The sequence below is a fragment of the Pezoporus occidentalis genome, unplaced genomic scaffold, assembly GCF_034315485.1.
Source record: "Pezoporus occidentalis ecotype Australia unplaced genomic scaffold, CSIRO_AGI_Poc_V1 ctg242, whole genome shotgun sequence".
In the NCBI taxonomy this organism is placed as follows: domain Eukaryota; kingdom Metazoa; phylum Chordata; class Aves; order Psittaciformes; family Psittacidae; genus Pezoporus; species Pezoporus occidentalis.
The window spans coordinates 31,699-169,925 of record NW_026914308.1 but is presented as its reverse complement, the minus strand read 5'-3'; the positions used below and the strand labels follow the sequence as shown (position 1 = coordinate 169,925).

Genomic DNA, 138,227 nt, shown 5'->3' with positions numbered 1-138,227 from the left:
TGGGAATAAGTCCATTGCTGCAATGTGCCATGGTTTCTACTATGGCCACAGTGCCTTATTCAACCATTGCGTAGAGGAGGAATGAGTGTTAGGTGATTGAATTCCTTCTTCCTGGGGGACAATGAACAGACACCAGCAACAGGACCACGAGAGTTTCGGTCTCAGTTACTGACACAGTGGAGGGAGCTTAAGGCTTAACTTTGAGAGCAGAGAGTATCTCTAGGAGGGAGCCACGAGGCAGATCTGGCTGGCTTTGTGACGGCTCAGCTGCCATTGGCGATCTCCAGACATTGAGGGATGTTGCTGCCAAGGAAATATTTATGGTGGAAGACAGTTCAAAGGCAGCATGGCTGAGCTGCTTGTGTGAAAACAGAGGTGGGTTGATGCAGGCTGAGCAGTGAGGAAACATACTAGCCTGTGAAATTAACCTCCTGAATGCGGAAGAGTGAGAAACTCCATCATTTGGGATGCTCGGAATTACACCCAAGACCTGAGTGAGTTCCCTCCAGGGAGCAATCCTGCACGAGCTCAGACAGATCTCTCCTGCCTCCCCACCTCTGCATTCCACTATATTTCCTCATATAACTGCAAGTGTCAGGGAGGAAATGATTAGCTCCATGTCCCCAGCGGTCCCACGATGCCTTCCATCAACCACAGCTACACATTCCTGCACCAACAGGCTATGGGATGGCCCTGCCAGGCAACCAGGATTTGTTTCCCCACGCATGTTTGACCCCTGAAAGAAAGGATATTGGATGCACAGCCTCTGCACACAGGCTGCCCCTTGTCATGTCCCTGGGGCACAGTTATCACAACACTGTCACTGACTCCAGCCAGCTCCATCACCAAGTGCTTGAGGACAACAGAAGTCCGGCACCGTGGGCCTCTGCACCATGTTATCAGCAGGATGGATGGAAAGAAGCAGGAAAGGAGAAGGAAAGGCAGCAGTTCCCAGAGGAGCTTGGCAAGATGCCTGTCAGGAGCCAGAATATATACCTAAAGGCTTTCCCTGAACAGCTCAAGGGCTGTATGTGTCCTGGCGCAGGCGTGAATGCTGGCAAAGGCTGAGCACGGCCAGATGTGAAGAGATCTTTGTAGAGGAAAAGCTTCACCATCCAAAGGGAGGGAAAGAGGAGCCTCAGCTCTTGACCGATGTGTCTGCAGCAGGCAGCAGAGGAGAAGGTGCCTTTGCTTTTGCTGCCAGCAACAGAAGGAAGGAAACTTCACTGCAACGCTGCTGAGATGGGCAGAGGTCAGACTGCTCCCAGACCTACCCCGCAGCTCCCTCCTAGGGAAGCAGAGGCTGCTCATCTCTGGGCTATGGAAGTCCATGTGTGACCCCTGCCCACCTCCAGCTGGATGTCCTTGGGCTGCCCCACGGTTCCTGCACCTTAAAAGATGCTCTCCTGTGTCTCAGTGCTGCGTCACATTCCTGATGGCACTCATCTGAAGCGGAGCAGGGATAGAGCAAATAACCCAGTCCACAGATCCAGCAGCCCACCCTGTTTGCCAACCACTGCATTTCTGTTTGCTCTCGCTTTCAGAGAGATGCTAAATTACCCCTAATTACAACTCAAATTGAGGAACTATGACAGCCATCAGAATAGAGGAAAACAGCCAGAAAGGAGAAGGTGCTATCAGCTATGGCAGAGATTCAGAGCAATTCTTCTCCCAGTGTTCCAGAATATTTGGATACCAGAATGAGACGGAGTAAGGAGACGTTTTCATCCCAGAAGAGCAATTGTTTGCTTTAAAAAGGTATAAAGCTGCTGGGAAAAAAAGACTTAAATTTGAAGTGACCATTTAGCCATAACTGCAACTTTGCCAGCAATTTGCTATTATGGGGAATGACTCAGAACCACAAAACAAAGGGGAAAATCTCTGCCTTTGTTCAAGAGGAAAAAGAGATGTATCCTTCTTTAAAACAGAACTGAAAGCTCTGCAATATGGATTGAAGTCAGAGCAAAAAGTGCACAGAAAATACTCCTGAGTACCTGTTCCCAATCCTATCACTGCCTCACTCTCACTGTTAATACTTGGTCCTGTTGTTCACAACAGATGGGTGTGAAAAGTGGTGTGTAAATCAGTAAAGAGACAGATAAATCAACTCTGGACAATGCTCTTTTCCTGCATCAGGTGATGTTCCAAGCTGCCTCTTTTCCAGTGGGGCAGAAAGCCCTTTTCCAGGGCACTTTTTCATGCATCCTATGGCTGGAGGAGTGTGTGGCCTGTGCAAGGGGAGCAGGATGGGAAGAAATTAGTCCAAATGGGGAATATAGACCCGATAAGCCCCAACATGTTCTCCAGTTTGTGACTTCTCTCCTGCTCCTTGTGCCTGACACGCCAAAACCTAAGCAGAGACCTGTAGTCATGCAAGGAACATGCAAGAGGTGTGCTCCCAAATGCTCCACTACCATCTGTAACCCACCTACTGTGTTAAAGATACATCATGAAGTTGGATGATCCTATTTGATGTGATGACATGAGCCAGTAGCTGGGGCCATCTCTCTGCCCCTTGAAGGGCAAAGCAAAGCACTGAGTCTGACCTGGATCACCTGCAACCCCAGGGAAGGGGTGAGACACATTGTCCAGTAATTACCCTGGGGTGCTAATGACACTTAGAGCATTTACAATCATCCCCCTGCATTAAATGGGGAAGCTGAAGTGCACAAAGGGCAGCAGGAGACCTTGACATGCCAGAGGTGAAATCCCAGCAGGTCCAACTGGGATTTAAGCACAGAGGGTGGCTTTAGGGCCTCAGCTGTGAGTGCAAAGTGCTGCTGCACTTCTGAGTTCTACTTGGCTGGCTGTGTCTGCATCATGAAGGAAACCTGCTTCCCTTCTGAACCACTGAGACCAGACGTGGCCTTTGGACGGTACCTACAGAAGGGAACAGGGGATCTCCATCCTTGAGATCCACAGGCGCAGTGCTACAGCAGAGCTTAAAAGTGAGGAAGTATCTGCTCAAATAGCAACCGAAATGCAATGCTGCCATTCCTGGGAAATGAAATCCCTAGAGAGAGAGGTTTCTTTCCACTTGGTTAAACCCTGCATTGATTCTAATCTAAGCATCGCGCTGCCTTCTCCCTGGCACTGAAGGGGTCACTGGGGATATCTCAGCAGGAAGCTTCTAAAGGAAATGTATTTCAAGACAAGCCTTTGCGCTGAGAACATCTCCCTCTTATCAAAGCGCCTTGTTCCCTGGTTTATTTTTACACCAGATCTGCCCAGATGTGCGCTGTGGGGCTGTACCAGGCTGCAGCATCCAGCCTGTGCCTCACACCAGCCCTGCGAGGCCAGGACAAGAACTCAGGCATTTGCTACCCTCTGCTGTCCTCCTCCTGCTATTTCACCGGCCTCTAGCAGAGGCCACCTCTGTTTCCCTCCTCTGTTTCTCCTTTATGTCCCTATGTCATCTGCCATAGAGGCATCATCAGCCTTCGCATCAGAAGACACTGAGCCTTTCCAGGTGCCTTTAGGCTGAGCCTGCTGCCCCCCTCAGCCCCTTGCTCCCCTAAACTCCTCAGACCCACTTCCCAAAGCTCCATACACAGAGGAGCAGTGCTTCCCTCCGTGCTCCTGCCTGCTTTTACACACTGTCCCTTGTGCTTCCCATATAGTCCCCTGCCCGTAATCCGACCCTTGTGCTGCTCCTCCCTCCGCATTGCCCACAGATAGGAAACAGCTCATGGGAGAGCTGGATTCTGACTTCCTGCATCACCACGATTAATCCTGAGTGATTAAACCACTGCTATCAGTGCAGCTCCTGCCTTTATTAACAACCCTTGGCCCTTCAAAGAGGAAAACAAGGCAAGAGATAAATGCCAGCCTTGTTGCTTTGGTGCCCATGTTGAATATTTATCACCACTACCGTATTTATCAAAGGAAGAGCGATCAGGGAGTAATTCCCTCCTAATGAGTCAGGTTCAGCAGGCTCCAGATAGGATCTGAAGGGCGGATTCCCCTTCTCTGCATTGGTTGTGTAGAGAGCTGTGCTGCTTTCCCTTGGGAAGCCGCATGTCACTGCCTGTCCCAAGGCTGGGGTTTTCCCTGTGCTGCCAACACAACTTGGTGACTGCCTGCAATTGCTCCTAGAGCGGAATATAGACACCGAAGCATCAGTCCCTGTCTGAAATGAAGAGACCTAGCAGTGATGGTGACATTCCAGGTGGTGTTCCTTGGATCCAGCTCTAGAATCCGCTGCTCTGGGACAGTGAAAGCCCGAAGGATCTCTACAGGAGGCATCATGAGCTCAAGAGATGTAGCTCTGGCTCCCATGGGCCCTCAAGCACTGCAGAAAGGGGCACATTCCCTTTGTGCTAAGCAGCACAGAGGGATCAGGATCTCATGGCTGGGAGCCAGCCATGGTCCTCTTGCATTTGATCTTCTTGTAGCTGGAGTTCCTTGGATACCCTTAGGGATACCCCAGGGAACCAGGACACCTTCTCATTCAGTGCTGAAGCTGGTGGCTGTTTTGTTGGACAAGTGGAATATCCATGAGATCTGCAGCTTGGAACAGGGAGGGACAGTGCCAGAGATAGAAAGCGGGTCTGTGTGTGTACAGCACAATAGGATGCTCCTTCATCCCTGGGCATTCCTGTGGTTCATACAAGCCAAGGAAAACTTAAACCTCCTTAATGCAAAATGCCCACAAATTCCATATCCCTCTTTTCTAGCCATGTAGGGATGCAGAAACTAGAGACACTCCTTATCAATGCCTATCTATAAATGGAGTTTGCATGTGAGTGTAACTCGCATCACTCTCTTGGAGGGAGAAGGGTTAATTCCTAGTCGGAACAACACAGGGAATGATCTTGCTATGCACTTACTGATGCAGTGCCTGTGCTCTCTCCAACTTATGCAAATGAATAACAAGTGCTGTTAAGACGGTAAGGAAGTAAATCTGTATTCCTGGCACTTTACTATGGATAACCCAAGTTCAGCTTCATACGTGAGCCTGAATTCTGCAGTTCAAGCAGAAATCCAAACTCTTTGCTATGTAAGATGGGTCTCCCTCCTCCTGCTGCTGCAGCACTTACTCAGTCACTGCACCAGATAGGAGGGAACACACAGCCCCACACCATAAGCTGAAAGGAAACCTTCATTAATGAAGGTTTAATTAATGAAACGCAGAAGCCCTGGGACAAGTGTCTCCTCATCCCTCCTTATCATCTCTCTTACCGTATCTCTTCAATTAGGCTGTCCCCAACCATATTCTAATTCATTGTGCCCAGATGGTCCCCAGAAGAAGGGCCATGTTTTCTACACAGCCCAGACCTGCTGAGCACGACCAAGGTGGGCAGGATGTGCCCCTGCCCAGCCTCTGAGCCGTCACTACGGGGACAGGGAGAAGCAGCAGATTCCTCATCGCCATGGTAACAAGATGCTCCACACTGCACAGCAGGGCAGGATGCTCTGTGCTCCAGACGCTGGGGGACCCCAGGTCTTGGTTGTGGGCATCCTGACTTTGGTGCTTTGTAGCTCCTCAGGTAAAAGATCACTGTGGAGGTGGATGTGTTGTGCTCTGACTCCTTGGACGGCTGACAAGAGCCTTGGAGAGGAGACCAGCATGAGGTGAGTGCTGTCCAAGCTGAGCCTGAGAGCTGCCCCTCTGCTTTCCTCCTAGGACGGACAGTGTCCCTGCCTCGGGCCCTGCCACTCACCTCCAGCTGGGAACACCAAGGGGGTGAGATCCACAAAGCTTTCCTTATCCATGCACTCCTCTTTCCTGGGTGACGCAGTGTCCCCATCCAGCCTGGTTGATGGCAGGACCATGTCCTCTCTGCCAGCTCTGTCGACCTGAGCAGAGGATGGGGCTTTCCAGTCACAGCCAACACAAGAGATGCCCCAGTGTGCCTCAGTGGTCCCCGCCAGCTCTCCTCACCACAGCTCCTGGCATTTTCTCTTCCCAAAGCACATAACCAACCTCATCCCTGTAGGATGGTCCCCAGTGGGGCTGGGTCCGTCCGCACACCACACAGGTCCCCAGCCTGTTCCAGTGGCTTCCCAACCCTCCTCCTTGCAATGCCCTGAGATGCCTCAGATGTGTCCCCAGCTTTTATCTCCCTTTCTCTGGCCTAGGCTTTGTCTTCATCCACATGGAGAGCAGCCTGTACTCACTGCCCTGCAGCCCTATTGAAATGGAGGTGGCTGATCCCACCTACCACTGGGGGCAGGACCGGCCAGGTAAGTTCCAAGTCAGGAGCAAGCAGCAGTGATGGGTTCTGCTGCTGTGAGGCAAGAGGGGGGTAAGAGGGGAAACAACCGCTCAAGGAAGGAGCCTGTGAGGGGCACATGGAGACCGGGGTCTCATGGGATTGCATGGGCTGAACTACAGGAAGGTTATGGGGTAATTCCATGCTTAATTTTTTCTTCCCTCTCCCTTGATAATTTATAACAACAGGAGGGGAATAATAATTTAATAACGGGGGGGGGGGGGGGGAAGAGCAGCTTTTGGGAGTCTTTGAAGAGTCTCAGTTTATGGAGACCAAATCTGGGTCAGCCCGGGGGAGCATGACAGAGCCACCAGGAACAGGGCCAACTCAGCACAGGACAGCCAACTGCTGGTGATCGCCATCAACCCCTCTGTCTCCTGCACTAGTCCCCAGGTTGCTCTCAGTCACCAAAAAGGGACATCTCCTCTTCCAACACTTCCAAGCAGCCGACAGCGGGAAGTACTCGTGCACCATCTCCTACACAAAGCACAGGATCCCTGTGTCCCAAACATTCCACTACAGCATCCTTGGTGAGTCCTGCACTGTGCTAAGCATGGGGGGCAACCCAACAAGGGCAGGAAGGGTGGATGAAGGGAGAGGTGGGACCGTGCTCAGCTCTCTGGACAAGGATGCTGTTGGCAAGGGGGAAGAAACCTCTCAGGGTTTTCTCCCACAGGCTACCATGTGCCCGGAGGCCTGGACACTGTCCTGCTCTTCCATAGCAAGTTCTGTGAGGATGAGTGGACCAAAAGGTTCCTGCAGGATCTACAAGATAAGCTGAGGCAGCTGGAGATGGAGCAGCACTGCAAACTCCAGCTCAATGCAACTTTCTGCTTCCCCTCGCTCAACAGCCCTTCGGATGAATTCATTGTCCAAGTACAGCTGGAAGGTAGACCCCCAGGCACAAGCGTCACAGCAGAGTCCCCAGGGGATAACAAAGGCACTGGGATGGAATGAGAGGAATTCAAGCATCTCGGTTTGTGCTTGGAGGGAAAAAAGGGAGGGAGCACAGGGCTGTAATGACATTAGGGGCTCTTGGAAGAGTTTAATGGCTTCACTCACCTCCTGCTGGAGCTGGGGCTGCCTGAGCTGCACTTGTGTCTGTCCATGCTCCAGTGTCCCTCTTTGGACCCAATTGGGATGAACACTGCAACTCCCAGGACATGGAGATGGTCACAGACTGCTACCGCATAACAGTCCTGCACAACCTGAGGCAGGTAAGGAGGGAAAGGAGGATGGCAGTGGGGGGGGGTGTGCAATGAGGACACTATTTCCAGACCCTGGAATGATGAGGAGCATCCCTGAGGGTTTGCTCAGTGTCCATGAGCTCCCATTCAGGCTGCTGTGTGCCTGTCCCCTGCTGGCTCACACGGCACAGCTCTATGCACTGGGAGGATGTTTTCTGTGCTTCCCTCTTAGAGCCCTACTGAGCTGCGCTTGCTCTGCCCTCCCCAGGTCCAGCTCGCCCTTAGCAGGTTCTTCAAGGAGCACAAGTCCTTCCTCATCACTAGGCCTGGTATCCCCAGCATCAACTTCACCAACGAGTTTGTCGGCTTCCTAAGGATCGAGCAGTGCAGAGCGGGCTATGGGCAGACCAAGCAGCTCCAAAGATGTCCTGACTGTTGCAGTGAGCCAAGAGTCCACAGCCCTTTGGTCCCCCCTTTTCTTTCCTGCTCTTTGTCTCTTCCCCTCCTCATGCACAGCTTGTTTCCAGGTCCTTGCTGCTCCCCCCATGCCCACCCAATCCAAGGAATGTGGTGGACATCCTGTGATTCTGAGCCCTTAAGCATCAGGGCTCCCTTTCCCTAACTCTTCATTGAACACAATGCTGTTGCTTAGAAGGGCCTTTCTACATGTCCTCTCCTCAGTTGTATGCCCACCAGGGATGTTCGGCCCTCCAAAGAGCAACAAGTGCTTCCCATGCCCTGTTGGGACCTACAGTGTGACCCACGGGGTGGCATTCTGCACTCCCTGCAAGCATGGCATGACCACCGGGGCATCAGGTGCCAGCTCCATGAAGGACTGTGTCAAGAAGGAAAGGACCGAGCAGGGTACACAGATCATCCATTACTGAAGCAGGGCATGGGGGGGACTGGGGGACTCTGAGTAGAGGGCAGGCAGTGCAGTGGGACCCCAGAGCAGCTGCCCTATGTTGGCTATGGCAACTTCTACAGCCCCTGGGGAGAGGTAGCTCACCACCCCTGAAGAAATCACAGCTCCCTCAATGCCCCTTCCACCAGGCCAATGCTGAGCACTGATTTCCCTCTTGGTGTCCCCAGCTTGCCTCTGAGAACCTCACTGCTAGGAGTAATGTAGGTCCCAACATCCCTGCTTCTCTCTGGGGCTGGGGACAATTAGCATTTGGATTATCTCCAGGGTCTTTAGCAGTGGGACTTCTTCATTTGAGACTGTCACATCCATTTCTCTCCCCTCAGCTGTCTCCATCGTGCACAAGATGCCAGCCCTGCTCCTTATTGTCTTGCCAGCATTACTATTCCTCAATGTTCTCTTCATCCTGTAAGTCTGATCTGCATCTCCCAGCATGGGACATTTTGGGAGCTCTATATTCCTCCTTGGAACATGAGATGAAGGAAAACCTGAGGGTGTAGGACTTCAACAGCTGGGATAATCATAGAATCATAGAAGGGTTTGGGTTGGAAAGGGCTTTAGGATCATCCAGTTCCAACCCCCTGCCATGAGCAGGGACACCTCACACTAGAGAGGCCCTCTCCAGCATCCTTGTAGCCCCCCTAAGTAGTAATGTTGGCAGCATCTCACACAGCCACCTAGGGATTGGTTGGGTATGGCCCTGGGGAATCCTGGCCCTGAGGGCTGGTGCTGTGTGGCTGCAGGGCTCTGGTGCTGGTTCCTGCCATGAAGTTAATAGTTTTCACTATGGGCTTCTCTTCTGTGTCTTTGTAGAAGCTCTTGTTACTGGTTCTATCAAGATTACCATTTGCAGTCTCCAAGAGCTTCCAAGATGAAAGGAAGCACCGTGAGGATGGAAAGGACGAGCGATTCCTTCAGGAGCCCCAAGCAGAGCCTCCAAGGTCTCCTTGATGCCAGTGACACCAGGAGCGACAAGGAGCAGAGGGATGGAGCACCATCCCCTGCCATGTCCCTGAACCTGGCTGCGGTGACTGATGAGACAACTCCTGTGCTGGCACCAGAGGAAAGAAGGAACACCTGAGATTCCCTGAGGAACAGCATCCCTCCAGCTACTGTTGCCCATTATTTCTGTGTCCCAAACCACCTCACACTGCCTGAAATCTCCAGCAATGGATAAGAGGGATACCCTTCTTCTCCTGTCTATATCTTCCCGAATGGCTCTGACTACAACCACTCCTTCGGCTAATGAAGTTTTACTTCTAGTTGCACCTCTCTGCAACACTTGGATGCTCCAGACACAAAGGGACTTGGGGGTTACAAGGAGGGGACCTATCATGCAGGTTGAACCACATGTTTGTCTTCAGGTATGGAAAGCATCATTCCCATTCAGTCTTGCACTAGGGAATGACTCCAATTCCTTATCCCACTTTGTATAAAGAAGCAGCTCCTAGGAAGAACTGAAGGCAGAGCGTTTGCTGAGGTCGAGGCTATATAGGACAGGGTAGGAAAAAGCTCAGCCTCGAATAGTTTGGCTTTCAGAGCCCTGGGAGGGACAGGGGCTGCGGGAAGGATTCCCACCTTCTCGGCCTCAAAGAGCGCATCAGCACCTATGGCTGCAGCTGCGCTGAGCCCCGTTGGAGAGGCCAGGAGAGGGCAGCAGCGCAGTGCGGGAGGCACCGGTGGGTGATGCTCAGCAGAAATGGGCTCTGGATCCGAAGTGCGAGCAAAAGAAAGGGGCTTGCTCTGCTTCTTGGTGTAGAAGCAAGTTGAGAGCAGGGGCATTGGTCCAGCTCTCGGTCTTGGGTTCAGAATGGTACTTTCAAGGGTATTAAGCTTGTGCTGTATAACTTAGCAGAAAGCGTGGGCTGGCAACTATTTGCTGAGGCCAAATGAGGGAAGAAATGGTGGGATTCATCCATTCCATTGCCTGCAGACGAATCAGTCCAACAACAGCCAGTCCCTGGGCAGGAAAGTCTTAGAGAGGAGAGGAGGGAGACAAGGGAAGTGGAGAAGAGGCAGAACAGGGCCCAGGTGTATGTGATGTCTGAGGGAAGGACATTATGGGAGGTGCAGGGAGGAACACTGGTTAGCTATAAAGCTCTCTGGTTCATCTGCTCTTCATAGCACTTCTGCAGCTCACAAGGCTCCTCTGTGGGATTGCAGGAGGTGATTAAACACAGCTTTGGCATCAGCAAGATGAAGGTAGGGAAAAGGCAGTGATGGGACTGATGGCTTCTAGGGTCTCTGAAGTGTGAGCTGGTGGAGAAGGGGCTGAGCTTCAATAGGGGCTGCTTTGTCCCTGCAGAGCAGGGGTGATAGCCTAGGGATAGGAGATGTCCAGTTGATGGCACAACTGCAAACAAGCATGGGGCTAGTGCAGGTGTCTCTGGATGTTCTGTCCTGGGGTGGGTAAAAAGCCTCTTCTGGTTCATTATGGATTATGGGTACCTGGTTCTTTCCAAGTTTGATACCCCACAGCCTTCCTGGTGGAGAGTGGAGACATGGAGTAAAGGCAGAGGAGAAGAGATGGTGGAAGCAGGCAGGTCACTTGTGGGTCCACCATTGCTCTGCTCAGCTGGAGATGAAGATTGTTCATAGCATCCTGAGGCACAGGGACTGTGTGGGGACTGAGGAACACTGGGGCTTTCTCCCTTTGCTGTGGAGTCTGGATGTGCTCAACCTCCTCAGTCACTCTCAGCATCTTCCCTCTGCAGAATCCTAACAGGGCTGCAAAACCCCTTCTGAATGAACCTGCATGCCAGCAGGGCTGCAGCCCAAACCATATAAGCCATGCTAAAGAGGCAAAGCTGATGCCCACCCACTGCCTTGAGGAGGCTGTGGACATGCCAGAGACCCAGCATGGCGTAGGGAGACTGCTCACTTGGCATAGGCTGGGATGAGGAGGCAGCAGCATCTGCTGCCCAGCGCAGCTCCAGAGCCCAGCTTGGAGGCAACAGATTCCTTCTGACTAAACTTGAGACAAGTGTAAGCAGCAGGTCTGTGGTGGGGACTGTAGGTGGAATCGTGGCTGTCCCCTGTCCCTGGCTGCATGGGCTGCATGTGAGCTGGTGGGGAAGGGGCTGAGCTTCAATATGGGCTGCTTTGTCCCTGCAGAGCAGGGGTGATAGCCTAGAGATAGGAGAGGTCCCGTTGATGGCACGGCTGCAAACACGCATGGGTCTAGTGCAGGTGTCTCTGAATGTTCTGTCCTGGCGTCGGTTAAAAGCCTCTTCCGGTTCATTATGGGTTATGGGTACCTGGTCCTTTCCAAGATTGACCCCCCACAGCCTTCCTGGTGCTGCTGTGCCACATGAATGTGGGAAAAACAAAAAGGCTGCTCCCATTCCGGGTTTAATTCAAAAGTCTGTTAAACACCCACATTATTTGCAGCATCAGGGATGTTTGTGTCTGCATGGGTTTAGATGCTTCCCTGAACTGGGATCTAAGAGAAAGGCTGAGGTCAGTTGGATATTGGTATCCATGACAACCTCTCATTTCTACTTACTCACAGTAAGTGTTGAAACTCTTCTCCTGCACCCAAGCACCCCTTGCTGGGACTGTACCCCCTTGCTGGAGGTCTGAAGGAGCTGAGGAGCCCAGAGTGTCTGTAGTGAACATACATGTGCTGAGGTGGGGATGGCTCAGAGGTGTGCTGCTCACAAGGACAAGAAGTGTTCCATGTCTCGCTACAAGAGAGACATTGAGGTGCTGGAGGGGGGCAGAGAAGGGCAGCGGAGCTGGTGCAGGGCCTGGAGCACAGGGGTGATGGGGAAGGGCTGAGGAACCTGAGGGGTTCAGTCTGGAGAAGAGAAGTCTCAGGGGGGACCTGATTGCTCCCTACAACTGCCTGAGAGGAGGATGGAGCCAGGAGGGGCTGGGCTCTGCTCCCAAGGAACAAGGGATGGGACAAGAGGAACCGGCCTCAAGCTGCACCAGGGCAGGTTTAGATGGAGCTGAGGAACAATTCCTGCCCCAGAGGGTGCTCAGGCATTGGAACAGGCTGCCCAGGGCAGGGCTGCAGTCACCGTCCCTGCAAGGGTTCACACAGCGTGGAGAAAGGTCACAAAGGCAGGATTCCCAGTAAGGATGTGTGCTACGGAAGCAGGATTTGGGATGCCCTAGAAATTGCTAATGGGATCTACAGTGGGAGATGGCTCTGGGATCTCAGAGAAGGCCACGGAACTGCTGCAAGGGCTGGAGCAGCTCTGCTCTGGAGCCAGGCTGAGAGAGCTGGGCTGGGGCAGCCTGGAGAAGAGAAGGCTCCTGAAGGGGAGACCTTAGAGCAGCTCCAGTGCCTGAAGGGGCTGCAGGAAAGCTGGAGAGGGGCTTGGGACAAGGGATGTAGGGACAGGCCAAGGGGAATGGCTTTAACCTGCCCGAGGGGAGACTGAGATGAGCTCTTAGGCAGAAGCTCTTCCCTGTGAGGGTGCTGAGGCGCTGGCACAGGGTGCCCAGAGAAGCTGTGGCTGCCCCATCCCTGGCAGTGCTCAAGGCCAGGTTGGACACAGGGGCTTGGAGCAAGCTGCTCCAGTGGAAGGTTCACCTTTCAGTGGTAGCCTGCTCCTGCCCTTTCAGCCTTCTCTGACCTGAACTGGATACGCTCGACCTCTCAGTTCTATAAAGGGGGTGGTTCAAGCCTTCCAGCTGTCATCTGCACTCTCTCGTTTGTCATCTTTTAGGGCATGATGTTCCAAAGTGAACAATCTCCAGCCGAGAGCTCACCGACAGTGAGCAAAGCCCATTAATTATCTCCTGTGCCTTGCCTACGAGAGTAAGTGTGTATGTTTGGAAGAGAAAGAGCAGACCAAGTAGATAGTGGTCTTTTTGGGCTTGAAAGAAAAGATATGCCAGTTACACAGGAACACTTCTAATTAATTGCTGCCTCCTGGCAGCAGCTGGCAAGACAGCCCTTTGCCCATCAGCATCTAGACAATTAGCTCTGTACTACACCTGAGATGGTGGAGTAGCTCTGTATTTATTCATATTTTGGCTGAGATCAAAGCAAACCACTTCCATGATCTATTGTCTGCAGAGAAAAATATCTCCATCTCATTGCTTCAAAGAGTGGAGCTTCCAGCTCAGGGATCAAAGCGCCGTCAGGGAGACATATTCTACTCAATAAGGGTTCACAATCGAGTTTCTCACATCCTCAGTACCTTTTGGCTGGGGCAGGGAGCCTGTTCTTTGCTTGTGCCGCCAAGGACCTTCAGCCTGAAGCCAGCTTGCTCAGTGGCAGGTGCTACCATGACAGCTTATCCTTGGCATTGCCAACCAGGCAGCCTTTTTTCTTGGAAAGCACAGCTGTTCTGTGGTCAGGCAGGTGGAATCTCAGCTGCAGCTGGATGGGGACTTAAGGGAAACCAAGCCAGAAAGCACAGGCTGCCAAAGACAGGCCTGACAACAGCATCCTGCTGCCAACAGTGGTCCTGGAGCTTTTGCTGCCTGTGGAGCTCCAAGACAACAGCGTGAGCCAGTCCCCAGTGCAGCTCCCTGCGGGCTCCCATGTTCTACCTCTGCACCTAAGCTCATCAATCCCCATCTCCCTGATGGTACAGCAGTCTGGGATGACTGTTTTCATGGTTGGGGTGAAACGTGTGAGGCATAGAACAGTCAGCGTTAGAAGGGACCTTAACGATTATCTAGTTCCAGCAAGGTGCCCTTTCCTGGGTCCTTATGATGAAGTCCATCTCGCATCACATCAGCAGCAGAAACAACCGGATTTTCCCACTAGCTCCGCATCTGTTTGCCACACATGCAATGTCTCTCTTGTAGTGAGGGGATCAGAACTGAAAACAGGATTCAAGATACAGCCTCACCAGTGCCCAGTGCAGGGGGACAATCCCTGCCCTGGTCCTGCTGCCGCACTGGTGCTGGTAGGAAATCATGTTCTGAGGCAGCTTTGCTGAGCGCTGTTGTCCTCCCAGGCAGGAAGGTGCTTGGTTTCTTTGCATGGCTGCTTCAGGGCTGTAATTATGTTGGCAATGCATGCTTTGTTTTGCATTGCACAGTGTTGCTTCAGGGAGGTCAACCAGAAAGGGCTCTGGTGGAGCCTGAGCTGGCTGGAGGAAGGAAAGGCCGAAGCCATCAACAGCCTTCCCACTCCACTGTTCTTTTGTGATTCCTCCAGTTAATGCTGAGCAGCCCCAATTGAAATAATACTTATTCAAGATGAAGTTATAATTACTGTGTGCTGTTTATGCAAATCTGGCAAAGCACATAGGAGCTGAACAGCCTCCCTGCATCTCCTGGTCTAAAGGCTGTTCTCAGCCAGTGATGGCTCAATACAATTTTCACCATTCTTTTTGGTCTTCTTTGTCATTTACTGCTTCTTTTATGCTTTTAGGAAGAGTTACATCCTGCTAAGCAAGCTGTGAACTCTCTTAACAGCAACTGTGCTCTGGGTGTCCACTTCCAACCAGTGGAGAGTGGTGGAGGGCACACAGCCGGACCTCCCTTGGCTTTAGCCCTGGGCAATGCAGTGTGTGATGCTCAGCCAGCAGGACCACAACTGGAAGGTGCTGCCAGCAGCAGGCACTTTCTGAGGCAGTCTTCAACCAGATTTTGAGTCTCCTCTGGCACATTTGAGTCATTAGATTCGATTCTTCTGGGAACAAATCCCTATAAGACAATATCTCCCTGAACACAGCCAAGGGTGATGGATGCTGTTGTGTCAGGAGCTGGCAGGTTAGGATCCTCAAGCCTTTCCCCACCCTGTTGTCTACCCCAACCTTGTTTTTTCTCTATGCTCCTGCCCTCAGCAATAGGTGGTTTGATCACTGCACTTGTTTCTGCATTTGAAGCTGATGATTCTGTGGTCACACAGGACAAAGGGGCCGCCTGCCTGGAAGGTACAGCTGAAACTAAAAGCTAGAAAGCATCAACATCACACCAGTTTCTTATTTGCTTATTCTCACTTGACCCGACCACTTGCTTAGCAACTGCTTAGCAACACCTTCCTCTCTGAGGGGTGTGCAGGTCCCCCTGGCTTGGTGTGTGACTGAGAGACTTGATTTGCTTCAGCCTGTGAGAAATGGGGATCTGGACTGATAGGACTAAGTCATCCTGGCCTTGCTCTGTGGGTCAGCTAGAGGGGCTGTGGTGAGGGTCCTTCTTTGCCTTGAACTCCAAGGCTTGAACCCCTAACTAGACAAGGCTGCATCCTCCCTGCCCCTTCCATCTGCACTGCGGGATGCAGAGCTGAGGGGGAGGCTGCTGTGGAGGTGTTTACATTGAGAAGGCTCAATTTGACATGGAATCCCAGACTGGTTTGAGTTGGAAAGGACCTTAAGCTCATCCAGATCCAACCCCCTGCCATGGGCAGGGACACCTTCCACTAGACCATATCACCCAAGGCTCTCTCCAAACTGGCCTTGAACACAACCCTTGTAAGAAAGCCGTGCCTCCCATCTGGAGAGCAGGAATGTTGTGTTCTAAGGGGTAAGGAAGTGCACATATGGGTCTTACAGTAGAAGGTGCAGTTCCAGTCTCCCAAGAGCAGCCAGGGCATTAAGGAATGTCTCACCCTGGCTTGATGGAGACATCGGCTCAGCTCTAGCGGCAGCTCCCAAAGTATTCAGTCGGGAGCCACTTTTAGTCTGTTGGTGTGGTTTGGCCCCCTGGGAAGCATCAAGTTGAAATGCAGCGCTATAATTACCAACTGACAGCTTAAATAATGCGAGGGAGCTGGGAGGCTGGAACACATCCTCTCTCCCAGCAGAGGCTGCGGGGGAGGGCAGGCAAGGCAAACACTGCCAGAAGGAATTAGTCCCGCAGAGGGGGGGCATGTCAAACAGCTTTCAGCACGGGTTCCAATAGCTGTAAGGAGGAGCAGGGTCAGTTTGGCGCAGAGGTCTCATTACTGGCGTTTTCCTCCTTGCATGGGATGAGATGATGCTTTTCTCCTTCTGTTCTGGGAAGGTAGAAAGGGCTCTGAATTGACAGAGCTGAGCTGTGATGAGTTTCCTGTTCGCTGACCAGGGACAGAACATTCCACTCGACTTCCCTAGTGACCCTGTGGCAGGAAACCAACCTGCTGGGGTTGAGCTTGCAGCTCCACCATGAGCAAATGGGGTTTGTGTTGGCCGGAGTCCTCCTGAGCTTCTCTTCCCCTTCACAAAACTGGTGATGGGCACACCAGCCACTGCAGCCAGGGACTTGGACTGTGGGGAAGGACTGGTTTAACCCTGCAGGTGTCAGCACTGCAGCTGACAGGGTTTTCCACGTGTGCGAAGGTCAGGTTCATGTCCGCAGCAATGTCTTTCATTCCTCTTCCTTCCCTTCACCTCCATGACCACCAGCAGATGCACCTCTGTTTCCTTCAGCAAATCCCATGAGGAAGGAGACAAAGCTGTGACTGAGCCAAATGGTTATATTTCACTTGAAAATAAGCAGATGGAAGAGACAGATGGGAGAACAAAGCTATATATATATATTTTTATTGCACAGATATCTAATAACCAATAAAATGGGTCTGGGACCACAGAAATCTCTGGCATGGTTGCCATGGCAATATGCACACAATTCCAGCGAGATGCAGGAATGAAATCTTTTGTGTTTTTTAGGGAGCTTTCAAAAAGAAAAAGAAATGAGATTTAAATGAGTGATTACGGCTGCCTCAAGGAGCACCTGCCAAAAGCTCTGAGCCAGACCATCCACCAAACCATGGCGTGGGTTGTGTGCAGAGATTGAGGCAGTGGCAGAGTGTCCTTTGGAGCTAAAGCTGTGGGGCAACAGGAGCACCTGCCTTTTGGGACGTTACATATGGTGGGAGTTGACCTGGAGTCTTTGTCTTGTGAGGGTGATGGAAGTTTATGTGTATTGAGAAAGAAACCAGCTAAGTTCATGGAAGGAAAACCCACAGAGGATTGCTCAGTGGAACCCCAACCACGTCTGGAAGTGTGAAAATGGTTGGGAGAAGGAAAGAGGAAAGAGTTGATCTTGGTTATACAGGTACCTGCCCGGGGTCACTGAAAGACTACTCACGCCAGAGAGGGTTAAAGTTACAGGGAGTAGGTGACATAAAAATAACAGATTTATAGGGATGCAGCCATTGTCTGCCCTGCCATCAATCTGACACAGAGCTGATGGCTACAAGTGGGTGAATTTAGTTCTTTTTAATCTTTCATAAGTGAAGTCCTGGGAGGAGGCAGTGTTGGATGATTCCAGTTGTGAGGCTTGAACACTGGGCTTACTGGAGTTTCGGTGTCTTGCCAACTGCCTCTGTGAGAGGTTGGAAGAGCACAGAAGTGTTTGCAATCTCGCCATCTAAATCTGTTCTATTCATGGTAATATTATCTTCTTCTGCATCTGGGCTTGCTGGGCGTCCCCTGTGCACATTCCCCAGGTGGGCTGTTCTCCCTTTGCTTCCATCTGGATTTTAACATCTCATGTTATCTATCCCCACAGAAGCAGCCCTTGATCTATCTCTTGAAAAACTTGTGCATATTTCACAGGGAAAGCACTGTTACTGCATCTTGGCTTAGAATCATAGAATGGCTTGGGATGAAGGGACCTTAAAGCTCCTCCAGCTCCAGCCCCTGCCACAGACAGGGACACCTTCCACTAGAGCAGCTTGCTCCAAGCCCCTGTGTCCAACCTGGCCTTGAACACTGCCAGGGATGGGGCAGCCACAGCTTCTCTGGGCACCCTGTGCCAGCGCCTCAGCACCCTCACAGGGAAGAACTTCTTCCTTGTATCTAATGTTGAATGTGCCCTTTCAGAGTAGGATGCTGTTCTGGATCAGTACACTGGCCTAAGGCCTGAAACCAGGGGATACTCTGAGCTTGCTCTTAGCTTATGCCTGTGATTGCCTCTGAGATGCCCCAGGAGAGCGGTGATTGGCCCCGAGCACTGAACCTTTTGGCATTAACACCTGGAAGCATCTTCCTCTGCTTGTCCTGACTGGAAACGGAGACCAAGGAGTGAAGGCCCTGGTGTAGCTCCGTCCCTACTGCTTCTTCCTGCCCTCGGTGGGAAGCAGGGCACAGCACCACGGCATGGGTGATGCTGTCACATCCTCCCTTGCGTGCAGGGGGAGGCAGGTCCCCATCAGCAGTGCAGCCTGGCTTGGGGGGGGAGTGGGGGGGCAGGCAGGGAAGCAGTGCTTATTCAGAGTAAGGCATCGAGCTGCTGGCTGAGCTGTGCGTGGGAAGGGAGCTGTGAAGTGTGACGCTTGGGGTGCACGAATCCTGGGCAGGCTTTCCTAGAATAGACCGGGTGGAGGTGAAGGGGAATGAATGCCATTGAGATGTGCTGCCCCCCCCTTCAGGCCCAGCTGCCAGGGGCTGGGGAGTGTGTGGTGCACTGGATCTGGTCCCTTCCAGTGGGTTTCTTCCTGCACCTCCCTGGTGCCCTCCCCATCATTCTCTTAGTTTGCAGACACTCGAATGCGCACACAAAGCACTGCCAGTGCTTCAGGGAGTGAAGGGCTTGCCTGAGCTGCATTGAACCTGCCTGCTGGGAGGTTTCCTGCTGATCTGCTTCCATGAGGAAGAGGGGGGGAGCTGTTTGCCTTTGGGTGCATGTAGGGGTGGCTGCTGGATGAGAGCCCACCCTCGTCCTTCAGTGGAAGCCACCCATTGAGCCATTCCTTTCACTTGCCCCAAGCTGCAGAGCACCATCAGCAGCAGAAGAAAGAGGTTTTGTGTTGCTGCACCCAGGACTCCTGCAGATATCCAGGAAAAGAGAGAAATCTCTGCCAGACAAAAACACCAGCCCTATTCTGCCTGGGCACCCTAATGGAAGTGCCAGGCATGGCTAGAGAAAGCAAGCACCTTTTACCCTGGAAAGCAGGCTGGGAGCCTCCTAAATTGGCCACAGATTTCCCAGTCCTTCACCAAGCTTCTTCCCTGCACATGGAAAGGCATCGACACCCAGTCCTCCAGGACATCCCTGGCTCTGGGCCTCCCATGCTTGCAGGTTGTGGTGCTTTCCCCCAAAATCTCATGTCATCTATAGGAAACGTGCAAGACTTGTTCTGAGAAGAGCTGACATTCCCAAACACGTTTTGGCTAGCAGCAGTTTGAATCACAGGGTTCCTTCCTGCTCTTTGTTTCCCAGACCGCGTGGGCCAGTGTTTAATGCACAATCTGGATTGATCACTGGTTTCTCTTAATGCATGAAATATTCCAAAAGATAAAATAAAAGGAGAAGGATGGGGGGTGAGGGGGAGGGCTCCTGCCTGTTGGCAGCAGGTTTTAATTTGGGTTTGGCAGATGAGGGGAGTTATTCATGGAAATCTCATCCCAAAATAACATTGAGCCTGCCCTGCGTCAGCCAAGAACTTCTCTCTTCCTCCCTGCCATGGGGCTGAGCAGCACGCAGGGGTGACAACGGGCACGCTGGGTCACACCAACAGGCACGTGCCACAGTAGCTGCCTGCAGGCAGTGCTGACTCTCGAGTGAGGTGAGTTCCAAGGCAGTGATACACGGCCTGGCTCTGTGCAAGCTCCTTCACCGGGGCAGGTCCTGCAGTGTGCAGAAGCATTGTTGTGTGTTCCTCTTGTGCCTGCTGATTTCTCATGTCTTTTGAATTCCATCTTTCTGGTCCTTGAAGAGTGAAGAACGAGCATTGTTTGCTTCCTGGCCACTGTCTGAAGATCTTACAAACCTCAGCCTGGCACTGAGCTCCTTCCAGGCTGAAGGTTTCTACCTTAGTCCCTCTCTGTAGAGGAGCTCTTCCACACTTCTGATCTTTGATTCCTTTTAATTGTGTTCAAAGCTGCAACACAGACACTGCATCACTCCCGCATCCCTCCTTGCACTGCCATGGGAGAGAAGGGTTGGAACTGCAACATTCATCTGATAGCAAAGGCAGAGCATCTTCCAATCATCCATACTACAGAAAGGATGATTCACACACAGGGCAGTGGCTACTTGCGCCCAACAAAACCTGTGGCAGCCCAGAAACATCAGATCATCACGATCCATCATGTGTTCTTGGAAAGTCCCAGTATGTAGGGACCATCTTACACCCTTTCTGCCTGTCTCTGTTGCAAGGAGTCCTACACTGATGGAGGACTCATTGATGCTATTGATGGAGCTCATTCATGGAGATGCTGGCTCGCAGTATCTTCATCCCAAATGCAGTTTGGCAGACCTCTGGTACAAGTCTAACTTCTCCATAGCCATTCACAGGGAAACAGGCAGGGGAAGAGGGCAGCGTGTATTGCTGCCACCAAAGATCTTAGCTACTTGTTTCCTTGTAATGGTGCAAACAGGGACAAAGTCTGTTACAGTCTGGAGACTGATGAGGGGAATGGAGTAACAGCCAGGATTAGAACCAGGTCTGTAGCACAGTAAATGCTGTGCTGCAGAACTTAGAATCATAGAATAGTTAGGGTTGGAAAGGACCATGAGATCATCAGTACTTGTACAGAAGCTTGTAAAGAAGCTGAGCATCACTGACGTTATAGATGGGGAAACCAAAGGCATGCTGCCTGTGTGAAATCACTGTTATCAACCCAGAGCCAGGCAGAAATGACCAGGCACAGCGTGGCCTCAGCCCTTGCCCACTGGCAGGAGGGACTGGCCTGGTGCCTGGCTCTTACAACACGTAGTAACCCCCCTGGGGCCAGGCGGGTGCATTTGAGCAGTGAGCAGCATGGCCTCAAGGTTCTTTTCTGCTGCCAATGCTACTTCTATGGGGAATGAAGCCAGGTCGTGGGCTGGCATCGCTCTTGTGCACACCAACACGTGCCTCCCTGCATAGCAGAATAATGGCCAGGGCCATCTAGGGAGGTCTGTTCTGACACTTGGCTCTGCCCAGTCGCTGTGTTTCCTACCTTGCCTTGTTCCTAAGCCCTGGATGACTACAGAGTGGCACAGGGTGATGACAAGGGCAGGATGTGTTTGACCACGAGCGTGCTGCTCTTCAGCCTTACAGCATTCCTGTGCCCCACCACACTTCCACGTCTGTGGCACCGAGTGCCAGCATCCATCAAGGAGGACAGGGAGGGCCCCATTCTGGCCCCATGCAGCAGGAAGGATGCTGGCACTGTAAATAGTAATTCATTTTGGTTTCAGTGCTCCTCCTGCAGGGAAGGGCTGGGTCTGGGTGTGTGGATGCAGACCAGCTCCCCTCTGCCTCTCCCTACATTGTGCTTCTTTGCATGATGCTCCTGTCATCACTTGTAGTCTCTTGGTCCTCAGGGTGAAGGGGTTGAAAGTGCAAAGCCCTTTGGGCTCCAAGCTCACAGTGGAAATGAGTCTGGTTCATTGCTCTGTCACTAAGTGTGGCACTGATTTCTCATCAGCCTCTTTGAATTCAGTTTCCCTGTCTTGAGAAGAGAGGCTCTGGCTGCCTTAAGCACCAGCGATCTCACTGCTCACTGCCAGGTCCTTGAATTCAGGGATCCTTGAATTCAGGGACATTCTTCCTCCAGGGAGAGACAGGAGAACCACTGCTGAGCTGAGTCCCTGTATCTGTCCACCTCTTCTTGTCTGTCTCTCTCCTGCCAAGGCAGAGGAGTGTGAGATCTCCTAGTGGAAAAACAGAGGGAGAAGAGGGATACCTGCCAAGTGAAACAAGGCAGAAACAGGAGGCAGATAGATGCTGTGCCAAGCAGAGATGTCAGTCACTCCTTCCTCACCAGGCAGGCTGCAAAAGGAGATTGCCCAGGTTTCTCTATGTGCAGTCAGCACTGGGTCTGTAAGAAGAGATCCCTATTATTGATCCTGAGCTTTCCTGGCTCCTCAGGGCAAAAGAAAGCAGACTGGGCCAGCAGTCATTGCAGGCAGGTTGTAAGGAGCGTTCAGTGGCTCCGCAAATCAAACACTCCACCTCAAGCACCGATCCACTTCCAACGCCATCACTGGGAGGATGAAAGGCTTGATATAGGTCACCAAACATGAGAGATGGGGGAGAAACACGCGTGAGGTGGCCAACACCTTGCTGCAAGCTCCTGCTGTCTGCTCAGCCCTGGTGCCAGCCGTGTGCTGCCAGCACACACCATCTCCAAACACCGCCTCCAGCGCAGGAGACAGCAGAGGAGGAAACACGGAGGTGACATAAAAAACAGCATTCGCTTTCTTGGCCATCTGTCACTGCGTCGCAGTCGCCTTCCCAAACGCACCCCAGCTCAGCGCTGGCTGGGAAAAACAGGGAGTTATTTTGGTTCATCAGCATCCAGCAGGAGCAGGACCAAAGATCCCACGTAGTGAAGCAGGCAGTGTTGAGACTGCTGGGACAGGACACAGCACCCCGTGCACCCCGAGCCACCAGTGGGGTTCAAGCACTGCAGGAGTGTCCACCTGCATCTTTGCTGTTCCATGTAAAGTATCCCCAGGGCAGGGCTCTTCCTTCATGTGAGCTTCCTGATGTGGAGCAGCTTTGTCTGGATTCAGCTGCGATGCTGAGGCTGTGATCAGGGAGGTGCAGACCACTGCCAGATGGAGCTCCCATGTTCCCACTTGTCTCCAGTACAATGGCACTGGCAGCAGATGGATCCACACTGTAAGGGCAGGGAGCTGAGGGCAAAAACCCCTGCTCTACCTCACTGATGGGCACAGGGTGGAAGGAGGGAACCCCCTTCTCTGGTAGGGTGCAGTCCAGGTGGTGTAAGCATGCAGTCAGTGCAGGACCTGATTTAGCTAAGCAGGGCTTACTCCAAGCCTGTTCTCAGCAGGCAAAGCAGCGATGTGCTCGGGGCCACTTTCAACCCCAGCCCAGCACAATGGGCTCCCTGTGTTCAGCTTGACCATAGCAGCCATGCCCAGAGCTCTCTGGCCTGCAGGAGACGTTTTCCTCCAGCCCTGCTCTGGGCACGCTTCCCCAGCTGGTTTCTCACTGTCCAAAGTCAGGACGCAGAGTCCCCAGAGCAGACACAGCGAAGGTTGGAGGAGATCTGACACGTTCCATAAGGAGCATTCATAGCGCAGAGCTGGAGGCTGCTCTGTTGGAGCGCACCGGCTCCTTCCAAATTCCCTTCTCGGGCAATTTACTACCCAGCTGAACTCATTGCTTGGTCAAAAAGACAGGCAACTCTCCCACATGGAGCTCGAGGTTTCAGGAGGCAATAACTTGCCAGAGCCCACACAGAGAAAACTGTGACAAGAATGGCCCTAGGATATTTGCAAGTGGAAGCATTTACTTGGAGTAGCCTGGATTCACAAGGAGACTGCCCCAGCTGGGCAAAGGGTGAAGGAACATGGGGTTGGACATGGGAGAGGGGTAAAAGAGGAGGTGAGGCATTTTGACGTGGGCAAAGTGGCAAGGGCCAATTCTTGTCACATTGCACTAAATGGAGAGTAAAAGAAGGGAGAAAAAGGCAGAGAAATAGAGCCGGCATGTGGCAGCTGGACTAAGGCAAAGCGAGCCAAGCTTTATCACGAGATCCTCATGTTTTGTCTCTTTCTGTTTATTTCCCAAGCTCCAAAATTACCCCTCAGCAGGAAAGCAGTGCCACGCACTCCCACCAGCTCTGCATTGTGATCCAGATTCAAAGCAGGAGTAAAATCTCCCAGCTCCACTGCAGTGATTTACACTGAAGACTTGGTGCTGAGTAAGGGAGCAACAGGTCCCACGTAGGTGCTTTGGGCAAAGCATTTCTTACTGTTGCAGGAAGCAGAGTTGGTGGCATCCTACCTGTGCTTCCCAAAAGTGCCTCATCCCACCCTGAAAAGCAAGGGAGATGCTGCACAAGGTTTGTTTGGTAGCTTGAATGTGTAACACCTTTGCAGACAGCCCACACTGGGAGGAGAGGTGTGAGTAATGCAAGAAGAGAGTCCAGTAAAGCGGAGGAATGGTGCTGGAATGTGATGGGGTCCGCCAGGAACCAAAGCAGAGGTTGCAAACCTGCATTGATCATCAGCACCACGAGCTGTGGATGGGGAGCAATGAGCTATGCAGGAAAGGTCCTGGAGCCTTAGTGGAGAAAGCTGTGAGAGTTCTAAAGTTGGTTTGGGGGAGCTTGAGAAATGCCTTTCACAATGTGACAGCCTTGTAGCAGGTCATGGCTCCTGTTGGTTGTGCCAGCAGTGTGCCCTGGGACTGCATGGTGAACCAGAGAATGAACAGAGCAACACGAAAACCAAGGTTTGGTGTGAGTTTACTCTGTGTTTTATTCAGATTCTATGATCTGGTCCACAGCAGGACTCCCCTATGTGTGAAGTGGGGAGGCACGAAGAGACAGAAAGGATGCAAAGGGTGCTCTAAGCTGTAGCTGCCACAAGCTTTAGCACATGGAAGCAGAGTCCTAAATGATCCTCTCCTCCAGAAATGGCTCTAACTGCAAGGCTCAGCTGGGCATTCCCACTGTAACAAAGAGGGGAATGCTGCTGCTGAGCTTTGGCATGGCTGCTCCTCCATTTCTTCTTTTCACACCCCCCTGCCCATGAGGAGGGAGCTCTAAAACGGGACTTTGGCACCAGTGCATCCAAACGGCCAGCTGTGTTTCTTTGTGCCCTGTTGCCAGGTCTTGTTCCCTCCTGTCTGTTAAAGGGTGACCTGGTGTATACCTTGCAGAGAATAATGGAGCTGTTAGTCATCCTGAAGCGCTGCAGGCTTCCGGATGGAGCCATTTAAAGGAACTGTCACAAATTCCTAAGCAGCGGAGGTTCTTGCTAACTTCTCTCTCCATTCAGCCTTCCCTGCTCTACCCAAAGCCAGGAAGAAGGAGCTGGGTTTGTTTTGGCTCGTCTCTAGTGCAAAGTGCTTTGAAACCAGCACCTCAAACACAAGAGGATGCGAGCTGGCAGAGCCATTGTTTGAACCCCAAAGTGAAAGAAATATCCCTAGGGATACAGCCCAGATGGGAAAAAGCCTCAGACCTCAGGAATGGTGTAAACTCTCTGATTCCATGAATGTGATTGGTACCTCCCTTCTGCAGCCCTTGCCTGCCCCAGGGATTATTGCATTTCTGTCCAAGGAGATGATGAACAGTCAGCACTGAGGGAAATGTGCGTGTCATTTCTCATCCTCCCCATGACTTATTTCCCCAGGCACTTGATGAAGTTCATAATGAACTGCAGCCACCTGGCACGCAGCATGCTGCCGAGCAGCGAGGGAGAAGAGAAGCTGGAGCCAAAGATGCACAATAAGTGCGGTGTTTTTCTAGCCTTGGTCCTTCAAGTGCTGCAATGAAAAGAACATGTTCATTCCTACCTGTGCTACCTCTCTGAACCAACCCTGGTCACTGGGAAACTGCCATCTGTACCAAGTACTAAGTGTCTGCCCTATGAAACAGGGATGTGGAGCACACAGCACCCTGTTTCCTGAAGGTCCTCAGCCAGAATGACTGTTTCACTTTGCCTTGTCGCATTCATGGTGGAGATATTCAGTTGTGTTCAGGTAGAAGGGAGCTCCAGTACAGCCAGAGGCTCCTATATCTGCAGGAGGATGACCAGGGAACTGGAGCACCTCCCTTATGAAGACAGGCTGAGAAAGTTGGGGCTGTTCAGCCTGGAGAAGAGAAGCTGTGTGGACACCTCAGAGCAGCTTCCAGTGTCTGAAGGGGGCTACAAGGATGCTGGGGAGGGACTCCTCATTAGGGATTGTAGTGACAGGACAAGGGGTGATGGGTTCAAACTGAAACAGGGGAAGTTTAGATTGGATATAAGGAGGAAGTTCTTTAGTGTGAGGGTGGTGAGGCATTGGAATGGGTTGCCCAGGGAGGTTGTGAATGCTCCATCCCTGGCAGTGTTAAAGGCCAGGTTGGATGAAGCCTTGGGTGCCATGGTTTAGTGTGAGGTGTCCCTGCCCATGGCAGGGGGGCTGGAACTGGATGATCTTAAGGTCCTTTCCAACCCGAACTATTCTATGATTCTATGATCTGTGGTTTCCTACCAGAAAGCATTGCCAAGGTACATCTAGGAGCATCACTGTCAAGCCCAACTTGTACCCTAGATGTTTCCATTAGCCCAGGGCAGCCCTGATCATGAAACAGAGCTTCTGGAAACCCACCAGGGTGAGCAGCAAACAGGAGTAGGGGCAACCAGCACCATTGATTCAGCACTGATCAAACACAGCCAGTCTTTGAGGCCAGCCAAATGCTTGCATGCTGTGATCACGAAGGAGGCAAGTTGTCCTTTTGTCCTCTTGTCCTTTCCAGTTCTGGCATGCTGCAAACAGTGCAGGATAGGTCCTGTCACACGAGGATTGTGTGAAGTTTGGTGTCCCACTGGCTCCCTACTTTGTGAAGTGTGGGATGAAGAACAAAAGAGCCTTGCTGTGTACATGGACCACTAAACCACCCATATCGCAGCCAAGGGGGGTTTGGCTTGTAACATCTCTCTGGAGATGATGAACTGGTCCCTGTATGGTGCCACAGGCCAGTGAGTTGTAGTGTTCAGCCTGCAGGCTGGTCCTTGTGCAGTGCTGTGGCAGCTGGCACAGCACACACCAAGCTGGATCCTGTCTGCACTGGGAATTCATTGCAACCAATTAGTCAGATTTTCAATTATCTGCGAGAAGGAACTCAGCTAATTCCAGCCTAATTACATTTTCCCTGCTTTTTCAGCTGTCTCCTCCGATTAAACCTGCATTTTGGGACTCTGTGGCAAGAGGGGAGCACTCACAGCTGCACAGAAACCTGTAAGATGCGGGCACTTGTGGGGCCTGCCAGAAAGGATGGCTCTGGATTTGACCTCAACTGCATGAAAGCTTGAGCCATACCAGGACAGAGAGCCAGCACCCAGCACATGGAGAGGGAACAGTGCCCTGAGCTTGCTTTAGTGCACACCTTGTTTTCCTCTGCACAAGCATCCTTCCTCCTACCTGCACTTGTGTACCAGCCTCAACCAGTATCAACAGGCACACTAAGAGGACAAAACTGGCTCCTAAATGAAGAAAGCAGAGTTGTGCAGCTCTGCAGTTCCAGCCCATCCTCCAGTTTCTCTTGCCTTTTCTTGGTTATTAAGATCTCTACTTCCAATGTCACATCCACACTTCAAATGATTCATGTGCTCGCAGTACTGGACCCTTTAAGAACTGGAACATCATAGGATGGATGGCTCTTGTATGCTTTTCTCCTAGACTCATGCACAGCAAGCCCAGGCCTCCACTTTGAAGTCACCCATGACCTGCAGCAGAGATTGGCACGCAGAGCCAGCTCTCATCTTCCCTCACTACCTTTGTAATTAAAAAGACATTTTTGCTTTGTTGGTGATGGACCTGCCTTAAATTAACGATGTGAAGATGTCATCCACACTAATGAGCTGCTGGGAAGGATGAGAGAGCCAAAGAGGTGCAAAGGCAGCTCTGAAGCTGGACTCCTGTTACACAACCTGAAATACATGGAGGTGAGTAGTGTCTGTCAAATCAGAGACAGTCATTTTAGTTGCATGCCTTTGAGCACTGCCAGTGCCCCCACCACTTTCCAGCGCATTGACAGTGACACCACCAGGGCTCTGCCAAACCCTCCTGGTTTGTTGGCAGTGTTCTGATTTCCCCTTCACTGAACTTTCCATACCCATGTGCTGATAGAATAAACAAGCCCAAGGAATTGCCAGTCTCTCAAATCAGAGGAGCTCAACCATGACCAACCTGCAGGGGAATCGCTTGGCTCAGTCATCTTAATGGGGGAACATGGAGATGCATCCAGTACCATGGAACAGGCAGTTGTTAAGGCTGCTGAGGGTGTTTTGTGCTTCCCTGTGTTCCAAAGATGTATTCTCCAGGACTAAAACCAAGGGTTTCAAATCCCTCATTCATGTTTGAGAAAGCTGGATTCAGAAAGCCAAACAACTGCTCTGAGGACATCTACATTTGCATGTGAATCCATCAGATGTAATGAGATGCTCACCCTGCACAGCCAGCTCAGGCCAAAGAAGTGTCCTTGAATGCACTGTGATCTTTTCACTTGGGACTGTTGGGGTCAGGTTGCTGGCACGGGTCTGAACCGTACCAAGAACCATTCTCACAAGCCATCAGCCAAGTTCCAGCGCCCAGGAATATTCCTGGCACTGATCATCTTCCAAGTACAGATGGAGCTGTAAGATCCACCTTTTAAACCGAGGACTCTAACTGCTCACTCAATCCCATAACAGCTCTGATTTGGCAAGGAGCAAAAGGGACAGCCTACATTTCTTTGGAAGGGGGGAGCTTTCTGTGCCCTGGGTTTTGTGGTGGGTGCCAAGTGCTCTGCACACCTCAGTAGGCACCAAGTCCTGTGCCAGGCCAGCAGGTCCAAGCAGTCTCAAGCACGGAGCCAGGGCAGGATGGGATAGATGAGGAATTCCTGGCCAAAACACCAGCAGCAGCCGCAGCATCAAAGCAGCTGGAAAGCCACAGACACTGGGAAACATTCCCCTTTCAAACAGAGAAACTGGTAGGCAAAGCCTCCGAAGCTGTGAGGCAGTGCTGGCTCTTGAATTCTTGTCATCGCTTGATCTCAGCTCTCCCTTGAGTACCTGACTCCAATGGCATCAACTTGTCCCTCTGTGGCAGAGCTAATGGACTACAGAGGCTTTATCTAGAGGCTAATGGGTCTCACACAGCCAATACAAGAGAATCACGCTGAGCAGCAGTGGGGATTTATCAAGCGATGTTCCTGAGTAATTGCACTGTGTATTTCAAGCCATCTCTCTGCTAAGTGAACCCTTCTGTGCACTGCCTCTGGTTCCTTAATAAAAAATGGGCTCACAGGGCTGCTGCTTTAACCAGCACTGAATTAAAACTCAATGTAAGGATCAGCTGGACAAACCTGACACATTTGCTAGAGGGGATGACTTGGGGGGGAGATGGAAGTGGCTTTGTGCCCACTGATGGGAGGGCAGGAGGGAGACACAGGAGATTTCCAGTCTTGCCTGATGAGTGCCCCTTCAGTGCAGGGACACCTTGCCAGAGCTCAGGAATCCTGTGCTTTCTTCTTAGGTCTGTCATGCACCTTTAGGAAAAGTGGTCTGTTACCTCCTTTCCAGCCCCCAAAGTGCCTGCCTCATCTTGGAGACCAGCTTTGGGACCTGCATCACTTGGGGTGCAGGTAACCATAGGCAGGCTGCAAACTGGGATCACAGCATCCCTCTGTGGGCTTGGCTGGGATGAGGGCTTGTTCATGGCTGCTCTCTTGTACATACACACTTGGAGACACGGATGTGTCCTCCCCATTAGCCAGCTACTGGGAAGCTAATGGCACACCACACCACACCACAGGCAGTGGCAGAGCATCCCAGACCCACAATGAGAGGAGTCCAGCCCCTCATCCCCATCAGCACCCAGTGTTGGACCAGTGGAGATCCACTCCATCCACCCCCTGTGCTTTCCAGAGGAACATGTGTCTGGAACAACCTGGTTCCCTCCACCTACCCATTGAACGAGCCCAGAGCTGCCAGACGAGAGACAGGAAACTGCTGCTTATCTGGTTTCGTTTTATTTCACTTCTTCTTGATTTTTTGGGCTCTCAGAAGTGTGTTGAGGCTGGATTGAGGTTACAACCTGAGTAAAGCCTCCCTGCCTAAAAAAACAGGCTGTTGCCATAACAACCTGACTCCGTGCTTCATTACCATGGCAATTCTCAGGAATTATTAAATACTCTGTGTGTTTGGTGCAGGTGCTCCAGTACATCTGGTGCCAGGCTCAGGTTGGGATCCTCCCTCTCCCCTAATCTGTCTGTGTGTCTTGGCTTGTTTAACTCTTTCATTGTCTGCCCTTAGGAATAAGAAATCCCAGATGGAACAAAATCAGTGCAAGTGGGGACCAGCCCAGTGACGGGGAAGGAGGGTTGGGAAAGTCCAGTGCTGGGTGCTCTTGGTTGGGGTCAAGAAGCAGCTCCCTATTAGTAGCATAACTTGACTGACCACACACTGCCTAAAATCATGATTGCTTTCATAGGAGGGATGCAGATTAGATGGACCAGTGTGGCCATTCGCACAGGATTGCATTGGTATCTTCTATTCCACTGGTAGGTGATGATCCACCTAAGCTTATCCCTTCTCTCCCTATCTCTCCTCTGCACTTTAGAGCCAGCAGTGTCTAGAGGCAGAACCTATAGACCTTTGGACCTATAGATCTATATAGAGCCTATAGACCTTTGAAGGTCCTTTCCAACCTAAACCATTCTAGGATTCCGTGTCTCTCAGTCATACGTGTGCAGCTCCTGGCACCCCAGTGACGTTCTGGAACTAAACCTGCTACAAGCAACAATTCAAAGAACCTGAATCGAAATAACATGAAACCAGCCTTGTCCAAAAAAAAAACCTGCTTAAATCTTTTTGGGAGCCAGAACCCACTTGGAGCTTCAGCTAAATGAGGAGGTGTGAGCTGAAAACACACAGCTATTTGTGGGGAAAGGCAGCAGAAAGAGCCATTATGGTCTGCTTCCCTTACGCAAGCCCTAGAGGACACGTCCTCCTCTGGGGCAGGGCAGCTGGGTTTGCAGGGTCAGAGATGTGGGCAGCATCATGGTGCCCTCAGCACCTTCCACTAGGAATGACCTGCATTGGTCATTGCTCTCAATGGGGTAATTGGCCTTTTGTTGGGAATCTGAGAGGATGGGGACTTGTGTGCAAGTGTCTTAAACCCACTGAGAGCAAGATAGAAGCTCAGTAACCCCATGGGGATACATAGCGTGTAGTATGGTAAATATGGATGGTGCCCACCAACTGCTTCACTCTGCAGACCCTTTTCTGTTGGTCCACACAACCCACTGATGTAGACATAGCCCTTATGATCATGGAAGAGACAGCCCCAGTAGAGAATGAATAAGCCAATGCAAAGTTGGGCTTTTGCCCCAAGAGGCCATGGGGAAGTCGTTCCTCTCCTAATTTACTCCTGAGCAAGCTCCATCCATCCCAGCAGGCGCTCAGGGCATTACATTGCTCCTCCACCTCGTGTCAAAGTGACCCTACCATGGATGACTTTTCTCCTTTGCTCTGGAAGACTCCACAGCACAAAAGGGACAAAAACCCCCCAAATCCCACTCCTGGATGTGGTCTGTAAGGACACTCGGTGTCTTGGTGGCTATGTGGGATTGCAGAGCCATGTTTCCCCATGGGGAAAACCCCTGGCAAAGCACAGGTAGCTGGGGACAGCTGGGATTATTTGACCAGCTTCTTCACTGCTGCAGGTCAGATTTAATGTGGTTTTGATACTTTCTTTGCATTAGCAATGTTTCCTGTGCCTTGCTTGTATTGCTGTCATTGGAAGGTTTCTTCCATTATCTCAGTTCTCTCTTGTGATGGGACCATGTCTGGTGGGTGGATGGCAAGAGGGACCAAATGCTTAAAGCAGAAGACATCTGGGCTGTCCTCTGGCAGCACAGCAACCTGAAGATGTAGTCACATCTACATTCAAATGCACTCTGAAGTGTTTGCAAAGCTGGGTGTCTCATCGCACGCACTGGGATGCTCTGCATCTCACCCTGATGGTGTGACCAGGCTGTGCTCCTGCAGTGGGACCAGTTTGTGCTCATATGCAAAGAGATCAATGGTCCTAACACCCCGTTGGGCAGCAGGGACCAAAATCCCCTTCTATGCTGCTGTGTGAACCGCTATTACATGTGTTGGTTGGGCAGCAAACCCTCCTTGCTGAGAAGGCTGCTCAGGTATGCAGACCTCATAGAAATCAGAGCCCTGCTGTTTCACTGGCACCAATGGGACATTTAAAAGCTTTGAATCCCAAATACTGGTCCTGCTGCCACATTGTCCCATTGTCCTTGCGCTTTCAAGGCATTACAGACAACAGGTTAGTGGGAGCAACCAGTGGCAGCACTACACTAGTGCTGCTCTGCACTGGGTTACCAGCACCCTGCAAGAACCTTTGAGAAGGTGCTCAGCAAATATTGATCAATTTCAAAGCATCCTTTACTCTTGTTCATCCTGGGGGAGGAGAGAGCTGCTCTTTACATCCCAAGGGATCAGCTCATCAGCTCCTCCAGCATCCAGGATTACTTTCCCACTACAGAAGTGGACCCAGCAGGAATGTTGTTGGCGCAACAAAACTCCAATGATTTCCATCTCACACCCACAGCCAGAGCCGCAAATCCATCACGGAACAAAGGTCAGGAGCCCTCCTCCTCTCTCATCATTCAGTTTTGGCAGCTCATCAGGATCAGAAGAGCTGAAGGTTTGCACTTGGAGGCTGCAGTTCGCTTTGCAAGAGGCGCTCAATGCATCTTTATGAAGCTCTGCTTCAGTGCAGGGATTTAACACAAGCCTGAAACACCCAGTTCCTGACAAATTGATTTGCAAGTGGTAACTGATACTTGCCTGTGAGAAATGCGGTTTCTGCTTTAAAGCAATACCTCTGATCAGAGCTCAATTGGAAGGTGAGGTGATGCTACCTGCAACCAGGAGTAAAACACCTGAACTCTGCACACACACAAACCAACTGAAGACGACACAAAATTCATTTCAAACAGGTTTTTTGATTCCTGAATGTTCACCAGCTTCCAAAAAGACTACAAAAAACCTCAAGGACGGTAACAATAGAACACTTGAGAAAAGGCTGTTGTGTACAAAACCAAGCATGCTTTTGTTTTGGGGTTGGAGTGGGTTCTTTTCTTCCTTCGGCATAGTGCGAAAGAAGAAAGGACCACTTCATTTAACAGGATAGCTCAGGAAAATAAGGAAGAACATGCTTTCCCCATGACAAAACTCTACCAGAAGATGCATGCTTGAGGTCCCACATAGAAACAGACTGACACATTTTGGAGCGTGCAGACTTTGTTGTCCAACCCACACAGCACTTCCCTTCCCCTGCCCCATGGTCCAAGCTGCGGTCCATGCCATGCACGTTGTTTTCCTTTCGCTTTGTTCTTTTTGGTTTCTTTTTGTAGGAATTTCCCTTTTTTTTTTTTTTTTTTGCGTTTTTTTGTTGTTTTTTTTCTTAGCCCTAAATCCCAGGTAGCAGTATCCAAGGTAACAGCAGAAAAGAGTCCAGATCTGCATGTTATCACTGTTTCTGCAAGTTTCATGCAAAACTTAAGCCATTTCTGCATGCAACACAATGCTGCTCAGTTATTGTGCTTCAGACAGCTCTGGGGTGATCTCCCCAGTCACCAGGACAGTTTGTTGACTGGGAAGCACAGATTGGCTTGCCCATAGACACAGACATATTAAAAGACCCCTGTCTCCCCCTCTTTCGCTCCCCCCAAACACATGGGAATGTGCATCTCGGCACCAGGTCCATAGAGTTCACTTGCCTACAAAAGCCCGGTGGCTTTAGTAAAGTCCCATGATTGCAGCTCCCACATCCTTGGAAGGTCTCCGGTCCTTCACCAGGAAGTTAATCATGCTCTCGGACTTGATGAGCAAGTTGCAGCCCAAAAAGAAGATGCCGAACATGACAGTCAAGGAGAGGACGCAGAGGACCGCGATCTGCACCACCCGTGTGATGTAAAGGCTCCTCTCATCAGGTGCCAGCACCGAAGAGCCACCGCCGGTCGCCAGCACCGAGCTGGTCCCATTGCAGCAGGCCATGAGCATCCCCAAGCCCTGGGTCCTGTTGGGGTAAGCTCCCTGCTCTAGGAGAGTCTGGTTGAAAAAGGATCCATTCATGGTCTCTGCGTGATCCCAAATCTCCAGGGAAGGCAAGAGGAGAAGCTTGCTGTCCCCCTGCCTGCCCTCACACGCCAGGGCTCCGAGCCACCTCCTGTCTTTCTCCTCACAACACCCCGGATGGACGGGATGCTTCCTCGAGGCTGTGAGCAGGTGGGAAGCCAATTCCTGCAGGCGAGGGTCAGCTCGCTCCTGGATCCCTCCTGGCACAGGCAGCGTTAGCACAAGCCCCCAGACAAGCAGAGAGACAGAGAGAGAAAAGGCAAAGGGGGCAGAGGGGAGAGGGAGGCAGCCGGGGGTTGCTCCATGCCTCCTGCCCTAGCGCTGCCCCCAGGCACAGGGCACCCCCTTTGCGCCGGGGGCTTTCCCGCAGCAGGTAGAGCTGATTCCTGCCGCCTGGAAGCTCCACAAATGCAAGTTCCAAGCTAAAGTCTTCCCCGTGTTCAAAGGAAAATCCAGCAACTCCACCCCCTTCCAGCCTCCCCCCAGGACCGCCTTCCTCCCCCTGCACGCTCACCCAGGCTGCCCACCCCTTCCCCACCCTGTGCACCCCCTCTCTGCCCTGCCCTGGGGGCCAGCACCCACCCCTTGTGCCACCCCAAGGTGGGGAATGACCCCTAAGGACCTGTGGAGCAGCACCCAACTCGTCGTCCTTCCCACCCCCCTGACCTGCTCCCGAGAGCATCCCGCATGGTCGTGGTCCTCCTGGATGCTGGCAGGTCCCCTGTCCCCCTCTGTAAAGGCTCGCATGAGCCTCAGGTCAGCGCTGCTCTCCCAGTCCCTGCCTGCTGCTCTATGCCACCCACTCATGCTTAGAGCAGCGCTGGCCCAATCCAGCCACGTCCACCCCCAGCTCTGCTCAGTGATGCCTGTCCTGTGCCTCCAGATGAGGGCTGGATCCATCCCCCTCTCTGCATCTCTGTTTTCCTCTGGTTGGGGGTTTCCTCCCCGAGCATCTTTGCTTCCCCTCCCCCCCCGCTCTTTTAGCCCCTTCAAAGGGGAACACTGCAGTGCTGCACCCTGATCCCTGCACCCCTTCCCTGCCTTGTTCCCAGCTCTGGGTCTACAGCAGCACCACTGCTGCACCCAGGGCTAGAGCATCACAGACCCCCTCACTCAGGCCCCTCAGACCCACTGAAACAATGCCAGGGGAGGGTCAATCACTGCTCTGCTCTCCATGTCCGCATAAGCTCCCCAAGGGACACCCCAACTCGGGGTGTCCAACTGTGTCTGGCTCAGTCCTCACGCTGCCTGTCCCATGGCACTGCTGTGTCACCGCTTATAGGTGACACAATGGGCTTTGCCTGTTGGTATCTGCCTGGAAAACGTGTCTGGATGGCACAGAAGAGCAGGTTACCCCCGAGCCATGATGTGAGGACTCGATTTACCTGTGCACATCCTGGCTTTCTTGGCCCGGCCCTGAAGGGGATTTTAATGGCTCTAAATGAGGATTGATGAACTGCAGCCAAGGCAGGAGTGTGAGGCTGGCTGAGAATGGAGGGGAGCTTTGCAGAGAGAGTCTTGACTGATCTTCCTTTCAGCCAGCTTGGACCTGTGCCCTGTTGTGCTGCTGTGACTTTAGGGCCTCAAAACCTGTTTGGTTTGGGGTTTACTTCTTGCTTTTTGCACCTGGAGTTCCTTTCTCTGCAGGGCTGCCTGCTCTTTCAGGGCAGTTTGCAGCAGAACCGCGTGCAGGAGGGAGGTGGAAAGCGCTGATGCAGCAAGAGCATCTGCTCGGGTTTGACCTGAGGGCCAGGAAAAGTCCCACCGGGAAACCAGAGCATCCCTGGCCGGGTGGGAGCTCCTCTCCGCTCGCTCGCAGGCTGAAGGAGTTTCTGCTCCCTCTGGTGGTTCCAGCTCCAGCCTCTTCCCGCTCGCCAGAGCGTGGATCCGGCTGCTGCACTCATCCATCACTCCTGGGCCAGAGCATGCGGTGATGCTGTGCATGGCTTTGCAGCATTGCTAATGTGGGCAAGCAACTACAGGGCAGGATGAGCCCCTTAGAGAAGAGGACCAGTGAGATGGATGGCAGGGAGTATCCATGGGGGGTGCTGAGCCAAGCAGGGCTCCCACGTTTCTCTTTAGAATCTTGAACAAATTCATCAACCCATCCCATGAAGCCTAAGAAGAACAGGAACTAGGATGCACTAAAAGTGCCCAATGGGATCTGCAGTGGGAGATGGCTCCAGGATCTCAGAGGAGGCCACAGAGCTGCTGCAAGGGCTGGAGCAGTTCTGCTCTGGAGCCAGGCTGAGAGAGCTGGGCTGGGGCAGCCTGGAGAAGAGAAGGCTCCTGAAGGGGAGACCTTAGAGCAGCTCCAGTGGCTAAAGGGGCTGCAGGAAACCTGGAGAGGGGCTTGGGACAAGGGCCTGTAGGGACAGGCCAAGGGGAATGGCTTTAACCTGCCAGAGGGGAGACTGAGATGAGCTCTGAGGAAGAAGCTCTTCCCTGTGAGGGTGCTGAGGCGCTGGCACAGGGTGCCCAGAGAAGCTGTGGCTGCCCCATCCCTGGCAGTGCTCAAGGCCAGGTTGGACCCAGGGGCTTGGAGCAAGCTGCTCCAGTGGAAGGGGTCCCTGCCCGTGGCAGTGGTTGGAGCTGGGGGAGCTCTAAGGTCCCTTACAGCACAAACTACTCTGGGATTCTATGAGCAGGGCACGACCAAGAGCCCCTCAGAAAGGTCTGGGGTTTGTATTGATGTCCCAGCCAAGGCGCAGCACTTTCGGACGCTGCAGGAGGGTCGATGGGCTTCTCCTTGTGCTCTTTACCAAATCCCCATCGACAAGCCTTGGGGATGCGGTTGGATCAGGTGGGAAGGATCCCCCCGCAGCCGCGGGAGGGCAGCAGCTCCCACAGGTAGAATGGGGCTGAGGGGAGAAGAAAAGAGGCACCAAAACAACTTCTTTTAAAGCTAAATCCCCAGCTCCTGAGGCTGAGTCCCCAGCTCCGCCTCACCCTCCCAGGCACCATCCCCTCTCGTAGGGGGGAAACGTGGGGCTGTGGTTCTCATACAGCACCCTCACATCACGTCCAGCACCATCAGGCACACACACCAGCTCAGTTCCTGATGCCTGATGCTCCTGTGCGTTGCACCGTCTTGCCCCAGAGTTGGGTCATTACTGTCCCCAACCCGATGCATGGTGGGAGCATCCTTGGGCTCCAGGGAAGCAGCCCTTCTCTCCCATTTGCATCCCAGCCCTACCTTGAGTGCCTCAGTTTCCCCACCTGCGAGTTAAACAAGAGTTTGTCACACACACATACCCCCCACACCCCCCCCCCCCCAGGAGGCACCCACAAACAGCTCTGCTGTTTCAGGGGGGACAATTCCTCTCCTTTCTCAGTACAGGAGAAAGTTTTGAGGGCACAGAGGGGGAAAACAAGTGAGAAGAAAACGAGGTCCGAACCATCGGACCTTAAGCTGAACTTCCCTGCCTTGGTGACAGCCAGGTTTACACCCTGCTGCTTTCACCAGGCTCGGATCTCACTCAGGTCCCTGTTTGAGCAGAAACAGTCCCATTTGCGCCGTTCGGGAGCTGAGAACCCACACCTTTACCTCCCGTTCAACCCTGGGACTCGGCGGCTGCCTTTCCCGCAAGAGTTAACGAAAGGAAGGAGGGAGCAAGGTTTTGCAAGGAGTTAAACCCGGGCAAAAGAGCCTATGGGAAAGAGCCTGCTCCCAGCCCCAGGGCTGGAGGTCACCGGCGCTGGGAGCGCTCACTGCCAGCGTTTAGTAGGTCCTTGACGGAGCAAAGCGAAGCGAAGCATGAGGAGGTGCCGGCAGCGCGGGCGGGGGCACAGACCGGCTCCCCAGTGAGTGACGAGCCAGCGCCGCTTCCTCCGGCCGGCCGGCCCCGCTCGCCGTGTGTCACACACCCAGCCCCATGATTCATCTCCTGGGCTGCTCCAAGCCTCCCGAGCTGCTCCCCATCGCCCACGGGGGGGCCGGTCCAAGCAGCCCCCCGCGCTCGGGGCTTGCAGGACGCGATGGGAAGGCTCAGCGTGGCTCTCGGGATCCTCGCGCTCTGCGCTGCTGGCGCCTGGGGTAGGTTTGGGAGCGCTGCCGCTCGCTTCGAGCCGGGTCATCCAGGGATTGTGCGGCCCAAATTCCCCCCAGTCCCAGCACTTTCTCCCGAGGAAAGCGGTCCGAGGGGGAGCGGGCAGCCTGGAGCTGCTCTGACCGGTTGGGTCTTGAATGGGTCGGCTCCAGGCGGGTTTCCCAAAGGTGGTGTAGGATCGGGACGTGGTTTGGGAGTTATTTCCACGCTGGGTGCGGGAAGTTTCTGTTCTGTACCTCCGCTGTGTTTGGCTCCGGGTAAGGGTTTGTAATGGGAGGACCAGGGTGTGACTTGGGCTCTGTCCTTCCTAAATGCACAACAAAGAGTTTGCAGGGCAGGCTGGGCGCAGTGGTTGTGTTGGTTTAAAGGCAGGGGGTGCCTGTATGTCTTGAGTTCTCTTTTCTCTGTTCTGGTGGTTTTAGGGGTTTAGGGTGAGATGATTTCAGACAAAGGTAATTTGTAGTTTTAACAATATTTCCAGTGTCTGGAGCATGGAGAAGAGACGGGAAAAGCATTTTCTCTTCTCCCCAGCTGTGTTCCCGGGGCTCAAAGTAAATCCTGCAACTGTAAAATGGGGTTTTCAGCTCCTGGTTTATAAATGGGTCCCATTGTTTTTGAGGCCAGGCTCTTTGGGCAACGTTGTTCTGTCTAAAGAATTCCAGACTTTGGTGAATTCCCAGGAACAGCCTGAGGCTCTGATCTACCTGATCCCTGTCGTCAATACAGGACATAGGATAACAACACACTGAAACTATAGAGCTGCAGTTTGGTCCTGTGTATCGGTGCCTGTAAGAAGCTGAGCTGAGTTTGGGCTATTCCCTCCCTGGGATGATGCTTGCCGACAAGGACAGGGTCGGAGAAAAGCCAGAGCCCCAGGATGGCGTTGGCAGAGCAGCCACAAAGACCTAAGCCCTGATCGCTGCATCAAGCAGAAGGATGTCCGGATGGGTTGTGTCCTTATCGAGTTCTCTAAAATATCGGGTTTTCTGTGGGCACTTTCTTGCCCCAGTTGGCAGAGGGAGGAAAAACAAAGCATGTGGCTGGCTCATGCGGTGCATAGAGGTTACTTGGAGTGCAGCTTGGGGGCTGAGTAAGCTCCTCCAGCCGGGGAAGGGTGATGCTGAGCCACAGACGTCTGGGGTATTTCGAGTGCATCATCCCACATCGCTGCCCAGCCGTTCTCATGCTGCCCAGTTCATCTCCCATTTCCCTGTATTTTATGTGTTAGGATTTCTTTCTGTTTTCAAAGCCTGAGTCTTTAGGATCAGATCGTTGTGAGAGACCAACTGCTTTCGTAGTACTTGGGCTCAGGACGTTTTATGGCTGGAAAAACATCCCCAAAAGCTGTGCTGGGTCTTGCATCCAGGCGGTGTCCTGAGCCTGGGAAGCGCTGCTTGGGAAGCTCCAGGACCAAACGTGGAGTGGGCTCAAGATGCAGCCTCCTCCTTCTCCCTCCTTCGCCTGTGCTGTTGCTCCTGCACCATCCCAGGTCCCCATTCCCCACTTCCCTAAAACAGGCAGAGCTGGAAAGACCAAAGCAGAGACATTTCTGCACAGTGAGAGGCTGAGGCTGCCTGCTCGCAGCAGGAATAGCCACATCTGGATGGTGAGAACCGTGCTAACACCACTGGCACTGGGGCATTTCAGCCCCCTCCCAGAGGCCAGGTTCCCAGGTTGGGGAAGGGTCCTCCGTCCCTGGGCACGTGTCTCAGTCATGGGCAATGGATCCCATGGGGACCAGAGGGCTGCATGAGTCTGGGGGCAGGAGTGACTTGCAGGGACCCCCTGGTCAAAGCAGCAATGACATGGTGACATGATGTGGTTGCAGCCTCGGGCACGACAGCATCCTTCCTGCAGGACCCTCTGGCCTGCAGCCCCATCTAACCCCTGGGGTTACATCCTCAGCATGGAAGGGGAGCACCAGATCAAGGACCCCTGTGCTGTGGGGTGGGAAGGAATGCACTGAGCTCAGAGGCTGCACACAGGCAGGAGGTAACGCATACCAACTGCTGGGGAGCAGAGCAGCTCTCCAGCCCAAAGGGACAGACCTGGGGCTCATTATCCCCAGAGCTCAGGTTTCACAGCAGGAGAAGTGGAGGCAGACCCAAGCTTGGAGATCCTCCACATCATGTTTCAGTGCAGCCCGGGCTCACTGACACCAGGGTTAACACTGCACAGGGGAAACTGAGGCGCTTGGCTCAAGTTACAGGGGAAACCTGCTCGAGAGAGGACGTGGACCAGTGCATCCCATCCTAGGCCAAGCTCAAACCCACCCTTGGGGAGCAAACCCCACAGTGGCATTAAGTAAGAGGAGGTCAGGAGCACTGCTGGTGGTTAATCCTCTGAGCCTGTCCCTGAGGGCAGCGCCAGGGCATAGCCCAAATCCAAGGCACGGGGGCTTGGGCTGCAGCCACCAGTGCTTGGCAAGGCAGGAGGGATTCCACACACAGCAGGAGCTGGCGATGCTGAGAGCCCTTTGCCTTCCCCATACCAAGCCCCAGCTCCACATCCTGTCTGCTCAAGGGTGTGATGCTGCTGCTGCATCCCTGCATGTCTTTGGTGCACCAGAGATCAACAAGTTGCTCCTTTAGGCAATACTAAACCTATAATCCTGCCCATCCTCATATGCTGCAGAGTGTCCCTATGGATGCCACCCTGAAGCTGGTGCTGAGCAGGGCAATTGGGGTTTAGCCTTTAAGTGTAGTCACCCTGTGTGGGACAAGCAGGGAGGTGGCATGGCCATGGGGTACATCCCCAAGCAGCGGCAGCGTGTCCAGCCCAGCCTGTGACACCACCTCATGCAGATGCACACAGGTGCAACATGCGTGCACACACGCTGAACACACACATGCAGCCCAGGCTGCGTGCCAAGGGGCATGAACACACGATGCTGTCACTGTGGTTCTGCCTAAGGACCTGACGACACCGTTTCACCATTTCCTCTCTGCTTTGTGTTGCATTTCCTGTGCTCAGAAACACTGGGAGAGCCCTGGGCAGGGACAGGAGGACACGGGGCAAAGGGGAGACCCCAGCGCTCACTGCTCCAGGCTCCTGGGCTCCCCAGGCTGCAGCATTCCCATAACCAAGCCTTAAGATGCTTGTGCCCCGGGAGGAAGGGTGATGCCACCACAGCCACATCAGCCGTTGACAGCAGGAACCACGGAGCCCTATGGTCCTGCCTCTGCCACTGCAGGCACTGGAGCTGCCCAGGGCTCCTGCTGTCGTTTGGGGTCCCTTCAATCCCCCCCCCCCAGTTTCACAGGACTGGTGCCAGTATCACTCAAAGTCCCCATTGCCACTTCCACTGACAGAGCCCAACCTTTGCCCAGGGCATCAGCACAACCACAACCGGTTACCAGCACATTCCTGGACTCCTGCCCTTTCCCTCCCCTCCTTTCCGTGTGCCTGAACCTGGACCAAGAGCGGCTGCTGAGTTTAATGTGTGCACAAGAAAGCACCGACCACACTGGGTCAGGGGCGATGGGAAGAGGCAGCAGCTCCCCAGCCGCTGGGGGGGTGCGGGTACCACATTGTGCCCTTGGAAATTCACCCCTGTACCCTAAAACATCAGCAGAGAGGCCCAAGGGGAGATGCCCCTCACTCCAACACATGCAGCACTGAAAGGATGGATGCAGGGAGGAGCTGTTAGGTGGGAAATGATGCTCAGTCCCAGGCAGGATGAAGCTCAGCTGGTACCAAGGTTATAAAAGGAGCACGGAGGCAGCTCCTGGGGTTTGGGGCTGGGAAAGGGATTAGAGCAGAGCTCTGGTGGGATGGGGGCCTGGCTGAGCACTGACACTTCAGCACCTGTGTGGGTGCAGGATGTAACCGCGCTGTTTTCCTGTTTCAGGGGGTAACATCTGCACCACCCGCGGGGTGAACTCCTGCAAGCAGTGCCTGGCTGTGAGCCCTCTCTGTGCCTGGTGCTCTGCCGAGGTAAGGCAGGGATGTGGAGGAAGGGACGAGCCTTTGGGATGGGCGCTGCTCCCCTTGCCACAGCCGCAACCTCGGTCTCCATCTGTTCCCACTGTGTCTAAACGCGTTTATTGGTGGCATCCGGCTCAGACCACAGCTTGGGATGCCCTCTCTGCCTTGCTCTGAAAACCTGAGTCTTATCTGAGTGCATTGGCTGGCTGGGAAATGCTGGTGATCCCACTGGAAACTCACTTTGTTAGGAAAAGTACATTTCAAACTTAGTTTACTTTTGGTTTGCTTCTTGATAACCCTTTGTAAAGCACTAAGGCTAAAGTGCTTCACTAAGCATTTTACTAAGGCTAAAGGAGCTTAATTGCTGGAAGGGCTGGAAAAGGAAAGGAGGCTGGGGGGAAGAAGGGAAATCACCGATTAGAAGCTAGGATTTGGGTTTAAAAGCCTTTTGTTGTTGGAAAGAAGGGGGAAGGAAGACGAAGTGCCTGGGTTTGGGCTAAAGAAGATGTGAGAGCTGAGTCGTGGCTCTAAAATCACCCTGTTTAGGCAGGTGAGAGCCCCCATGATTTGCCACGTTCCCCTCCAAAAATGCTGCCCTGGGGTTAGTCCATCGGAAGGTAACGGGAGGGAGTTTCCCAACTGGATGGAGCAGCAGCCCCAGGGCAGAGGAGAGGCTGGGACGGGGAGAGGTGATGAAACCTCCTCCTTTGGCAAAGCTTTTCTTCCTTTCTGCTTCCCCACCCATGAAACCCCCGGCTTCCCCCGGCTGAGATCGTGCCACCGGGAGCCGGGGGGAAGCAATCCAAGCTGGAAAACGCTCTTGGGTTGTGCCTGCGTGGCCCGATGCTCTGGGCTCAGTGTGGAGGGGATGCCTCTGCTCGCTGTGCCCATCGGCTCCTGGTGCGAGTGAAGATGCTTATGCCCAATCTCGCCTGCAGCAAGAGGTGTGACAAGGAGCCTCGTTCCCTGCTCCGGAGCGGGAATGGGGCTGGGTTTGTTCCTGGGAGCGGTGATGCTCGGGGCTCGGTTTTTCCTCCCCATCAGCAAAGGTTCCCAAAAAAGGAAATCTTTCCATGGCTGCTCATGGACGTGACGAGCAGTGAGGGAGCCGCCAGCAGCCGCCCCCCCGAGAGCCGGGCTCTGCCTCCAACATCTGGACGGCATTGGCTGAACACAGCACATGAGGGCTCTCTGTGTGGGTTTGTTTAATTTCCCAGGGGTGGGGAGGTCTCTGATACTGTGCCCCCCCCCCCCCCCATCCCCATCCCTCACTCTGTTTTTTAAAGGGAAAGTGTCCTTATTTGTGCTCCTTCTGCTCCTTTTCCACCCACATGGCTTCCCCAAGCAGCCTTTATCTGCTGCTCCAGCCTGCCTTTGGACAAGAGAAGGACTTCATTGTGGTTTCCTGAGGCTGATGCAGAGGGAATTGAGTTTTATTTAGTTTTCAGGAAGTTTGACTGCTTTTACCAATAGATGTGCCCATCCACTTCCCATTTCCATTGGGAAATGCCAGCCAACCTGTAACACTGAGACGTGGCTTTAAAATCATTTGGGAGGTTGTTGGGACACATCTTCCTGCCTCACCCCCTCTGGTTGCCTTGGAGGAAAGGGGGAGGCAAAGCTGGACCAGGGGGTTGTTCTAGAGAAGCTGCTGGAAGGTTTTAGCTTAATCTGCTGTGGCCTCTCTGCTTTGGGCTCTCTCCCGCTCAGAGCTGATGCTCTATGTGGTTGCCTTGGGCATGAAAATGGAGATGTCCTGGGGATGCAGGAATTCCCACAGCTGCCTGTGCTGGGAACTTGGGAAGGGAGCTGGCTCTGCCAGTGCCCTGCCTGGTCCTGCCTTCACTCACAAGGGATGCAGGCAGCAATCCATATCAAGAGCTCCTTTAGTGCTACAGTGGCTTTTTCCTTTGCCTTTTTCAGTAGTTTTGTTGCTGGGGAGGCTCCTGTGAGTCCTGGATCCATCATCATATTTAGGGCTCCAGGGTAAGGGGTTAAATAGCATCTCCATGGGAACCTCAAAGCTGGAATGATGTTGTTAATCCCATAAGGTGCTGCGTGGCCTGGGAGTTTCCCAGCATCTCCAGGTATCAGCCATGAGCCCAGCCTGCCTTTACCCTCATGCTTTTCCAGTGATTTCTCCACCTGGGACAGGAATGTAAGTGGTGATGGATGGGATGTGGCGTAAACCAGGCACCTCTTCCCACAGCAGGGAGCCCTGTGGGGCTGGGTGGGTTCAAGGCAGCTAAATGAGGGGGATGAGCTGTCCTCTTGGGCAGCGGTGTGCTGGCCAGGCAGTGAGGGTGGGAGCAGGAGGCTGCAGGAACACGTCTGCTGATGCATTTGCTGATGTATTCTCTGGCTATCACTCCACACTGTTTCCAGAGGGCTCTCGGCCAGCATAAAACACACGCATTCATTCCAGGGTTCAGGCAGCCTCGGGTGATGTCCTGCATGGGGAAACTCGCCAGCACTGAGAGGCTGCAGTTAGGATCCAGCTGAACCAGCCCCAGCAGGACTTGTGCCACTTCCCTTTACTACAGGGAAAGGCTGTGCTGGTTGTCTGCTGTAGACTTTGAATGTAGGAGGGCTTGGGCTGTGGGAGGGAGATGAAGAAACCCTTTGGAGGGGAGGGAGCCTCTTGGCAGCATTGGGCTGGGAAAGAAATTCCTCCCATATCTGTCTTCGTGAGAAGCCAGAGACCGGAGCCCTTCTGAATGTGCTGTGATAAGGGCGAGGAGCCGGGAACTTTCTAGGAAAGAGGGACATGGCCAGACCCCATCGTGTCTCCACATGTTGTGCTCCCGGCCCCTGATGGGCACTTGATGGCTTCTCCCGCAGCCCTTTTTGCTCTTTCACTCCTTTTTTGGTTCTCCTTTCCCCTGGCTGGCTCCATCCTGCAGGAAGCTGGAGAGTTCGAGATAAGCCTGAAGTGTTCTTGCACAGGAACTGAGCATCACTTCATGCAATGGGCTCCCCACAGCAGGGACCAGGGCTGAAACAGACGGGTTTCTAAAGGCACAGTAGATGAAAGTGGGAAAAGGTGGCTCGTGTTTTGCCATGGTTGAGGATGTAATAGAAGTCCCAGCCTCTGCTCCTCATCCCCTGCCATGTTCACATCCCTCCTCACCCTTTTCTGGCCATCCCACATAAAGGGCCTTTCCTTTTAGCTTGGCCAAAACCAAACCTGAGGCTCCAGCTGCCAGCAGCTGGGAGCGGGTTCGGCAGGGATCTGTTCTCCCTCGCTCCTTGGCAGGGGCAGCTGAGCTCCACCGGAGCACAACAGACCAAAACCTGCCCTGAACCCCAGCAGGACTTGTCCAGCATCTCCCTTGAGCAGAGGCACCGTGCCCCAAAGCACCTCTTACCCTGGTCTCCTGCATTAGGTGTGCTAAAGAGCTCTCCAGTGGAAAAGGGGGCCCTCCTTGTGCTGCAGCCATGGGGGCTCCTGGAGGAGCCTGGCTCCTGACCTTGTGCCTTTCCCGCAGGTCTTGGCACCAGGGTCCCCTCGCTGTGACCTGCGCACCAACCTCCTGGAGAATGGCTGCGGGCACGACTACATCGAGTTCCCCAGCAGCAGTGTGACCATCCTGGAGGCCAGACCCCTCAGCGACAAGGGCTCAGGGAGCTCCATCACCACCCAGATGAGCCCCCAGAGAATACGGCTGAACCTGCGGCCGGGTGAGAGCCTCCAACTACCACGGGAAGGGGGGATGCAGTGGGAATAACTCAAAGGGCTCAAATGATGAGTGAGCCGTCACTGCCTCACCAACTCTTGTGTCCATGGGGGGCAATGCCAAGCTGGGAGCTGCACCAAAGCCTCCAGGAGCATCCCTGCTGTCTGCAAGCTGGTCGGTCTCCTGGCTCAACCCTGACGTATCCCAGTGGGCAGGATGGGATACAGCAACTTCAGCAACACATGGGCTTATTTTATCAAGGCATTTAGACCTTGGCCACTGCTACTGTACTCTAAATGATTTGGTGGAGGTCAGCTCATGTCTAACAAGCTGTAGAGCAGCTGGAAGGGTTGGGCTGCCAACAGGTCCCTGTGATTCCCTAGGCTTGTTTCAGACAGGCTGGAGACAATTAACTGTGATGGTCTTTTGCCAGCATGGAGGAGTTCCAAGTGATGCCAAGCAGGAGGCAGAACTAACAGGCATCACTTTCCCAAGGTCACAAAACCGGTTTGGGGATGTGGAGAAAGTGGAACCGTCACCGTGCTCTGCCCCATGTGCAGCCCATTTCCTGCCATCCATTCATGGATGACTCTTCCAGTCTCAGCAGGAGCAATTTTGGTTCCTTGTGCTCATTAAAGCCCAGATATCAGTGGTTGATTGCACATTCTTGGGCCTTCCAGACAGGAGTACTCACCCTGTATGTCTAAAGTGACCCCATGCAATGGGGACATGTAGCAGCTAAGTGGCCCTTACAGATATTTGGCAGGAGGCAGGTAGTTGTGGTGCTCTGGAGAGGAACAGATACAGTGTGCAGTGCTGAAGCCCCTGTTTCTTGGAAGCAGTACAAGAAAACCCCAGTTGATCTCTGTCCAACCGAGGCTTGGCACGAGTCATTGGCCTCTACTCATGAATCAAGACCAAATGTTAAAGGGTTTGAGGAGGACAGGTCACAGCCCATGGCCCACAAGCTCAGTCCTGGTTTTAGCTCTACAAGAAGAAACAGATGCTCTCTGAGCGCTGAGTTGGGCCCCCTGACTGTGTGGTGACGACGTGGAGGAGCTGGAAGGAGCCAAGAGGGAGGGAACAGGGATGGGGAAGGCCTTGGGAGATGCTCAGAGTTCTTGGTTGCTCAGGGAAGTGCGAAGCAGCCATACAGTGCTCTGGTAATCCCTGTATCCATACGCTGGGTCTTTCACTCACTCCATCCAGCGCGTGTTGGTCATGCTGTTCATGCAGCTTCTGAGGGTCAGCTCTGGACAGGAGGTTTGGAGAACAGGACCTATAAGCACGTTTGCCATCTCCAAGGTGCACACCATTATCTCCTGTGCAAGCACCCTGCCCAAAGGGCTTTGCCCCTTTGTGTACAAGTGTGATGTTCTCCTCCCAGAAGCTTTAAGCCATCTCCTTGGGTTCCTGCTGACCCCATAGGTTGATTTTTCTCCCTAGTTCTGCAGTGATCCCCCCCGCTCCTCCTAGGAGAGGATCTCTCACTCCCTCTCACATTACAGATGATTCCCAGATCTTCCGTGTCCAAGTGCGACAAGTGGAAGACTACCCCGTGGACATCTACTACCTGATGGACCTGTCCAACTCCATGAAGGACGATCTGAGGAACATCCAGAACCTGGGCACAAAGCTGGCCAGTGAGATGCGCAAGCTCACCAGCAACCTACGCATTGGCTTTGGAGCCTTTGTGGACAAGCCCATTTCCCCCTACATGTACATCTCCCCTCCAGAAGCCATCATCAACCCTTGTTATGAGTAAGAAAGCAACTTCTAAAACTCCCAGCAGGACAGAGCCCTTCTCTAGGACATGTGGTTGCTTCAGCAGCCTCTGGCTGTGTCCTTGGGCTCTTGGGGTGGTTGGGTCCCTGCAAGCACCCTGGATGGGCCCATGGGAGGTGGGATCTGATCCTCATGCCCTGCCTGATGCCCTGCAGGATCGGGGAAACCTGCCTGCCCATGTTTGGGTACAAGCACGTCCTGTCGCTCACGGACGAGGTGACCCGCTTCAACGAGGAGGTGCGGAAGCAGAGCGTCTCAAGGAACCGTGATGCGCCCGAGGGTGGCTTCGATGCCATCATCCAGGCCACCGTGTGCGATGTAAGGGGCAAGAAAGCCTGGCTGGGGCTTGGGAGATGCTCAATGGGTTGGCCCTGGTGGGTTGGCAGAGACCATCCAAGCCCACCAGGTAAGGAACATAAACCCTGTGGTGCTGCTGCATGGCTCCGATCTGCAAAAGATGGGCATTAAACTGGAATGTTTCTAGACCAACAGCCAAGGCAGGGCCCTTACGTGGTCCTGGGAGGAGACAGGAGCAGATCAGGTACTTGGGAACTGATGATCACAGAATCATGGAATGATTTGGGCTAGGAGGGACCATAAAGCTCATCCAATTCCAAACCCCTGCCACGGGCAAGGACACCTTCCACTAGAGCAGCTTGTTCCAAGCCCCGTTCACTTAACACTGCCAGGGATAGGGCACAATGATCCCATGTCAGCCCTGCAGTAACCAGCCCAAAAGGGACATCCACCTTGTGCCTCCACCTTGATTTTGCTGGGAATGGGAGGGATTGCAGCCCATATCCATGACCTGGGGCATGCAAAGGCAGCAGCAGGGTGCTGGCACATAGGGCTGCTGCACAACCGGGAGCTGTCTTTCACTACAGGAGAAGATCGGCTGGAGGAATGATGCTTCCCACCTCCTCGTCTTCACCACGGATGCCAAGACCCACATCGCGCTGGATGGCAGGCTGGCAGGCATTGTGCAGCCCAATGACGCCCAGTGCCACATTGACAAGGACAATTTCTACTCTGCCTCCACCACACTGGTAAATCCCAACCTCCACAGTGGGGTTGTGGAGACCCTGTTGAGGAACCCCATGGGATGGCAGAGGTGATCCGGCCATGGCTGGAGAGCATGATGGGCACCAGGGCGGTTGGGGGTACATGTTCTTTGGGTACAGCCTCTCCTCCTCCCCAGGACTATCCCTCTCTGGGCCTGATGACTGAGAAGCTCTCCGAGAAGAACATCAACCTGATCTTTGCTGTGACAGATACAGTGGTTGGCCTCTACCAGGTAACAGCCCCTGTGCAAAGCCACCTTCTTAGGGGGGTGGTGGGTCCCAAGGAGCATCCTTTGCAGCTGGCCATGGGTGGCTGCATATAGCTTGGAGGTCTCCTGTCCTATCAAAGCTCGTAGGGAAGCTCCCATGTGCCCAGACAGGGTTTGCCTAAGTTACAAGCAACCCATGCTTATGATATTCCTGCAGAACTACAGTGAGCTGATCCCAGGCACAACCGTGGGCACCTTGTCCAGAGACTCCAGCAACGTCCTGCAGCTCATAGTGGACTCCTACGGGGTAAGTGTGCAACGTGATGGCCCCACACAGCTCTCTCCCTCCCAAAATAGCCACTGCTTCACACTGCAAACAGCCCACACAGAGTTGGCAGCTCCCCCAGCCCTGAGCATCTTTCCTGGGCCAGCTGCGAGCATCTGCCTCCACCAATGCATGCGGGAATGCTGGAGAAGGGAGGTCACTGTGTTCACTGCCTGCCCCTTCCCATCCTCAAAGGCATTTCCCAATGGGGAATGACGTAGCCAAGTCCTGAGAAAGACTCAAGGATCTTGGCTCCCTTCCCGTGTGCGTGGGAGCATCGTGGTGGAGCGGGAGCCCCATCCCAGGGGCTGCTCCCTGCCCAGTCTCTGCTGTCACCTTCAACTCTTCTCTCTCCTCGCCTAGAAAATCCGCTCCAAGGTGGAACTGGAGGTGCGTGACCTCCCTGAAGAGCTGTCCCTGGCCTTCAATGCCACCTGCCTCAATGACGAGGTCATCCCTGGGCTCAAGTCTTGCGTGGGGCTCAAGATTGGGGACACGGTGAGGATCCTGTTCGTGGACTTGGTTTTTCTCCCCCTCCATATAGAGCCTGATGCTCTCTACCACCACCACCTCCTTGCCCCACCACCTCCCTGGTGACACGGGGATCTTTGCAGTGGAAAGAGGGGTCCAGCAAGGATGAAGATGCTTTTCTGAGTCTGCTGAATGCAAACTCTATGGTTCAATAGCTCAGGCCGGGCTGCTGGATGTGGTGAATGGGATTCAGCCTGGTTACTGTGGCAGGCCCAACCCATGTTGTGACAGCTCTGAAAAGCCCAAAGCAATGTGATGGGTCCCATTTTGGGGCTCTCTAAGCTTGGGGTGGGTACTGCGGCACGGTGCTGATGGCTGGATGCTCCCCCTTGCCCTCCAGGTGAGCTTCAGCATCGAGGCCAAGGTACGGGGGTGCCCGCGGGAGCGGGAGAAGTCCTTCACCATCAAACCCGTGGGCTTCAAGGACAACCTGACCGTGGTGGTGAACTTCGACTGCGACTGCTCCTGCGAGAGCCAAGCGGAGGCCAACAGCTCGTCCTGCAGCGGAGGCAACGGCACCCTGGAGTGTGGCGTGTGCCGCTGCAACGCCGGGCGCCTGGGCTCGCACTGCGAGTGCTCGGAGGAGGAGTACAACCCCTCGCAGCAGGACAACTGCAGCCCCCGGGCAGGCCAGCCCCTCTGCAGCCAGCGCGGGGAGTGCATCTGCGGGCAGTGCGTGTGCCACAGCAGTGACTTCGGGAAGGTGACGGGCAAGTACTGCGAGTGCGACGACTTCTCCTGCGTGCGCTTCAAGGGGCAGATGTGCTCGGGTGAGTGATGGGCAGAGAGCGCATCAAGGTGCTCGCGGCACCCAAGGTCATGGAGAAAGGTGGCACCAGCTGTTTTGGGGGTTGTCCAATGCGTCGTCCCCGCCGCTGGCTTGCTGCTCAGCAATGGCTCTGCCTGGACCGCAACAGAAGGGAATGGCGATAGGATAAGGGTGATGGGTTCAGATTTACTCAGGAGAAATTCAAATGAGACATCAGGAAGAAATTCTTCCTTGTGAGGGTGCTGAGGCGCTGGCACAGGGTGCCCAGAGAAGCTGTGGCTGCCCCATCCCTGGCAGTGTTCAAGGCCAGGTTGGACACAGGGGCTTGGAGCAAGCTGCTCCAGTGGAAGGTGTCCCTGCGAGTGGCAGGGGTTGGAGCTGGATGAGCTTTAAGGTCCATTCCAACCCAAACCATTCCATGACCAGGCCTCCCTTTTTGGCAGCTGGGGTCACCTCCTGTGCCTGGGCTACAGGGTTAAAAGCAGACCTCAGTCCTCACTTAGACTCAGAACTCCCATCAAGGGGGCTGGTGGGCACCCAGGGGTGCACAGAGCAGGGACCTTGCTTGAATCACAGCACCCATTGTATTAGAGGTGTTGTTCTGTGGGAGGAAACCCCAGCGTGGATGGGGAGGGATGGGGAAAGGCAATTTTTATCCTGCAGTTAGTTCTTGAGGACTCCCTGTTGGCAAAAGCATTGGGGAAGTGAATCCTCTCCCTTGCTGGCCCTGCAGCATCTCCTCTCCTGAACAACCATCTCCTCCATGTGCTACCAGACTGCCCTGCTCCAGCCCCGGCTGCAGCTTCTCTCTTCACTGGGGAGACAGAACCAGGTCCTTGGGTTCTCCTCCTATGCCAGGCACTGGGGAAGGAGTCCCTCTCTGTAGGACACCCATCCCAGCAGTGGTTTCAGATGTCCTGATGTGCCTCTTCCCCATAGAGGGTTTCTCCCATCCACTTCTCCAGTAAGCACTGGAGCTCTGAGTGAACCCCCAAGCTCTACCCCATCCTCTCAGTGGATGCAAGAGGGGTGGCAGTGCCCGAGACTGGGGCATGAAACTGTGGCACATCCCAGAAGTGGTTCAAGGAGGAATGAGGAGGGGGCTGCCACCCCTTTTCCTGTTCCCAGCCTCCCTCTGTATGTCCCCAGATGGAGTTTTTGGGACCTCACCTGCCCCTCAGCCCATGTCAGTGGGATTGATGCTTTACCTTATCAGCCTGCTGCTAACACAGGCGGAAACGTTGGGTTTTCCCTCACCCTGCACTGTTGGTGCCCCTGTGGCCGCTGGCGCCTGTTCCTGCCGCCTGTTTGCACAACCACTCACTGCCTGTTTGGACAAGGGCTGCTGATGCTCTGCCCCAGCCTGGCTGAGCTGTTCATTAACCTGCTCTGGCTGACCCTGCTGGCATCCATCCCACCCCACTGAGCCACTGGAGAAGAGAAAGCTGCGTGGACACCTCATAGCAGCTTCCAGTATCTGAAGGGGGCTTATAGGGATGCTGGGGAGGGACTCTTCATTAGGGACTGTAGTGACAGGACAAGGGGTAACGGGTTAAAACTGAAACAGGGGAAGTTTAGATTGGATATAAGGAGGAAATTCTTTCCTGTGAGGGTGGTGAGGCACTGGAATGGGTTGCCCAGGGAAGTTGTGAATGCTCCATCCCTGGTGGTGTTCAAGGCCAGGTTGGACAGAGCCGTGGGTGCCATGGTTTAGTGTGAGGTGTCCCTGCCCATGGCAGGGGGGTTGGAACTGGATGATCTTAAGGTCCTTTCCAACCCTAGCTATTCTATGATTCTATGTTTCCATGCCTTGCCACCCGGTGTGCCACTGTTTTCCTGTGACTCAGCCCCAGGTCCTCATTCACGGGGTTACACATTGATTTCTCATGCCGACATCCCCACAGCCCTGGCGGGGATCATTCCTGGCCAATCTCCTGCTGGAAAGCAGCATTCCCGACGTGCCCCAGTGCACAGGCCTTGGGACGGGTCGGTGTGTGCTGGCTCCATGACATTCCCATCCTCTACTGTGCCTTTGAGCTGTAATCAAACCACAATGCAAATAGCCCCAGGCTTTGGCAGGGTTTGAGCGTGTCTGTCTGTCTGATTAAGCCAGTCTGAGAGTGCAGAGCTTGTTGGGCCTTTCTCAGCAGTCAGCTTCTGCTGCCTGGTCTGGGACAGGGAGAAAAGCAGGATTTGGGGGTTTAACCTGACTCAGTCTGAAATTAAAAGCCAAAGCCAGGCTTGACTAACTCGGAGCTGGATCTGATTGAGCATCTCCAGCTGCTGCTGCTGACAGCGTGGGTTGTTTGGGTAGAATAAGAGGAGCATTGGGGTTGCAGCAAAGGTTTGATGTGAGCTGTGTCCCACCCTATGGACAGTAGAACGGGGCTGTCTTGGGCCCTGCCATGCCAACAGCCCCATCTGGCTGAACGCTATTGGGATCTATGGGGATGCTCAAGGGTCCTGATGGCCTCTGGCTTGTCCCCAGGCCACGGGCAGTGCAGCTGCGGGGACTGCCTGTGCGACCCGGACTGGACCGGCGACTACTGCAACTGCACCACGCGCACTGACACGTGCATGTCCAGCACCGGGCTGGTGTGCAGCGGCCACGGCTCCTGCGTCTGCGGCAAGTGCGACTGCACCCAGCCCGGCTCCTATGGAGACACCTGCGAGAAGTGCCCTACCTGCCCGGACGCCTGCACCATCAAAAAGTGAGCAAGGGCAGAGCTGGGACCGGTCCTACCCCACTGGGGAGCTGGGGTGGGTCATGGGGGTGCCACATAGGATGGATTGGGTTGGAAAGGACCCGAAGAGAGACCTTCCAGTAGAGCAGCTTGCTCCAAGCCAACCTGGCCTTGAACACTGCCAGGGATGGGGCAGCCACAGCTTCTCTGGGCACCCTGTGCCAGCGCCTCAGCACCCTCACAGGGAAGAGCTTCTGCCTTATCTCCAACCTGAACTTCACCTGTTTGTTCAAACCCATCACCCCTTGTCCTATCACTCCAGTACCTGATTAAGGCCCCTCTCCAGCATCCTTGTAGCCCCCTTCAGACACTGGAAGCTGCTCTGAGGTCTCCACACAGCTTCTCCAGGCTGAACAGAACCCATCCCTGGCAGTGTTCAAGGCCAGGTTGGACACAGGGGCTTGGAGCAAGCTGCTCTAGTGGAAGGGGTCCTTGCCCGTGGCAGGGGTTGGAGCTGGATGAGCTTTAAGGTCCCTTCCAACCCAAAGCATCCATGGTATCCCATCAGTGAGCCGGCAGCAGTGGCAGCAGGAGCTCTCACACCCTGCAGCCTGGCTGGCTTGGGACTGCAGTGATTTCTGCTGCCTGAGATGCAAGGTGGTGAGCACGGGGGAGCTCACGGCACCTCTCTGCTCTCCTCTCCCTCAGGGATTGTGTGGAGTGCAAGAAGTTTGAGCGGGGGACACTGGTGGAGCAGCAGTCCTGCAGCCGCATGTGCCGCGATGAGATTGAGACCGTGCAGGAGCTCGGTAAGAGAGAGCCCCAGACCCTGTCCTGAAGGGTGGGAATGGGGGGAGGCTGCGTCCACCACCCACTTTCCCTCCCCATGGGCACCCCCCTAACCCGGGGGGCTCTGAATCTCTCGCTCTGGCAGTTGACAGGGGCAAGGATGCCGTGAACTGCACCTACAAGGATGAGAATGACTGCGTGGTGAGGTTCCAGTACTATGAGGACTCCAGCGGCAAGTCCATCCTCTACGTTATCGAGGAGCCCGGTAAGAGCCAGCTGGAGGGATGCAGAGGGAGCTGTGCTGTGTTTCTGTGCTGAGTGGGGAGATTGGGCTTGATCCTAAAGTTCTTTTCCAACCTATTGAATCTATGCTTTTGAGTGCCTGTTTTACCTCCCACCCCAGCCAGGTTCATGGGCACAGGGGCTGTGAGGGAGGTTAAAGAGCTGCTTTGTTCCCTGCTCCATGCCACAGGGTGTGATTTCCTGCCTCTGTCTCATGTTTCCCCACCTCTTCTTGGCTATTTCACACCCTGCACTGAGGCCAAGGATGGGGGCTCAACCTTCCCACTGCCCTCATCCTGCTTCTGGCTCCATGGGGTGATGCTACTTGAGAAGCAGACAGGAGCTGGCTCCCATTAGCCAGGGCTGGGGTACAGCAGAGCATCCCTGGGGTCTCCAGAGACCTCAAGGTCTGAGCTGGGGGTTGCATAGCCTTCCAAAGCAGGGCCATGGAAGCAGCCCCCAGCAGGGCTGCAGTCCAAACTCCAGAGAGGAGCTTGAGGATCTCAGCACGTGCACCCCATGGATGGGATCCTCCTATATAGAACCTGCTGTGCTCAAGGAGGGGAGGCTCCTGCTCTCTAACACGGCAGGGTGAAGCCCTCCTAAGACCACAGCAGCTCCATGTTCTTATGGCCAGGCAGCCCCAGAGCTGAGCCTCCCCAACCCTGCCTTTCTCCCTCCTCCAGACTGCCCGAAGGGGCCGGATGTCCTGGTGGTCCTGCTCTCAGTGACGGGCGCCATCCTGCTCATCGGCCTCGCTGCTCTGCTCATCTGGAAGCTCCTCATCACCATCCACGACCGTCGGGAGTTTGCCCGTTTCGAGGAGGAGAAGGCCAGAGCCAAGTGGGACACGGTGAGGACCAGTGGGTCGGGAGTCCCTGGATCTGAGTGGATCCAGATCCCAGTGCTCCCAGCATAAGAGCCCAATTGCTGTCTGTGGTCCCAGGGCATGGTCCTTGGGGACCAGCTTCCTCCATCCCCCTATGAAGCGCGAAGGATTCAGGGTGACACTGCCCAATCTGGACCCCTTCCATGTGGTCCCAGAGGATGTGTACAGGTGATAGCACATGTCCCACATGATCTTCCCACCTCTGGCTTATTCCAAGCATTGTCACCAGCGTGACCCTCTTACTCACTGCCCACACCAGTGCTTCCATCCTGTGAGCAAGGCAGAAAGTCCCTCCTGCCATGGGATACTGGAGGAGCTGAGGCACCCAGAGCACAAGGACTGGGATAGCACCAGTGCCTGTCCCTCACTTCCTCTTCTCCCCAGAGGGAAGGGATGGAGAGGCATGGGATGATTCTCTCCGCAGCTCCTGCTGCCTTTCTCCACCTCCACAGCAGCTTCTCCCTGCTCTCCCCCATGAAACCTTATGGGCTGAAGCCTTGAGTGGAGATATGGATTAACCACTCAATGCTGACCTGGTGCCTCAGTTTTCCCAGCTGTAAAATAGAATGAATGCTGATGCCAAGCACAAAATGATGATGTCCTTTCTACTCCTCCTTCTTCCAGGGCCACAACCCTTTATATAAAGAGGCTACATCTACCTTCACCAACATCACGTACCGCGGGAACTGAGGATGCCGCATCCAGCGCTGCCATGGGATCACCCTGTGTGCTCTGTTGGAGTCCAGTTTACAGAAGAGCTCGAGTGTGTTTCTGTGTGGGTGTGAATGTCTGTGTGTAATTTAACAACCCCTCAACTGCCTCCAGAGCCCTGTAACCGCAGGGATGTGCTTTCCATGGCAAACCTCTCGTCCTTACCTCGGTGGGTCGCCCCGCAGGACCCGGCGGCCCCTCCATACACTGAACACGGAGAAACGGGACTTTGTCTGCCTGGCCAGTTTGTCAACCCTTTGGTGCTCATTGGGCCAGGTGGATTTCATGAGCAGATGCTCAAACTAAGTGCTGAGCTGTGATCTCCTGCTGGTGAAGCTCTGATTGCTCCAAGCATCCCTTCGTGAACTGGACAGATGTGGAGCCCTTAGGCACAGGAGCCATCCCTTGGCTTTGTGGGTTGAGGACACTGCTCGAGCAACCCACCAGCCCTGTGTTTCTGGTAATACTCTGGCCCAGGATGGTGTAAAGCAGCGCCCCAGCATCATGGTACCCTTCCTTTCATGTTCCACCATCGCCCAACTTTATGTAGCATCAGCTGTGCTGGTCCCAGCTGCAGCCCCTGGGCTGGTGCTAAGCTCCCCATGTCCCCCGCCACTGTCTTCATGCCACAACTCATGCAGGTGCACAGGCAGCAGCCTCAGGAACGCTGTGCTGCCCATTGTCCCCTGAGCCTGGCCACCTTTCTTCCTTTGCTGTGCTTTTTGGGCTGCATAACTGCACCAAGCTTGGTTTTCTGGTTCTAGAGGAGCAGGCACCATTCAGGTCGTGTCCTGCTGCCTGGAGCTCTGTTGTCCTGTTGGGAGAAACAAAGCAATGTCCTGATAGCAGAGTTTGCTGTAACAGTGCTGCTGCCCTGCCCCAGGGAGAGCACAGCGGCTCTAAGGGGTAGCTTCATCCCCTTTGCACCAAAAAGCATCAGTGCCTGGTGTGGGACTGGTCCCGAGGGCCCCAATTGCCTGAGCTGGTGGTGGCTGTGTCCCTGCTCCCTGGCTGTGTGGGAGCAGGGGCTGGGGTTGGATGGGCAGCACCGGAGCAGCAGCGATTCACACCATGGAAATAACCCTCGATACAATAAAAGATGTCACACACAGCAGGCTGAGGGTGAATTGTGGCTCCTGGGGAGAGCAAAGCCTCCTGTAAGGCTCCTTTTTGTTTCACTTATTATGGGCTAAGTGAACCCAAAGATGCGCTAAGTGCTCCCAGCCAGGGTGTATGGTGGAGGAGAGCAGCACCACCACCTGCCTGCTGAGTGTATGAGAACTATCAGTGGCTTTTGGAAGAGGAAAATGCTGCTCTTAGTAATGCTTGAATGCTTAGTAATGCTTGGAATGAGTTTGTTCCTAGGAGTAGTTCCAGCCCTTCAGAGAACACATTCAGGTGATGGTCAACATTTCCTTCCAGTGGTTGTTTGGGGGGGTTTATTTTGCTTTCTTTATTCCTTGCTATAATTTAACAGCTTTAACCTGCCAGAGGGGAGACTGAGATGAGCTCTTAGCCACAAGCTCTTCCCTGTGAGGGTGCTGAGGCGCTGGCACAGGGTGCCCAGAGAAGCTGTGGCAGTGTTCAAGGCCAGGTTGGACACAGGGGCTTGGAGCAAGCTGCTCCAGTGGAAGGGGTCCCTGCCCGTGGCAGGGGCTAGAGCTGGAGGAGCTTTAAGGTCCCTTCAACCCAAACCAGGCTGCGGTGCTGTGGTGGCTCTCTGAAAGCTGGGCACGGGGCTGCGGGGACACCCAGCGGCCACTCTTCACAGCAGCATTTTGCCTGGTTCTCTGCTCCCCCCTCAGCCCGCCCCCTGGACCACAGGGTGCAGGGTGCTCAGGGCAGCACCCGGTGCCCGCGGCTGCACTGGGGGGTGAGGAGGGCGTCCCAGCACCCAGGTGTGCTCTGGGGTTGGATTGGGTTGGATTTGCCCCCAGGAGAAGCACTTCAACTGCAGGGTAGGCTGAGGGGAAGGCAAAGGGATCCTCAAGGCTACAACACAAAGGAGCAGGATGAGACCACCGAGCTGGCTGGCTGAGTGGGAGTTTGGGGTGCAGGAGTTTCACTCGATTCCTCTGTGCTTGCCCTGAAGCAGCACTTGGTTTGGGTCCCCACGCCATGATGCTGCAGAGCTTGTGGGTCACCCTGGGGTGCAGAGCAGTCACCCACTCTGGGAGCTGCACCCATTGAGCCCAGTCCTTCCCATAGGATGCATCCAGCCTGCACAGGGGCTGATCCTGCGCAGGGTTATGGGTAGGATGTTGTCCCCATCCCTGTGCCTCCCTGCGCCCCAGGTATCCCACTGTGCCCCATCACACCCTATCCCAGCTTGCTGGTGGTGCAGAGCTGAGCCTCGGAATGTTGCTGGTATTACCAGGCGCTCTGTGACATCAGGCAGAACACAGGGTGCTGCAGGGGACCAGAAAAGGGTTGAAGTCCCTGTTACAACAGGGCTGGGTTGAGGAGGGGATGGATTCCAGCAAGCCACTGGATTCCCATGAGCCTGTAGCCATTGAGGCCCTGCCACAGGCATCACAAGATAGCTTAACAGAAATTCAGGCTAGTCAGGATTCATCTGTGTGCTCGGAAGCCCCACCAGGCCCCACGCCGGCTGATGTCCACAATCACGGCAAGATCTCCAGCAGGACTTCCAAATGCAGCAAGAAATCCTCACTGGGCAAGAAATCCATATCCAGCAGGACCTCCACATCCAGAAGGGCTTCCACATCCAGTGGGACCTCTGTGTGAGTGAGGGGGTGCCTCCTTGGATGGAGGGAGCCCACATTTGCTGTGTTTCAGTCTCCTTATGTTCCCTGCTTGTCTGAAAGGCAGAAAAGCTGCAGGGCGTAAGGGGAGGGTGATGGAGAATGTTGTCAATATTGCAGAGACTCTGGTCAATACTGGTTGCTGTTGATGGTTGAGAGTTATCCACCTAGGCAGGTGACACACAGGAAGAATGTGTCAGGAGAACATAAGGCAACGCAGGTGAGGGTGAGCAGTACTGGGCCCCACACATCCACATGAGCTCTTTTGGCAGGATGCCCGCACCCCAAAACTATGTGCCCATCACCCGCACACACAGCCCTCATCCCCAGGGATGCAGCTGGGTCATGCCAGGGGCTGTATGTCTGTATATTATCCTGGGAAGCACAGGCAAGGATTTGGTCTGGAGATGGATCTGACTGCTGCTGAGCATCCTGATGTGGCCCAGCTTGGGGTGGACACCTACACAGGAATTGGGACCCTCCACAGGCCCACCAGATAGAGGCTGATGGGCCCCTCTCATCCCCCTCCCTGGGCTCAGCCTATGCTCAGGCAGTGTTTGATGGTGCGGGTGTACCTGCCCCCAGACCCCCTCTTCCTTCAACCTGTTACCAACTGAACGGCTGCTGTGGAACAAGAAGAAGAAGAAACAGAAGACCACAAGTGAAAGCCAGGACCAGCCGCAGCAGCAAGTCCCAGTGGTCAGCAATATCAAGGGGAGCACTTCCTATGCATCACAGCCCAGAGCCCCCAGCATCCCTAGGACAGCTGTCACAACCCAGGACAGGTAACGAAGGGACCATCTCAGGTTGAGCCAGTCCCACCCTTGAGGCTCTCTCGGGGTGATCTGGGTCCCCAAGGCAGAGGGACATCTCACACTTGCCCCTTGTCTGCTCCCTTAGTAGGAAGAAAATGTCCAGCGTGAGCGTGAGGCAGTACAGTGAGGTGAGAGGAAAGCAGGATGAGGCTGTGCTGGAGCCAGAAGGTAACTCTGCTCCTCCCCATCCATTTCAACTGTGTTTGCTCCTCTGAAATCCTTTGTCCCACCTCGATGATGGTGGAGAAACCAGTGTGATGCCATGTGTGCGGTTCAGGCAGAAGATCCCCATTTCCCACTGAGCTGTGGGAAGAGGCAAGACCCCTGTTTAGCTCAAGTTCACTGCCCCTTGATGGCAGTGAGCAGGGCTGCTTGCAGGACCATGAAGACCAGCTCCTAGAGTGGCTTTATCCCAGAAACCCAGGGCTGTGTCACTGTTGGGCAGCATAAAGAAGCGTGAGCAACCAGAGGTACCTCCTGGGGTGGGTGGGGAAGGCAGTGGTTGCTCTCAGCTACATTTGCAAGCAGTAATAATTCCAACCCTGCTGAACCTGCACGTTTTGGGCTGCGTTGAGGCTGCTGGTGTTAGGGACCACTAGATGGTGATGTCTGTACGGGCTTGGGCACCTTTCTGGGCTGTTTTCTGATCATCTCCCACAGGGGATGGAGATCCCCAGGGGAAATTTCCCCCATGGAGGTTTCCAGCTGTGGGGACAGCCCTCAAACCACCCCACAGACACAGCTCCTGCAGCAGCACTTCGGGCCAGGGTTCCTTTTGATGCTACTTTTACTTCTGAAAGCACTGAAGTGCTTCCTCTTCTTGGAACCCATTCATACATCCTATAAACTGATCTCTGGTAATAAATCCAGGAGTGAGCAAAGCGTTTCATGCTGCAGCAAGGAGATGATTTAAGGTGTCTTCTATCCCCTCCACAAGCCAGAATTGTGTTTTCCAGGTCTTTAGGAAACTTTCTGAAATGAAACATATCTCCCCATTGGGTCTAGGGAAGTGGGACAGCATTGGAGAGGTGAAGCCTCAACTACTGCCAGAGGAAATCCACTTACTAGACCAGGATCAGCTACCCCCAGAGGAAATCCACTTAGCAGACCAGGATCAGCTATCCCCAGAGGAAATCCATTCAGCAGACCAGGATCAGCTATCCCCAGAGGAAATCCATTCAGCAGACCAGGATCAGCTATCCCCAGAGGAAATCCATTCAGCAGACCAGGATCAGCTATCCCCAGAGGAAATCCATTCAGCAGACCAGGATCAGCTATCCCCAGAGGAAATCCATTCAGCAGACCAGGATCAGCTATCCCCAGAGGAAATCCACTTTCCAGAGGAAATCCACTTTCCAGACCAGGATCAGCTACCCCCAGAGGAAACCCGCTTACCAGGCCAGGATCAACAGGAGGCACTGGAGGATGTGGCTGTGGATGGTGAGTGTACCAGCACCTCGGGATTGTTCAGGATCTGGAGCATCCACTGGGCAGGAGGAGTAAGACTTGAGGACCAAGAAAAAGCTGGAATTAAAAACCAAAATGCTGACATTTCCCAGGACACAAAACCACAGGATAATTGAGGTTGGAAGGGACTTCAAGAGGCCTCAAGTCCAAAGCTGGGTCAGCTGTGAGATGAAACTGGGTTGCTCTGGGATTTACCCTTTATAGGACTTCCAGGGCTGTAAAGGAGTCAGGGTTAGCCTGGGATGACAGTGTCATGCTCTGGGGAAAGGCTGGCACTCCAGCCAAAAAGGCCCTGATTTGGGAAGCAGTTTTGGGGTGAGATTCTCTAAAATCACCAAATCCTGTGTGGATATGAGATGTCTCAGTCTTATAAACTGCCCTCTTGGTGAGACATTTAAAGCTGCAGCCCTGCAGATTCTTGTATTTTGGGCTCCCCTTCCTCAAACCCACTTTCCCCATTGACTAAGCCTCATCTTCCCAGATATCCCAGGGGACACAGCTGACATCCATGCTGCAGATTCCAAGGTGGGCATCACAGAGGTCCCCTCAGCCAGCGAGGAGCTGCTGGAAGTCCTAGAACACATCACAGATGGGGACCACCGTTTCCCTGCCTTGCTCCCTGCTCCTCTGTGGTCCCTACAGCCACCATCCCAGTGCCAGGAGCAAGGGGAGGCTGTGAGGCATGGGCTACACCATGCACTCAGAGCTTAAATCCTCTCCCTTTCTCCCCTCACTGTAGTCTTGTGTTGAGTTTTGACTTTGATTTATTTGGCACATAGTGGGACTTGTGTCTTGGCAAGATAGAAATGCCACCCCTCAGCGTATCAAAGAGGGGGGCTGTGCTTAGAGCCTGCACATGTGGTGCAGCATGGAGGGACGTGATGGGAGATGAATGGCCATGGAAAGGGAATTTAATCCTTCTTGGCCTCAGCATCCCACCCTGCCTGAGGGGAGGGAGTTTCACTGCATTATTGTGGCTACAGTCCTTTAGATCCTGAGAGGGAAAGGGTAGGTGAAAGGCAAAGGAGCCTCTATAATTATTAATAACTATTTTTGCCAAGTGTCTCTGTGCCAGCATGCAGAGCAGCTTTCCAACCCTTTCTTGTTACAGAGGGGACAGACACTGAGAAGAATCTGAGCTCTGACCTGGCCACAGTGGTGAACTACATCTCAGAGCCAGAGGACTTGCTGTGTCTTGCTGCTGTGGATGATGCCTCTCTGGCTGCCCTTCCTCTGCCATTGTCAGAGCCTGACATCTTCATGGAGAACCAGGCCTTGCTGCTGGAGAGATGCCCTACTCCACCCGAATATTCCCCAGACCCTACCTTAGAGTACAAAGATGACACCGAGGACATAGAGTCCATCCTGGAATCTATCACCAGCAAGGTCCTGACCAGCACTGAGAGGCTAGAAAACTCAGGACACATGGGAGGTAAGGGCAGGTCTTTTTCTTTGGAAGAAACTTAGAAATCTCTGGAAGCAGATGAGCTAAAAGCCTTGTGCATGCCTGTACTGGTGCTTCTCAGATGACAAGGACATGATGTTAACACAGAAGCTACACAAGGCAACTGATTCCCTTAAAAGGAATCTTGAGTGCTGTTTTTCTTCCTTTCCTTAGAAGGAAAACAACTCTCAGAGGGGCTTTTTGATTTTCCTAGAGGACAAAGTTGCTGCCATCAGTGAGGGCTCCATCCTGTCCATCCCAGAGATCCATCCAGACCCAAAGGAGCTGAAAAAGGCAAAAATGAATGGTAAGTGCATCGTAAAAATACTGGTGGCAAGGAGCCCCTGGAGGCCTCCAAACCAGCCTCCCATGTGGAGCCAGTTCTTGCCTCATGTCTGCCAGCCAGAGCAGGTGCTGGATTAGCAGATGAAGGACAGTATCTGTGACAGAGAGCTTGGTGTGATGTTAATCCCCTCCTGTGACTAGTCAGCCTTTGGCTACCATGAGCAGAGGACAGGGAAGGCTTGGGAGGGCACAGGGTTTCCATTGCTGGACAGCCTGCTGTCCATGAGCATGAAGAGACGGTGAGTTAATGCTGCAGCAGCATAAAACAGGGAGAGGTGTCATCACAGGGTCCTTCCAGCTCTCCTGGTGATGGCTACAGCGGAGAGTCCTGCCTGATGGGAAGCCTGTGAGACTCTCCCCTTATTTGTCTTTCCACATCCAGAAACAGCTGCTGCTTCTCCTGTCTGGACTTCCAAAACCAGTGCGATGACAAAGCCTGTGCCAATGAAGAGGGTGGTAAAACCTCTCCCAAAGAAGCCAGTGTGGTGAGCATGAAGGGGGAAACTGGGTGTTTGGAAATGCTGCTGTCCCTCATCTGTTCTGTGATCACATGCAGGAGTCCTGCCTTCACCCACATCTCTACAGTGCTGTGTGTGTCAGCATTATCAGTCTAGAGAAGAAATGCTGAGGCATGGTGCTGGATTGGGCCAGGCTTCTGAGCACCAGCCCTAACAAGGGCTATGGGTCACAAAGCTTGGCTCATCCACCATTGCAGTGTGGTCAAGGGAGGTTTCCAGGGCCGCTACCTCCTGGCTGATGCTCCTGCTTCCCCACACACACCAGGGTGGCCACAGCTGCTCTCTGTCAAAGCTGGCCTGAACTGGGGAAGACAGTGGAGATCCCATTATCATTTCTGTGCAGCCTTGAGGTGCCACACTGTTTCACTCCCATTTCTGTAAGCATGGAGCTGGGTGGTGAGCTCTTCTCTGGCAGTGCTTCCAGCACTGTCTGGCCCTTTGGGCTGGGAGAAGGACTGGCACCTGCATTGCTTGCTCCAGCTCCATCAGCAGGACCTGTTGTCTCTTGCATGCCTCTCAGTTGTCAATCTGTCCATCTCTCTTTGTGCCTCTGTGTGTGTGGCAGGGACCTCTCACGTACCCCTCAGCAGGGAACTGAGTGCAAAGCAGCAAAGAACATGACAAGGAAACAACAGAAAGGTAATGTCCCTTTGTTACGGGCTTGGAAGGCCTGTTGCCAACACAGCCAAGAGTGGTTTGACCTTCAGCTTGGCCCTGCAGCATTGCACAATCCTCCTGAGACAATAACCAGAGTACAAAAAGGAAGGGACAATCCCCTGTGCTAAGGATTTGGGGTCCCAGTGACTGAAGGAACCATCAATACCCTTTTTGACAGAGCTAGAAACAAACCAACCACCTCAACCAGTGCCTCAGGTTAAATACAGCTTCACCTTTCCTCTGACCAAGTTTTCCAACTCCCCCTCAATAACTGTTTAGAGGCTGATGCTTTGCCACTGGCCATAAGAAACAACCCACCTCAATCCCAGTACCAAATCCCCAGTGGTTAAAGTTCATGGTTTCCAAACAAATATAATACAAGCAGTGCCTCCCTCTGGCTCATTTAATTCACTGTCCTCTCAGCATCCTCTGATGCTTTCAACTTATTCCCCAAAGACCCAGGTGGCAATATTAAACCTCACAGTCTGGAGGTGACCACTAGGCTTAGAATAATAGACTGGTTTGTGTTGGAAAGGATTTTAAAGCTCATCCAGTTCCAACCCCTGCCATGGGCAGGGACACCTTCCACTAAAGCAGCTTGCTCCAAAGCCCTGTCCAACCTGGCCTTGATATCCATAAAGACACAAACAAAACTCCCTTAAAAAAGCCCTTTAGCTTAACCAGTCAAGAGGTGTACAATGAACTGGTGTGTGCAGATGCTGAGGAGGAGTGCACCAGACCACACATTACTCTCTTGTGGGTTGTTCCAAGTCAACTTCTGAGTGTGCAAACCAATCCTCCTCCATGTGCCTTCCCATTGCCCAGGGCAATACTGTACTCAGATGTTTGCTGTAGCTGGGCTGCTGTATTTTCGTATTTACCAGGGATTAGCTTTCATGGCTACACGTTGCACTTTTGGAACTCTTTATGCATGCTGAAGTTACAAGTGGACCCAGTAATGACCCAGTTACAAGTGGAAAGCTTGAACAGCTTTTTCCCTACTCTTAGATTCTAGTAGCAAATCTTTGTGTGGCACCAGCTCTGAGCTGCCCGCCCCAGCACTGCGTTACAGCAAAACCCTGCTCTGCTAACAGAGATGCCACTTGCCTGCAGGAGACAGACCACTGGATTTCTCTGACTCCCTAGACAGTGCTACTGACAAGATGTGTTTCACCCAGACAGTATGTAAAAGACATCCTGCTCCACTGGTATTTACTGAGCAGCTGGGACCCAAAGAAACGAAGGGTGCTCTATTCAGACAAGACAGCAATAGTTCAATGGGCCACGACAGGCCAGCTCAGGGTTAGCCCTGCCCCCGTGGCTTGCCAGTCTCAGGGACAGGGGCAGGAATCCAGCATTCGGTCCAGATGTTCCTGGCTGCAAGAGCAGAGGCCAAACTCTTCTTACAAGATGGGACACAGAAGGAGCAGATCTCACCTTCTTTAGCTAATCATAAGCTTAAGGGAATTGTCCTACCTGCTAGATACCTAACCAGTACTCACAGATAAAGGGGATGGATCCCCATGACATAACTTGTCCAGACTTCCCTGGGAGCTGCTATGGTCTTGGCTCCTTTTGAGCTCTGTGAAGGTTAAGACAAGGCTCAGTCACAGCTCTGACCACTCTCTTCCCCTCCAGCATCTTGGGAAAATCACTCAAGCAGCTTCACTTCTGCCAGTGACAGAGGAATGCTCTTCTTAGAAGTCTTCTTGAAGCTGGTGGAGTTGGCAGCTCTGCCCCAGAAAACTCTGTTTGACATTATCAGGTGAGCTTCCTTAGCTCTGTGAGATAGATGAGGGAGATCCCTCTTTACTGGGAGATTTGTGCCTTATAAAACAAAAGACTGGATCTCCAGAAACGTTTTGTATCTACTTGGACATGCACCTGCATAGCTCAGACACCTGCTCTACAAAGACTGCTGTAAATGCCACCATAAATTGTGTCTATCACACAGTTTAATATCCTTTGCAGTTTAATATAGCCTCACATGAACCAGGTCTTCCCAGATATGCAGGTGCACAGCAGCCAGTGCTGAGTGAGGCCTTGGGCTGTGTTTCATGGGACAAGGACGCCCTCTTTTGTCTTCTAGTCACTACCAGAGGAAGCTTAGGGACCAGAAAAACTGGATGGATGATGACGCCTTCAAGTGTGGCAGAAAGATTTGGAAAGAGGTGGTTTACCCTACTACACCTTCCTTTGCAAGCACTGCCCGTGACTCAGCTGGGAACAAAAAGAAGGCAGCAGCTCACACAAAGAGCCACAAAGGTATGGCTTGACACTATCACTCCCACCGTCCAAAAGGGAAGTCACTGGATCTGTGAGGGTGACAACTCAAGTGAGGCATTTGCCACAGGTTCTCTGTTCCCTCCTGGCATGTGGCCTTCTCCCAAAGTGCTTCTGGTACTGGGTTCAGCAAGGCTCAGGGTCAGCCCTGCATTAGCAAACCTTTCCCAAGGTAATTTCCAGGAGGATCACACTAAAAGGAGCTGGAGCAGAGCTTGGGAGTTCATTCAGCTCAAAACCCTCCCAGGGTGAGAAGCTGACTCAAACAGTTGTAGTGGGTTCTGCCAGAGGCTCATCGGGGGGAAGGCATCACCTTCTAGTGTCTGTAAACAGCCTATTACAAAGAATGTAGCAGTGGGCGAGTTCTGGGTCACCCCAACACCTAGAGGCACCTCTGTGCCATGGAGTGCTGCAGACTAAGCACTCAACATTGTAGCCAAGGGACTGGTGCCTGTGTGGATCTATGCCTGCTAACACTGGGCATGCTGATGGCAGCTGCTGTGACTTGTGGTTCAGAGGAGTGAACAGCTCAGGACTCACCGAGTCCTTTCCAGGTGAGAAGAGGAAACCAAGAGGCAGCCAGCTGCAGGCTGCACAGTCACTGATTCCTATTTCCCTTTGCCCCCCCTCAGGCAGCCCTTACACTCAGGTCCCCATCTTCCTACATCCTAAACAAGATGCAGCAACACTGAGGAAGCCAAGGAAGAGCTTGCAGAAGACAGCGAAGAATGCACAATCCACACTGCTTGACACCCGCTGCTTCTGTGAGAGAAAACGGATGCAGAAGGTGAGAGACAAATGATGCTTCAGGTACGTCATAGCACAGCCGGAGGTGCAGGACAGGGCTGAAAAGCCAGGCTTGCTTTCATTCAGGCAGCTGCTCTCGGGCCTCCTGCTCCCTGCAGGAAGTGGAGATGCTCCCTCGATGTCAACACTGAGTGCCTAAATACATCACATTACCTGAGAGCAGACAGCCCAGCTAGGACACAAGTCCTGGTGTTAAACACTGAGGGCAGATGTTACACGTTGCAGTATGGGGAATGCAATCAGAGCAGCACTAAGAGTGACCGGTCACTCATGTAACCCATACATTAATTGGCTGGTGAATGCTTTAACTAGATATGGGTATTATAGAGCAATCGTGCCCTAAGTGCAAAGAAAAATGAAACCAGAAATATAATAAAAGCTTACTTGTTTATTACTGTTAACAGTCAGCATGAATTGGTTATAAGCCAGCTTGTGCCCAGGCAGCCAAGAGGCCACCAGCATCCTAGCCTGTATCAGCACCAGTGCGGCAGCAGGAGCAGGGCAGTGGTTGTGCCCATGCACTGGGCACTGGTGAGGCTGCACCTTGAACCATGTGTTCAGCTCTGGGCCACCCACTACAAGAGAGACGTTGAGGTGCTGGAGCAGGGCCAGAGAAGGGAATGGGGCTGGTGCAGGGCCTGGAGCACAAGTGTGATGGGGAAGGGCTGTGGGACCTGTGGGGTTCAATCTGGAGAAGGCTCAGGGGGGACCTGATCGCTCCAGGAGGGGCTGGGCTCTGCTCCCAAGGAACAAGGGATGGGACAAGAGGAACCGGCCTCAAGCTGCACCAGGGCAGGTTTAGACGGAGCTGAGGAACAATTCCTGCCCCAGAGGGTGCTCAGGCATTGGAACAGGCTGCCCGGGGCAGGGCTGCAGTCACCGTCCCTGCAAGTGTTCACACACTGTGGAGACGAGACCTCAGTGCCATGGGGCAGTGGTGGCCTTGGCAGTGCTGGGGTAAGGGTTGGACTGGGTGAGCTTAAATGTGTTTTCCAACGGGGTCGAGTCCATGATTCTGTTACCTGCCAACAGCACCTCGCAACACATCACTGAGTGCCCTTTCGCACATACACACGTGGTGCGTGTCCCCACATGGGCAGAGCTTATTTCCCCACCATGATCCTCTGCCTGATTCCCACTTCCCTCCTCCCCTCAGAAGGCGCAGGCCGCCAAGCCGCCCCGGCAGAGCCCTGCCCTCTTGCAGCACAGCAGCCTGCTGAAGCTCTGGCACAAGCTCAGCGAGGACCACACCGACAGCCGGCTCCCCCACCGCACCGCATGCACCTGCTCGTCCCTGTGGAACACCGGACGCGACCCGGAGGCAGGCACCGACTTCTGTGGGCTCTGTTACCTCAGAGCCCGGCGGCGGGCGAAGCAGAGAGCAGCCATGGAAGCCAAGCTACGATCGTGGCTGGATGACAGCACCACAGGCCTGTAAATACCGGATAACAACGGGTTGAGCCCCGGTGTGTGAAACGCGAAATAAAAGCAAGTAAAAGCAAGCAAAAACAAGCAAAAGCAAGTAAAAGCAGCTTTATCGCCTCTGCCCGCCCCCCCGGCACCGCCGCCATCGCTGAGGGACCGGGCGGTCCTTCCCGCCACCGCTCGCCCGCCCCAGTCCTCTCTCGGGTCGGCACTTCCGGTTCCGGTGACGCTCGTCCCGTCATGGCGGCGCCCAGGGAGCGGCAGCGCTTCGGGAGGCGCTTCCTCACCGACCCCGCCCGCCTCTTCCAGCACAACGCCTGGTGAGGGCGGCCAGCGCCTCGGCCCGCTCCCGAGCCCCGGGCCCTGTGCGGGGACACCCGGGGCGGTGCTGCCCGGGGCGGCGGGGGGGGGGGGGAGCGCGGGAGACGGGGGAGGCCTCGTTCTCGCCTGCGGTCTGCGGTGAGGCTCCGTGGAGCGGGGGTCTCGGCAGCTGCGGACACCGGAGCAAGCCCTGGGGCTGTGGGTGCGGGGAGGGGAGGGGAGGCTGGGCCGGGCAGTAGGTGCAGGAGGGCCTTGTTCTGTCCGGGGTGATGATCCCCGTGGCGTCCCGAGCCTTCCTCTGTCCCTTCCAAAGCGGTTGCGATGGTTCAGGCTGCCTTGAGGTTGTAGGAGAATGGGTTGGTTTGCAGCAATTGCTTCATTGCTGTAGTTAGTAACAGTTAAACTATCTGCTTTCAGAAATCTCTAAACCCTTCTCCATTTGTTAGTGGCTAAGGTGTAAATTGTACAATGATCATGGCACCCACCTGCTCCTGGAACAGTGTGAGATGATGCTAGGTGTTAGCTTGGAATGGGAGGCTTCCTTTGGAGAAAGCTGTTTTCAGATATGTTAAACACCCGAATTTCCTGGGAACTGGAGGTGATTTGCATTTTGGACGGACATACCTCCACTTTTGGTCTCTGGCTGCTGTTCCTTGTTAACAATTGGGTATGTTTAATGTGTAATAAAGGGAGTATGCGCATATATCAGCTTGTCATTCATTTTGGACTCCATTCTACCAAAGATAGGTTGCAAAAGCATATCCTCAATGCTGACTTCCTGCAGAAACTCCTAGTAATCTAGCTTTTCCACACACTTGACACTTAAGTGTTTGTTTTGTGAGTTAATATCAAAACACTAATTTCTCCTGAGGCCAGAATAGTGCTTCTTGGTCTTTGTATTCTACTTTTCATTCACTTGCTTTAATGAAGAAAGGTCAAGTGAATCACTTTAATGACTCCACAGCTGTGCATTCACATTCAAGTTATTAATGCTTGTTAATGCTTTAAAGCTTCCTGCATATTTTTCTCATAATTGGATTTAAGAGAACACTTTGCCTTCCAAATAACCAAGCTGCCTTTTTTGGTTTAACTTCAGAAAAGGTATTTTTCTAAGGCAGATGGTCTGCGTTGGTGACCCCCATGAGTGGAAACACACAAGCACCTACCTGTCCATCACCTGCATAGGAACAAGTGCTTTTCACCCTGTGATGGTGGCAGTTCCTCTCTCAGGAGGCCTGTTTGCGCTGAGTGCCCTCCTTTGTTTACAAGAAGGGTTTATTTCCTCTCAACTTGGTGGAGCATCAAATAGGAAAAAAGATTAGGGGACAGATTGGGTGTCTCTTGGGATCTCTCCCAGTTACATTGTTTGTAATGTTATGAGAGCAGTTCATTCAGAACTGTGCTGATAGCTGTTGTACTGCTGCTGAGCTGGAGTTAGAGCCTGCAGACGAGCTCAGAGCTGTTTGGAAGGTTGTCTGGACCTTTCTCTTTTCTCTCTGTCTTTGCCCTGTGATTCTCAGCTGAGTAGTTAATCTTATGTTTCACAACAGGGATAATGTGGAATGGTCAGAAGAGCAGGAAGCCAGTGCCAGGAGTAAAGTTCAAGAGAACAGCTCACAGCTATTGCCACAAGATAAACAAGGTACTTTTGGGCAGTCTTCTAATGTTGAGTCTTGACTTGTGCATGCAAGAGTGGAACTGTGTCCAGAGCTACATATGCATCATCATTTATTCCTCCCTTCCCCCCTCTTTGAAATCATTCAAAATACATTACCTAGTTGTTGATAATGAAGAATGGAGAAGGAGGAATCTTTCTGTTCTTAATTTACCTCTCTGTGATTGCTCTACCTTCTCCAGCAGCTCATCCTACTGGAACAGAAATGGTCTTAGCTTGGAGGAGTCATCTTGGATTGAGCTTCTTTGTTCATGCTGTGTGTGTTTAAATACTTGTTCGTGTTCCTTGTCAACAAGCTTCTTTTGCTGTAGTGCTGTTGCGTCTGCTTATTTTTGCTCTCTAAAGCTTAACTTCTAGCAGTCAGTCTTCTGTTACTTGCATGCTGTGGAGCTATCTGATAAAAGCTCAGTTTTTCTCTTAAGAAGCTCTAATAAAGTAGTGTCCATATCTCTCTACCAAGTGAGTAACAGCATGATAATGGTTAAATGAGAAGTGAGGAATAATTATCTTATCATGATGGAAGTGTTTATTGTCAGAGAGGCAAAAGAAGAGATTCCAGAGGTTTAATTCCCTCAACCTTGGCTTAAAGGATATTTATATATCCAAAATGCAATGCTTACCTGAATCTGAATCAAGCTAAAGGTGCACAGCTCTATAGTCAAGTAATACAGCTGAAGCTGTTCCGATTAATGGTGAAGCTGTTCTGGTTAATAACGCATCTTTCCTCCACACCTCTTGCATATCATCCAGTCCCTTAAATGAGGGTGAAATGGCTTCCTGTTCTTTGGTATGATAAGAGACTTGTTTGATGATGATCATATTACATCCTGCTGAGCTCTAGGATGGATCTGTTCCTTTTGTCCAAATGAAATTGAGTGTGTCATCTGTAAGGCGATGCTGAACACTACTGGAGCTATTGAGACACTTCCCATATAGCTTCCAGTTGTGTTCACAATAGCAAATTTAATTATACCAAAGAGCAACCCTTCTAATTTCTTGGATTCCCAGAAGTATCCAGCAGTTTCTATTGTGATGCCCATTGTGTTGAGTTCATTTTAAAATCTGGTTAACATTAAAGGATGCTGTCTGTCATGCTTTGAGAATCTATATGCAACTATGAAATCGTGGAGCAATTTGCTGTTAGAGCAGTTTGTCAGGTCTTCATGATGTATTTTCCAGACTGAACAATGGAGGCCAGTCAAATTTTGATGGTTGCTATTCAGTGGGAAGCGTGTGGAGACAATGGGATGGCTGAAACGTAGGGAAGCCAGCCCAGCCAACTGTGCCTGAAGGGTCTGGTACTTTGGGAATCACTAGTGTCCAAGCAGGAGAACAAAGGCAAGCTATTGGTCATTATGGCTGTATTATTCTGTGGACTTCTTGGGGCTGTCAGTTTGTTCTGAAGAAGGAGAGAAGCTCTCTGGGGTATGTTGAAGATGTGTCTTCTGGCCGGGAACAAAGAAAGAAGTGGAAGAGTTTCTTGGTTTCCTTTTGAGGCTCCATAATTACCCCCCCATACAATTCAGGGGGTCCCTGGTTGTCTTCCTGTCTTTTGTGAACAGTTACTTTTGTTTGCCCTTCTTCTGCAATGTGAAAGGGTGAGTATGGGCTTGGTTTTGGGGGTGTCCTTACAAAGACGAGCAGCCAAGTCAGGAGTCCTTATCAGAAAGGTCTCTGGAGGAATCTGGCTCGCACGCCGATGTCCCCACGAGCTAATACCACAAAAAGGGTTTTGAAACAAGTGTTTTGTGAACTTTTCTGGCATAAGTTGTGCAGGAAAGTCAAACTGAAAAATGAATATGGGCATTTATTTTGCTTTAAATCTGTTTCTTGCATGATCTTGCATTCGTATTGTTACTGATCCTTTATTCCAGTGCTTTGAAAACGCTAGGTTATGAGGTAAAGGAGCTTTAAATAAAGCTTCCACACATGCAGGTTGCAGTACAATAGCTCTTCAATAGTCCAACGTCCACCAGAATTCCACAGTAATTTGACACAGGAAGAGCACAGTGTCTTGTTCTGTGTTAGACTGTGGCAGAAGTGTGGCTAATCCAAAATGGCTGGGCTGGAATTTTGCCCCAGCACCTCAGGTAAGCATCCCATTGCAGTCAGGCCGTCATGGGATTGTTGGGGACCAGCTTTGCATATCCCTACTAATACATGGAAGAAGTGACAGCTCAGGAAGGAGTGTGCCAGGGGATGAATCAGTAATGCCCCTTCCTCTGCCATTAGCAGTCACTGAGTTCTCCTATGCAGATAGTAAACTGACTTGACCCTGCATACTTACTTGGAGCTATGGTGAGATCATAACACAAGCTTACTGCTTTAGTCCAGTATCAGACATTAAAATGTCTTTCAGCTTGGGGTTTAAGGGCAAGGCTTCTTAAAAGGAGAAAATTGTGGTAGTTGAGATAGAGATTGTTTTTATTTATAGTTCTTTGTGCTTCAGGGGTAAATCCTACTAAAAATATACATATGACTGACTTCTGAGTTTTCTTAAAGACATTTTTATCTGTATTTGGCTGAGGCTATGTAGTTTTCCAGGCATTCTTGGCTCATCCTAGTATCTCCTTTCATGTATCTTCTAAACACTTTATGCTTTTCAAAAAGACAAATAAAACTGCAGTTCAGATACTAATGCTGCTTAATTTCTGTTAACCCTGCTCCTTGTAGATGTTGGAGAGACGTTATCCATTCTCACATACAGTTATCATCTCTAACTGGGGCAGAATCATTTGTATTCAGTAATGCACTTGTTGCTGTGCAAAGATGGCTGAGGAGTTGCATGCAGTTGAAACGCACTTGGGATGTAAAGCACAGGGTGCTGGAATTAGCTCTTCTGAGGGACAGATAACTCATCACATCGGTGAGAATTCAGGAAGCCAGTTGGATTTGTAACTTCCCATGACAAAAATAGTTTCCCTAGAACTGTGCTTCATCTGAAATCTGCCAAGGTGTGTGGAAATAATTCACTGGATGACTTGAATTTCATTAGATCATGGCTTTGTAAATGTTCTTCCAGCTTTCTGTAATATTCATCTTGCTCCAGGAGTGTGTCCACTTGCTGTGAAATGATAATGCTTGCTGCTAAAGTTAATTCTTACCGTCTGCAGTCTGTCCTCCTTAGCTCTTCACTACTACTTTAATGGCAGTGGTCACTTTTGTTGACCCTCCTCTTTTGTTTTCATTTCATAAATGTGTGATGCTCTAACATGCACGGAACTGTGGAAAGCAAAGTGCTGCAGACTGGGCTCTAGCAGTATCCAAGTTACTGTTAGAGATGGAAGTAAAACCTGGATTTCTTCGTTCCAGCGTCCTTCAAAGAGGCCTTTTCTGTAGCCAGCTTCCTTTAAATCCTGCCAGGAGACAGACACTTTCCTCTTCTGCCTCTTTCCTCTATTTTAGTCCTAACAAAGTGACAGTGAGGATGCAGGCTGAGTGTTGATGTGAGCTGGCAGGACTTAAATAAAGGTGATTTTCAATCCATGACCTTACCTATTAAAGCAGATTGCTGAATAGATGGCTGCAGTGATCATTCACTGTCTGAACTGATTAAACTCCGAGACCTTCTGATTTGACTGCTGGTGATGTTTTTGTTTGTGTTCACAGAGGAATATGAGGTGAATGCTAAGAGGTACTGGGATGACTTTTATAAAATCCATGAAAATGGCTTCTTCAAGGACAGGCACTGGCTGTTCACTGAATTCCCTGAGCTGGCACGTAACAGGAAGCCATGTCAAAATGGGGATTCTCTGCATGAATTTAGTAACAAAGAAGAATCCAGCAGCAAAGAGCTGGGAAGCTGTGAAAATGGACATTGTTCCTTGGAAGCCAGGGCAGAGAATGAGTTAAACCTGATAAAAAGCACACCTAAGATCTGCACAGAGAAGTTGGCTACACAGAAGTATAGTGAGCTGAATGAAGGTGATGGGGATTACCCAGGATCATCTGCATCTTACCGTATATTAGAGGTAATAACTGTAAAAAAGAGTTACACATGGAATAGTCCCTTGTGTCAGTGTCAGTGTGACAGGGACTGTCACATGTATCATTGGCAAACAGCAAGTGAATGGGATGATTGCCCTAAGTCAGTAAACCGCAAGAAATAGAAGGCAGCTTAGAACTGAATTAAACCATTAAATCTGTTGGGATTCTTTTGGTTCAGGCTGTGAATTGGCAGAGCACAAGGGCCATAAGAAGTTTGAGAGTTTAAAAGACAAACTGACTATCAGATGTTGAAATAAGCATTTAAAAGTCACCTTTTGAAAAGCTGATTCTTGTCTGTATAAAGCTTTTCCCTTGTCATGTATGTTTTACATGTTTTCACTGGCTCTTGTCACATCTTGGGGGGTGTGAAACAAAACAACGAATCCAAGAATGTAAAGATGCTGTTTGCTTTGTTCCTTATGGCCCTTGTAGTAATGGGGAATCTCACATACAGGCTTTGTCCCTGAAAAGTCTGTAGGACTTCTAATAGACAGCTACTAGCAACCTTTTGCTCTGTCACCTCTAGTTTGTTCACTGGGGATACCACTGGTTTTGTTGAATGCTTCACCTTCTATGTAAGTTACACCCACCCATGGAGAGTCAATATGAATTGTCCTTCAGGTTTGTTTAATCTGTGGCTTTAAGACTCCCTCAGACTTTGCATTCATGGTCATTGTGGCTTTCCTGTCTCATCTGAATGCTTAAGTAACATTGTCACTGCAAGCCATTCGTGGTGTTTTCAGCTCAGTCTATTTCCATTTTACTGATTCCTTAAGCATACAGAGGCCAGTTCCTCAAACCCTTCTCTTCAAATGGGAACAAGCAGAAGGAATAATAAGGCAGAATCAGAATAGGCCTAGTCGTAACTTGAAGCAGAGCCATCTAGTGAAGGAAACTTCAAAACAGCAGGTTGTAATTGTAGGAAAGAAAGTTCTCCCTGCATTGCTCTGATTCTCTATGGAAGTGAATGCAACTAATCCATGGCTTTTGCCAGTGCTTCAGTGACTCATACTGGCTGTTACGGTTGGGATTCCAGCAATAACAGTTTTCAAAGGAGTAACAATATATAGCTTGTTAGTGAGATCCCTATGAGAACCGGCTTAGTGGTTTCCCACAAATGCTTATACATAAACCTGCTCCTCAGAGCTGAACATACTCAGATCTTGCAAGGAGATTTGCAAAGGGTCACTGCTGTGCTCAGCTGTTACTCGTGAGTTGCTCCTTGGTCCATGGCTGTAAGGGGATGATTTGGAAATACCTGCATGGGAGATGCTGAAGAAGTGATTTTCATTCTGTGTACATCTGCTTTGTGCAGGTTGGCTGTGGTGCTGGAAACACAGTCTTCCCAATTCTACAAACCAACAGGTAAGTAGTTCTCAGTAGGCTTTTACCTGCATGATGCACCAGCCTCCTAAAAACAACTGGCAAAGTGCTGCATGTGTTCTTAGCTTAGACAGTCTCAGATGCAAGTGGTACCTTTGCCATCTGCAACTTCAGATGATTTTGGTTTGACCTTGGAAATACTTGATCTTAGAATGCAACCCACAAAACATAATGCAAGTTTATATGTCTCATTCTGAAAGCATTTTCACACAGGCCTTAGCGCCTGTTCTGGAAGGAAAAGTAAGCTGTGAGCTCCATATGAGAATAGCTGGGGCGTAAAGGAGTGACTTGATCCAACAGATTTTTCACAAGGCATTATTAACAGAGATAGGCTAAAGCCTGGGATTTCTGGCTCCCAATTCTGTACTCTGTGTATTTGAGACATTTCTTAATCCCAGTGCAGCACCTTTATATAAATGATGATCATTTATTTTCTTTCTTTCAGTGATCCAGGCCTATTTGTGTATTGCTGTGATTTTTCTACTACAGCTGTGGATCTTGTCCAGGTAAAGTCAGTGTTGACTTGTGCAGGTAGGAAGTACATGGTGCCAATTGCATGTGAACACAGATATATCACAGCTGTGTAGCTGTGTTGGCAGCTTTCTTTTCTTTAGCTAGCCCTGATGCTGACCCTTGCACTGGTAATAAGGCAGATGAGCCATCAAAGATTGCAGAAATGAGGGAAGTTGAAGCTCTCAAAATGTCACACTGGCAGCAGACAACTCAGCCAGATTTTCTTTCCCCAGTGGTTGGCAGCTTTTTTAGCTGAGTAACTGCTCAACCTTGAAAACAGTCAGGCTATTTTTTAACAGGAACTGAAACTGGTTTTGGTTTGTGTGTGTGCTGCTGGCACTGCAGTCCTGGGAACGTGGTTTGGGTGCTTCTGCACAGACAGCTGAGGAGGGATACTGTTTTCTGGGGAGCAGGAGTGGAATTTAGTCAAAGGACAAACATTTCAGGTCAGAACAGAACTGAGAATATATGAAGTATCAAGTGTAATCCGTCATTTTATGAGAGGAGATGAGATGGGAAGCACAGCAGCGGAGGCAGCATGCCATTTTATCCTCTTAAGGTGACACAAGCACTGTTTATAGAAGCTACTGCAATCTGTAGCAGCAGCTTTAGAAAACTACACAACTTAAGGCAGCCAGGTTTGATTTTGGTGTACAGGGAGCAGTTTGCTTGTATTTGAAGTGAATATTGATTTCAGAGACACAGAGGGGGGCCCTGACACTCTTGCTTTTGTATAGATGACTAGTTTAATAGTGTAAATCTCTCACTTTTTACCACTATTAATGGAAAATCTGACCTTATAATCATCCCTCAGTCCAGTACTGGGGTTTTGGCAGTGCTGATTGCTTGACTTGTTACAAGTCCAAAGCTCTTTGTAAATCTCCCATGAATACTGCCACATCCAGATAACACTGAGATCAAGGTCTGCTGCTTATGCTTTTATTTCTCTCTTCTTAAATACAGAACAATGCAGAATATGATTCTTCTCGCTGCTTTGTGTTCGTCCATGACCTGTGCAACGACCAAAGTCCTTTCCCAATGCCAGACAAGAGTCTTGACGTTGTCATTCTTATCTTTGTCCTCTCGGCAATTCTCCCAGAGAAGTAAGTTGGAATAATTCCTTCTGGCTGCAGAAGATAATGCATATAGGAGTTGAGCCCTTTAACAGTAGCTGCCCTCATAGCAAGCAAAAGTTCTGGTCCAGTTTTCCATTAAGCTTCTGAAAATGGCATCAGCAGGTACTTCAAGCTGTAATAACTCTTGGTGCAGGATAGGTGTGATTTGGAAGTGGGAAATGGCTATAGGTACGGTTGCTCCCCACTTCTGAACCCCAGCCACACTGAGCACTCAGCACCCATTTGTGGAATATATGCTGCTAGATTTTAAAGCTCAAAGGCTGCATTGATTTCTCAGATGGGAGATGGTGAGAAGGGAGGGGACAGGTTCAGGAGTGCTGTGATTTTGGTGTGACTCTTACAGCCTACTGCTTTTTGTTCCCTTCGGTTTTATTTCACAGCATTTTTCATGTTCACTCCTTGTTTTCCAGAAACCAGTGGAAATCCTTTTGTAATCAGTAAGAGAGAGCACTTAATCCTTGCTGTGGCAGGCTAAGTTATCATTGGAGAGAAAAACGAAGCAGAATCAGGGAGTGTCAGAAGTAAGGCAGCCAAATAAAATCAACTCACCTAAGTCTGAGAGAGCTCAGAGAAGTGCTGGCTTTTGGCTGCTCTTTGTATGAAGTCAAAACACATAAAACTTGATACTTTGTGGAAAGTACGAGCATCATTTTGCAGACTGTTGGCTAATTCTGTTTTGTTCTTTCCTCAGGATGCAAGGCATTGTTAACAGACTGAGTCGTCTTCTGAAACCAGGAGGGATGATTTTGTTGCGAGATTATGGCCGTTACGACCTGGCCCAGCTTCGGTTTAGGAAAGGTATTTTCTTCTCCTCTGAGTAGTCTTGCTGCATCACTACTAGGTGCTGCTGCTATGGAGTAGTGTCTGCCCCATGTAGAAGACACACAGTGTGTGCTGGAAGAAGTGCCTCTTGCTGAATGGCAGTTGTTGATATTTAAATGATAGCTGGTAACTGTTTAAATCCCTCTTCCCCTTAGGTCAGTGTCTGTCTGATAACTTCTATGTGAGAGGTGACGGCACCAGAGTCTATTTCTTCACACAAGGTAGGAAGCAATAAAACATCCTCTCTGACTCTCCTCACTTTTTTCTGTCCCTGTGCCCTCAGGTTTTGCCACTAGCTCTTTACACCCTGACTTCCTTGGAGCAGGGGGGAATGTTCAAGTGTCTCTCAATTGCACAGGGGCCTGGGCTTATCACTTGCTAATGTGAATATGGTGTGGTGAATTCCACAGTGGAAAATCCTTTTACAGAAAGACTGATGTGTTTACTGCACTGGGAGGGGTGGGATTGGAGGAGCTCTCCTTGAATCTTGTGAGATGGACATCACTTGGAGGAACTTCTCTTAGCTTCAGTATCCTCCCATGAGGAAATAGGTAGGACATAGTTGAGCACTGAGGCAGCCTCTCCAGTTCTGCTGCTGCTTGGTGTTCAGCAGAGTTGTGTTCTCCCTGCTTATCACCAATAGTGCCTCCAGTCACTTCCACTCTGCCCCGCTGCATGGTCAGTTTTAGAGCAGTGACACAACTGCAACAAACTCTTCCCTTCTGCAGTGCACAAGTCTGGTGTTTAATGCGTGTTTGGCAGACGCTTCACGATGGCAAGCATCTGATAAAAGAGCACAAGCTGGGACCTGTTACCCTTTTCTACAGAAACTCCATACAAATCACGTGCTCCCAGCCTGCAGTTGAACAAGCTCTCTGCTGCTCAGCAGGACTTGCTCTGGCTTTGCCCACAGCCAGTGTGCTGGGGCACCATGATCCTTATTTGCTTGGTCAGGAATACCTGCCAGTGTAAGTGCTGCCAGCCTCGAGGGCTCTTAGTGCTTTGATTGGGCCCCAGCAGGGTGTGGTTTCTGTAAGGATTTTATTCCCAAACTTAACCTTAATGAATCCCATTCCCCTCCAGCCTCTATAGTACACATCTCATTGCCACCATTTAAAAGCGTAGGGCCGATCCCATTCTTTGCTCTTGCAGACTCGGAAATTCTTCTGGGGAGAGTGGGGAGGGGGGAAGGAATGGATCTGTCCCTACTCGCCAGAAGATGCTCCCTTAACCAGTTACTAGAGGCAGTACCCATGTCTGAAAGTGCTGCTGTTTTCTTTGTCAAGTCTGTGTCATACCAGTTGTCCTCCAAATACTTCTTCCCTTCTTTGCTAGAAGGTAACTGAAAGGAAACTAGAGAAAGTGTGATCTTAATCCCCCCCCCATAGTAGATGAGTTAAGTCCTGTCTGATCTTTACGTTTCCCTGCCAGAGTGAGACGGTAAGTTTCCTCTGTTTCATCTTTCAACGTAGTTTAGCTCTCACTGTGAGCAGGCATCAGTTAGATGAAAGCTCAATCTCCTCCATCTCCTCTCTACTTCCAGATGAATTAGATGAGCTCTTCACAAGAGCTGGGCTGCAGAAAATCCAGAACCTGGTTGACCGGCGGCTGCAAGTGAACCGAGGGAAACAGGTGACCATGTATCGAGTATGGATCCAGTGCAAATACCTCAAGCCTGCTGGCCCTCAGCCGTGAGGACACGTGGCATGCTGCTTAGGTTGGAGCCTCTTTGCGGCCACATGCAGTGTCTCCTCTTGGTGAGACGTGGTTTTACGGAGTTCAGCACACATGAGACCTCAGTGCCTTTTCCAGTGCTTAGCATCACTTCCAGGGAGTGGAAGGACGGATGCTTTAAGAGGAGATCAAGCAGTGCTTTAGATGTCTTGCTGCTGGTCTGAGTTTTTAACTTCTTTATGGTTTTAACAACGTAAGGAATGGTTGTGCTGTCTTCCAGCAGCTGAGCAAGTTGAGTAGTGAGTCACTCTTACTCTGCATTTCCACATGAAACAGAAGGAAAGCTTTGACCTTACCTCTGTGTTGTGTACTCCTGTCTTGGGAACAAAAACCATACAAATGGTAAATCTCCTCTCTGCAACTGGTCATGAGGCCTAATAGGAATCCCTTTCCCAGCTTATCTCATGCAGCTCTCTTCTGCTCATTCACGTTTGTGCAAATCCACAAGTTAAAAATGCCTCGATTGAGGCCAGGAGCTGAGACCATGCTGGTTTCTCTTTGCCACCCTCCTCCTGGATGCCTCATGGTGTGCACACAACCTGCGAAGAAAGCAGATTATGCTGCTTTGCCATCCCTGCCCTCAAGGGTGTTCATAGAGGGAGCTAGCGCACTATAGCGCAGGTGCCACAAACATATTTAAGGCAGGGTCAGGTTTTTGAAGGGGGCTGATGCCAGTTTGGGGCACCTCCAGAGCATCACAAGCAGCTCATGGGAGCAGGGTTTCCCCAGAATTCCCTGCTTTTTCTGCAACCCCAGGTCACAGACTGTATTGCCCTGTCCTGGTGGTGTGCTAAACCCAAGCAGACAGGACACCTATCTTGGATAAGAAATCTGAAGTGTGTCTCCCACTCTTGATTCATTTCTTAGAGGAAGCCAACACTGTGGCTTTCTGAAGGTATTCCCCCACCTTTGACAGCAAATATCTTTTACCTCAGCTTGTTTTCTTTTGTTATTTTTAGGGTGTGGTACAACAAGCATTAGAATAAAGTTTGTGGTAGTGCTTTTCAGTGCTGGTTTGATATAAGTCAGGCTTCCCCAGAAGCTCATGTGCTTCTGCACGCCTGATCTGAAGGATTTGGGGCACCGTTAGGTAACTGCAGCTTTGCTCTCTTGTGTTATTCTCATCTCTCAGGAAGGGAAAGCCTTGGCTGGTATCTGCTCCCTTGTTTTAGATCATGAAGCACCAAAGTCTGTTGTTTGTGCGCCGCTGGCTGAAGAGCAGTTTGTGCTATACAGAGTGTGTATGGTTTGTTAGCTAGACACTTGTATTTGTAGCTTACAGTTGCCTAAGAATAACTGTCAACTCTAGCGACATAGGTTATGAAATAACTGCTGTCTTGAAACAGAGGAGAAAGGGTAGAAAGATGAGGAAATGCCATTGCTATCTTTGGAGAGTCAGCAGGAGTCTGGAGAGTCAAACCAGAAGCACCTTGATGTGTTAAAGGGGTTGTAGCAATACTCTCTGCTGGGCATGTGGCAGCATGATAGGTTCACAACTTCTATGTTGCTGGGTCACCCTGCACATGTTAGTGTGTGTGCTGCTTCTGGGTATGGACACTTCAGCCCTTGCTGTGGAAAGGTGACCCAGCAAATCCATCCACACCACAGAGGCAGGCTGCAGAGCTGGGGTGGGAATAGGAATGCACCACTGCTCGTTTTAATATATCTAGCTCTTCAGTAATATTGGAAGGGAATCAATCAAATAACTGGGAAGAGCATTCCCATTCAGCTTTTTCACTGTATTTTCTAAAGAGACTTTCCAGTGTCTGAAATGGACACAAAATAGGCACATTTGGTTTCTGCCAGGCACAAGCCTGACCAAACCCGGAAGCTGTGCAATCGCTGCTGTGTTTTCATGCTAAACCTACAAAGTCTGGTTCCTTGGCAAGGTTGGTACCTCAGGCAAGGTCTAGGCAAAACAGAGCTCAAGGCTTCTGGGAGCAGAGCAAGCTCATGGCTCTTCATCTTATCCAGGCAAAGACTCAGGCTTAGCAAAAGGAGTCTTGTGAGTGTTTGACGTGACGTGACTCATGTAACCAGCTCCGTCGCTTCCAGTGAGAGACCTCCCATGTGTTACTGGTGCCTTCTGCAGTTCCCTGGGGTCCTTTCCCTCTTGGTCCCTGGAGGGAGACCTCCTCCTGGGATAGCTTTATCTCCTTGGAAGGAAAATTATTGACTGGGGTAAACAAGCAGCATAATTAGTGGGAATTAAAGTAATTTGAAAAATGCCTTATTAATCATCCAAAGGCTTGTAAGCAGCGCAGGAAAATATGTTCTTAATTATAAACATGATTTATTTGAAGTTGATGGACTCCCCTTTAAATTTCAACTCCCAAATGGGAGAAAATGAAGGCTAGTAATTTATTTGTTTCTACTTTCAAGGCTCCATCCCAGTTGCCTGCCTGGTTTTGACTTGGGCTTCATGCAAAAACTTGCAGCCCTGTGAGCCTGCAGCCATTGAAGTGGCTCTTTGCCTTTCTTAATGCTCTTCGTCCTGCTGGAGTATTTAAGCACTCACTTGACATGACCCGTGCTGGGCAGACATACTTTTGTTTCCAGTCCTGTTCATGGTGTTCAGAAAGCAAGAAGTTAATGGCCTTGAATTGAGCCAGGCCTCCTACAGACAGGTACTGCCTGAGCTGCCTTCATTAATCTCTGCCAGCTCCTGTTCTCTCTGAAGCTGCTGCTCTCCTGCCACTCCAGCCTTGCCTCCCACACAGCTCTGCTCAGGTACCTTGGTCCTGACTTGCAGCGCCTTCTGCCATTCCCACCTTGGGCCTGCTGAGCAGGCTGGGTTGCACAACAGCTTCCTAGCATGTTCAAAGGGAATCTCCAAATTGGCTTTTACCATATTAAAAAGCCAGGTTAAGTGCCTTTTTTCTCTTCCTTTTTAGCAGTGTAACATTAGCTTTAATGCCATTCTGAACATATCTGCTCTGGTTTTCTTTCCAGCATTCCAGTCTTGTGGTCTGTGGCTTACAGGCAGTGCCAGTGTAGTTTGTTGAACCTCCCAAGCAGAAGAGATGATTTCATTGCTCTTCAGAGGCACTGCCCCTCCGATTCTGGAGCCAGACATTGTTCCACTTTGGGAAGTCTGGTCCTGGCTCTTGCCAGAGGATAGTGGATTTCCTTGGAGGTTCGTAGATTGTTTTGGCTGCAAGGGAACTTTATCATCACCTATTCTGACCCTTTGCATAACCCTTTCATGTAGGGATTATGGCATTAAGCCTGTCCTTCGGAAAGGCTTTTCATTCCAGCCATGATGCTGGGGGCTCCAAGGAATGGCGAAGAACCCTTTGACATCGATCTCCGCACAGCATCCTGGTTGGAAACTGGGAGGCAGGAAGGGAACAAGGAAGGTAAAGATGACAAGAGGCTGTGGAGTATTTCTGATACCATTACTTCAAACATAAAGAAATTGTAAATTCCACTGAAAATTGGAGCTTTCTCAGGATCTTCCCACAGAGAAGTGGGAAACAGCAGCAGTTCTGAGTGATTTGTATTGTTACAACAGTACTCATCAAAATGCTTCTCACAGAAGTATGTGAGACCAGACATGTGTCTTCTCTCTCAGATACTTCAGCTCCACCTTCTCAGAGTATGGCACCACCATTTCTAATTCTGGACTTAGTTGCAGAGCTCCAGGATAAATGAGACCTGGTTATTTTCAATAAAGAACCTCCATGCATGCATGCCAGTGGCTTTTGGCAGCGCATCCTAACTAAAGCCAAAAGAGCATCTTTTTGTTGTTGGCATTGGGATGAGCCCTGACTGGTCCCCAGCTGAATTCCCTGCAGGAATCACAGACCCAAACTGAGTGTAACTTTGTCCTGAGCACAAATGAGAGATGCACAGGATCCAGTGCCTGGAAGTGAGGGCATGGATGGGGATATGGCCACAAGGATTAAGTTATTAAGGGGGTTGTGGAGCATCCTTCCGTCCCTGTAAAGGCAGAAGGAGTGAAACTGAGTCATGCAGTCTTTTTTGTTCTGATCAGTCAGCTAGGCCTGATTTGTCAGTCCCAGCAGTGCCACCACTTTTGGTTTGGTGCCGTAATGGGGAAGATTAATCCAGAAGAGAAGACACGTGGTCAGGATCAGTTTTGCTATTATAGCTATTCACCTACCCTGACAGGGGGTGTGCTTGGCACATGTCTTTTGGTACCGTGTACATAGGATTCTGACTCCAACAGTGTTGTCATGTCTGTTTTCAGGGCAAGATGGAAATTACTACAAAAGCAAGGAGAAGGAAGGAATTTTTTGGAGGACTCCCCTGTGCTCTAGAGGCAGAGGAATTGTGAGCTCTGTGTTTCACCAGCAAAGCTCTGGAGTTCGTGCTTTGCTCTTGCTGAAGGCAGTAGGTTCCTTTGCTAAGTGCCTTGCTGAATGGGAACTTGTATTGCTGTGAAAGTGGGACACAGCACAGGAAATTACCTGTGTAGGCAACAGTGAGTGCTAATCTGAACTAAATAGGATAAGCCATCTTTGTTATGGAGAGCACAAGCCAGCCCTGGCAACTTGGCTGGAACACAGGCAGGGAGAAGAAGGAAGGGAATCTTAGCCATGTGTGCCTCTGCTTTCACCTCGTGCCCAAAGGCTGTCTGCTATGGCAGGAGGTGTCATGCCAGTGAAAGCTTTTACTCTTGAAAACACAGTCTTTGATGCTCAGTCGGATGAGAAGGAACTGGCTGTGGTTGATGGCAAAGATCACTGGCAAGTCTGACGTGTCAGCACCTGTCTGGAGCTCCCAGCCTGTTGGTCCATAGCTGTTTCCAGGAAAGAAGAACATCCTGGTGAGGTTGGACCCTGCTGCTCTAAACTGTGCTCCCTGCTATAGAATAACCCCAAGGAGTCTTCACTGCAAGCACCAACACAGCGTGTGAACACCAACTTGATTTTGGGGTGGGGTGTGAGCAGGACTGCAGTCTCCAGGTTGGTTTAAGGGTTTGTAGTCCAAAGGATCCTTGTGGCTCTTGCATCTTCATGTTATTTTTCAGCTCATGTGGAGTGGAAAGTTGCTGTTTGCATCCCAGCCCTCTGTAGAGGGGAACACTGGGTGATGTGCTCTTCAGCAATGAGTGCAGAGGTTCCCTGCCACCCTTCTCCATGGGCACTGCATGTGGCTCTCCTCATTTAGAGAGGAAAACTGGTTGTTCTCTCCTCAGATTATATCATCATCCATGGGACCAAGCACAAGGCATGATACCCAGCCTGCAGTCTTTACACAGCCACGTGTTTCTTTCCACACTCAGTGCTAAGGGTCGATGTGAAGAGGTCGATGTAGATTGAGGTTGCATGGAAAACTAAACGTGGCTTTTCCTTAACTTCAAATGACTTCTTCCCTACTGAGACAGGCCTTATGAAGGTTGGGATGTATTTAACAGTCACACAGAGGCTGAATATACTTGCAGAAGAAATGTGCATGCTCCAGCTTTACAACAGGAAGTTGATTTAATTTTTCTCTTACACAAATCTCAGAGCAGTGTGTTTAATTGAGCCTTTCAAAAGCCCTGTAAGGTAACATGCTATTGTGCTCATTTCAGGCAGGAGGAAGAGAAGCAGGGTCAAATCCTGATGAGAATAATACCCTCTTGTATTCTAGGAAGCTGATAGTGAGGACAGGGAAAGACTTGCTGGTAGGCAAAGGAGACTCACATCATTTCAGGTGTGTGCAGCAGAAAACTAGTGGATTTTGCCAGTACCATGTGCTTTGGGGAAGGTGGACACAATCACAGGGCTGTGAATTTTGGTTTCCCTCAGCCCAGGGCATGGTGTTTGTGCAGATCCAGGTACCCCTACATGGGGGCTGCCTCCTCCAGCAGGCAGGACATTTGCTCCTTTGGATCAGGGAACTGCTCTGAGGTTGCACTTGGCTCGCTGCATGTGTGGAGGCTGAGGGACCTGGATGCGTTCCTACTGGGTTTGGGTATCAAAGCCTCCCTAATGGGATACCTGAAGGTGTAGACAGAGGGAGGGGCAGGAACAACCTCCCAGATAAACTCCATTGTGTGGGAGGGTGGAGGCTCTCCGAATGGCCTCAGGAAGGAGTCAGGCGATGGCATGTTATCTCTGAGTAGCTGAGATACCAGCCTTCTCCCTGTCTAATGGAAATGAGGAAAAGACCCTTTTAATGCTCTTAGGGGAGGGAAAGGCTGTGCTTACTATGCTTACTAGACACTGGAGAATCCACACAAGGGTGAGCTCCTTTGAATGCCCCAAGTGTTGCCCACTTCGCTTGCAACTTAGGTGCGAGAGAATCCACTCTGCAGACAAAGGTTGGCATCTTCTGGCTGTGATGCTTAGAGGTGAGGTCACCCCACAGTGCTGAAGCCTTAAGAAACATGTTAAGAGCTGAAATATTGTGGGCTTTATCCTCTGAATGGCTGTAAAATGTTTGTATTTGAGAGGACTGATGCCAGGTTTTAGATTTGAAAATCTATTTGATGCTTTCCTCAAGTCCCCAGCTCCTGGTGTCCTGTTATCACTGAGGAATCTCAAGCTCTCTTTTTGTGTATGTGTTACGTTAGGGCAGTACATTTCTAGACCTCATGGTAGCACAGAAATGCTGGTGAAATCTCAGAGTATTTCACAGCCTGGAAAGCAAATGCAGGTCACCAAAAACACATCAAAAAGAGCAGGAGCTTGGCTCCTGGTGTTTTATCTTCACGAAGTTCAAGATAGGGGGAGCTTGTTACATGTTGTGTTAAAATACCTCAAATCTTTCCAAGTTCTGGTCCAATCTGGCATGGGTTAACAGTGGAGCTGGGGTGTGAAGGCAGGGGTTTGCCCTTCTGTTTCTAAGCTTGTGCTACCCGAGGGGAGCTTGTGGGGGCAGCTCCAGTGGAGTTCAGTGACAAAGGGAATTGCTGTGGCAGCTGAGTAGCTCTTCAAAACATAGAATCCCAGACTGGTTTGTGTTAGAAGGCACCTTAAAGCTCATCCAGTTCCAACATGTGCCACAGGCAGGGACACCTTCCCCTAGAGCAGCTTGCTCCAAGCCCCTGTGTCCAGCCTGGCCTTGAACACTGCAGGGATGGGGCAGCCACAGCTTCTCTGGGCACCCTGTGCCAGCACCTCAGCACCCTCACAGCAGAGAACTTCTTCCTTATATGTAACCTGAACTTCCCCTGTTTCAGTTTGAACCCGTCACCACTTGTCCTATCACTCCAGTCCCTGATGAAGAGTCCCTCCCCAGCATCCCTATAGCCCCCCTTCAGATACTGGAAGCTGCTCTGAGGTCTCCATGCAGCTTCTCTTCTCCAGGCTGAACAGCCCCAATGTTCTCAGCCTGGCTCCATACAGGAGCTGCTCCAGCCCCTGATCATGCTCGTGGCCTCCTCTGGACTTGCTCCAACAGCTCCATGTCCTCCTTATGTTGAGGACACCAGAGCTGCACACAGTGCTGCAAGGGGGGTCTCAGGAGAGCATGATACAAATGCGATGTGCCAAGGATATAGCTGACACCCAAGGTGAGAGCTGCCATGGGGGATGTGATAGGAAGCATCAGCACCAGCTGATGGTGGACCTGGAGAGCAGGAGGAATCTGGCAGAAGTGATGGTGGACAAGGGCTGGCTTGTCCCCATGAATGATGTACTGCTTAATCAGCCATGTATGATCTGTGTTGCTCATAACCATATAGTCACCAGCTCTCAAACTAGCTCCTCTAAAAGGACCAGAGCTCAGGGGCTCTTACAAAGTGAATGAAAAAGGGGGAAAACCACAATAGTTTTTGTGTGTCACTCAAGTATGGGCTGGAAGAAGTTTTCCTGCATGAGAATTGTGGAGGTCCAAATACTCTCTTCTCTTGCTGGGCCACAAAGTCAAATGTACTGAAACTGTTCCCAAACTGAAATACTATGGGGAAAAACAAGTTGAGATCAACGCAGTTTTGCTTTGCCAACCTTAACGGTTTTACTTTTGGTGCTTGATCAGCTTTTAGAAGCAGCATCTTAAAAGCTGACACTCAAATTTTTAATGGAATCTGAAGTTTTCTTACACAAAATGATTAAATCTTTACCTGTTTCAACCACTTCGAATGAGAAAACCTTTCCCTGTAAAACCAAAACCTCACAAACTCCCTTGTTCTTGCCAGCACATTCCGGTAAGTTGGCTTTTCTTATTTAGAAAAGAAGCTGGGGGATTAGCTCCTGCAGGAGATAATGCCATGAAAATAAAGATCCGAGTGTGCTGTGTCTTAACTACTGCTAAATCTGGTTTTACCTTGGAGACCATTGCTGTTCCAGGGAACCCAGTCCCCTGCTTTGGGTTGAAGGGACCTTAAAGTTCACCCAGTTCTAACCCCTGCCATGGGCAGGGACCCCTTCCACTGGAGCAGCTTGCTCCAAGCCCCTGTGTCCAACCTGGCCTTCAACACTGCCAGGGATGGGGCAGCCACAGCTTCTCTGGGCACCCTGTGCCAGCGCCTCAGCACCCTCCCAGGGAAGAGCTTCTGCCTAAGAGCTCATTTCAGTCCCCTCTGGCAGGTTAAAGCCATTCCCCTTGTGCTGCCCCTATTAAAGTTGGAGGCTTTAGGGGCAGCATCCAGGAGAGCTGAGGGGTTTGATCCCTTTTAGAGCTCCCAGATCTCCTCCCTCCACCCAGCATCAAACAGAAAGGCACAAATGCAGTTTCTACCTCCCTGAACAATGTTTAGTGGCAATGGTACCAATCAGCACTCCCCCAAACGGCTGTGATGAGTTCAGCTGGTAGAATATTGCTGTGAAAGACAAAACTCAGGAGTAACACCCCAAAAACACAGCACACATTAAAAAGCTTAAAACACAGGAAGCCCAGCGTGTGAGAGCAGGCAGGGAGCTCCACAGCCGGGTGTGACACCAGGCTAACATCACCAGGCTGGGAGCACAGCGTTCAAATACAACTTCCCTCCCTGGCGCCCTCGGAGAGCGGTGTTCCCGCGATGCTCCACCAGCTTTCCCTCTCAACTCTCCTTTCCAGCCCGCTGCTAGCTCGCTCCATGGCGGAGCAGAGGTGATGGATGGAGGGACAGCCGGACATCCCTCGGCTGGATCCGCATCCATCGCTAATCCGCGCCTGCCTCCCCTTGGACAGGCCTGGCCTCTTCCTTTCCCAGCAATGCCCGGGTTTATCCCCCTTCTCCCGGGTTTGTTTGCTTTCCATAAAGCTGATTCAGCCTTCGAGCCCAGCGGGTTGTCCCGCCCGGCAGCGGCGTTCCGCATCCTGCCCGCAGCGCTGGGAGTGAACCGGGATGGGAATGCTCCGGTGCGAGCCCCCGTTTGTCATGTCTTAAATGGGGGGGGGGGGGGGCTTTTCCTATCGGTGCCCGGCCTTTGGAATGCGAGGCAGGGCAGACAACGGGAGCTGCTGGCACCAGGGCTGTGCTTCTCAAGCGATACCCAAACACCATCAGCCCCATAGAGCGGGCCTGGGACCCTGGGGGGCTTTGTGGGGGTCCCCGAGGGGGGTGGTGGTGCTAGCTGCCCTTGCACCCTCCCCTGTGGGATGAAGGCGGGTTTGGGAGCAGGGTGGCTGTGGGAGATGGGGACAGGAGAGGGGGTGAAAAGCTGGGGGGCGGGGGATACATGGTGCCTCCCCTCTATGGGGACACGCTGGGGGGGCAGATGAGCCACTGACCCCATGGCACACCCTCTCTGCCCTCCCTCCAGCCCCTGTAACCCCCCCCACGCTCCTGTTCCCCCCAGGCCCATGTGACCCCCCCTCAGGTTCTTTGCCCCCCCAACCTGCCTGACCCCCCCAAAACTCCTGTCCCCCCCCCACTCCTATGTGACCCCCCCCCCCCCCGGCCTTTTAGCCCCCAAGACCTGCCCTGACCCCCCAGGCCTCCTGCCCCCCACGCACCCGCCTTACCCCCTCCCGTACTCTGGTCCCCATCCCCGTACAGGCCCCGCCCCTCCTCAGGCCCCGCCCCCTGACCTGCCCCCGCCCCCTCCCCGCGCTGACCTGCCCCCCCCCCCCGGCGTGCAAATCTCGCGAGACTCCGCGCGCTTTCACTAGTGCGTGTGTGTGTGTGTGTGGTGTTCACCAATCGAGCCGGGCCGGGCCCTCAGCGCCGCGGGGGGGGGGGGGGGGGAAGCACCGGCCCCGGCACCTGCCCGCAGCCCCCACACACCGCCCCGCGCCCTCCCCACCTGACCCCGGCCCCGCCGCCGCCCGCCGAGCCCTCCCCCCGGGCCTTTGTCCTGCCGCGAGGCCTTGCGGCTGCCGCCGGCCTGCGCGCACCCCGGCCGGGCGAGGTTCCTTACGCGAGGCCGGGGATCCGCGGCCTACCCATCCCTTTTCCACCCCCCATCTCCATACCCGCCCCGTCTGCCTTCCCCGCCCCGGAGCCGGCGAGGGGCGAGCCCCCACCTTCCCCCCCCTCCTGCTGCCGCAGCCCCCCCATCCCCTCCGCCCTTCTCCCCCGCGTGGAGCCCGGGTGCCCGCAGCGGCGGCGGCGTCTGGCTCACGAGAGGCCGCGGAGCCGCCCCTGGCCTCCCCCTCCCGCCCGTGCCGCCGCTGCTGCCGCCGCAGCAGGTTCCCTCCCTCCCTCCTCCTCCTCCTCCTCCTCCTCCTGCTCCTGCCCCCGGCGGCGGCGGGATCCGAGCGGTGCCCGGGGAGCGCTCGACCCGGGCAGGAGGGGAGAGGAGCAGCAGTAGAGGCGGCAGAGCCAGGTGAGACAGCCCCGGGGCGGCGGGGGTAGAGCGGGGACCCCCTCTTCGCCTCCCGCCCTGGTGCCGAGCCCGAGGCCGCCCTGGGGGCGGCGGGGCCGGGGCGGGGGGGGGGGGTTGGCGGTGGGTGGGTCGGGGGAAGCCGGCAGCGACCCTGGGCCGCGGGGGCCGCGGGGGGCGGAGGCTGAGGAACGCTCCCCGGCGGTGGCTGCGGCGGGGCCGGGCCGGGGTCACGGCGGAAGGGCCCGAGGCCTGTGCCCCGAGGCGGCGGGAGCGAGGCCTGGGCCGCGGGTGGCCGCCTCAGCGGGGCACGGCTCAGAGCAGGCCCCCAGGGCTCCCAGCGCGGCCCGGCCCGGCGGGCGGGGGGTAAGAGCAGGGTGGAGGCGATGGGGGGGCCCGGCCTGGGGGCCTTGGGGCGGCAGGGGAGGTGAAGGGGCTGGGCACGGCCTGTGGATCCCCGGCCTGGGAGTTGAGGCGGTGCTGCCGGCGGTGCCGGGGAGGAGGAGGAGGAGGAGGCAGGCCGAGGCGGTGCAGCAGCTGGCAGCGGGGCAAGGCTGCTCACTCACCGGCTGGTGTGCTAACGCCTGCCTCTTGTTCCCCGTAGTGGGGAAGGGAGCCTGGAACAGAGGAGCCGGGGAGGGCAGGGAGAGGGGATTGGGGCAGCCTCCCAACGGGGAGCTCGACCCTTTGGAACTTATGGCAGCCCCTTCCCCAGACCGGCATCGCAGCGATGGGATGTGATTCCCTCCTGGATGGTTGCCTTCTGTAATGGGGGAAAGACCTAGGAGTACTTTAACATCTTTGCGTTCATGGCTTGTCTGTCATTTTCCTCGGTGCACAGATTTCCTGTTTTGAAAACTAGGCTGCTGGCTTTGATGGGGTTTTAAAGCTCAGTGTACAATTAGGTTTCTCTAATAACCACATTTGGTGTCCCATTAGTTTGGGAGGCTTGTTGCTGGTTTGGGGGAGCAGTTGTAAATGCCCCCTGGGATGGATTCACTTTGCCCCCCTAGAACTTAGATCTGCAGGGTTTGGAGGAAACGGCAGGGACAAAATGGACAGTTAATAAAAGGAACAATTGTACACTGCCTATTCTAGAGGGCACTTGCTGCCCTTCAAGAACTTTCCTCATCGCCTCTGCTCTCCATGCAGAAAATCTTTATCTTCTCTTTCCTTTTTTCCTCCTTGGTTTTTTTTTTTCCTTACCTTAGTCCAGAAAATGAAACTGGAACAGACATTTCTGGAAATGAACTTGATTGGTGCAGTTGGGAAGATGTGATTCACAGTTATAATGAACACTGAAATTTGGCCCATTTTTTTATTCACGGTTCAGGCTTGAATTTGTACATGTCTTCATTTTTAACCTGTTTATACTGATAAAGGTTTTTTTTGACAACCCTTCAAATAATGGCATTTCTTGTGTTGGATTTCCAAGGGGTACCCCAGGTACACAGTGTATCGAAGCAGCTGGTTCACTAAATGTATCTGATGCTTTACTCTAAAAGCTTTAAACAAGCCTTGTTTTCTTCTAATCCCTTTCTGTGCTTGGAAGAACTGGAGCTGTTGGTGAAATCTGGAGTTCAGGAAGCTCTAGGATTTCCAGGATTGGCCAAAAATAATTGATGGGGTAAAGAGCGCTGCTTTATTTTTTGCCCTCCTCATCATGCAGCATGGATGAAGAACTCTGACGGTTTTAGTCCTAAGACTCTGGTCCCATGTTTTCCTTTTAATAAAGCATCCAGTGGGAGAAACGCGACATAATTGGTTTCTTGGATGTGGAGATCTTGAAATGGCTGGTAGAACAGATAGGAGAGGAGGCTCTCCAGCAGGGTTAAAGTTTAAATACAGTAATATGGTGGCAAAGTCATGTTATTATTGCACAGTAACCTTGCTTTTCGCTGGCAAGAGAAATGCTTTCTACGTGGTTATGCTGCAGAACAGGCAGTCTTGAGCCTCCTCAGTGGCACGGAATATTAAATCCCTCTCCTTTCCTTGCATTGCATAATCTGAATGTTGTTCTCCCGTAGCAGCAGAAATGATGGAAGAATTGCATAGCCTGGACCCACGAAGGCAGGAACTACTGGAGGCCAGGTTCACTGGAGTCGGGGTTGCTAAGGTGAGTGTGAGTATCTCTGGTTACGGGCATGACTGCTTGTCCATCCTGCGCTGCACTGTGGTGCTTTAATCTACACTGATAGTTTTGCTTTGCTAGCAGAATGTTTTATAGTAGTAGTTGTGTTTTGACCGCTAACTTGCTTGAAGTTTGTTGAAGAGGATTGAAAATGGGATCTCTATGAGCAGACGTTTTACTATACAGAAGATTTTGGGTTCTAATTCAGTTCTTAGGAGTTGCTCCATCTTAAGACAGCGTGTACACCTGCCCCAAAAAACGCTGTGACAGCTTTTTCTGTGGAAGTGGGAACCTCATCTGTCTCCTCCTTTCCCAAAGAAGGCACTCCAGAGCTGAATTTGGCCACTTGTTAGATACAATTTCAAGTGTACTGCGTTGGATACACCATGTAACCAGACATAACATATCCAGGAATTTGTTCAGTTCTTTGTGGGTGCAGTGGGCTAAAGTTGTGTGCTTGGTTGCATAGAACACACACACAGCAAAGGACTTAAAGGTGAGCTCTTCTGTGTCTGTGACCCACAACCTGCTAGTAAAATCCCATCTTTGTCCTCACATACAACTTCCTAACTGTTCAGCGGCTGCCCTTCTTGGTTGAGGCACTTAACAACAACACAGTGTGGTTGCTTGATATATTATTGATTAATAATTAGCTGTGAGTTCTCCAGATGTTGTTGGTAGCATTAATTGATAGTCTCTGAGCAATGAAATGGTGGCAGGACTCATCTTAAACTAGGTCAGTGATAAGGAGTTGACTTTTAAGGAAGATCCTGAGTTTGGGGCAATATCAAGGTAGACGGTGAAACAATATATCCCTGAGAGATAATATTCAGAAACCTCTTAGAATTATTTGGAGAAGGAACTTTGTAGATGCAAAGCAAATCAGAACTTGAAAAAGGGTTTTGTTTGAGTTCATACTTCTCTTTCTGTGCTTCAGGCAGGACTCAAACAAGGTTAAGGCTTTGAATGAAGTGTAAGTAAAATGCTCAGCTGTACAAGGTAGTGTAGGAAGGAAGGTTAACACTACAAGTTGTTAAGAGGTAACAATTTCAGTTACTGAGGTAAGGGGGGAGGGTGATCTTTTCCCCTACTCTTAAGCCTTTAATCTTAAGGCTTTTACTAGCGTAAAAGTTTATGGTACATAATGTATTTATGATCTTGAAAGACATGGTTTACACAATATTACCACTTTTAATGTACTTTTTCATCAGTTTCTTGCCTCTTCCCCCCCATGTATGTCACTTTAACACCCCTATCTGTACCAGTATAGATAAAGCCAAACAACTTTCTACCTTAGTTACGACTTAAGCATAGATGCTGCTGTTGCTTTAAAACAGTGCCAACATACTCAGCACTCACAAAGAGTGTTAGCAACTATTCCTTTTAAAGGAATAACCTTTAAAAGATACAGGAAAGCAAGTCTTAATTATGTTTTCAATACGTTTGGAGCAGAAAGTACATGCCCTTTCTGTGTATGGATGAATATTAAAAACTCATTTTTGTTTCTAAGGCATAGCCAAGTAAAAAAGCCTAATTTCTTGGAGGCTTCACTTTGAGCAAAGCTGTTCTGTTACTGAGTTCTATTTTTACCTGTTGTTATGCAGTATAGTGTTTTACTTTGTACTAGTCAGTAAACTGTTAAAGTGCATTACACTTACTTCAGACAATTTCTATTTATTTACTTGCATACTTGGTAATTTGCAATAGATCAGCCAACCATTGATATGAATTAGCATGACTCTACTATGTTGCAGCAAATCTTGGTTGCAATATTAATCTCAGATACTACATTCCCTCCCAGGTTGGTGCTTCAAATTCCCTCCCTACCCCCCCAAGTCTCCGTCCGTCATGCTCCGCACTGGCATTGGTAGGTCATTGTCTTAAAGGGAATATATTGGGAAAGCTGTGATACAATTTGTATGATTCAACTAAGATTTTTAGCTCTCTCCAATGAAATGTTTAAGGGAAAGCTACGTAGAGTAAGGCAGTGCCATCTAGTGGGACCGGGCCTGGCACATCCTCCTGGGATAGAAGGTATTCTGTTGCTGTTTATTGCATAAAAGGAAGAAATGTCATCTTAGATGCTCTCCTATTGGGTGAAGGCAGCAGGCAGTTGTAACTGAGCTTCCTGCCTTCCACTGACTGGGTGGATCAGTGTGTTTGGTTAGGTTTCTTTAATGCTTAAAAACACAGGCTGTATTTTGGACCTGCATAAAAGTAACGTGCTAGTTTACAATCGTAATACAACTGCAGCTTTAAAGCCCACTTTATAAACATAATTACAGGTGTTTCCGAGAAATGAATGAGACTGAGCTCATCTAGAATAAATTTTTAGGTTGGAAACTATTAAAAAGCTGGAAAGTGGTGGGATTCTGGAAGAGCTTTTCCAGTAGCAGAGGACAGAAACCTAAAATACTTTAGAAACAGCTGTGCTGTGTCACCTCTTATGGTAGCTGAAGGCACAACCCAAAGACTGAGGTCATTTGCAGTCCCCAGTGTCTCAAAGTGCTGGTGCAATTCTGTGATGAATTATCTTGCTTAGGAGCTGGAAAAGATATTTCTCTAGAAGCTTGGAGTTAATGCATGGAATCAAATTTATGAGCAAGGAATGTTTCTAGGCAACTGTTAGACTCATGTGGTTCATCCAGGTCACTAAATAGCTTCAAAAAGCCAGTGATGCTTTAGATGTCTATTCTTGCCATATGGTAAAGTGCCATTCTTCCTCAAATTTGCAAAGCAAGTCCTTGAATCAACATGTGACTCTCTGACACCTACCAGTATTTCTGCTTATTTAGCTCCTGTTTCTGTTTACTTACTTGGGGAAATCTAAGTGCATTCACTTGAGGTTATTCTGACTAGCCATCCCAGACATCTTCCTTGGGTCAGTAGGTAGTTTGTTTCTCTAGATAACATTGTTTAATTTGGTCTGTTCTTATCTTCTGCTTCCCTTCCCCCTGTTTGGGTGCTGCCTTTACGGTATCAGGTGGGTTAACTCCAAAGGGGTCTTGTCATTTCCCCAGGCTTTTTTGTGGATAAGAATTGGAATAGGTTAATTGTGATGGGTGACTGTGTTTGCACGTGGCTTGTCTCAGGCTTAACCAGGGTGGATCATCACAAAAGCACATCTATCTTTTACAAGTGTGGTCTGTAAAAGATCTCTAAATTAAGTTGTGTTATTATAGCTAAACTGAAAAGGCTGAAGTATTTCTAGAGAGTAACATTCTCTGTCGTGCTGTAGGAACCATGTTGATCTCCATTCAGATGACTGTGCTAGAACTGAAGAAGTGTTGGTCTTGGTGGTAGCTAATCCTCCCTTTCCTCCTTCGAGGTATTGTAAAGGAGGAAATGAAAATAACTTGAAGAGCGTCACTTATGTTGCAGAGCATCTGCCTCTAAAAAGAGAGTCGCTCATAAAAAAGAGCTGCGTTTATCTGTATTATTTTGGGGTTTACCATTTCTCACACTCTAGCAGCCTGGCTCACTTCAGTAACTACCACTTGTGGGGTCTACTTAGCAACACTTTTAGCAGCGAATTTACTGAGTTGAGAAGTCATGTTTGAGAATCATCTTGTCTTCCTTGGAGGAAAGTGGTGCTGCAATGGCCATGGTCCTTAGTAGGTGTCACATGCCATCAGAGCTAGTTAGTGAGAGTTCTGAAACTTAGATTTGAATTTATCAGCTACCCCAGAATGCGCCTGGACTTTATGCCAGATACTTGAAAATTGCTTGGATGCTTCCATGTGCAACATTACTTATTTCAAATGTGCTGTCTGGCTGCTAGAGCCCAGACATAGTTGTCAGGTCTCAGCTCTATTTCTGCCCCTGAACTGAGGCTTGGGGTGAATTGTGTGACCCTCCAGTTCCGTTTGCCACCAATAAAGTAAAGTACTGTTTTTCAAGTTGAGAGAACTCTTGAGATGTGATTCAAGCCAAGTAAATCCTGTTGCAAATCTGCTTACCCATCTGATACAGTGGAGGTTACCTGTGAACATCTGAGAGTAGATTAACTCCTCATGGCAAAAAGCCCTGCGTGACTTGGGGGGTTCATTATTGGCTATACCACTGAGCTTTTCTAAAAGCCCAGTTAAGCAGCAGGCTGTAATTCTCATACTGACATGATGCTTGAAATAAGAGTATGTCAGTTAAACCTGTCTTACACAGTAGCACTGGACCAGAGTGACTGGAAAACCATTTCACTTTGGTGTAAGCCTGTGTGGAGTGAGCACTAACTTTTAGTGGAACTAAGGATTGCCTTTTTCCCTTTGAAATCTCTTGATTTGCTACAGAATTCAGAAGAACTCGGGTTACCTTGGCTGAGGTAATGAAGCATGTCTCTGCCATTTAGTTAGCAAGAGGATTTTGCAATGCATGTTGCTGTAAGTCCATGTTGGAGATTCTGGCTAGGCAGCTTGAATTCCTAGAGCTCCCTTTCAGTCCAGGGAGTTGGAGAGCACAAAATGGAGACTGCCCAACAGAAGAGTTGCTGGCAGGCCTGAAGGATCATTTTGGGAGCTTGGAGAGGCTGAGGGAATGCACAAGTCATGCAAGGCAGTAGATAGGCTTTGAACAGGAGATGGGTAAGAGCAGACTGAGTCAGGCCGGCTTTTCTATGGGAGACCCAATTTGAGCTATTATCAGGCTTGGTTGTTCCTATTGAGACTTCAGTCATTGTGCCTCATTTGTGGCCTTTTCAGGGCTCTTGCAAAGGGAGAAATGACTAACCAGCTCTTGTGAGTGGACAGATTCGAGATACTTGCCTTTGAGTAGGAGTCTTGAAAGCACCTGCTGCTGCTGCATCCACTTCTCGACATGGAGGGTTTGTTGTGCATAGGTAGGTCACGGACTTAAAGCAGCAGTTGATAGGTGAATCACAAGGGAAAAGAGCATGCCTGCTTATCTCGGAAAGAAATTCCTTGCGGAGGAGGAAGTGTGTGCTGTTCTTGTGCTTGTCATTTGGGTAAACACTATAGAAACTATTAGCTGCTTCCAGATGACCCACGTATTCTGCATTTTTGCTGAGCCCCATCACTGATTCTCTTGACAGGGTACAGTGGATGAGTGGGCTGGAAGTGATAGCAGAGAAGTGCAGCATTATCCCCAAGTAGACAGTGCTAGAAAAGCCAGATGCCAGTGCAAATGACTTCTTCTGGAACAAAATTCATAAGCCCTTTCCTGTGTAAACTATTGCATGTTTATTATTCCCAACTGTTCGCTCCCTGGCACTATTCTGATGGTGTCCTGTATTCTTTGCCATTGCTTACTTATCATTTTTTCCCCATATTCAGGTTCATTCCTTTAATTCCTTTTGTGTCATGACCACTTTAAATGGGATGCTAAATTAAGGCCTGCACATTTATCCAATGTCAGTTGCTGAGTTAAATATAAACAGTCAGGAATGATAAAACATCAATTTGAAGGTTTTTTTTTTTTATACACATGCTCACTGGCTGTTAGTTGAGGGGGAGATACTCAGATGGATGTTTTCTCATATCCATTGTCTAAACCTGTTGCTATAAGCAGTTGATAACATGTGGGAAACTAGGAATCTAGCTGGCTGATCAGGAAAACTTGCCTTGCCTTTCCCTTCCATAACTGTATGAGAAAAGAGGTACACCTGAGACTAGACCATGCTTCTTAAAGATCCTGGGTATTGCATCTTTGCTGCATGTTCTGCTGAACAGTTTGTGTTTCTGTAGCCAAATGACCTCAAAACAAGACCTTTTTTTGCCAGCTTTGACATGAGCAAGATGCTTCAGCTCCTTGTGTGTACGAGGGGTCTAATAGTGTGAGAAAAGCATCAATGGAAGGCCCTCGAGAAGGTAATCGAGGGAAAGGAAAGCTCATGCAGTGGAAATGAGTCAAAACATGTCTACAAAGAATTAATTCTGCGTTTATGCACAATATCAATACACATGACTGTGACCTTGCTGGATACTTGTAGACAACTGAAAAGCTGTTCTTTCCTGGTTCTGTAACAGAGCAGTTAGCTCCTTTTCACCCTTTCGACTACTGCATTGAGGTCGATTTTGTGATGTTAGTGTCTAGAGGAAGTTTGAAGTAAAGGGAAAATAGGTTTCTTTGATCTTCCAGGATCTGTGATCAGAACTGAACTGCTCTTTTGTTGATGTGAAAAATGGGATTGATTCCAACTGCTGGAGCTGGAGGTTTCCCACACAGAATAGTCAGTACAGGTAGTTGTGGTACTGGAAGTAAGAAAACAGACTGGATTTTGTATCGGGCATTTTTCCAGCTGCTTGTATTCCAGAACTTTACATTCAGATGCAAAATTAGTGGAATTTTTTGTACTAGAGAGGATAAACTTGGATTTCTAACTATAAACGGCTTCATCAGTTTATTTCTCCAGGTGACCCTAGAATACAGCTCCATTGCTGAGATATTGGCCCTTCATAAGCCACGGATGTATCCTGTCAACCACAGTGTTCCTGAAAAGCTCCAATGTGGCATTTTGGGAGCAGCTGTTCCTGTCATTTGCTATCCATGTGTAACATGGAGGCAGTTGGGTTTAAGCAAATGTGGGAACAACTTTCACTTTAATCTTCATCATGTCAGAACCTCAGCCTGTCCATCTGAGACCAGCAGATGCTCCTGCACCTAATAAAGCTTTCACGCCTGCACAGAAGGTTGATGTCTTGGACATGCTGCTCAGGTCTGAGTTCATGAGACGAGCTGAAGGAATTTAGAGGACAGCATTTGTGCAGTTTATAAACCAGCTTTTTTACATGGGTGAAAAGATTAACTTTCTGTTGCCATTTGCCATATTTGTTACTCTCTTTTTTTATCAGTGAGGCCTTCATGTGGTTGAAGCTAAGCTTAGTGTTGACACTGCTGATAAGTCATGTTGGCCAAGGAACAAGTCCCTGGAATAACCCAGAGTTCACAGAATCCCAGACTGGTTTGGGTTCAAGGGATCTTAAAGCTCCCCCAGCTCCAACGCCTGCCACAGGCAGGGACCCCTTCCACTAGAGCAGCTTGCTTCAAGCCCCTGTGTCCAACCTGCCCTTGAACACTGCCAGGGATGGGGCAGCCACAGCTTCTCTGGGCACCCTGTGCCAGCGCCTCAGCACCCTCACAGGGAAGAGCTTCTGCCTGAGAGCTCATCTCAGTCTCCCCTCTGGCAGGTTCAAGCCATTCCCCTTGGCCTGTCCCTACAGGCCCTTGTCCAAAGCCCCTCTCCAGGTTTCTTGTAGCCCCTTTAGGCACTGGGAGCTGCTCTCAGGTCTCCCCTTAAGGAGCCTTCTCTTCTCCTTGAACAAGCCTGGAGTTGTACCAATCGCGTTGGGTAGTGGGGAGCTTGCTTCTTTGTTGAAGAGATGAGGTAAAATATCTTTCTGGCTTTGAGCTCTTTTGTGCTGAGTTGAAGGGGTAAGAAATCTGCAGTGTTTCTGAGAGTTTGTTGCTTTTAAAATGGAATCCTAAATGTGGAGCTTCTTGAGATATTCAGGTGGTGTTTGTTGGCTTGTTTGGGTTTTGTTTGAGTTTGGTTTGGGTTTTTTTCTGTTGAAGTAACTAAGCATGTCCCTTTAGGAGAAACGAATGTGGCAGTTAACACTCACAGTGTCCTGCAGGAGGTAAACAGGACTGTTACTTCCTGTGGATGCCTGCTTGGAAATTTGGATTAGTAATAGCCAGTTTGTGTCACAAGTGTAATTTGGTGGTGGTGGTTGTGGGATTGGAGAACTGCTCCCCTCACAAGTAATCCCTGGGATTTCTCTGTGGTGTTAAGGCCTCTCCCCGCCCCTGCCGTAAGTTTTCTACTTAAGTATATGATGATAAAGTGGCTTTGCCTTCAGGAAAGGTTGACTGGTGGGAAGTGGTAACCACAAAAGTAAGAATGCAAAAAATAGACTGAGTTTCTTGGGAAAGATGCTCGCAAGTCCTTAATGAAGAGGTAGCTTTATTGTGTCACTATTTCAGGAGTAATTGTGTATCTTGTTTTTCTATCTTTGTCAAATTCATCTGGATTTCTTAAGTTAGATCTGTAGGAGGCCACTTTATGTCAGAGCATTAGGCTAAGACACGGTGACTTTGCATGATTCACTTTTCTTTCCTTTTAAGACCGGTTTTGATGTAGATCTTAAATAATCTTCAGACTACTTGGATATGTAGAAATGCAGATGCGTATCCAGTAGACCCTGTGAATATGGAGGCAGGTGCTTGTAGGTACCTGGATACTACATCGGTAAATCTCTTGCAACCTCTTGAATTTGCACTTTAGCCTCGTAGGAGCAGCTGTGCTGTTGGCAGGTCAGCCACAGGTCCATACCATAGCCTAGTGGTAAGGATTGTCTATGGGTACACTTGTTCACTTTCCTAGTATTAAAGGAAACATCAAAATTGCGCATTGAAAGGAAAATCAGTGGCACTGCCAGCATCTGATAACAGTAAAAGCTGCTTTGCCAGATGGAAGATGCCTCTGAATTCTTAGCCCAGGGTCAAGCAGATGCTTGCCTGAAGTGCTGAGCTTGGAACTACCACTCCTCAGCAAATCACAAGCTTTGTTTCTGCAACCAGTTGTCTTAGACTTCCATGAATACTGCCTTAGCTCTTTTGTGGATGTCATTAAATTGAGCAGTTGGGGTAGAAACTGATACAGAAATATCATTGCAAAGGCTGGATCTGTATACAGAGAAGAGTCTGTCCAACTGGCAGTCCAACCTCTGTCTTGCTCCAGACAACTGCTGTGTCTAGGTATTTACCAGTGTTACTGCTGTATCCATATGATTTAGAGCAGTGTAGTTAGCACAGAGATGCAGTGTTTGGTAGGACATACCTGCCTTGTGTCGAAGTTGTTTCTAACAGTCTTTGCTTGTTTTTCACTAGGGTCCATTAAATAGTGAATCTTCCAACCAGAGCTTGTGCAGCGTGGGTTCTCTGAGTGATAAAGAATTGGAGGTAAGCAGGCACAAACCCTCATGGTAATCGGGCTTAAGGTGGAGATGATTGAACTCAAAAGCTAGAAGGAATTGTGTGATAGTGAGTGACAATATTCCTCCTTTGGGGTGTGGAAGGGACTAGTGGAAGTATTTAGTCTGGATCTTACCCCTCCAGTCTTTGGGCCACACTACGAAATGGTTCTTGAAGCTCACCACGGATTTTACCCAACCCCAATAGCACAGCATTTGTAAAGCTCAGCTTATGAAATTGTTTTCAGCTGTGTTGTGATTTGCTTGCTGGCTTTGGATATGCTTTGGGCCAAATCAAAACCCAGAGAGCATTAATGGAAAAGTTTGCCTTACCTATCAAATATGTGAATTTGCTGAAGTCCGGACTAAGAGGAGAGCGTTTTTATGAATCGCTCTCTGCAAGTGTGGGGAGGTGAAAATTTATGCTTTGTCTCTGTTTAATCTCACTGCTTGAGGATTAACTGCTTTGAAACGCTTGCTAAAGCAGCAAAGTCAATTGTAGAGTTACACTTTTACTTCGCAATTCCACATTAATAAAGCAAAATCTCAACTCCAAATGCATTTAAAGAACTTTCTGCATAGTTATCAGGTAAGTTTGGGATCATATTTCCCTCTATCACATGGCAGTACTGGTATGAGGTGTCTGGTGAAGCTAAGTCTTCTGAGAATGCAGTATGTTAAACTCCTTGCAAGTAAGTATAGTTAATAGTGGAAAACTGAGTATTTGTTCTTCTTTTACTTGGGTTTTTTTCTGCATGTCTGTGGAGTGATTTGAACTGACCGAGCTGACATAATCAAATCTCCCATTCCTTGTTTTTTCAGGCTGTAAGAGATAATTTTGTGTGTAATTTTTTGTTATGTAAGTACTTGAATGGAAAACACAACTTAAAATGAATCTCATTAATATGCTCACAGCTCCATGGAGGCTGTAATGGAGCCTGTGGTGTTAAGAGTCACGCCAACGCTGTTCAGGAGATGCTCTTCACTACGCAGTGAGGAGGCTATGTCACCTCCTTTTACACATACAGGAGCTAGTACAGCAAGTCTCTAGATAGCGGTGGAGTTTTTAGTCCACTCATTCTTGCAGACATGATGGCCACCTTTGAACAGCCCCTTCATCCTCTTACCAAAGCAGTGACATGTCACTGACTGCCCAGCTGCTAACATGGAGCTGTAGATGTCCAGCAGCCAGGTTGAGCTGTGTCAGCTTTATCCTTTTTATCCTACTAAAGGAGGTAGATTGATCTTTCTGCTTCCTGTGTGCAAGTCTTTTGGCAGAGATCTTTAAACAGGGTACTTTAGACTTTGGTTTCCAAAGAGCATGAAAGTTAGGTTTACCACAAACTTTCTGGCCATAGTTTTCCCTCCCCCAGAGCTGTGTTTTGCACATTGTGGTTTTCTTCCTGCCCCCAGGCTATAGTTTAGTGGTAGCTGCAGTGATTGTAAAGCATACAGCTCAGAAATGATTAGGGACCCTTTGGGATAAGAGATGTTTTTATAATGACGTTGGTGATGGAAATGACAAGATAATCTGTCTTTCCAAAAACCTCAGTGGGCTGCTTCTAGTGCAGCGCTTCCTAATGGTTTCAGCAGGTTTGGCCACGTAAGTGACCCTGGTGATGGGGAAAGCACCATGGCAGGGTCTCCTCCACTCTCACATGTGCTATCTATTGTGCATAAATAAATCACTGTCCACTGGTAAGCTGCTCCTTGCATCTCTGGTTGCTCACGGAAATGGCAGATGCAGCTGACCCTTGACTTTCATGGGAGCAGATGAGGAATAAACCAAAGGCCAGGTGAATTGCAGCTTTCTCCTGGTTTGGGGAGATGTGCCTTATTGCGTGTATGGTTGCTGTTGTGCACCAGTGACAGGGTAGTTTTTGTAACTGTCTGCAGAGGGCCTTGGGAAGAAGCATTGGCTGTAATGAATTGCACCAATAGACTGTTGAGTAGCCACTGGACTGCAAATTTGGATGTCTATACTCAAACCTCCTTGTTGTACTCAAACTCTTCTTGTACCAGTACTATGATCACTCTGAAATGGTTTACACAGGCTTTTTGTAAGTCTTCGAACGAAGTGTTTGAAGTAACTAGGCAGTAGAGGCTGGTTTGCTGCAGCTGAAATAGAGAGAAACCTGATTAACCTCACTGCTAACCATGTTCTCTCCCTTCTGCAGCACATATATCAGAGGGTAGCAGCTGTTTGAGAGCGGTTGTTTCTTTAAGTACCAGCAATAGAAATAAAGGCACCAGAGAGATGAAATGGCCACGGGGGAGATGGAGCAGATGATTGTGTTTTGGCATTTTTTTCTGTAAGTCTTGGAATAACTGCAGAAATGTTAATTTTGAAGTATTGTTTAACAGACTCCTGAGAAAAAACAGAATGACCAGCGGAATAGGAAAAGGAAAGCAGAAGCCTATGAGACCAGTCAAGGTAATTCACCCTCCTGACCCTGCCGTAGGAGTTCGCAATGGTTGGTAATCTGTGCACAGTCAGTGTCCAAGGAAACGAATGGCTCTTCTCAAGGGTGTGTCAGGCAGCTTGTTATAAACTACGCTATGATGGTGTAGTTTTCTTCTGGGAGCCTTGTTATCCTCCTTGGCAGGAAATATGCAGCTTATTTGCACAAACTCTTGCATTTTCATGGACAGACTGCCCAAAGGCTTGATATGGCTTCTCTGAAGTGTTGGTTTGGTCCCACGTCACTGCATATACAACAGCCAGACTTAAATACAGGCTTTCTGCCTTGCTTTCTGAGATGTATGTCTGCCTTGGTAGAGTTAAGTCCTCGCCACAACAAATAGAGAACAAACTGTGCTCAAGTTATAAAGCAGACAGTGCTGCCTTGGAGTACTAGGAAAAACCCAATGTGTCCAAGTTCAGGTTTTCTAGCAAATAGGCAGATTTCTATTTCTTTTACTCTTCATCAAGAAAGTAACAAGGATTGGGTTGACAAAACTGCTTTGATAATATTATAATAAGGGAAAATATCTAAGTTTTAATGAGTTGGTATTAAACCACCACTAATGAACTCTCTAGCTCTTATAGGAGTCTTTGTGAGAGAAATAATATGCAGTAATGTGCCTGATGGCACATGGAAGTGGTGGAAAGTGTCCTTTGCCCTGTCCTTATCTAGAATGAAAGTCTGGAGAACCTACACAACTTTCAATGCCCCTTTAGTGTTTCCTAAGTGCTTTAGCAAAGTGCAAATGCTGTTTGATTGGATTTGACATGGTTGGAATTAGGAGTTAATTGAATTGTCAACTGTAGACCCTCCCAACAACAGAACAAGAGCTGTAACCTTTTGCAGTCTTTTGTTGTGCAGAAGCTTTTGTTGTGGAAGGTGTTGCCCCTTTCTACAGGGAAAGGAGTGTCAAAACATAGGAGTAGTTTTAACATGGCATCTTACTATTACAACTCTTATTTTCATCCTTTGTTTTTCCTTTTAGGAAAAGGCACCCCTAGGGGACATAAAATTAGTGATTATTTTGAGGTAAGCATCTTTACATTATCAGATATCTGGTGACTTCTGTTACTGATCTGTCACTGGAGTTATTGATTGATGATGTTGACCTGATGTGCTCAAGTGTGATTAGATCCGAGGACATGAGATTTCTGGGAGCTGATTTTTCAAACAGTTGATAAAGCAATTTTTGAACAGAGGAGCCACAAAAATACAGGTTTGAGATTGATTTCCACTGAACTTGGATCTGGGAGAGGATATCTCTGAGTATCCAAACCTATTCTGATAAGTGTCCAGTACTGCAAAAGAACCTGCCTGCAAAATCCTGATTCAAGTAGGAAGTTGTTGACAGGGTTCCCTCTCCAGAAAGGCTGGCCATGGGATGCTGGTACCACCTGGGAGGTGGAGACCCTCCCAGACCAGTGATGAACATCCTGAAAATCACTGTTCTTCTTTGATTGTGCAATTTCTGAAGCTTTTCTGGGTCTGCACAACCTAAAACTCATAAGTTTGTTCTTTATTTTACTGACGCTTCAGAAATCAAGTACTTATTGGTGTTTACTGCTTTCCTGGCTATAGTTTGGTGTAAGTTTGGTGCACAGTGTGGTGCAGGAACATAAGGATTTCTGTGCTAACTAGACCAGCTGCCCACCTGCTTACTTGTCCTGCCTTTAGTGGTGACTGGCACTGCTGCTTCAGTGGGGTGTACAGTTCTTACCACTCCTGTGGTGCACAGTTAGAAACAGGGAATGGGATTCATAATTGTATACAGTAAATAATAGATCTATAGCCAAGTGTGCAGGTTTATATCTTTTTGTGTTAAAAATGTACTCACTGCACATATGGATGTTTGTCTGAAGTACTTTTGCTATTAGTTTTGAAAACAGTGCATGAAATGTGAAGGTTTTCCTATTAGCTTCTATGCAGTTTTAATGAGTCCCTAGAGCCTATAAGGCTTCATTTTTAAGATCGATTCATCTGTCTCTGTTAAATTTGCTTCAATATAGTATCTCTGTGTAATTACTGATGATCAAACCTGTTCCTTTGGCCAGTTTGCTGGGGGAAGTGGCCCTGGAACCAGCCCTGGTAGAAGCGTGCCTCCTGTCGCCAGGTCATCACCGCAGCATTCCTTATCCAACCCCTTGCCGGTAAGCGTCTCCCTGGGGACAGAGCTGGTGCCTTGGCACTGACTGGGTTGGTGGCTGTGCTTCAGACGGGTAATAAAGGTTCTGAACAGAAAAGAAGTGTCTCTGAAACTGGATTCTGGCAGCAAAGCCAGATGTCTGAGACGCTGTAACAGTGGCTAGTCCAGTTGTAACTGATATGAATAACTCAGCTTAGAGCGTGCAAGATGAATGTTTTTAGCATGCAGATAGATCACTGTCATTACTGAAAGGTGGAACACACATATTAGTTATCTTGTTTTCCATTGTAGCTCATGAGCTTCTTCATAGAGTAGAGAGGATATTGTATGTTTGTAAGGCACTAGTACAATCATACTCTGATCTAGATTGGACCTTTTGGGTATACGGAAAATTGTGCCTACCATAATTTCGTTATCAAGGTCTTTTACTTCTGTTTATGCACATGCGGCTCATAAGGAGCATTAGCAAAAGCTTGTAAAGAAATGTGTGTACATGCACATCTGTTGCTGTGTTTTGTTACATAATCCCCTTTTGCTGTCACAGCATTTCTGCAAGGTCTGAATGTGAAGGGAGAACCAGGAGTTTTAAGGCACTTTAGCACAGAGTAGCTAAAGACATTGCTTTCGGCTAGCAAAGCAATATTCAGAAGCTCTGGTGTCTGAGCTCTAGTTTTGACCATTGCCTGGGCCCCTCTTTAATTCTCAGGATCTGAGTGTCCCAAACCCACAGAGCAGTGTGGGAAAGGTTGGTATTCCAAAACCCAAATGCAGTCTTTCCTGATGACACTGTTCTGCAGAGACCTTTGCACAGCTCATGAATTTGTGCTGAACTAAACCCCAACACTGGATGCTCTGCTCAGAATTCAGTGTGTTGCTAGATTTTTGGAAGCTTTGTAGTGCTGCTTTAAGGGAGAGCTTCATGTATGCTTCTAGGTACTTATTATGTGTTTAAAAATGGAAATAGACCTCATTAATTGAATGGCCTTTCCTCCTATCTTGTATTAATTCACTAATACATCTCTCAAAAGAGAAGTTAATGAAAGAAATACCATCTCTGGATGTTGCAGATGTGTGAGGTGTTAGGGACAGTGCTCTATTCCAGCAGATAAGATACCCTCCAGGTGTTCATCATGGGACAGGTAGATTCTTCCTCTGGTGCCCTACACTGTGTATGTATTGAGTAGGTAAAAGGTTGAGCAGAGTATTTCTCATGTGGTGAATACTGATGTTGCAGTTAGTTTCAGCTAGGGCAGGTCATGTCTCTCCTTATACAGATGCTCTTTGTGTCTCTTATCTTATGTTCTTTACTCTCGCAGCTGACCCTGTAATATTTGCTTATTCATAAGGAACTATTATGTGCATTTTCAAGATCCTCGTCTTACAAACTGAATAGAAACGGTTAAGCCCCTCAAAAGAGGAGGATGAGAGAAAGTTGGAGAAGATTGAGTATCTTACCCATTACAGGTGGCAGTATGGTTTAGGAAGAGAGCAGAGTGTTAAAATGTCTTTCCCAAACCTCCTCCAAACCTGTGAGTTAATCTGTGCGGGACTGGAAATTGCCCGCAATCAGAACTTGCAGAGGAATTGTAATGGCTTCAGGATGTTACTTCTTGTCTTCAAATCTCTTGACTGCTTTGAATTGCCTTGCTTCTCCTTTGATCAGAAGAATGATCTGCAGGTCTTCAGACTCTTGCAAGGTCGCTCTCATATACAAACATTCTTTTGGGGGCAGAAAGCACACTCTTGACATTTGAAATGCTAGGCAGAAAATATGCTTCAGGTTACACTTTAGGTTGTTAAGGAAAAACTGAAGCCTGACCTGACTGTTTGCTTTCGATGTGGCCTATGCCTGGCCCAGAGTTATAGCTTGGAAGGACTTTGATAGTACTGAGTTTTAGCAGTGATGGGCTGGCTTTTAAAGCAAGGGCAATGAGGTCTGAGTGCTGTAATCAGTGTAGCTCAGATGATTCTTCTTCTTACTGAACCTGGTTCCTGTATCAGTTGAAAAATGAGTCTGCTGCAGGAGAAAGGAGCTGGCCTTTAAGAGATACAGTGCATCCTTAAAAGATTTTTTAGTGCTTTGGTTATCTTACAGGAGATTGGTCCCAGCTATAATGACAGAAATGAGCTTGCTGTGACACCTGGGCCTTGAACATGGTTACGTTGCTGACTTAGCAGTTCTGACTCAGTTTACTTCACTGGAACGAACCTATGGTGACATTGGCCGCTCTAAAATGAGTCCTTAAAAAGCATCCCCTAGTGTAATTTTGAATGCATTGACCAAAATCCCAATGCAGTAAGGTTGTTTGATCTACAACCTAGTTTGCTCCATTGGCTCTGAAACCCATGTATCTGCAAAGGAAGAAGGGGTGTTAACTGACAAGGAATTCTGTCCTTTGTGTTCATTTGTTCCTTTTGTTTTTTTCTTGTTATTCTTCATCATCTTTTTGATGTCTGCCATTGGAACAATCACTCCAAGGAGTTGTGTTTTGAGTTATCAGATCCTCACCATGCTGCCTGCCCATTCCTGAGCTGCTGCTTCGCTGACAACAGTTTTGGCAGAGTCAGAGAATTGGTTTTGGTTTGTTTCTTTTTTAAAGAGGAAAGGGGGCCAAAAAAAGAGTTCATTGTATTTTTCTTGCCTGTGTTACAGCGGCGAGTGGAGCAGCCGCTCTATGGGGTAGACGGCAGCACAGCAAAGGAACCGCAGGAGGAACACTCTGCTCTGCCAACGCTGATGTCGGTGATGCTGGCGAAGCAGCGGCTAGAGAATGAGCAGCTGGCACAGAGGGGAGGTGGCCTCTGTTTTACTTTTGTCTCGGTGAGCAGCTCTGAAAAGATTGGAATCCTGAGGGATGTTTCTAGTTAAGGGATGGGGAACTTGCAGCTTTTTCTGCTCAAAGGCAGTAGTTCAAGTGCAGCCTGGTATGTTGATGGCCACCATCATCTGGTAAGTTCCTCTTCTTTGAGAAGAGTTCTAGGTCCCAGGCTTTGCTTGGTTAATAAATGAGTTTTAACTTAACTCAAGCTCTTATGTAGATCAAAATAATAGCATCTGAGAGGCTAATCTGATAGATGCAACAAAGCGAAAGAATGAAGTATTGTCTTGCTGTGAGAAGTGTTTGTTTTGGCCTTGCTTAATCTCAGCTGACATGAATTACATTAGGCTTTTAAAAGCTTTGTCTTTTAGCAGGTTGGGCCAGGCTTCCTGAGAAACTGACTCTTGTTTTACTGAACTAAATCTCTTGAGCATTCTTAAATCTTAGCATGAAAGTATGGTACCCAGGCCAGGCTGCACCTCCCGTGTAAAGAGAAGTGTATCTGCATGGGCACTAGTGGTCATGCTGAGGAGCATATAACAATACACTAACTTTCTTTTACAGGCCCAGCAAGGCAGCCCATCTTCTACCGGATCAGGGAACACTGAGCATTCCTGCACTTCCCAAAAACAGATTTCCATCCAGCACAAACAGTCACAGGTATAGCTCACTAGATGATACAGCTCTTGGATATGAGATTGGAGCTTCACGCATTTGTGTTCCACACCAAAGGGTACTACTTGTAGTAAATATAATGTTTCCAGTGAAAACAGTAGTCCCAACTGGAGTTGTAACTACTGATTGAAGTAAATCACTCTGAACTTTGTTCCTGATTCTGTAGAGGATGTTTTCAGTTGTTGCTACTGGAATTGGCCCAATCTGTTACTAAGGTTTCTCTGTATCAATATGGTGGGCAATTCTTCAGCCATGTGTGAATGTGCTCAGGAGAGGAACACCTTAGCCCTAGGTGTTTCAGTTGTGGTGTATCCTGAATGTTCTTCCTCTCTCTGCAAGTGAAGATGTAAAGGAAACCTGAGTGATAGTCGTGAATGCACCTGTTCAAGCACTGGGTGCATCCATGCTGCTTATAGTACAAAATCCACACTCTAGCTGGAAGTTCTTTGACCTCTGTAAAGTACACCCATGGAATAGTTTCTCTTGTCAAGCTGGAGCGTGATGTGTTCCTGTCTGTGCTTCTTAGCAACTTCACTGACCTGGAGTCAAGATGAGCAGTAGCTCTTTTGACTGTACTGCTGTCTTTTTGGTGCCTTTTTGATTCTTCTTGTGATTTGATGTCAAGATTTGCTTTTAGCTCTGTCATCTTCTGTTGCTTCTAAGGATGTTCAGCTTTATCTGCAATGCACCTTGCTTATTTCTTCTCCAAGTCTGCTTTTAATCTTCTGTAGATTTTCATCTGATTTCTCTGTGACTGACCCTTCCCTTGAGTGAGTTTAAACCATCAGTTCTGTGTCAATCATTTGCTCACACCAGCCTGTGTCAGAGATGATTTTATTGCTGGGGGAAGTTCATTCTCCATTTCCCCAGCAGGTGGTACAAGCTCTTTGTGCATGAAGGACAGCAATTCTGCTTCTGGGGATACCTCCTAGCTTAAGTCTCTGAGCTCTGCTGTAGTCATGAGGGTCGCATTTGTCATCTCTGTTGTTGTCTGTGAAGATTCCTGTTTCTTGCTGCTGCATGGAGAATTCTTGTGTGAGAATGACACCATAACTCAAGAAACTGCCAAAGGTGCCTTTCAATCTTTGCTGTCCCAATACTCATGCTTAACATAGTGGTCCCACCTGAAGTGAGCAAGATGATTTTATTCTCTCATGTACTAAAGATGCTCACAAGGTCCGTGTTCTTTGAAAAGGGTGAGGTATTATCTGAGCATGCTTTCTGCCAATGCTCGGCTTCATCATATTCTGCAGAAGTTTAGATGTCGCATACATGTAAGGCAAAGAATACAGGAAGATGCTTGGATGCATGGTGAGGACATGCATATATTGTTTTTCCTTTCCAAATCTGTGTGGAATTGATAGGATTAAGAAAAGTAATCTTCAGTGATTCCCAGTTAGACTCATTTCTGGCAATGAGAGGAACAAGTCAGCATGAGCATGGTTTCAGTCAGTACTGTGGCCCTCCAGCGCTGTGGGGCAAGGGGAGCTGTGATGAAGTCATGCCTTAGAGTGAACATCCTGAAACATGGCTTCATCTGACACAGCACAAGCACATCTGGGCATTTGGCAAATGACATAAATCACTAGAGAAACTCTCTGCTGCTTGGTTGAGGATGTGTAGAATAGGTTCTCAACAGCCAGCCTTCTCATTGCCTTTTGTCACACATGCTTTCTGCAGGCTGTCAGGAATCAAAAACCAAGTTAAGGCTCAAGTGAGGTAACCTGCCCAGGCCTTCTCTTTGTCTTTTGGGATTTAGGCTCACCTTGCTTGATGTGCAATGCTGGCAGGTTTTGCTCTTTCCCATATTGGGCATATGTAGAGAAACAATGGTCAGCCAAGTTTGTCTTTCTTCATGGGGTTAGCTTCCAGGCAAGCCTAACATCTGGGGAGCAGTTCCATAGCAGCTCCATAGGTAAGCCTGTGCTAACCCTTCTCAGAACCAGGGTAGCTGCTTGCTAGTCATAAATGTGACATCTGTGCAGTCATGGAGAGATCCTGTGTGTTGACTTGGCTGGTTTAGCTGCTGTGTTCATGTGCATGCTGACTTCTTACACTTTGCTTCCCCACCCATTAATGCGAGTGCTGAGTTTGAAGTACTCCTTCTGCTAGAGAATACAGTACATGTCTTTTGTCTTCTGTTCCTGGGTATAACTCTCACTTCATTGGCAAAGGTATTTGAGATGTACTGCAGTCCATAAAGCTTTCCAAATACGTTTCACTCAAGAATTATGATGCTCCTGTCCCTTGTGGGCACTAATACATCAGTTTGTCAGAAACAAAGGCTTAATATTCTTGCTGTCAATCTGTTACAGTATTTCAATATGAAGACCTGTGTTTTGTGTCAAGATCTCCTTAGAACCCCCAGGTCTTGTCTTCTGTCTAGCAAGTGGTTGTCTCTGCCCCTGAAAGATCTCATATATTTAATATTCCAGCTGAGGGTTGGGATTTGGTGGTTGGTGGGGTTTTTGAAGCCTTTTTCCTGTACAAGCACTGCAGGAAAGGACAGTGACTGTCAGAGACCACCAAGGGGTGGGCAGAGCTCAATTATGAAGACAAAATTTGCAGGACATGGTGTGTTGTGGCCCTTTACCTGTTACCAGTTTGTGTTCTGGTATTACCATGCAATAAGAAAATGAAGAATGGAGAAAGTTCTTCCCTGACTACTAGGATGCAGGGGATCAGTTCCTTCTTCTTAGACCTAACTGTTGAGATCAGATGGGGTTACAATGCAATGTTACATGCTGACTATCTGATATACTTGTTTTCCTTTAATGTGGTCTGTCGTGATTTTTTTCCCTACAGTCTGACCTCACAATGGAAAAAATATCTGCACTAGAAAACAGTAAGAACTCTGACTTGGAGAAGAAGGAGGGGAGGATAGATGACTTATTAAGAGTAAGTATTTCAAGTGGGACAGCTCCTCGAAAAGCTGATATTTAAAGATACCTAGAATGCACGTGCAAGCTCGGCTGCAGAGCAGGACTTTGTATAGGATTTGTGGAACCAGCTCTCACAAGGTAAAACAAAGAGAGTCAGCTCCACAATCAGCGAGAGAATTGTGTGGCTTGTGGCAACTCTGGACCTGTTTGAATCCACAGGGACTGTGGCTGTGCAGTGAAGTTGTAGCTGAAGTGTTAGTGCCTCAGCAGTGTTACACACTTGTGTTTTGCAGACTAACCTAAAATGTTTCTCTGCAGAATTATTCCCCTCTTCTAAGTACTTAGGAGCTGACTCTGCTTTTTGTTGAGCAGCATGTTCAGTAGCCTCTCAATAGACTGAGAAGTTGTATTCTGAAATGCCCATTCATGGGAGTCAGTGACACGTATACAGATAAGGAGAACATCTCTTGGTCAAACAGGAAGAATAAAGCTCCTCTTAACCCATTAGTATTCTTCAATAAAACATAAAACCCTTTAAATCAAGGATCTTGTCTTAACGGAGGAGTTCTAATTGATTTAGCTTTCATCAGCTGGAGAGGCATCTCTTGTGTAGTGTTGCAGAGGATTGGAAAACGCATTAAATGGAGAAGAGGGGGAAGGAAGGAGCTCTTGTGTTAGTCTGTATCTGGTCTCAGCACCTGAAAGAGCTGAGACAAACCTGTACAGACACCCTTTGCTGTTTAATCAGCAACCAGATTGACTATTGGTTGGAAGGGGGATGGTTAAATTTGTCTTCTTAGTGAAAACAGTTGCACATAAAATCCTGCTGTACACTGTGGTGGTGTTAAAAACAGCAGCTGTTGCTGGGAGCAATCTGTATACTGGGGTTGAGGGATAGTAACTCAAACATGAATTTAATTGAAAGTACAAAGGGAGTTACCCCATCCTTTTCCTCTGCCAGTATTGTGGCAAAAGAACGAGGATAGATCAGGGGTGACTCAGCTGTTTTGAGACTTGGGAGCTGTGGCAAGGTCTTAAACGTTTAAAAAACATAAAAATGAAACACCTTTTGCTTGTGTTTAGTCTCTCTGTACTTTTGTTCCTTCTGTGTAAACCAGGATGATGGCACTTCCCTGTTCTAGAGGGCTCTTAAGATTTGGATGGGTTAAAGACTGAAGAGCTTGGCTTGGATGTTTTGCTAAGGAACCTAGTTGTTTTTTACCCTGCTGGTTTGCTTACTTTAATCTAATCCCTAGAGCTAACTGGAGAAACCTCTTCCTAAGCAATGCTTAGTTTGGCTCTTTGAGTGGTTTAAAGTCAAAGGCTTTTCTTCTCTGTTCACTTTTAGGCCAACTGTGATTTGAGACGACAGATAGATGAACAGCAGAAGATGCTGGAGAAGTATAAGGAGCGGTTGAATAGATGTGTAACGATGAGCAAGAAGCTGCTTATAGAAAAGGTGAGTAGGGGACTTGCCACATCTCTGCAGTCACAGTTGGCGCCCTTGAAAACTTCTCTCTTCTTTTTAGCAGTGAAAACCTGCTCCTGTTGTTTTGGTGTTTTGAATTACTTCTTTGCAAATAGGGATGTCATTAAGACTGAAGTGGTTCAGAATGCTTTGGTTTGGTTACTTTTCACAATCTCTGGGAGTGATCTCCCTAGCTGAAGTGAAATAGTCTGAGCTGTGGATGCAGCAGCATTACTTGATTTGGAAACTCATACACCTGAAAAGCAAAGTTGTCCAGCTCTGGCAGTGCAAAAGCAGTATCCCATTGTGCAGTGAAATTGCCAGATATGCTCTGTGACGTGGTCAAGTGATTTAGACCTTTCCTTCTTCCAAACAGCAGAGTTGGAGATCATTGCTTTGTGTAACGTGCGAAACAACACATTAAAGACACTGGGGAAAGTGCCAGGCTGCTCTTTACCAGTGTCCAGCCTGCTTTGGTGTTGAGAGATTTCCAGATTTCCTGATGGTTAAACAATGTGGGGTTTGATTGCTCTTTCACCTGCAGGCCAATTACATCAATTGTTTGTGGGCACTGGATGGGCAAACCTACCAGGGTGCTGGCCAGTACATACAGTCTGTTTGAGCTGATTTTGTCACAGAGCTGATTGTTCTTGGCTGACTCCCCTTTCTGGGAGGATTTGTAACTGTGGGCTAGGTGTTAGGAACATCTGGCTTTCACATAGGTGGTCTAGAGCTTTGTGAGGAGTGAGGAGCTTTGCTGCTTCATCTTTAATTCTGAGTGAAACTTTGCTCCTCTCATCTTGGGCCTTGGAAATTTCCTTTTACTTAACCAGAAACACTCTGAGACAGACACCATCACCAGTTCTGATGCATTGGTGACCTAACTGAGGTGGTGTCACGTTTGGGTGTGGTGTCAGTCTGGGATTGAGCTGGCTGATCGCTGTATCTTCCTCTTAATGGTGCTTCAAGGTGCATTTTTGTCCCCCATCTCTCGTTTGAGTAAGGGGCTGATCAGAACCACACTTGGAGTCTGACTAAACTACTGGTACAAAGGGATAGTTTTAATCCTATTGCTAGACTGATTTCACGTTATCATAGAATGGGTGAGCTGCTCAAGTAGTTATGGGGAAATAAAAATGAGGCTGAAATGTCAGAAAGGAGGCAAACAAATGCTTGTCAAACCAGTGTGAAGCAAGCAGTGATTTTCAGCTGGGTTTCAGGTAAGCAGTACTGAAACAATAGAAAGTGGGAAGAATTGGCAGTGATTTAAAGCACACCACAGCTCTTAGTTGCTGATTTATGGCTTCTGTTTTTACATGTGTTTTGTTCTGTTTTCAGTCAAAACAGGAGAAGATGGCCTGCAGAGATAAGAGCATGCAGGATCGATTGAGGCTAGGTCACTTCACCACGGTGCGGCACGGGGCGTCTTTCACCGAGCAGTGGACAGATGGCTATGCCTTCCAGAACCTCATCAAGTGAGGACAGCAGACTTGTCTTTGACTTTAGAGGCATAGACAGAAAAGCTAAGCAGTTGTGTGTGATGTCTTGCATGTCAAAATGTGAGAATGGTGTGACTGATGCATGAAAGGATCAGATAGGAACACAGCTACTGACAATGGGGAGTGTTTTGGCATTGAAGTGAGAAATGTGTTTCCACTTAAACCTTCAGAGGCTTGGCCTGGAATCAGATGGTTTGAGCTGGCCTTTGGGTTGGAAAGGAATAGGCTGCCCCGTTGGGTATTTTCAGTGCACTTACCTGGCTGTGCAGTGCTTAGGGCACAGGAGTGGACTAAATACTCACATATATTGTGAGTCAATCAATTTGATTTGCATACTTGCATATATTAGTCAATGAAAGCTAATTAGCTTTTCTCTTTTTTTAAGTAGAAAGTAGAGAAGCTTAAAAGAGAAAATCCAAGCTACTAAACTTCTTTTGCCTCCTGGTAACAGTGATCAAAGGGGCTGCAGAAACCTGGAAATGAAGATCAGAGACCCTTTTATGCAGGATGTTAATGGAAATACCCACTCAATTCCCACCTGGCCTAGACCTTTAAGTAGGACTTGGCAAATTAGTTGCATTAGAGAGAGCTATGTGTGATCCTTTAAAATCATATCACTTTTCCAGAGTCTGATAGGGAGGTGCAGCTCTTGTTAGGTGCAGATTAAGGACTTCATAATTCTTCCTTAGGTTGTGCTGTAAGACACGGAAGAAATACTTCTGGCATATTTACCTGCAGTCTCAGTCTCTTTAAAAAGTGCATTAAGTATGTAAATGCTCAAGTCATTTAGACTTGAAATGTCAAGAGTGCTTTTATCCCTGTAAAAGATAGGTCCTTTTTAAAGATAGTCCTTTTATCTTGGAGGAGAGACTGTTTTCTCAATGAATTGGGAATGCTGTTTATGTTTTAGAGAACTAAGGGTAGTTTAAGTGCACCCCTGAAGCAGAAGGATACTTTCTCAGACAGTGCCAGACTTCAGGAATACTTTAACAGGAAAGTCTGAGATTTAGAACAGAGCCTTCTAGGAAAAAGTGTGTGGAAAGTTAGTGCCTAACCATGGATCCCTGGCTTTTCCGTGAGGTTAGCAACTCTTGGATTTGGATATCCTCGGCATGAATAAAACCTTTCACTTACTGAAAGGTTTCTGTGGGCCAGAAAAAGAATCCCCTTTTATGTAAAAATGCCTTTAAAAATATGAGTCATGATGCTTGGCACATCCCCCTTCTCAGTACAAAAATATTTTGTTACTAATCTTACAAGTACAACTGATTGGGAAGTCATTGCTCCAATCTGTTCAGAACAGATGCTGAAGAACAACCAAGTACAGACCATTAGTTCTCTGCTTCATGGGTTTTTTCCTACTCTCTTCTTTCCAGACAACAGGAAAGGATAAATTCCCAGCGGGAAGAAATAGAAAGACAACGAAAAATGCTAGCAAAACGGAAGCCACCTGCAATGGGACAGACCCCTCCAGCCAGCAACGAGCAGAAGCAGCGCAAGAACAAGACCAATGGAGCAGAAAATGAAACGTAGGTTGCGTTGCCTTCTCTGTGCCTTGCAGAGCTGCATGCTTTGAGCAGAGCACAAACTCTCTCCTGGGAAATGGAATCTTGCCCTTGCCTCTAGGCTTCGCTCCATGCACAAATGAATACTGTGGAATTAGCCTGGCATTCAGCAACATCTGGCTGCAGTTCTAAATAGTTTTCGTTGGAGTAAAACAAGGAGCATTGCTGAGGCCAGACTTTTGAATGCAGTGCTTTTTCAGTGTTCCTGTTGCATCAAGTTGGGAAAGTGTTGCAACTCCAGAATGGATTTCAGTGTCACTGTGTGATATGTGGTGCTTTTTTAAGGACAAAAAATGAGGACCTATTTAGAAGCCTTTTTTTTCTGTGTTGTTTCTGGGGAGGCTTTTCAAACAAGTAATTGGGTATACTGAAGAGAATTATGCTCTCTCTAAAGACAGCGTCTTAAGCATTGTACTGTATCTCCAAAGCTGTCCTTTCCATTTCCCTGACTCAGGTATCTGCAAAGATAATTGAAGTGCTACTTCTTACAGAAGATTTCTCCCCCCAACACCTCTTTTGAAGTGACTGATGCTCCAAGAGTCACAATGTTCTTGTGAGACAAAGCTTTTCTCTCCAAGAAATTGATACCATTAGTTTTTGGAAGTTTTTGTGGGGTGGGAATCCATTGAATCAGAGGTTTCCCACTATTTTCTACCTGTTTCCTTTGCAATCTTCATTTTGTTGCTGTTGGCTGATACCATAACTCAGAGTGACACTTTTCTTCTTGCACTATGGCATCTCCTGGCCATGACTTGACCTCAGAGTTTCTGGAGTCCTTTGAATTCTTGGTCTTGGTTGAAGCAAAAAGCTCCCACTGCCTCTTGCAGTCACAGCAGAGATGATGCATAACTGGGTGAATCCTCACATTCAGGGTGCTCTCAGTACCCAGATCAGGTGCTGGTTCCTGGAGAGCAGGTGTGTTGTACTGGAGGGTGCTGTGTGCTTTCCGCAAGTGAGTGGCTTGAGTAGAGACACTGAGCCCTCATTCTGGCTAAGAGAGCTTTAAAAGAACTAAATCAAGTTCTAAAGCCATCCTTTTCCATTGCAATTTGAGTTTGGAGAAGTAAATTGGATGCTAGTGCCTGGATATTTTGAAGTGGTGCTGTTCCTTGGGGTAATCTTTCACTTATAAAGGGCAGGATGAGGATTTCCCTGTTTCTGTTTGGGCGGCTGTAGTGTGGCATATTCTGAAGACATGGCAGCACAGATCCTGATGTCTGGAAATCTTGACAATGTGGTACCAGGTGAGCTACTGCCTGTGTTGTGAGCCTGCCTTGACACAATCTAGCTTTACCTGGGTTTGACAGAAGCCTTTTTGTGCTCCTTCACTGATATAATTCAGGGTTTTATCGTTGTGGTTTTGAAGAGCTTCTAGTGGTGGTGTTGAGAAAAACTGCTTGCCAGCATATGGATATGGTTCATGTGGAATGGTTTAGCTTATGGAAACATGGGTTTGCAGTTCAGCTGAAGCAACTGGACTGACTGACTACTTGCTTAAGCATAGTTGGTGTGTAAATGCATTTGTTGGCCTGCTATGTGTCAGGTACAAAATGTTCTAGCTTTTGGAGGGAGTTTTTTAGGCAAGTTGAATCTAAATGTTTCTGAAAGTTGAATGAGAAGCAGCCAGCCAGATTCCTTCCTCTGATTTTTGGTTCTTCTTTGCTTCATGGTTGTTGCTGTGGCTGAAAAAGGAGAGGAAGTTCCCATGATGCAAATTCAAACATGTGCTCTCCTGAAACTGGTTTCTAGCCTCTGAATGGGAAAAAGATTTGCATTCAGGAGCAATAATCTGGGGCTGGGGCTTTTTGAGGTCTGCTAGGGCAGGTTGGGCACCCTTCGAATCCTCAGCCGCACTAGAACTGGTGTGTTTGTCTTAGAGCCTCCTTGATTCCTGCAGTGCTTGCTGCTAACAGGCAGCTATTTTGGGCACTGTTAGCCTGGTGGTACTCATTACATCTCTTGCTCAACCAGTAGACTGTTGGTGTTCAGCCCTTTATTTCATTGTGCACAAGAATATGTGGGAAGCTTGTTGCTGATTGATTCAACTGTTTTTTTATTCCTTTATACAGCAACACCAACCAAAGACCTAAGGTTTTGGGATGGTTTTTTAGGCTAGCTGGAGCTGATTAAAGTTCAGGCTGTCAGGGGTGGATGGGGGGGATTGGGGGGGGGGCTGGGGGGCTGTGAATTAGGATGCTTTCATATGAAGTAAGACAACATGTAAACATTTATGGTCCTGGCTGTCTTTTGTAGCTGTAATTTGTAATAAGCAGTTCCTTATGGTTGAGATTCTTTCAAAAGGAACTTGGCTTGTGAGTTTGGGATGAAATGCATCAGTTAACAACTGCTTAAGCACTTACTGCAAATATGTGGACCCTTGGTGTTATCAACAGCAGAGAGAAGTTGGGGCATTTCAAGATGAGCATGTAGCTTAACGCTGCCTCCTCTTGATTCACTGCACAGTGAGCCAAGGTCCCACAGCCCCATACAGACCTAAGACTGAGCCCTCAGCCCCCTCTTGAAACTAGCTGTGGTGTTGATGCTGTGGAGATCACATACACTAGCCTTTGTACTATACAGGGCATAACTATTGCAAGAGGAGTCCTTCTGGGATAAGTTTTGACCTCAGTTTAGTTTCACAAAGAAGAGTTGTATGCTGTCATGTGCATATTTCCATTTACAAAAGAAACGGACACAGCTGATACGGGCTTCACAGCTTTATGGTCACGTGTGTGTTCTGCAGATTGTTAACTTTATCCTGTGTGTTGCAACCTAATGCATTGGATCTGTCTCTTTTATGCAGGTTAACATTAGCAGAATACCATGAACAGGAAGAAATCTTCAAACTCCGTCTAGGTCACCTTAAAAAGGTAAGAACTATCTGCAGGAAAGGCTTTTAGGTGGCTTTTGGTGCAGTGTTCTATGAACAATAGCATTTCTCTGATAATTGAGAGGGTTTTCTTGCTTGAAAGGGTTGGCCACGATTTTGTGGTGAATTTTTTTCCAAGGCAGTGGTATTTAGGGAAGCTGTTCTTTGCTTTAATAAATAGATTCCTGTGTTCTTACATACTGTTTCATGCAGGGAGTTCCACTGTTTTGATGCATCTTATCCTGTCACTGTGACCTGCCTCGTGCTGGGCTCTGTGTATCTGATATGGGGGAATAGGAATGAATGGATCAAGGGAAGAAAATTATGAGAACACAACAAAAACTGCAACCATCACTGACTTCCCCATTTCTTTGCAATATTGAGTAACCAGTATCATCAGTAACAGCCCAATAAAACCTCTTGGGCTTTGGGAAACTAGGACTGTTCAGGTGGTTGTAGTGCATGTTTGTTTTCAGATACATTGGCTTCAGTAGGAACTGTACCTGCAAGTGAGGTTCTCTTTAAATAATCTGTTGGTTACCTTGAAAGTGATTGCAATAACCTATAAATAAGTTTTCTGGGACACTTCAACAGATGAGGTACTGAAACAAAATAGATGCCTTCTGTGATTTCCTGTTTAACCATGATCTCTGCTGAGGCCCTAGAGTTTTCTTTCCCATATGAAACAAAGAGGAAGGATGCAAACACATTGCTGGAGTCCCCTTTCTTTTCTCAGGTGGTGCCTGAGCTCTCCACTTAGTTTTTAACCTTAACCTTGACACCCAAGTTGAATGCAAGGCCTCATTAATGCTGCTGTGCTCCTTGTTATTTTCAGTGGCAAGGGAAAGTTAATGCCCCCATGGAATCTGCTGGCACTCTGCCCATTGTGTTTTACTGACCTGTGGACAAAGATAAGTGATATGGGCAGCAGCATGCTAAAGGCATGCTTGTTCTACAGCTTCCACATTGCTGGAGTGGATTAATTGCAGATCCATCTATGCTGGCATGTCGTATGCCACCCTGGAACAGAGGAATCCATTTGGAAATGGACCTTAATGGAAAATGAAGTAATGTTCTCGGATCGTGGCATTGTCTGAGGCTGTGCTTATCCTTCTCCACTTTTGGAAACTGGCTCATTCTTTATGCCTAAAAATAGATCAAGTTGAGAAGGAACAGTTACCCATTTGTCTTGTGACTGTGTCCCTTGAGGTATATATACCAAATAATACAGCTCAAGACAAGTGTTTTAATTGAGGTTTGCAGCCCTGTCCACAGTGATGTGAATTTTAGTGTCATGTCTGAGGGCACTAGAACTTCCAGCTTTACAAACAGGGTACCAAAACCACGTGGCACTAAGTTGCACTCTGACCTGTCCTACCCATCGCTGCTAATAGGACCTGATGTCCTTTCACATTCTCCATCCTCTCCGGATGCTGCCCCTTTCCCGTGTGGCATCACGACATCCTAATTCCTTACTTTTGAGGGCCATCTTCTATCTCCAGTAACTTCTTCCCAGGTGGAATTACATCTGTGTTTCCATAAATGAGGCAGAAATGCTAACTGCATTGTCTTACACAGCATTGTTTTCCTTTTGTTTTTCCTTGTGCAGGAAGAAGCAGAGATCCAGGCAGAGTTGGAACGGCTAGAGAGAGTTAGAAATCTACATATCAGGGAATTGAAAAGGATACATAATGAAGATAATTCACAGTAAGCACATGGGATCTGGGGATAAGAATATAGAACAATTTCTATCTTTGTCCCCTTCAAATTGGAAACAATCTGCTTGAAATTGATGTTGCAACTTAGTATTGCACTTGACTGGGGGGGTGGCATGGTGATAGCTTGAAGTTCATGTGAAACAAAGGCTTCCAAGTGCATCAAGGTACCATTACATGGTTGTTCATCAGTAAAAAGTGATCACATCGGATCAGATCTGTCAGTTGTTAACACAGTTGTAATATTTCTCTGTCTTAATGTAAAAATGTTGTTTGTAAGCTGTGTAGTAGCTGTAACCTGTTGTGAATAGATTCCATTAGTTCTGTCAGTGCTCCTAAACTGTGTCTTTCTCGCCAGATTTAAAGACCATCCAACGCTAAATGATAGATACTTGTTGCTACATCTTCTGGGTAGAGGCGGCTTCAGTGAAGTGTATAAGGTAAATGTGAAGTGGCAATGTGTGCTGTAATCTGAATCTGCAGGGAAACAGTCCAGTAAGCAGCATTTTGTGCCTGTTTCTCAATGGTGCGTACTCATAGAGGGAAGAAGGGAGGATGAAGCACATGTTGCATCTGGCTTGCATTGGACAGCAGGCTTGAGATTTTTAGGTTCTGCCCTTGTCTTCAGAGGTCAGATTTCAGGCTTCAAGAAAACACTGCACCAAGTCTGCAAGTTTTGTCAGGTCAGAACAGTAGACCACTTGAAGAGACAAGTACTACACACAGTATACCCAAAGTGGCCATGTTCTGTTGAGTATAGCATAGCAAGCCTGAACCTCGCTGTAAATGAGAGAAAATAGCTCCAGTAATAAGAGCAAAGGCTGCATTTCCTTGGGGGTAGAAGCCTTGCTTTCCTTGTGTCTTCATTTACCCTCTGAAGTAGCAGACTGGGGAGGTGTGTTTAGTCTTGAGACTTCCTTGGAAGTGTGTCAGCACTCCTGCATGGCCAAGACCTGCGATGCTTTGGTGCTTGCTATTTGACTGTTATGTTTAGAGCCCTTCCAGTTCAGAATATTCCCTGTATCTGTCCTCAGTAGTTTTTAATCCATGTGGAATTGGCTAGAATTAAAAGAATTATGCCAATGCAAAGATTGGAAACTTGAGGGAGATTTATTATCTTGATGCAGTACAACAGGTCTCTAAATTAGGGAGGGTAGTGAAAAAGAGAGTGTGAGATATGCTCTGAATTGCCGCCTTTGCTGACTAAACAGAAAGCCTTGGCTCCACAGCTGAAAGCAAGAGGGTATGAATGCTTCAAAACTGACTGTGCTCAAGAGTTGTAACTATGGTATTGAAACAAAGGGATGCTTAGCCCTGCTTCTCCAGAGTCTTGGCCAATCTATTAAGCATAAGGAATTAAGTATACAACTTGTAAGATGGACACAGATTATCCTTGTCTGAGAGCAGCAACAGCTAGTAATTATAGCATGGGGCAAAATCCTGTTGTAAGCAGACAAAGTAAAAGCTTCCTGCATTTCTCCAAGAGCACAATTCCAGAGATCCATTCTTTAAAGACTGTTTAAATAGCAAGAAACTGGAGGGGAAAATAACAGCACAAGGTTTATGCAGTGATGCCAGTGAACTCTCCAGCTTCTAATTAAGATGAAACATGCTGCAAGATGGAGAGCTGAGCTGCCAATGTGGAACAAAGTATTGGTTTGGGGTTGTTTTAACTGAGTGTAGAAAATGAGTTAGGGGGAATAATGGCAGAGCCTTTTCCTGTGTGATGAACTGTCTATATTTTGGTAATTTGGCTTTTCTGATCCCATTGTAGCTCTGGTGGTAAAATGTCAGTATAAATGCAGCATTAATTCGATCCCATGGGGAAGGTCAGATCAAAGCAAGGCATATTCAATTGTTTTCAGAGTTGCTTGGTTTCATTAGTGAAACTAATTACATCAAAATGTGGGTTTGCTCCTCACTTGGTATGTCATAATGCTGATTTCCTGGGTGGGGATATTGGTTTGTTAGAGCTTGTCTGCTTTTGCAGTATTAACTTGAAGTTGTGATTCCTACTGATTTGCAGCTCTTCTCTCTGCAGGCATTTGATTTAACAGAACAGAGATATGTAGCTGTGAAAATACACCAGTTAAATAAAAACTGGAGAGATGAGAAGAAAGAAAATTATCACAAGTAAGTAAGGCTGTAAGATGTTTCCAGGCTCCTCTTGCATTGGGTTACCCAGTGTCTAGTAACAGGCTGCCATTTTTTAGCTGTGTTCTGCTACACTTCAAAGTCCACTCTCTGTCTCAGTAGCTACTTGGAAAAGTTACAGTCAGATTAGGAGTCGGGGAATGGTTTAAGTTGGAAAGGACCTTAAAGCTCCTCCAGCTCCAACCCCTGCCACGGGCAGGGACACCTTCCACTAGAGCAGCTTGCTCCAAGCCCCTGTGTCCAACCTGGCCTTGAACACTGCCAGGGATGGGGCAGCCACAGCTTCTCTGGGCACCCTGTGCCAGTGCCTCAGCACCCTCACGAGGAAGAGCTTGTGCCTAATACCTAATCTAATGTTTTAAGTGTGCACACACTCAGACAGTGTTCTATAAACACCAAGTTTCAAAGCACCAGTAGTGCTCTATGAAGAAAGTGTTAAAGTGGCTTCTCCTCTTTGAAATGTCTAAGCTCTGCTCTTACGGGAAGCAGTTGTTCATGCTCATCTTCCAGGTACACACCTGCAGCTGTGCTCCCCAAGCCTTCCCCTTCCCTAGAATACTCAGCCTTTCACAGATGCTTAGGACAACACATATGTCATGGCCTAGAAGGGAAGTACGGAAAGCGTTTTGGTGTTGGTTACATTTGCTCCCTAAGGCCATGGGTTTGCTAAGCTCTGCAGACTGGCAGCCAAGCCTTCTCCACAGAGCTTCACAGATAAAGCTGTGATCTTAATTCCCCAACAAGTCACTGGGAGAAACTTAAGCTGAATGTTGGGAGTTGAGCATCACGGAATTCTTCTAGAACTTGCTGAGTTTTGTGTTCTATCTTGGATCACTATCTTGGATCCCTTCACAATTAATTATGAGGTTATTCTGTTTTGGCAAGCAATACCGTTAATCAAGATTAGTTATTTTGTAGCATGGCCAGCATTTGAGACGCACTCTGATTCTGTGGTTCTTAACACAGTTCCTTGTTTGCTGTCTGATTAATAGGCATGGGTTGGACTGAAGTTGGACTGCTGTGTGGTATGTCTGGGTTCGCTATCTGCAGAACTTAGAATTAAGTCACTTGTATGACTAATGCTCAGACTTTCCTTTTCTCAGACATGCGTGTAGAGAGTACAGAATTCACAAAGAACTGGATCACCCTCGAATAGTTAAGCTATATGACTACTTTTCGCTGGATACTGACTCGTAAGTTATGTTGCTGTGTCCTTTGTCTTGGTTTGATGGATTCACTGCCAAGTATTTGGTCTCTTGAAACTTCCAAGGAGAGTCCAGAGAATGTCCATGCCAGTGTTACAGACTGTACTAGAGGTATCTGAGGCAGTTTGAACACATGTGGGTTTTCTAGTATTGCATTATGTCAGATGTGGTGCTTTAATAGTAGATACTCCGTTTGGTTGGCTTGGGCAAGTGCCCCAGCTTCTGGATCTAGCACTTAATGGGGGATCTCTGACCTTTGTACTGTTGAACATTGAGGGCTCTGCCCCTGGTAGCTGATCTTTAGAAAGGGATTAATAGACTGAAGGACTCCTAATTTAATATATGACTAAATAAATGAATTTGGTTTCTCTTGGGTGCCTGAATTACAACTCCTGTTTTGCCTTCAGGTTTTGTACGGTGTTAGAATACTGTGAGGGGAATGATCTGGACTTCTACCTGAAACAGCACAAGCTAATGTCGGAGAAAGAGGCACGATCTATTATCATGCAGATTGTGAATGCTTTAAAATACTTAAATGAAATCAAACCTCCCATTATACACTATGACCTTAAACCAGGTATGTTGTGCTGCTGGCTGACGTGTTTACGGGCGTAACTAAAGGTAATGGATTGTAAGTAACGTGGGGAAGTTTACTTTGGTCAGATGGCAGAAAGCAGACAGGACTGTCTGGGAAAACTAACTTGAAACTAGAGAAAAACCCTAAAATGCATAGAGCATGCTGTGAAAAGGGTATTGTCTCCTAGAATTGCAACATAAAACAGGGAAGTAACATTCCAGGAAAAGTAGCCTCCTTGCTCAGAACAAGCCCTTGAAACCACCAAGTGTCTGTGTTTGGTCTCTTAATGTCCCACTTGTATTCTGCTGTTGAGAGCTTCTGTTATTGCTTCATAAAGGTTCCCATAATTACTACTGTGTTTCATGCTCCCCTTCTTCTGGCTTATTCTTTCTGTAATCATCTGCCTGAAAACTCGGTGGCAGAAGCTAACTTGGAAGTGTTCATTTTTGCATCGTGTGGCAGCTCACAAAGCTCAGGTCTGCCTTTGAGTTCAGTAACATCTGCCATGTAGAAGGTCCTCTCCAGACTGCAGATTTCCCTTTGCCATTGGGCAGAATGAGGAAGGGAAGAGTGGAAGTGTGCCCTTTTAGGAGGATGGATATTGCCTACATAGCATTTTCTCCTAGTCCAGTAAAATTCAGCCATCTCTTTGGACAGTTATCCCTGGCTCATCTCCCTGTGCTGGTGGCACTTCATCAGCATTGTGTAACTGGTGTCTGATGTGGTTTATTGCATCAGCATGAGGAATCTGTACAGGAGGTGGTGCTGTTGCACTGGTTCTAGTGACACTGTTACTTCCCCCCCCTCCCCAGATGCCTGTTCTCCTGTTGTCTGAGCATGCTGCAGAGCTCTGCCTACAGTTTATCTAAAGCTCTGATTCATCCACTGCCATCACACACAATTCTGCTGCTTTATTGTAGGCTTTGAGAGAAACAGTGATGATCGGACTTCTTGATCCTTCATGGATTTGTAAAAGACTCTTGCCTAAGCAGTAATTGTCCTTTTTGAGCTTAGAAAGCCATTGGGGAATGCTGCCAGGAAGGAGAGAGTTTCTGGCTTGCTGAGAGACCAGGGCAAGTCAGGACTTCTGGGCAGAATGAGTCATTCCTGTGTATGTGTACTTCTCTCCTTAATCCTCCTTTTTGACCTGCCCTTCCAAGGGGACCTTTGGGTGGGATCAAAACGGACATGAAGCTCATTTGGCTAATAGGGCTCAGAATCAGGAGGCTCCAAGCAATGTCAGGCCACAGGGTGGTTCAGGGATGGGCAGATCAGTTCCAGCACTTGGTGGGAGCCGAGTTGTATGTGGAGCTTGGGGTACTGAGTGCTAAAACATCTTGTGCAGAGTGCCGGAGTTCAGTGCGATTTTATTTTTGCTTTATTTTCCTGCTAGATGTGTATCCTAAAGGGTTCTTTCTTCCCTGTTTAGGTAACATTCTTCTAGTCAATGGTACCGCATGTGGAGAGATAAAAATCACAGATTTTGGACTTTCCAAAATCATGGATGATGACAGCTACAACTCTGTTGATGGTATGGAACTGACATCGCAGGGGGCTGGTACTTACTGGTAAGCATTGCCTGGGGCACTTGCAAGTTACAGACCACGAACGGTTTATAAACAGCTTTGGATTTATGTCAGCTCTGTGTGCTGCTGTTGTCTGTGACAGATTGAGACACTGAAGGTTTGAGACCCTGGAAACTGCTCTTGTTGTCACACAGCTCCTTTTGAGACTAGCAGCTTTTTACGTTGCAGTGGGTTAATGTTTGTACATTTGAACACCATTTCTTATCCAAAGGGCCTGGTGAAATACTGCATATGTTGCTGAGATAGCAAGCTCTGGAGTGGAGCTTGGCTGCTGTTTCACAGTCCATAATGGCATTGTCTAACAGTTTAAGCAAGGAGAAGAGTAGATACATCAGGAGATGGAGGGAGTATTCCATTGCAATGAGGCGGTGAAAATCCATAGTTACCTCTTACAAAAGATGTAGAAATCTCACAGTGCTGTCTATAGCCAGAGCTTCCCTTTCAAGTGTCACATAAAAGATGCTTTCAGCAGTACTTTATCAGTACAAATGTTGTCACTGCACTGAGAGCAAGACCTATAGTGAGTGCCACTGAATCTGATTCTTAGCTGTTACCCAAGCTGCAGACTGTCACTATGGGTAACAGTTGTACAACAGCATTTGTTAAGGTATTCTGTATCATACAGCTTTGTTCTGTTCCTGAAGATGGAGCTAACTAGTATGAGCAAGGCTGAGTGTCTCTAAGTCGGATGTGGCATCTGGGGTTGTATTTCTAGACAGATGTATTTTGGCTGGAATTGCTGGCTAAGTCCTTTTAACAACAAATACCAGTTCTGAAGGTAAAAGAAAATGGGGCTGTTTCATTTGCTGACTAGCTCTTACCACAAGTGTCCAAAGAGTCCTTGGGAATCACTGTTCCCAGAAGGGATATGCCCTAGCGATCTTGGCCCAGAGGTACACAGGAATGAAATTGAGTCCCTCACGTCCTGACCTCAGAAGCTTGTTCCTTCCTTTCTAAAGACATTGATTGAAGGTGTTTGGAGATGCTGCTTACAACCTGTTGTCCCTTCCTTCTAATCAGGTATTTGCCACCAGAATGTTTTGTGGTTGGGAAAGAACCTCCAAAGATCTCAAATAAAGTTGATGTCTGGTCAGTGGGAGTCATCTTCTACCAGTGTCTCTATGGCAGAAAGGTAAGAAAGCATTTAATTCCCCTCTTACGGGTAATTCCCAAACTTTTTAGGAGGCAGCCCTGGTTTCTGCTTCCTTCTCCTCCTCAGACTTAGCAGGTGCTTTTGTCTTGTCTCCTTCCAAGGTAATAAAGGGGAGAGAATTTACTAGGTTGTGTTTTGCTCTACATAGCACTTCCTTCAGAAGCACTGTTCTGCAGAGCATCTCTTTCCACTGGGCATGTTCCCACTGAGGCCGTTATGGGCAGGACAAGTGTATCAGAGCCAGACACCTGAAGTTCTTTGTCTGGCATTGATTTGTGATGTTTTCAGTGCACTAAGTCTTTGCGGAGCCTGATACTGCTTGATGGCTGCAAATGTTACAGGAGAAAAAGAACAGTAGGTACAAAGACCCACTCTAGAAGATCTTTAGGATGGGTTTTGGAAGGGAAGAGTGTGGATCAGGTCCTGAGAAAAGGTAATTTGGTTTATGGCAACAAAAGAAATAGGTTGGAGAAGGGTTCCATTAACCCTTGTTTTCACAAGTCCTTGGTAACCAAGGGTTGTGAAAGCCTGGCGCATGAATGTGCTGTCCTGCTTCATGTTGTCAGTCACACAAATGGTGGAACCAGCCCAGCGAAGATTGAAGTGGGTGAGTCTCCTGTCAGCTTAGATAGATGAAGGTCCTCTTGCATGTGAGAAGGAAGCTGACCTGTGAGGTCTGGAAGCAGGTGGAGATCTGTGTGAGCCAGAGGTACCCCAGGCGTGTTCCAGCTTGTCCCTGTTGTTCAGTTGAAGCACAGGAGCAATGTGTCCTGCTCGCCTGGGTTGAATCTGCAGCACCTTCACAGCATTCATGGGCTTCTTGCTCAGGAAAGTGTTGACGTCAAGCTGATGAGCAGTAGTGTCAGGGGTTTTTAAGGCCTGTAACCAACCTACCTTTTAACAACTGTCTTCCATGTTTTCTTGGTAGCCCTTTGGTCACAACCAGTCACAACAAGACATTCTGCAGGAGAACACAATTCTGAAAGCTACCGAGGTGCAGTTCCCTCCAAAGCCAGTAGTCACACCAGAAGCAAAGGTAAAGCTGTGTATGTCAGTGATCAGCACTGGCAGCTTCTTCTTCTTGGTTTCCCTAAACCAGCAGGAGCTCTGTTTAATGCTTGCCTTGAGTAGAGTGGTCAGTGGCTTCGCATTGTTGTAGATGTCAAGCTGGGGATCATAGAATCATAGAATGGTTTGGGTTGGAAAGGACCTCAAGATCATCCAGTCCCAGTCCCCTGCCACAGGCAGGGATGCCTTCCACTAGAGCAGCTTGCTCCAAGCCCCTGTGTCCAACCTGGCCTTGAACACTGCCAGGGATGGGGCAGCCACAGCTTCTCTGAGGCACCCTGTGCCAGCACCTCAGCACCCTCACAGGGAAGAGCTTGTGCCTTGGATCTAACCTGAACTTCCCTTGTTTAAATTTGATTCCATCACCCCTTGTCCTGTCCCTACAGTCCCCTGATGAAGAGCCCTTCTCCAGTGTCCTTGTAGCCCCCTTCAGAACAGGAAGGCTGCTCTGAGGTCTTCACAGAGCTTCTCCTTGCAGCCCCATTTTTCACAGCCTGTCTTTGTATGGGAAGTACTCCAAGTCCCCCTGTCATCCTCGTGGCCTCCTCTGGACTTGTTCTACCACCTCTATGTCCTCCTTATATTGGAGACACCAGAACTGTGCACAGTTCTGAACAGTTGAACAGTGCAGTGTGTGCCTCTGCCCATGCTTCCTGGTAAAAGATGAGCTTCTGGTGCAGGAGGTAGGCTGTCTCTGTGGTCACTGGCGAAGGGATTTCAGGGTGCTGGCGTTGTCGGACTGGCCCTGCTCCCGAAAGTGTGACCTGGCAGAGAAAGCTTCCTGTTTGTGACCCATCTACTGATTCTTGCTTTGCCTTTGGGGTGTCTGCAGGCATTTATCAGACGCTGTTTGGCCTACCGAAAGGAGGACCGGATAGATGTCCAGCAGCTGGCCTGTGACCCGTACTTGCTGCCTCACATCCGCAAATCTGTATCCACAAGCAGCCCAGCTGGAGCTGCAATTGCATCAACCTCTGGATCATCCAATAACAGCTCTTCAAACTGAGACAGAGGAATAGGCCAAAAACAAACTGCTTGAGAAATGGGCAAAAAAGACTTTGAGAAACAGCTTTGGAATAAAGGAATCTGCAAGGGTCTCAAGATACCTGTACCAGGTGCTTTTTTTCTCTTGCTTTTTTCCATCCATAAAGCATGACAACATCAACTCTCATCAAGAAAACCTTCGGCATCTAGGCCAAGCCATGTGGATAGGAGATGGCTTGAGGTTTATCCAGTAAATGACCACAAAAGGGTGGCTGCTCTGAGCAAGGAGGGGAAACTCAAGAACGTACAAATGACAAAGACGTGGTTCCATGTACTGTGAACTTCTGAACATGCAGCCTTGGGGAATCCAGGACGCCGTGTGTGCTTCATATGAAGAATGTGGACTTTGGAAAAAGACTGGGCTAGTCCAGTGTTGATATTTAAACATTGTTCTTTTTCTTTTAATAAAGTTTAGGTAACATCTCCTGAAAAGCTCGAAGCACCAAGGTTCAGCTGGGGATGGTATATGACTCTTTGCCCTTTGGAGGGGAAAAAAGTTGATCCTGCCTGTTCATGGCACTAGAGTTAGTGTTTTACCCCTAATTAATTTCAATTTTTAAAAAACGAAAAAAATAACAATTTTTTTGGAAGAAAACAGTTTTCTGGTCTCAAAGTGAAACCCGTATTAGCAGGCTCATGGCAGTGCCCATGCCGCAGATGGTGCAGCTTTCTGCTCCCTTGGGCAGCGAAGCCCACAGGAGACGAGGCCCTGTGTTGCTCTCCTGGGATCAGAGTGGATCATGGCTCATCTGCCACAAGGTTTTCAGCTGCTGCTTCACAGCTCTCACAACGGTTGCTCCTTTTTGACTTACTCAAGTGCTGTTCTTTTTGCAAACCCCTGACATGCCCAGGACGTGTTCCCTGCTCTCGTGAGCATGAGCCTTGTTGACTGGTGAAAAGGCAGGCAGTGGACAGGAAGGAATGGGAGCACAGCTCAGTGATCACAGGTATGATCCATGTTCACACAGTACTGTGCATAATCTTGTTCATATACAAAACCCAAGCTGAAGCTTTATCTCGGCTCAGTGAGGTGACTTGGCAGCAATGCTTCCTCTCTTCCTTAACACTTCCCTTTTAGAACTTGCTGACTTTCCTAACTCGCTGCCCATTTCAAATGAGAGGGAACGAGAGAAAGCTCTTGAAGGGAGCAAGCACCTTAAGTATTGCTCATCTCCCTTCTGTAACCTGCCTAGAGGGGTCTTACCCCTTCAGCTGGAGCCTGCCTGCTGTGAACACAAGCCTCTTGTCCCCACTCTGCCCCTTTCACCACCCCCATCGAAGGAAGACTGAAAACACACACAAAAAGCACCGCACTTGAACATGTGGCAGCCAGGTTGGAGCGCTCTGAACATGTGGCAGGAGCTCAGAGCCAGAACCATTTAAAGATGCAGTGTTGGAGAGCGGGGTTCGTGGTGGAGGGAGCGGAGTGGTGCACTACTGCAGTTGAGGGTGGTGGTTAAAACCCAAATCACCCTGTGCACATTTAACCCAATACTCTGACCACCGTGAGGTGGACTGTGCTCTACAGCACTGCCAGGGTTGTCCCCACAGCTCCAGCAACACGTGAGCTGTGTGGGACCCTTGGTGTTCAAGTGGTGTTACTGTGGCAAGCGATGTTCTCCATCATGCCCTTCCAGAGAGCTGCTGCTTGCCTGCCTGCCTTACTGTAAGCCATCGTCTGCAAATATTATGCTTAAACCTTGATCAGGAACTTTTAGTTAACTGAAAAGCAGAGGAGTCTTGGAATTTAGCAATGGACCTGGGAAATGGTGAGAACTCTGCTGCTTTGACTTTTGTTACTCTTTTTTGTAGTGACTCTTGGGCTTTCAGTTGGATGTTCTTCACTTGCAGCTGCATTAGGGTGGTCTCTAAACTGTCGTGTTTTCAACAGAGAAATACTGCATCTTTAAATCCTCAGCTGTAATTTTCTTAGCCCTTTCCATCCGTGCTGCTTGTTGCAGAAGTTAACTGTTTAGCAAGCAGCGCTTTGACATGTCTGTGGCAGGCAAAATCAGGGTTGATGCTTCACCCCGTTTGCTGGAACTGATGATTTGGTGTCTGCCCATTTCAGGGAGGATTCTACAAGGGTTTTTCTGTCCCAGCCATGTTGTTTCTGGGACATGCAGCGTGTGCTGTCCCTGTGGGTGTGATGAGCTTTGTGTCAGAAGCATTTCTTCCTGCTGTGCAACACCCACCCAGGGGCCTGAGGACAGCGTTGGCCTCTCCTGGGGCTGGCAGTGGTGAAGAACCCTGGTAGAATTGTGCCTGTGACACCTGCCTTGTTAATATGGGTTTCACTTCCAATAACAGACCCCGTTGCCACACTGTTCATTTACTTCAAGGAAAGTGTATGAAGTATTTGTAACTTAAACCAGGCCAGACTGTTTTGGCTCTGCCCAACAGATGAGACATGGATATTAAAATAAGTTTTAAGAAACACATTTGCTTGGCTCTTACTCTTTTGCTCTTCATAGCGTTGGCAGGAACTCTCTTGCAGTGGCTGCATGGAGGTGACATGGGGCAGGATGAGGAAGGCTGCACATACAGCTCGGAGCAGTGACATCTCTGCAGTGGAGCGGGGAATCACAGAATCACTGGTGTTGATCTTGGTCTGGAACATTGAGACGGGTGTCAGAGGTGGGTTTGTCCTTCATTTCCCGTAGAGTAGTAGCTGCCCTTAGAAGCTGTATGTGTTCAGGACACAAAACCAGGCTGTGGGGCAGGCACAGCTTCTCTGGGCACCCTGTGCCAGCGCCTCAGCACCCTCACAGGGAAGAGCTTCTGCCTAAGAGCTCATCTCAGTCTCCCCTCTGGCAGGTTAAAGCCATTCCCCTTGGCCTGTCCCTACATCCCTTGTCCCAAGCCCCTCTCCAGCTTTCCTGCAGCCCGTTTAGGCCCTGGAGCTGCTCTCAGGTCTCCCCTTCAGGAGCCTTCTCTTCTCCAGGCTGCCCCAGCCCAGCTCTCTCAGCCTGGCTCCAGAGCAGAGCTGCTCCAGCCCTCACAGCATCTCCGTGGCCTCCTCTGGACTCGCCCCAGCAGCTCCACGTCCCTCTTGTGCTGCTGCCCCGGAGCTGGATCAGGGCTGCAGGGGGGGTCTCCTCAGAGCACAGCAGAGGGGCAGGATCCCCTCCCTGAGCTGCTGCTCGTGCTCTGGGGGTGCAGCCCAGCACAGGGGGGGTTCTGGGCTCAGGCGCACACTGAAGCCGGGTCGTGGGGAGCTTCTCATTGACCAACACCCCCAAGCCCTTCTCAGGCTGCTCCATCCAGTCTCCCCCAGCCTGTGCTTGCGCCTGGGATTGCCCCCACCCAGGTTTAGGTCCTTGCACTTGGCCTTGTTGAACTTGATGGAGTTCTCCTGGGCGCATGTCTGCAGCCTGTCTTACACAAATACACAAGAGAAAACGCAAAAGGACCTTGGCAGATGTGGAGTCTGCTCATCTCTGGGCTAATAACTGAGAGCACCAGTCCCTGCCCAGCTCCTCCACAGGCACATCACACCCTCTATGCAGGGCGATCCCTGCCCCTGGAGCCTGGTTCTTCCAGAGGGAGATCAGGGATCAGCAAACCTGACGTCAACCTCCCTGCACTTCGAGTCAGCCTTGGGCGAGTGAAACCGAACACTGAGAGCAGCTCAGCTCCCTCCCTGCTCCTGCAAGTGATTATCTCACATCCCCCTGTGCCAGTGCTGATGATGGGACACAGGCTGGAGCAGGAGGAGACGGCGGCAGCGGGTGCACAAGGATCCTGCGGTGATGGCCAGGCTTTGGGACCAGATTCCACATTCGAGGCATGCCCAGGAGCAGGGATGTGCGTGGGATCACACACTCAGCTTGATGCCAGCAGGAGGGAGAGTGGCTGAGGGGCTGCCTGGAGGGATGCTTCGCCTACTGCGTTAGCAGTTGGAGTCACGCTATGAAATGAGCTTCCTGCTGCCAAATGGGGCAGTCCCGATTTGCTCTGTGACCTGGCAAAGCCTCCCCATGAGGTTTTGGCACCGCTGCCAGCATATCCCTGGGGTGTGCTGCTGGAGGATGCTATTTTCTGGGTACTAAACAAGTAAGCCTGGACTTAAACCCTCCAGCACTGAGAGGAAGAGGAGGCTCGCAGCATGTGGAAGTGACATCCAGCACAGCCTTGACTCCATCCATCCCGGAGATGCCTTTTCCTACTAAATGCTGATGACTCCATGCACCAGGACCCTGAATTCCCACTGCCTCATGTGGCTCTGCTTCACCCTGGCCCCAGCAGTGCCCTTGGGGGCAACCGGGTGCCATCACCCTGGGGTGGGGGGTGAGAGGCCAAGCAAATACAGCTTCCCCTCGCCACGTTCGCACACAGGAACTGGTGCCTTGGTCACAAGGATCCCATTGTCTGCGCCGGGTGGGGAAGCAGGAGGCAGGACCGGGGCTGAGACACTCATTTCATGCATTAGCTGCATGAGGGCTCAAAGGACAGGAAAAGCCACCAGGACGTGCTGTTGGTGAGGAGCTGCACGCTTCTCTGTCCTCCTCTTCACTCCCAGCCCTGGCATGGGTTACTGCAGCCCTTCTTCCTACACCCATCAGCTGCGGCTCAGTGTTTCCACTGTTCAGTGGGTCCTTGTTTCCATATGCTGTTGGCTGCTGGGGCAGTGCTTTGAGCTGGTCCAGCGTAGCCTGAAAGCAGGTAAACCACCACCTGCCCCCCCAGTGCTGGATGAGCCTCACCAGGCAGCACTGGGCCTGCTCTGCCGTCTCCTGCAGGAATGGGGCAGAGCGGTGCAGTGGTCCAGCTGCAGCTCCAAAGGCACGGGATGGAGCTAAGAATGCAGGGATGCTGTAAGGAGCAGCAGGGTGGGGATGGGGAGACCAGAGGCCAGATCTCCCATCCCCACTCGAGCAGCTACAGGGAACGCAGGCAGCAGGGTTAGGAAGGGCTTGGCTCTGGTTTGCATTCATGGGAAGAAGAAACCCAGAGCTCTGCTCAGCCCTGTCCTCTCTTGACCGAAGCCGCTGCTGCGCGGGAGCCACGAGCTGCCGTGTCGGCAGCATCCTCCTCGCTCTTGGCCTGGCTCAGCTCTGCAGTGAGATGAGGGCTCAAAACCTGCTTTGTTCAGCACTGGCTCATCCCGGCTCCGGCTGATCCTGAAAATCCACCCGCTCACACCCAACCCCAGGAGAGCGGCTGGGATCGGTGCCACAACCCCTCCACACTGAACGGAATGGCAGGGATGGAGGTGGAAGGGGATGTGCCTGTGGCTGTGAGGTGAGGCAGCAGCAGAGGTGGAAGCGATGAAGCTGGGACCCACTGAGTGGCCACTGGACCACGCTGCTCCTGTAGGACAGGGTGGGATCTCCACTTCCGGAATGAGGAAGATGCCATTTGGAATGTGCTGTCCTCTCGCTGCTCTCCAGCTGCTTTCCTTGAGTCATGGGGAGAAAGTGCTGCCCTCAGAGCAGATTCCTTGCAAAGGGCTGGAATTCCTTTGCCCAGGAGCAGTGGGGAGGAAGCAGAGGCAGTGGCTGGGCTCGGGGGGCAGCTGCTCCTTGGGCAGCCGCCGGCAGCGGAAGGGCAGGATCTGAGCCCTCGGATTCCTCGTGGCAGCTCTGAGCGAGCACATCTGGTTTCAATAGCTGAGCCACGGCTTGAACTCGCCTGACTCTTGAAGAGCTGCAAGAAAAGAGCAGCCAAAGAGCTCCAAAGGCTGCAGCGTGGGGCACCCACAAAGGGACCCCCTTTGCTGTGTGGGGTGACAGCAGAGTTGAGGAGGGTCTGGGGCTGACCCAAGGTTCCAGTGGCTGGCAAAGCCCCATCTGCTCCTTGCAAGAACTGAGGGGATGGCTTGGAAGAGCAGGGAGATGGCCCTTCTTTATGGCCAGGATGATTCTATCCCCAGCTGGGTGTCAGCAAAGCTGGGGCTGATCTTCAACAGTGTGCTTAGGGGAGGAGCACGGGGAGCAAACTGCATTACAGCCCCCCCCCAATGCCCCCATCAGCAAGACCCCTCTCCCAGCACCAAACCCTTGGGAGCATCAGCATCCTCATGCTGGGACCATGGCGGAGCTGAGCCCCCACTCAGCATCCCCAGGCTTGTCCCTGGGAGGAAAGGCTGCAAAAGCAAACGGGGGTGAATCCCCGCCGCGCTGGGGATGCCTCAAGCCCCGCATCCCAGCGAGGAGGGTGATGCTTAGCGGGGGGAAGCTGTGTCCTGGCTGTCCCTTGCCTGCCTCTAATGAGGGGAGAGCAACGTGGCCTTCGCCTGCTGCCGGCGCGGGGGCGAGGAGCCAGCAGACGCCAGGACGGCCTCTTCCCTGAGCAGTGACCTCAGCGCCGCGCCTGCCAAGGGGGTGTTGATCTTGGCCCGGACGGTCCCGTCCGGGGGCCAGGATGAGGCCGGGGCGGTGCGGATGGAGGGATGAGCTCGCAGCGGGGCCTGGCAGGTGCTGCTGGTCCCCAAAGCCCAGGGCACTGCTGTGCTCCCGGAGCCTGTGGAGAGCAAAGGATGGGGGGGAACACACATGGAAGAGCATGATCGATGCAGCCCCCATGTCATATAATGCACCCCTATGTCCTCCTCGGGCTCTAAAGCCAGGCATCAGAGGTTGCTGATGGGTTGGTGCAGATCCTTCCTTCAAAGCATCGAGTCTGGGGGTATGGACATTGCTCTTGTGCCCCACAGGTCCCCAGATCCTGTCCTCTAATGCCTCTCGCACAAGCTCCATACCAGCCCCAACCTCGGTAACGCACAGGGTGCCATAGACTCATAGATAGGTTTGGGTTGGAAAGGACCTTAAAATCATCTAGTTCCAATCCCCTGCCACTGGCAGGACACCCATGGAGCACCTCAGGGTTTCCTTTCGCATCCCACAAGGCTTGGTCCCACAGCTCATTAATGGCACTGATTTTCCAGCCTGTGGGAAGCTGAGCATCCCGGCTGCCGGTGCTCCTGACCAGGGCAGACCTGCAGCCAGAGGTGGGTGAGTGCCATGGATCCATCCCTGGGAATGTTTTCCAAACCCAGAAACACTTATTTTCCCAACTAAGGGGACGGACACAGATCCCGCTCTGGCTGCAGGAACCACGCGCAGACGCCGCATGTCCCAAGTGCTGGATAACCCCGGGATGAGCTCGTAGCTCCCACCCATTGTCCTGGACAAGGAGCAATCCCGGCACCGCTGTCGCCTGTCCCCTGCACGCAGCCACATCCCCTCAATCTGGCAGCAGTTCCTTAGTGCCGGAGAGGTCAGACAGCTTGGAATGCTCCCAGGGGAAGAGAAAAATGCATTTCCTCCCAATCCACTCCAACGAGTAACAACTCAACTGGTACTAAACTGGATTAGGAGGTGAGGAGCTGTTGGCCCCTGTTGGAGGAATTAATGATTAGGAAGTGCTAATTATCTTCTAATTACACCCAAGACATGGGATGGACCAGGCGAGGAGGTAGCGATGCTCTGAGGGATCTGAAGCCTTTCAGCTCTGCCCTGTCCCCTTCTTTGGATGGGATTCAGCTCCTGGGAAAGGGATGGATGAAGGGTCCCACTCATGGGATTTGGCAGCTCCATCACACCCAGCTGCTGGAGCCTCGGTGGGTGACACCCCCCAGGAGCGGGCTCCAAGGTTTAGGGATGGGACTGAGGATCTGGACAGTTCCCTCCCCTCCTCCAGGTTCTTTCCCAGCAGGCAGCCCCCGGTGTGTGCCCGGCCATGGAGGGCGACTGCGGCTGTTCCCAAGCACTGCCTCAATTAAAAGTAATCCTTGGCTTAAAGAACCCAACAGCCCAGATGCTGATGTGCTTAATTGGGCCCTCCCGGAGGGTTCGCATCCCTAAAGTCCATCCTGGCACCGCTCTTCCTGCCTTGCTTCATTTAGTTCTGCAGGAACAGCCAAACACGTGGTTGGCTCAGCCTGTCTGGGGACAGATCCTGCTCCCCGCTCCAGGGAGCGCTGCCATCCCTTTGGCCTCATCGGATCATGGCATTGTATGTATGGCACAACCTGTATACTGAGGGCTGCCCAAATCCCTGAAAGCTAGAGGAGGAAGTGAGGCTCCTGCATTCTCAGGGATGCTCCTATGGGATGGGCACCATGAGCACCCTTGTGGGTGCAGCCAAGTCTT

At 50.0% G+C, this 138,227-nt stretch overlaps 7 protein-coding genes across 19 annotated transcripts; 6 read left to right on the top strand and 1 right to left on the bottom strand.

Moving 5' to 3' along the window:
* Positions 1 to 5,383: 5,383 nt before the first annotated feature.
* Positions 5,384 to 9,592, top strand: LOC134165575 (zona pellucida-binding protein 2-like). Its single transcript, XM_062622518.1, has 10 exons — positions 5,384 to 5,489; positions 5,627 to 5,686; positions 6,082 to 6,186; positions 6,602 to 6,745; positions 6,892 to 7,104; positions 7,332 to 7,432; positions 7,671 to 7,842; positions 8,084 to 8,266; positions 8,651 to 8,732; positions 9,138 to 9,592. Exons 1-10 carry the CDS (start codon positions 5,384 to 5,386, stop codon positions 9,403 to 9,405), a joined length of 1,434 nt encoding a protein of 477 aa, XP_062478502.1. The 3' UTR covers positions 9,406 to 9,592.
* Positions 9,593 to 33,187: 23,595 nt separating this feature from the next.
* Positions 33,188 to 34,653, bottom strand: RPRML (reprimo like). The gene is made up of 2 exons (XM_062622503.1): positions 34,425 to 34,653; positions 33,188 to 33,958 (listed from the first exon to the last, which is right to left on the bottom strand). The coding sequence occupies exons 1-2, from the start codon at positions 34,438 to 34,440 to the stop codon at positions 33,420 to 33,422; spliced, it is 555 nt and encodes a 184-aa protein (XP_062478487.1). The 5' UTR covers positions 34,441 to 34,653; the 3' UTR covers positions 33,188 to 33,419.
* A 2,825-nt stretch (positions 34,654 to 37,478) lies between these two features.
* On the top strand, positions 37,479 to 56,557 carry ITGB3 (integrin subunit beta 3). Its single transcript, XM_062622502.1, has 15 exons — positions 37,479 to 37,794; positions 41,658 to 41,743; positions 45,223 to 45,415; positions 46,920 to 47,172; positions 47,352 to 47,514; positions 48,081 to 48,242; positions 48,395 to 48,490; positions 48,684 to 48,773; positions 49,155 to 49,289; positions 49,663 to 50,092; positions 52,580 to 52,802; positions 53,484 to 53,584; positions 53,710 to 53,829; positions 54,533 to 54,699; positions 55,360 to 56,557. Exons 1-15 carry the CDS (start codon positions 37,737 to 37,739, stop codon positions 55,423 to 55,425), a joined length of 2,343 nt encoding a protein of 780 aa, XP_062478486.1. The 5' UTR covers positions 37,479 to 37,736; the 3' UTR covers positions 55,426 to 56,557.
* A 1,662-nt stretch (positions 56,558 to 58,219) lies between these two features.
* Positions 58,220 to 61,975, top strand: LOC134165574 (uncharacterized). Its single transcript, XM_062622517.1, has 5 exons — positions 58,220 to 58,431; positions 58,797 to 58,996; positions 59,112 to 59,194; positions 60,032 to 60,466; positions 61,605 to 61,975. Exons 1-5 carry the CDS (start codon positions 58,360 to 58,362, stop codon positions 61,958 to 61,960), a joined length of 1,146 nt encoding a protein of 381 aa, XP_062478501.1. The 5' UTR covers positions 58,220 to 58,359; the 3' UTR covers positions 61,961 to 61,975.
* Positions 61,976 to 64,991: 3,016 nt separating this feature from the next.
* On the top strand, positions 64,992 to 68,043 carry LOC134165573 (uncharacterized). Its single transcript, XM_062622516.1, has 4 exons — positions 64,992 to 65,222; positions 65,547 to 65,722; positions 66,373 to 66,527; positions 67,704 to 68,043. The coding sequence occupies exons 1-4, from the start codon at positions 65,146 to 65,148 to the stop codon at positions 67,983 to 67,985; spliced, it is 690 nt and encodes a 229-aa protein (XP_062478500.1). The 5' UTR covers positions 64,992 to 65,145; the 3' UTR covers positions 67,986 to 68,043.
* Positions 68,044 to 68,166: 123 nt separating this feature from the next.
* On the top strand, positions 68,167 to 79,838 carry LOC134165557 (tRNA N(3)-methylcytidine methyltransferase METTL2). Its single transcript, XM_062622501.1, has 9 exons — positions 68,167 to 68,292; positions 69,844 to 69,935; positions 73,578 to 73,939; positions 75,271 to 75,320; positions 75,784 to 75,844; positions 76,815 to 76,954; positions 77,679 to 77,785; positions 77,965 to 78,030; positions 79,353 to 79,838. The coding sequence occupies exons 1-9, from the start codon at positions 68,213 to 68,215 to the stop codon at positions 79,502 to 79,504; spliced, it is 1,110 nt and encodes a 369-aa protein (XP_062478485.1). The 5' UTR covers positions 68,167 to 68,212; the 3' UTR covers positions 79,505 to 79,838.
* A 9,785-nt stretch (positions 79,839 to 89,623) lies between these two features.
* Positions 89,624 to 132,572, top strand: TLK2 (tousled like kinase 2). 13 transcript variants are annotated; one of them, XM_062622489.1, is made up of 23 exons: positions 89,624 to 90,192; positions 92,220 to 92,305; positions 94,122 to 94,187; positions 101,162 to 101,233; positions 103,609 to 103,678; positions 104,695 to 104,738; positions 105,761 to 105,856; positions 108,506 to 108,673; positions 109,236 to 109,331; positions 112,152 to 112,244; positions 113,577 to 113,687; positions 115,035 to 115,171; positions 116,572 to 116,724; positions 119,564 to 119,630; positions 121,239 to 121,336; positions 121,703 to 121,784; positions 123,386 to 123,477; positions 124,602 to 124,691; positions 125,111 to 125,280; positions 126,710 to 126,848; positions 127,887 to 127,998; positions 128,948 to 129,055; positions 129,920 to 132,572. In XM_062622489.1, the coding sequence occupies exons 2-23, from the start codon at positions 92,225 to 92,227 to the stop codon at positions 130,091 to 130,093; spliced, it is 2,319 nt and encodes a 772-aa protein (XP_062478473.1). In that variant the 5' UTR covers positions 89,624 to 90,192; positions 92,220 to 92,224; the 3' UTR covers positions 130,094 to 132,572. The 13 variants fall into 13 exon arrangements, with proteins under 13 accessions (XP_062478473.1, XP_062478472.1, XP_062478475.1 ...); XM_062622488.1 differs by having other exon boundaries at positions 92,217 to 92,305; XM_062622492.1 differs by lacking the exon at positions 89,624 to 90,192 and adding an exon at positions 90,400 to 90,555 and having other exon boundaries at positions 92,217 to 92,305.
* Positions 132,573 to 138,227: the final 5,655 nt, after the last annotated feature.

Coding starts and splice junctions, on each gene's coding strand:
- LOC134165574 (XM_062622517.1), top strand. CDS start 58,360: ATGGTTGAGAGTTATCCACCTAGGCAGGTGACACACAGGAAGAATGTG. Junction 58,432..58,796: donor GAGAACATAAGGCAACGCAG/GTGAGGGTGAGC, acceptor ACCTGCCCCCAG/ACCCCCTCTTCCTTCAACCT. Junction 58,997..59,111: donor GCTGTCACAACCCAGGACAG/GTAACGAAGGGA, acceptor CTGCTCCCTTAG/TAGGAAGAAAATGTCCAGCG.
- LOC134165557 (XM_062622501.1), top strand. CDS start 68,213: ATGGCGGCGCCCAGGGAGCGGCAGCGCTTCGGGAGGCGCTTCCTCACC. Junction 68,293..69,843: donor CTCTTCCAGCACAACGCCTG/GTGAGGGCGGCC, acceptor GTTTCACAACAG/GGATAATGTGGAATGGTCAG. Junction 77,786..77,964: donor CCAGCTTCGGTTTAGGAAAG/GTATTTTCTTCT, acceptor TCTTCCCCTTAG/GTCAGTGTCTGTCTGATAAC.
- TLK2 (XM_062622489.1), top strand. CDS start 92,225: ATGATGGAAGAATTGCATAGCCTGGACCCACGAAGGCAGGAACTACTG. Junction 104,739..105,760: donor AAATTAGTGATTATTTTGAG/GTAAGCATCTTT, acceptor TCCTTTGGCCAG/TTTGCTGGGGGAAGTGGCCC. Junction 127,999..128,947: donor AGTGTCTCTATGGCAGAAAG/GTAAGAAAGCAT, acceptor TTTTCTTGGTAG/CCCTTTGGTCACAACCAGTC.
- ITGB3 (XM_062622502.1), top strand. CDS start 37,737: ATGGGAAGGCTCAGCGTGGCTCTCGGGATCCTCGCGCTCTGCGCTGCT. Junction 50,093..52,579: donor CAAGGGGCAGATGTGCTCGG/GTGAGTGATGGG, acceptor GCTTGTCCCCAG/GCCACGGGCAGTGCAGCTGC. Junction 53,830..54,532: donor CTACGTTATCGAGGAGCCCG/GTAAGAGCCAGC, acceptor TCCCTCCTCCAG/ACTGCCCGAAGGGGCCGGAT.
- LOC134165573 (XM_062622516.1), top strand. CDS start 65,146: ATGCTCTTCTTAGAAGTCTTCTTGAAGCTGGTGGAGTTGGCAGCTCTG. Junction 65,223..65,546: donor ACTCTGTTTGACATTATCAG/GTGAGCTTCCTT, acceptor TTTGTCTTCTAG/TCACTACCAGAGGAAGCTTA. Junction 65,723..66,372: donor TCACACAAAGAGCCACAAAG/GTATGGCTTGAC, acceptor GCCCCCCCTCAG/GCAGCCCTTACACTCAGGTC.
- LOC134165575 (XM_062622518.1), top strand. CDS start 5,384: ATGCTCCACACTGCACAGCAGGGCAGGATGCTCTGTGCTCCAGACGCT. Junction 7,433..7,670: donor TCCTGCACAACCTGAGGCAG/GTAAGGAGGGAA, acceptor TGCCCTCCCCAG/GTCCAGCTCGCCCTTAGCAG. Junction 7,843..8,083: donor AAGATGTCCTGACTGTTGCA/GTGAGCCAAGAG, acceptor TCCTCTCCTCAG/TTGTATGCCCACCAGGGATG.